This window comes from Caretta caretta, chromosome 1 (genome assembly GCF_965140235.1).
Source record: "Caretta caretta isolate rCarCar2 chromosome 1, rCarCar1.hap1, whole genome shotgun sequence".
In the NCBI taxonomy this organism is placed as follows: domain Eukaryota; kingdom Metazoa; phylum Chordata; order Testudines; family Cheloniidae; genus Caretta; species Caretta caretta.
Genome location: NC_134206.1, coordinates 246,597,485 through 246,738,216, shown reverse-complemented (window position 1 = coordinate 246,738,216; position 140,732 = coordinate 246,597,485). Strand labels below are relative to the sequence as shown.

The 140,732-nt window shown below is 44.4% G+C and overlaps 2 protein-coding genes across 9 annotated transcripts; one reads left to right on the top strand and one right to left on the bottom strand.

The window, feature by feature from the left end:
• Nucleotides 1-53,769: 53,769 nt before the first annotated feature.
• LOC125626659 (uncharacterized) lies at nt 53,770-127,003 on the bottom strand. 8 transcript variants are annotated; one of them, XM_048829913.2, is made up of 22 exons: nt 126,415-127,003; nt 122,530-122,622; nt 117,400-117,500; nt 115,755-115,941; nt 114,557-114,985; nt 112,041-112,093; nt 110,744-110,883; nt 101,416-101,557; nt 96,603-96,644; nt 95,857-95,884; nt 93,691-93,765; nt 92,423-92,547; nt 89,953-90,139; nt 87,693-88,169; nt 85,993-86,042; nt 84,521-84,642; nt 83,647-83,767; nt 79,565-79,598; nt 76,227-76,322; nt 75,683-75,798; nt 58,754-58,889; nt 53,770-54,335 (listed from the first exon to the last, which is right to left on the bottom strand). In XM_048829913.2, the coding sequence occupies exons 2-22, from the start codon at nt 122,537-122,539 to the stop codon at nt 53,821-53,823; spliced, it is 3,186 nt and encodes a 1,061-aa protein (XP_048685870.2). In that variant the 5' UTR covers nt 122,540-122,622; nt 126,415-127,003; the 3' UTR covers nt 53,770-53,820. The 8 variants fall into 8 exon arrangements, with proteins under 8 accessions (XP_048685870.2, XP_048685861.2, XP_048685878.2 ...); XM_048829904.2 differs by having other exon boundaries at nt 126,562-127,003; XM_048829921.2 differs by having other exon boundaries at nt 53,770-54,332; nt 126,562-127,003.
• An 80-nt stretch (nt 127,004-127,083) lies between these two features.
• YARS2 (tyrosyl-tRNA synthetase 2) lies at nt 127,084-134,681 on the top strand. Its single transcript, XM_048830034.2, has 5 exons — nt 127,084-127,981; nt 130,850-131,017; nt 131,547-131,702; nt 132,516-132,686; nt 134,312-134,681. Exons 1-5 carry the CDS (start codon nt 127,200-127,202, stop codon nt 134,469-134,471), a joined length of 1,437 nt encoding a protein of 478 aa, XP_048685991.1. The 5' UTR covers nt 127,084-127,199; the 3' UTR covers nt 134,472-134,681.
• The last annotated feature ends 6,051 nt before the right edge of the window (nt 134,682-140,732 follow it).

Sequence of the window (140,732 nt, the reverse complement as noted above, 5' to 3'; positions counted from 1 at the left end):
CACATTATCACTTGAGCCCTACCAAATTCACAGCCATGAAAAATGCGTCACAGATCCTGAAATCTGGTCTCCCTGCTCTGTGAAATCTGGTCTTTTGTGTGCTTTTATCCTATACTATACAGATTTCAAGGGGGGAGACCAGCATTTCTCAAACTGGGGGTCCTGACCCAAAAGGGAGTTGCAGGGGGATCACAAGGTTATTTTAGGTGGGGTCGCAGTATTACCATCCTTACTTCTGCGCTGATTGGGCAGCTGGAGAGCGGCGGCTCTTGGCCGGATGCCCAGCTCTGAAGGCAGCACCCCACCAGCAGCAGTGCAGAAGTAAGGGTGGCAATACCACATCATGCCATCCTTATTTCTGTGCTGCTGCTGGCGATGGCAGCTCTGCCTTCAGAGCTGGGTTCCTGGCCAGCAGCCACCGCTCTCCAGCTGGCCAGCTCTGAAGGGAGTGCCCTCACTCGCAGCAGCGCAGAAGTAAGGGTAGCAGTACTGCAACCCCTCCTACAATAACCTTGTGACCACCCCCCCCACACACACACACACACAACTCCTTTGGGGGTCAGGACCCCTAAAATTACAACACTGTGAAATTTCAGATTTAAAGAGCTGAAATCATGAAATTTACCATCTTTAAAATCCTATGACCATGAAATTGACCAAAATGGACGGTGAATTTGATAGGTCCCCAATTATCACAAGCAATAAAAATTATTCAGGGAGAATTTAGTTGAAAATTGTGTCAGTGAATGACAGAGGCCAATAAAATTGTTTGTTCTGCCATAGTGCTTTGGGCTTCTCAGTACAAACTTCTGGTTGTTGGTAAAGAAAGCAGATATGCCATGAAGATCCAAAATTACCATTTTTAGAGATACAGTATTCTTCTGACCATAACAACGCTTTAAGTTTTCTGTCCTAAATGTACTTGTATCACAGATTTAGAACAAAACTGATCACAAAAGAAAGCTGGTTCTTTATATTAAACATTCAAACAGTCCTAGGAAGTTATGACTTTCTCTAACATTTCCACTGTGGGAGACTTCCTTATGAGGAAAAATTTTTCAAAGACTTGGGTGTGTATGAGGTGTATGAAAATGTCACTTGTGTCAAAAACATCCCTCCAACCCATCTAAAAGCAATTTTGCAACAGGGGGTGCCTAAGAGAGAGCGTTTTTTGAGGATTTCCTAGTGCAAAAGTCAAAACTCAGGCAGGCAAGGGTCATGGTCTCGCCCCCAAAGCATCTATGTCCAATTTCGCTACCTGCAATGGTGATTCCCTGTTTAAAGCTTTGTCTACACTGCAATCAGGTTAAAGCATGGTTCTGTTTTCCAGTGTAGACAGGGGTTAACTGTGTTTAAATAGTTGCGCTGAAGCCATGACATGTCCACCAGAGCTTTGAAGATTGATTGAAGGGCCCCAGTGTATATCCAAGACGTATCAAGTCTGTAGCACATCTCGTAAACATAGCTTTGCCCTGTCTACTTCAGAAAATGGAACCTAACTTTAACAATGTTGGAGGGTAATTATAGTGTTACTACAAAAGGAAAAGGAGGACTTGTGGCACCTTAGAGACTAACAAATTTATTTGAGCATAAGCTTTTGTGAGCTACAGCTCACTTCATCAGATGCTTATGCTCAAATAAATTTGTTAGTCTCTAAGGTGCCACAAGTCCTCCTTTTCTTTTTACGAATACAGAGTAACACAGCTGCTACTCTGAAACCTATTGTGTTACTGGGTATTCTGACGCAATTGTATTTGCAATACCCAAAATCAAAGAGGACAGCTGAGTTAAGGTGACTGAATGTTCATGTGGATCTTATTGTGATTGCTGTTGAAACTCCATTTTGCATTTGAACTCCTTACTTTGCCATGCCACAGGAAATAACCTGCAGAAGCTTAGCTCTGTTCACTGATCGTTTAAAAGGAAAATATTTTATTTTTCTTTCATGTAGATGGTTTTTCCTAAGAGTTTATTTAAGGCAGTTGTGCTCCAAAGAACTATCTGTATACCTTTGTGTTTCCTGGCTTGTATAGCCCCTTTTTCGGGGTGAAAATGAAGAAAATGCTACTGAAGAAAATTGATGGGCTAGCAAGAACTCTGGTTTAAGCTTGAGCTGACTACCTGCATTGACAGTAGCCAGTAATTAAAGCTCAGACTGGCTGAGTCAGGTGCCTAAGCACATTTTCAACACATTTGGGCAGCGTTTGTTGTGCACTGCTGTCATAAATATAAAGGGAAGGGTAAACCCCTTTGAAATCCCTCCTGGCCAGGGGAAAGCTCCTCTCACCTGTAAAGGGTTAAGAAGCTAAAGGTAATCTCGCTGGCACCTGACCAAAATGACCAATGAGGAGACAAGATACTTTCAAAAGCTGGGAGGAGGGAGAGAAACAAAGGGTCTGTGTGTCTGTCTATATGCTGGGTTTCTGCCGGGGATAGACCAGGAATGGAGTCTTAGAACTTTTAGTAAGTAATCTAGCTAGGTATGTGTTAGATTATGATTTCTTTAAATGGCTGAGAAAAGAATTGTGCTGAATAGAATAACTATTTCTGTCTGTGTATCTTTTTTGTAACTTAAGGTTTTGCCTAGAGGGGTTCTCTATGTTTTTGAATCTAATTACCCTGTAAGATATCTACCATCCTGATTTTACAGGGGGAATTTCTTTATTTCTATTTACTTCTATTTTTATTAAAAGTCTTCTTGTAAGAAAACTGAATGCTTTTTCATTGTTCTCAGATCCAAGGGTTTGGGTCTGTGGTCACCTTTGCACATTGGTGAGGCTTTTTATCCAACATTTCCCAGGAAAGGGGGGGTGCAAGTGTTGGGAGGATTGTTCATTGTTCTTAAGATCCAAGGGTCTGGGTCTGTAGTCACCTAGACAAATTGGTGAGGCTTTTTACCAAACCTTGTCCAGGAAGTGGGGTGCAAGGTTTTGGGAAGTATTTTGGGGGGAAGGACGCGTCCAAACAGCTCTTCCCCAGTAACCAGTATTAGTTTGGTGGTGGTAGCGGCCAATCCAAGGACAACGGGTGGAATATTTTGTACCTTGGGGAAGTTTTGACCTAAGCTGGTAAAGATAAGCTTAGGAGGTTTTTCATGCAGGTCCCCACATCTGTACCCTAGAGTTCAGAGTGGGGGAGGAACCTTGACAACTGCAAATTTGGTTGGGTCTTCAATCCTCACACAGGATGGTGCTAAAATGCCCCAAATCGGCATCTCTGAAAATCAAGAACTTAATTCTGCCCCTGTTGAAGTTAATGGGAGGCCTTGATGGGAGCAGAATTGGGGCATAGACTCCTTAATTTTAAATCACCAATTTGTTTCCCAACAGAAAAAGAAAGCGGAAGCCAGTCTAGAGAAGAAGTGTTTAATTGTTTAAGGTGAGATATAGGGGTGTTGGTTATACATTTAAAAAACCTCACCCAGGTTTCCTTAAGCTAGTTCCTTAAGCAGTCACCAAGTTGTTTGACCATCTTTTACCTGCTGGTTGACTCTCTTTTACATTTGATGCCTTATCAATCTGAATGTATTGCTGACCAACTTTCAAACATTTGCAATATTTACTTACTTAATGAGCACTAATCAACAGCAGGAGCATTCAGTAGTTTAAGAGAGAACTTTGAAATCTCAACTTTTTTGTTTGGAAGATAATTGACCACAAATAATTGTGAGGTTGAGAGGCCAGAGGCAGAAAACAATATGGAGCAGGAGAATTCTGTGTGGTAATTTGGATTTAGCTGCCAACTTCTATGTAATTTTAGGGCTAGCCATCTGAGCTCGCATCTCAGTCACCAGACTGGGAAGGCTCTTGTGAGTTCCTTGTGATTCTCATCTGCATCAATATTTAAAACAAGACAAAGGAAACATGTTTGCTGCTTCTCTTAATTGGTCTAATTTCCTGATATTTTATATAGTTTGACATCCTGGGGCTCTTGTGAAGGATACACCAGACACATAAATTATTGGAGACTGATGTAGAAATTAAAGGCCTTGTCCCGCAATGCTGACACAAGCAGCCTGCTCGTGTTCACTGGGACCACTCAAGTGACTCATGTGAGTACGGGCTGTAGGACTGGTTCCTAAAGATGGAGCTCAGTGAAAACCAAGGGTCCAGTCATACTAACCAATACTAGTCCTTATTCATACTAGCCATGCCACTGAAGCCAATAGAGCTTTAGTATTCAAAAGGGTTTGGGGGAATGGGTCCCAAATACCGCATCTCTTTTGAGACGTCCTACAGATATAAATACGATGTACCAAAGGGCACCTGAACACTTTTTGACTGATAAATATCACTTCTTTTAGGGTTTAAGTTATACTACATATAACAGTGTCTCAGTTCCTTAGCGGAAGATGTAATGGCAATGTATTGGAGGCTATAGGAGAAAAGGCTGGATTTCAGTTTATTTGCTTGCTTCAGAGATATAAATCAATCAGGAGTTTTACAAAGTGTCACTAATTAGAACTCATTGAAAGAAAACACTATTCCAATCCTACTTAAATTATTTTGCTGTTCTCCTTCTGCTGAAAGATGCTATTAGGGCTTTCTAACCATATGCCACTAGTAAGTCTTAGCTGAGTTACATAGATATTTGAGCGGTACATACGGGAGGAGCTGTAGGTGACTGTTTGGAGCAGGAGACTGGGAATCAGCACTAGGGTTTGGTCAAATGTTTTCTGTCAAAACTTTTTGTTTTTAATAACAAAAAATTGGATCTTTGACTAAATGAATTTTGTTCAGAGAAAGTGTCTGCTTTCTTCTAAAATGTTCATCAGAAAACCAAAAATCTGAAAACTGAAATCTTTTTGGCCAAAAAAACTATTTTTTGTTCGTTTTATGCCACTGAAAAATGTGGTGGGGAGGGATTATACTCAGTTTTTTGACAAAAAGTCAAAATTTTCCACAGGGAAAAAAAATCCAGCTCTAGTCAGCACTTCTGGGTCCTGTTGTTCCCGGGCCTGTTTCGCTACTGCATTGCTTCTGCTTTCTTCCACTGTAACACCATTGATTTCTGTGGCGTTACACCAATGTGAAGCTGGCATAATATTGTGGTGAATCAAGCCTGCTGTCTCTGTAGCTGACTGTCCCAGTGACCTTGGGCAAGTCATTTATGGGCAAATTTTCAAAAGGGGTGTTTACCTGTGGTTGCCTCCATTTTGGAGGGGGTATCTTTAGTGGCTACACTCTCTGGGCCTTAGTTTACTCACCTACAAAATGGACATAAGCATAACAGAGGGGAGGGGCGGCTTTACCATCATTAATTGTTGTGGGCTTGGATAAAAGGGACTGTGTATAAGTGCCAAGTATTAGAACTATGATGCATATGCAGTGGGATTTCTTTGTGCTCTCTTACTACTGAACAAGATTTATGGTACATAACAATGAAATAGAAATTACAGTGAAAAAGCAATATGCTCTGGCTGTGCAGGTTATGGACATTCCAGATACAAACTGGGGATACCTGATGTGCTTCTTTGCCTGCCATATCCTGAAGGCGCTTCCAGCTATTTTGTAGCAGCACTAAAGATGCGTGAGCCTTAGGAGCACTCTGAAAGGTCTGGGGTATGAGTGTGCACACTGAGGTCATGTCTACACTTCAAAGCAAGGAAATAATTTTGGAGTTGGAAAAATCCACAGTGGGGGCCGTAGCCATGCAAGTGTGCAGGGCCACTAATATTCTCCTGCTACACAGAACAGTGACTCTCTGCAATGTACAGCACATAGCGGGTGGCTTTGCAGCTATGGGGTTCCCAAACTGTAGTGGAGCAATAGATGGCAGGCACATTGCTATTTTGGCCCCAGAGCACCTTGCCATAGAATGGGCTACTTTTCATTGTAATGCAAGCACTGGTTGATCACCAGGGATGCCTCACTGACATCAGCATTGGCTGGTCAGGGAAGGTGCATGATGTGTGCATCTTTAAGAACACAGGACTGTTCACAAAGCTACAAGCAGGGACTATCTTTCCTGACCGGCAGATTCCCGTTGGCGATGTTGAAATGCCAGTAGTGATCCTGCCTACCTGGCTCATGAAGCCATACACTGGTCACCTTGACAGTACCCAGGAGAGATTCAAATACGAGCTCAGCAAGTGCAGAATGACAGTTCAATGTGCTTTTAGTACACTGAAAGGACATCGGTGTTGTTTACTCACCAGATTGGATATCAGTACAAAAAATATCCCATGGTTTTAGCTACCTGGTCTGTCCTGCATAATACTTGTGAAGGAAAAGGGGAGAACTTCCAGGGTGGAGGGCAGAGGTGAAGTGGCTGTCTGCTGAGTTTGAACAGCCAGATACACGGGCTATCAGATGAACTCAGCAAGGAGCTATATGGCTTAGCGAGGATTTGAAAGAGCACTTTAATAGCCAGGCACAGCAATGTTCTGTGGTGTACTGTGCTCAACCTGGTGCCACAGTCTGGGGGCCTGTTAAGAATCATGTTTTGCTTTCTGCACAGCTGTGCATATATCCCTGCCAGATCTTGCTGTACATTTCTGACAAGTATACTGTTTGCCACTCATCCTGTGGATTGTGAGTGTACAAGACCATTATGTTTACTGTCAGTAGGCATGGTATGCCATGTGCTGTAAAGTAATAAAGATGAGTCACTTTCAAAATAAGAGTTACGGAAACACCTACCAAACAATCTAAAGAACATAGTAGCAAATACATTATAATGTCAGAATTTTGGAATCTTAATAACTAAACAAGGGAAAGGCACATTGGTGTCCTCTGTAGCTACACACACGGACCTGCGAGAGCCATGGTTGATGTATATGTGAAGCTGTGGTTGTCTCGGTGAGGAGTAGCAGGGTAGCTGGCCCTGAAGCAATGGGGAGTGCAGAGTGGGGGATGTAGGGAGGCACTCTGCTGCAGTACTCCACAGACTGCAATAGCAGTCAAACCCAAGACTGTTGAACCTGGAAGTCCACAAGAGTCTGTAGCATCTGCGTTTGCTGACAGAGAAGCTCCATTATCTCCTGGTGCGTTTCCCTCTCCCTTTCTTGCTGGGATTCCTGGACTTTCTCCTCTCCACTCTTTTCTTCTCCATACAATCTGGAGTATTCACCATCCAGACCCTCTGTTTGTGGTCTGATGCAGCAAAGGCTTGCAGGATCTCGCAGAATATGTCCTCCCACGTACTCTTTTTCCACCTAGTTATCTGGGTCAGTCGTTCTGCTGAAGTGGAGGGGGTACCCCTCAAGGCCACAGAGGCTGCAGCTATAGATGAAACACACAGAGGTAACACTGTCAGGATAGTATGTACAGAAAGCAAAACTTCCGATTCAGAACTACCCCCTTCCCTTGCTCCCAAAAGGAGTTAAACAAGACATGCTTATTGACACTTCTGCTTCAACGTTCTTGTTCAAGGTGCCACTAATTGCACCAGCCGTGGTGAGCATGACCCGCCAGGAGTGAGGGAAATACTCGGTTGCATGAAACAATGAGTATAGGGCCCTGGCACTGAATACTTGTGGCATTTTCCACAGGCCGTGGTTTTAGCTGACATCTCACTCCTGAGGGTGACAAAGGCAGAGAGAGCATAGCTGCAGCTGGCGTCCCGAAATCACCTGGGCCCGTATGTCGCTAGCCTGTTTAAGGCAATAGCGCCTGCCAAAGTGGTCGTCGAATTGTGTGGGAAAGTGTCCTACCACAGAGGAAGAAAAAAAGGCTGCCATCTCTAGGAACCTTCAAGAAAGGATTGCAGAGTACCTGCATCGAGATCTCTCAGGAGGATTGAAAGGACATTCCGGTGTGTATAAACAAACTGCTCCACATATCCCCTCCCCACCTAACTCTAGAGGGGAATGAAAAGCAGGTAACAATTCTATCTCTTTGTTGTTCCTCTACCTCAGGGATCGGCAACCTTTGGCACATGGCCCATCAGGGAAATCCGCTGGCAGACTGGGATAGTTTGTTTACCTGCAGTGTCCGCACATTCGGCCGATCGCAGCTCCCACTGGCCGCAGTTCACAATTCCAGGCCAATGGGGGCTGCACAAAGTGGTGGCCAGCACATCCCTTGGCCCGTGCCGCTTCCCGCAGCCCCCACTGGCCTGGAGCAGCAAACCGCTGCCAGCGGATTTCCCTGACAGTCGCATGCCAAAGGTCACCGATCCCTGCTCTCTCTCTTCTAGTAAAAGTAATTAAATGGAAATTTTATAGCTGTGTCCTGTTAAGATGGGGGTGCCATCAGTGTAATAGGAAATGTATTTACACACTTACCCAAGTTTCCTTCCCCTGCTTCTTGCTCTCCTGTGCTTGACTGCAAGGACTGGCTGGACTGTGGTGGAGTCAAAAACAGGTCCTAGTTCGCAGTACAGCTGGACCTGCCAATTGTCTGTCCCCCATACTCCTCTTTCTCATCCACCTTCTCCTCCTCAATGTTCACAGCAGGAGCCTGTGACTCGGGCTCCTCGGAGGTATCCACGGTGGTGTACAGGGGTCGTGATGAGTCTCCACCAAGAATGGCACTTTGCAAACGTGGCAAGTCTGCAGCTCTGCACCCAACCGATTGTCGGCCTCCATGACCTTCTGGTACACCTGCCACAGCTCTTTGGTTTTCACGTGGCACTGCTGCTGGTCCCTGTCATACCCCTTCTCCTGTATCCCCTGAGCCATCTGCACATAGATGTTGATGTTTCTTTGGCAGGTTCAGAGTTGTGCCTGCCCAGCCTCTTCTCCCCAAAGGCCCAGGAGATCCAATATCTCCTGTCTGCTCCAGGAAAAAGCGCGTCTGGAGCATATAGCCAGCATGGTCAGCTGGGCAGTTGCACACAACAATGGAGAGCGGCTAGGTGGGCTTGCTCAGCTGGACAATCGGGAAAAGCCACTTCAAATATTTACAGGGTTTTAAAATCAGGGAGGGGAGGCTTCCAGTCTATGTGACCCCTGCCCAGTGAAGTTAACGATTGTGTCCAAAGCAGTCTGTGTCGGGCATTGTGGGACAGCAGCTGGAGGACAGTTAGGGTCCACATAGGTAATGCAGTGTCTACATTCACACTGCGTCCACCTAAGTTCATTGACCCTGGCTCAACGCTACTCGGGGAGGTGGTATTACTATATTGGCATAACAGGGTATTTACATGGTTTGGAGACCATTTTAAATGGACACCCATGCACAACTAGGATGACGCAAGACTGCTTATGTTGGCCTAACTTTGTAGTAAGAAAAGGAGTACTTGTGGCACCTTAGAGACTAACCAATTTATTTGAGCATAAGCTTTCGTGAGCCACAGCTCACTTCATCAGATGCATACTGTGGAAACTGTAGAAGATCTTTTTATACACACAAAGCATGAAAAAAATACCTCCCCCCACCCCACTCTCCTGCTGGTAATAGCTTATCTAAAGTGATCACTCTCCTTACAATATGTATGATAATCAAGTTGGGCCATTTCCAGCACAAATCCAGGTTTTCTCATCCACCCCCCCCACACACACACAAACCCACTCTCCTGCTGGTAATAGCTTATCTAAAGTGAAATGAATTCCAATTCAACAGTTTCTCGCTGGAGTCTGGATTTGAAGTTTTTTTGTTGTAATATCGCAACTTTCATGTCTGTAATCACGTGACCAGAGAGATTGAAGTGTTCTCCGACTGGTTTATGAATGTTATAATTCTTGACATCTGATTTGTGTCCATTTATTCTTTTACGTAGAGACTGTCCAGTTTGACCAATGTACAGGGCAGAGGGGCATTGCTGGCACATGATGGCATATATCACATTGGTAGATGTGCAGGTGAACGAGCCTCTGATAGTGTGGCTGATGTTATTAGGCCCTATGATGGTGTCCCCTGAATAGATATGTGGGCACAGTTGGCAACGGGCTTTGTTGCAAGGATAGGTTCCTGGGTTAGTGGTTCTGTTGTGTGGTATGTGGTTACTGGTGAGTATTTGCTTCAGGTTGGGGGGCTGTCTGTAGGCAAGGACTGGCCTGTCTCCCAAGATCTGTGAGAGTGTTGAGTCATCCTTCAGGATAGGTTGTAGATCCTTAATAATGCGTTGGAGGGGTTTTAGTTGGGGCCTGAAGGTGACGGCTAGTGGCGGTCTGTTATTTTCTTTGTTAGGTCTGTCCTGTAGCAGGTGACTTCTGGGTACTCTTCTGGCTCTATCAATCTGTTCCTTCACTTCCGCAGGTGGGTATTGTAGTTGTAAGAAAGCTTGACAGAGATCTTGTAGGTGTTTGTCTCTGTCTGAGGGGTTGGAGCAAATGCGGTTGTATCGCAGAGCTTGGCTGTAGACGATGGATCGTGTGGTGTGGTCAGGGTGAAAGTTGGAGGCGTGTAGGTAGGAATAGCAGTCAGTAGGTTTCTGGTATAGGGTGGTGTCAGATGTCAAGAATTATAACATTCATAAACCAGTCGGAGAACACTTCAATCTCTCTGGTCACGCGATTACAGACATGAAAGTTGCGATATTACAACAAAAAAACTTCAAATCCAGACTCCAGCGAGAAACTGTTGAATTGGAATTCATTTGCAAATTGGATACAATTAACTTAGGCTTGAATAGAGACTGGGAGTGGCTAAGTCATTATGCAAGGTAACCTATTTCCTCTTGTTTTTTCCTTCCCCCCCCCCCCCCCCCACCCTCAGACGTTCTTGTTAAACCCTGGATTTGTGCTGGAAATGGCCCAACTTGATTATCATACACATTGTAAGGAGAGTGATCACTTTAGATAAGCTATTACCAACAGGACAGTGGGGTGGGGGGAGGTATTTTTTTCATGCTTTGTGTGTATAAAAAGATCTTCTACACTTTCCACAGTATGCATCCGATGAAGTGAGCTGTAGCTCACGAAAGCTTATGCTCAAATAAATTGGTTAGTCTCTAAGGTGCCACAAGTACTCCTTTTCTGTTTGCGAATACAGACTAACACAGCTGTTACTCTGAAACCTAACTTTGTAGTGTAGACCAGGCCTGAGTTCTGCACCGTATGCACTCACCAGGATTGAAGGGTCCGCCTTCATTGAGCCTTCATGGCCCTTTTGTCTGCAACTTTTCACATGGAAGCAGTATGGTAATTATCAGCTTATCTGTAGCTGATAAGTAATAACTGATTCTTTGTGTGAGTAACAGGCTATAAGAAAGACTTCACTGTGGTGACTGGCTGATTGTAGTCCAGCCAGGAAAACCACACCCAGCCTCAAATTCAGTTTCAACTGGATTACTCTGACTCTGGGCATTAGTTTCCCCTGCAGTGTTTTCACCAAAGGTACTGCAGCCGTTATTTACGTATTGGAACCCCAGGGATCCTCCCATGCTCTGTGCAATCCTCTGCAGCTCGGTGCCTGCTTTGCACTCTGCTTCTGCCTCTGCAACCACACTGGGGCCCACTGCCCCTTTACCCAGTTTGACTCCCTAGTGCACAGCACCAGTCTAGCTGCCATGTCGAGTGATACCTGCTGGCTACAGGCCCAGAAGTCTCTTCTTAGTTAGGTTCCGGAGCACAGTCAATGTTGACTGGGTTTTGTATTCTCATTCTATGTTGCAAAGCCTACTGGGATTGATGGGGGTGGGGGGTCATGGGTGTCCTTCCAGCCTCTCCTGCCCAGGGGTGCCTGTTCTCGAGACACAGACCCATAACTTTGTGAAAGGCTTACGCAGGGAATGCTGTTGCAGAAGTGGCACAATGCCAACTGAAAATCCACAAGGGTTTTATCCCTGAGGAAGTGGAGAGGACCCTGTGGCCAAATGCCCAGCCAGATCATGCCATTCAGGCACAGGTCTACGTTGCAGACCATGCACAGCGGCACTAGCCTATGGAAAACACCAAAGAGATTTTGCTGCAGAGAGGTGCCCCAGAACCCCACAGAAAGCCTACACAGTATTGCACCTCGAAGGTGCAGCATGCTTCACCCCAGCATGGCCAGGCAGCACTACTGGCTAGTGTGTGGGGCAGGGGGATGGGGAGTTATGGCTCCACTGTCTCCCAGTTCTTTCCTGCCCCTTTCGGGTCACTGTACTTCCTGTGGCAAGCAACACAGGAACAACCCAGCATTCTCCTGAATGCAAGGTTTGCCAGTTCTGGCAGGTGTGACTGGAGTCTCTGTGTGCCTACTGTAAAACAAATAGTGAGTGATAATACCAAAGAAACAACCCTGGGAAGAAAAGGTGATGCTAACTCTGTGTCTGGAGATGTTTATACATTGCCAATACACCAGTGTGATGCATGGCTAGAAAGGGTTAAACATCCTGAAAAATAAATAACCCTCAAAAGACATGTGGGGAGATGATGTTTGTGTTTTTGTGTATTTACGTACTTCTGAGAAGGGTGAACAATGTAATCAATAGTCCCAGTCTATGCTGTATTCTGATAATTCAGAGGTCAAAGGAATATCCTATCACATACATGAATTGTAAACACAGGATATCTCGGTATTTGTCTCTCTTTGAAATGTATTGTGAATGGTGGAGGAACAAGCAACTGGTCTTATGTTAAATCGTATAGCTAAGTGCCGGTGATGGACCTCCTCCAAAGTCACGGTAGTTACTTTTTGTTCCCTGAGGAATTCCAACTTTTCAAAAGACATGAAATTATATAAAAGATCCTTGGGTCCTGATTCTGTCATCTCAGGTCTGCTTAGGCTTCATCGGGGAAGTTTGAATTCCAAGACTGAGGTCCCAGTTATGCTGGTCTGCCCTGAATATGATATTTGAATATTGGACTATAACCTATGAACTATTTCTGAAAGAACGCTTTGCAACTACACTATCTCTGCCATAAATCTGAACCTCAGTGAATTGAACTCATGTCTGTATGTATACTGATCTTTTAACCATAATCTCTCTCTTGTTTGTTTTTTAATACATTTTAGTTTAGTTAATAAGAATTGGCTGTAGCGTGGGTAAGATCTGGAATATGCAGTAACCTGGGAGGGAATGTGTCCGATCTTTTGGGATTGGTAGAACCTTTTCTTTCATGTGATGAAATAAGATTTACAGAAATTTTCATCATATTTAATGTGGGTACCTGGATGGAGGCCTGAGGCTGTATCACTTTAAGGAAACTGTGTTGTTTGGACTTCTGAGTGACCAGGAAGGTAATAAAGAAGCTGTTTTATGCTGGCTTGGCAAATCTAAGTACTGGAATATCTACCAGCTTTGTGGGGGTTGTCTTCCCCATTCTTTGCAGTTCACCCTAATTGAGTGACCCATAGCTGGCCCCCACTGGGACCCTGGTCACAACCAGCTACTGCCTACTTTATTAAAAATCCATGTTTGCAGGAGAAACGGACTGGGTGAGAGCCTTATCCCTGCTCCGGCCCCTTTATTCTGTATGAAAGGGCTGGAGTGGCGTAAAGAGGCCAAAAAAACAGTGAATGTGGCATAGGGAGGATTTCCCTGATGCAAGCGTTGCAGAGACAGCCAGAATCCTTTGCAAGCCCCAGTGTAGCACATGCACTTGTTGGGGTAGGGCAGCAGCAAGCAGCTCTGTGGAGACCCCAGGAATTACTGTGATCTATAGGGAAGCCCAGAGAGGCAGCCATACTCTAACAAGTTGTGTCTGGACCTCACCAGTCCCTACAGCAACCCAGGACTTGGGATGGTGGCTTAAAACTACCTTAGTCACGCGTCTTCACTTGGGCTGTGAGTTCTGTGATGTGCCTCTCAGAGGCCCAGTGCAGAATTTCACCCACCGTGTATGTATATATTTAATTTGAAGATATGTATTTCCAAAAAGGAAAGTCCCTCCATTGGGGGGATGAGCTAGATGACCTCTGGAGGGTCCCTTCAGCTCTACATTTGTGTGTCTGTGATTCATTTTACGAAGTGTTGATAAACTGTGTGTGCAGCGAAATCCCTTCTCGGGCTGGTCCCTACTACCTCCAAACCTTGATGTTGTTGTTCACACAGATAGTCATAGTGCCTGTATAAGTTGGCCTTTCTGTGAGCCAGTAATTGACCTTTTATTACTGACTCTTAATGGTCTTGTTTTGGAAAGTTAAGATCTGAACTTGAGAAGCATGGAACATTCACAACTCCCACTGACTTCCCAGGCCTAGATCCTAAGGCAAGAACTCTGAATCTTTCACTAAAATACGGAAACATTCTGTCCATTGAAAGAGCTTCTAGGATGACTTGTAATTTAATCTCTGTTTCTCACATGGGTGCAACAGAACAGTTTACAAATGGTTAACCCAGCATGCCAGCACCTCTGAGTGTCAAAGCTCAGGACTCACATACTGCTTTATCAGCTGTCCTCTGGCTTTATTTGTTTGAGTACTTGTCAGCCCCCATCTTCAGTTGAACTGGTCACTGTGTCTCAAGGACAATGGGATAACATCAATGTAAACCACATTATTGTGGAGTTCATTGCCGGTTCAGCAGTTTATCTCTTATTTTCCGGGAATTTTCCAAGAGGGACATGTAGTACCCAAAGAGCAATTTTACTACATTATTGATCTGGATCAAGAGTATGTTGCTTTGCCAGCACATTATATTGACTCCAGTGTTTTAAGATAATTAATGTTAGAGGCACTCAGCATGGTTCTACTTGAAACAGATTTAAGAAACAACACTCCAACAGACGTCAATGATATTTTTGGTTACGGCATATACACAAATAACAGCCTAGCGATTTTTTGCCCCTCTGTTCACTGTTTTCCTGATAAAGAGGTCTCTGGGCCCAACAACGATAAGATGTGAATGGAGCACTTATTCACTGTTACCCCACAGCACAGTTAGTGTGTCCTGGATTTTTTTGTCAAGTTATCAATGGCTTATTTCCATTGTAACAACCGCCATTCTAAATCTTTTCTTAAAAAGCAGTCCAAGCATTAAGTATAGCTTTCATTTTAACAGTTCCCCTTATTTCTTTTCCCTTTAGCTGTCTAGCAGCTTTTATAGGCAAAACCCCTGTCCGCCATTGTTTTTAGCTGGTACTATAGAATCTTAAATATTCCTTTGGGGCCGGGGAGAAGGAACAGTTAGTTTAGATGGTCCAGACTGACTGTTGGAGTTTGATTCTGTTTCCTTTAAGAAAAAACAAGCCAAACACACATGGAAGGAGAGAGGAAAAGACTAGCAATGGTAGAAAATGCAGCTTCTGATGATTTCTTTAACTTGCAACCTTGTTGTACCAATAAAATAAAAACCAGCAGGATCTTATTAAAGGGAAAAAGGCAAAATACCACATTTACTGTGAACACAGAAAGAATCATAGTAAGCAGTTAGTTATAGTTATAACATTCCATTCAATCTCAAATTTATTCTCACATTCATTCATACAAACATACACACACACACACACACACACACAGGTTCTGCAAGGTTGTTATCATAGTTACCAGCCTTAGAGTTGCTCATGCCAAGGGTGGCCTGGACATGAGGAGGGAGCAGGGCCTTGTCAGATGCTCATCTGATGCTCCTGAAAGTTGGTTTGCAGAATCAGACCCCCCAAAGTTCTCACTTTTTAGAGTCTATTTTTATAGGAATTTCTTCCTATGCCAGTCTATGGGAATTGCTTCATCATGCTGTTGCTGAATCAATCAGCAGATAGCACATTCCTGACGGCTCCAAGATGTTATCTTGTTCTTTGGTTCTCCCATTCTTGAGGCTGTTGGGTGGATTCCAGTCTGCCCTCCGGGGGGTCCTCTGGTTATTTCCACTTGACGCCTTCTTCAGCCGATGGACACTGGATTCTTAGGCTGGCACCTCCCTGATCATTCAGTTATTATCCACACCAAGCATCCATCCACATACATCCTCTATCTCTATTTTAATCACAATTGTTAATACAACAAAAGGGTGGGGAGTCTCTGGGTGTTGTTTCTGTTGTTAGAGTATTGCTTTGAGTCTCTCTCTCTGTGAATTGCTTTGAGAACAGACTCTGTCTTAGAATGTACTAACACAATTAGCAGCTTGCAAGTTTCACACATAGAGGGAGAGAAACAGTACCAAAAACCAAGAGACTTCTTAATTAGTAATACCCTGGAATTTAAACTCTGGGGAATCAAACTCATTTGTGATTTTAATACAGAACTTCTTTAATATGATCCAACATAATCCCCCTTTTGACACTAAGATTTATAATCGTCAGTGTCACTTTCTATGTAGCCTATTCAAGAGAAAGTACTGTGAGGCAATTTGAGTTTGTGATTCCAATTCATGCCACATACATGATCCTAGTGATGTATCTTTACTACAAGGTTCTGGGGCAACAGGCAAGGTGAGGCACACCCACTTTTGAGGAGTCCATTCGGTACAACCTCTAGTGTCCAATAGCTTCCCTCCCTCCCCAGCCCACTGGCTCAAGGTCCAGGGTAGCCAAAAGGATCCCATGTGTAATATGGGGAGTGGGTTAACCTTCAATACCTTTGCCTCCAGGGACTGTTGGTGTGCAATTTTGACAACAATTTCTCCCATTAACAAGTCTGGTTTACAGTACTGGAAACATATTGCATCCATTCATATTGATAAGTGTCAAACAATGATCTCTTTCTTTTTTAACAAATGCATCAAACCCTTAATATTTCCCAATATGACCCAGAACATTTTGTGTTCCAAAGTAGCTAGTGCAGGTATCTGCATTTCAGTGCATCCCATAGCTATGGCTGTGTAGTTTCCTATTTCTAATATTTTTTTTTTCTTATGGATAAGCCATGTGGTAGTATTAAGCCATTACTAAAGATTCCATCGGCCTTTTAGGTTACCCAGACCAATTTGGACCAAGTCTACATTGGCATGTACTTGTTTTTGTATCAGGCTGTCCTGTAGCTGGGACAGAAAGCTTAATTTATTTTTAAGTTCCTGCAGGTCTTCAGTATTTTTTTTTTTTTTAAACACACAACAGTGCTAGCAACAAGACAAAACACAAGACAAAACATAGAACACAGAACACAATTTCTATTGTGACAGTAGATTCATGGTATTGGGTTGCTTTTCAGCTGGCATCAGCTTTTCCTGATTTTCTGAAAGACAAAAAGAACATGTTTCTACCCCTTTTGGGGTCGCAGATTATTGCTTAAAATATTTCTTTTACAAATACCCTGGCTGATTGCAGGCAAAACAGAGAAATTGCCCCCATATTTTCCTGTTTTTGTTCTATAGGCAGGCCAGGTTTCAATGGCTTTTATCTTTTAAGGGTTATGGGGAAATTATCCCACTGTTTAGTCATTAAATCCCTGAGTTTTCCTTCTTATACAGCAGACCAAGTTTATAATGTTTTTCCTGCTGTGTTAAGCTTTAAGTTCTATTTACAGGTAGTAACTGAGAAGCATCATTACCATACGACCTTAAAGGATTTTTCCAAAAATCATACACACTATACGTTGTTACAGGGATACTTATTATCATTAAATTTATTAAAATTATCTTGTTATCCCATGCCTTTTATTTAGACAATTTGTTTGCTGACCAGGTATGTCCTTTATCTGCAGCTCCTTTGTGCTGCTAGTTCTTTCCTTCATCATTTAGGTAATTTGCATTTTCACAGAAACTTCCTGCTTTTGGATTTAAAGCCATCAGCAGCTCAGAGAGTCTATCTTAAAAGGGACACAATCAACTTTAACCAGAGTTTTGATTACTTTTAACTTCTGCTTCCAAAACACACAGCAATCTGAAAAAGAAAACCCAACCTATTGTGGCTCCCTTTGGAGCCCTAATAGCATTTTAATTAAGTAGCATGGTATGTTTGCATTTCTTTTGCCCCTTCTACAATATACCCTGCACATGTTCTGGGGCAAATGCACATTCCTTCCATAGTTTAACTTCTATAACATTATCCAGATCCATTTTTACATAAGGTGTCACTATTTCTTTTTTTTTTGCTTACAGAGTTTTCATGCACCTTTATCAAAGTGACAGTCTGATTACTCAGAGCCATTTTAAGACTCAGTGTTTCTAACATTGCTTCTTTTTGTTTTGTGCACCTCACCCCTGCTGTTGCTTCAGAGAGGCACTGTCTTTTTTATTTTTTTTTTTACTACAACTCTCATCTGCTATTTTGTTACAAAAACAAACAAACAAAAAACAAACAAACAAAAAGAATCCAATTTTTTTTTTATATTCTCCTGATTTTGACTGCCCTGCTGCAGCCACAACTTAAAAACATTTTAAATTTTGTAAAGCATTGAGTTACCTTTTAAGGGTTAAATGCCAAATCCCAAAGCCAAACAACACTAATTACCTGTGTCTAGCAAAAAGGTCTGTCAGTTTTGCAACTTTGAATTAAAGAGTCAAATGGATTTTTAGTGGCATTATTTAAAACAAAAACAAAACTAACTGGTCCTTAGAACTTTACATATTTACACACACACAGACAGATACATACACGTTTAACTGCTTAATTCCCTCCAGCCTCTGCAGAGTTAACTTTTTCACTCTTTTTGTATTCCTGGAGTGCCTCTTTCACTATTTTCAGCTGGCTTTGGGTATTTGTAGCCAGCACCTTCCAATTGTCTGCTCCCTTTTCCGTTTGTGCCTTTTCCTCTTTACATGAGGACAAGCGGAGGGAAGAATCCTTACATGCCTCCCACAACAACCAAATTGCTGCTGCATCTCTTTTGGCAGCACTAGAAGGTTTGTATATGAGGATATACTGAGCCAATCTATCCTCTAGGTCCGAAATAGTGCAGGCATCAGCTAGGGCTTGTTTAGTCCAAGGACTGTGCCCAAATTTTTGAAGGATTTGTTTAGAAGTTGTGATTTCTTTAACAAAAGGTGAGGTTGGAGTTCCTTCTGACTCCATTCCTCCCTCTGGTACTGGCTTACCCTGTTTTCTTTTAAACATCTTAACATGGATATTTCAATCTCTTTGTCACTGCTGGTATTACTTAGCAAGTGACACAGCCTAGATTCTGAAATCATAGCTTAATCTATGCGTTTTTCCCCTGCTACCTTCCCGGAGGCCAGCAGGTCCCCTGCTACCTTCCCAGAGGCCAGCAGGTCCAGTTAACCTATTTTTCCCTGCTACCTTCTCGGAGGCCAGCAGGTCTGGTTAACCTATTTCTCCCTGCTACCTTCTCGGAGGCCAGCAGGTTATTTCTCCCTGCTACCTTCTCGGAGGCCAGCAGGTCCGGTTAACCTGTTCTTCCCTGCTACCTTCTCGGAGGCCAGCAGGTCCCCTGCTACCTTCCCGGAGGCCAGCAGGTCTAGTTTAATCTGTTTTCCCTGCTACCTTCTCGGAGGCCAGCAGGTCTGGTTTAATCTGTTTTTTCCTGCTACCTTCTCGGAGGCCAGCAGGTCCCCTGCTACCTTCTCGGAGGCCAGCAGGTCTGGTTTAATCTGTTTTTTCCTGCTACCTTCTCGGAGGCCAGCAGGTCCCCTGCTACCTTCTCGGAGGCCAGCAGGTCTGGTTTAATCTGTTTTCCCTGCTACCTTCTCGGAGGCCAGCAGGTCTGGTTTAATCTGTTTTCCCTGCTACCTTCTCGGAGGCCAGCAGGTCTGGTTTAATCTGTTTTCCCTACTACCTTCTCAGAGGCCAGCAGGTCCCCTGCTACCTTCTCGGAGGCCAGCAGGTCTGGTTTAATCTGTTTTTTCCTGCTACCTTCTCGGAGGCCAGCAGGTCCCCTGCTACCTTCTCGGAGGCCAGCAGGTCTGGTTTAATCTGTTTTTCCTGCTACCTTCTCGGAGGCCAGCAGGTCCCCTGCTACCTTCTCGGAGGCCAGCAGGTCTGCTTTAATCTGTTTTTCCTGCTACCTTCTCGGAGGCCAGCAGGTCCCCTGCTACCTTCTCGGAGGCCAGCAGGTCTGGTTTAATCTAATAGAAATGCCTAGCTCACTAGAGCTGGCGGTGTGCACACCAATATTTACAATAACTGAGGTTTTTTACCAATATTCCCCCTTTCGCAATTCTCCACCAAAATGTGGTAGTATTAAAATAAAAACCAGCAGGATCTTATTAAAGGGAAAAAGGCAAAATACCACATTTACTGTGAACACAGAAAGAATCATAGTAAGCAGTTAGTTATAGGTTTCAGAGGAACAGCCGTGTTAGTCTGTATTCGCAAAAAGAAAAGGAGTACTTGTGGCACCTTAGAGACTAACCAATTTATTTGAGCATGAGCTTTCGTGAGCTACAGCTCACTTCATCAGATGTTTACCGTGGAAACTGCAGCAGACTTTATATACACACAGAGAATATGAAACAATACCTCCTCCCACCCCACTGTCCTGCTGGTAATAGCTTATCTAAAGTGATCAACAGGTGGGCCATTTCCAGCACAAATCCAGGTTTTCTCACCCTCCACCCCCCACACAAATTCACTCTCCTGCTGGTGCTAGCCCATCCAAAGTGACAACTCTTTGCATAATCAAGTCGGGCTATTTCCTGCATAGATCAAGGTTTTCTCACATCCCCCCCACCCCCATACACACACAAACTCACTCTCCTGCTGGTAATAGCTCATCTAAACTGACCACTCTCCAAGTTTAAATCCAAGTTAAATCAGAACAGCTGGGGGGGGGGGGGGGGGTAGGAAAAAACAAGAGGAAACAGGCTACCTTGCATAATGACTTAGCCACTCCCAGTCTCTATTTAAGCCTAAATTAATAGTATCCAATTTGCAAATGAATTCCAATTCAGCAGTTTCTCGCTGGAGTCTGGATTTGAAGTTTTTTTGTTTTAAGATAGCGACCTTCATGTCTGTGATTGCGTGACCAGAGAGATTGAAGTGTTCTCCGACTGGTTTATGAATGTTATAATTCTTGACATCTGATTTGTGTCCATTTATTCTTTTACGTAGAGACTGTCCAGTTTGACCAATGTACATGGCAGAGGGGCATTGCTGGCACATGATGGCATATATCACATTGGTGGATGTGCAGGTGAACGAGCCTCTGATAGTGTGGCTGATGTTATTAGGCCCTGTGATGGTGTCCCCTGAATAGATATGTGGGCACAATTGGCAACGGGCTTTGTTGCAAGGATAAGTTCCTGGGTTAGTGGTTCTGTTGTGTGGTATGTGGTTGTTGGTGAGTATTTGCTTCAGGTTGCGGGGCTGTCTGTCGGCAAGGACTGGCCTGTCTCCCAAGACTTGTGAGAGTGTTGGGTCATCCTTTAGGATAGGTTGTAGATCCTTAATAATGCGTTGGAGGGGTTTTAGTTGGGGGCTGAAGGTGACCGCTAGTGGCGTTCTGTTATTTTCTTTGTTAGGCCTGTCCTGTAGTAGGTAACTTCTGGGAACTCTTCTGGCTCTATCAATCTGTTTCTTTACTTCTGCAGGTGGGTATTGTAGTTGTAAGAAAGCTTGACAGAGATCTTGTAGGTGTTTGTCTCTGTCTGAGGGGTTGGAGCAAATGCGGTTGTATCGCAGAGCTTGGCTGTAGACGATGGATCGTGTGGTGTGGTCAGGGTGAAAGCTGGAGGCATGCAGGTAGGAATAGCGGTCAGTAGGTTTCCGGTATAGGGTGGTGTTTATGTGGCCATTGTTTATTAGCACTGTAGTGTCCAGGAAGTGGATCTCTTGTGTGGACTGGACCAGGCTGAGGTTGGTGGTGGGATGGAAATTGTTGAAGTCGTGGTGGAATTCCTCAAGGGCTTCTTTTCCATGGGTCCAGATGATGAAGATGTCATCAATATAGCGCAAGTAGAGTAGGGGCTTTAGGGGACGAGAGCTGAGGAAGCGTTGTTCTAAATCAGCCATAAAAATGTTGGCATACTGTGGGGCCATGCGGGTACCCATAGCAGTGCCGCTGATCTGAAGGTATACATTGTCCCCAAATGTGAAATAGTTATGGGTAAGGACAAAGTCACAAAGTTCAGCCACCAGGTTAGCCGTGACATTATCTACTACAGGACAGGCCTAACAAAGAAAATAACAGAACGCCACTAGCGGTCACCTTCAGCCCCCAACTAAAACCCCTCCAACGCATTATTAAGGATCTACAACCTATCCTAAAGGATGACCCAACACTCTCACAAGTCTTGGGAGACAGGCCAGTCCTTGCCTACAGACAGCCCCGCAACCTGAAGCAAATACTCACCAACAACCACATACCACACAACAGAACCACTAACCCAGGAACTTATCCTTGCAACAAAGCCCGTTGCCAATTGTGCCCACATATCTATTCAGGGGACACCATCACAGGGCCTAATAACATCAGCCACACTATCAGAGGCTCGTTCACCTGCACATCCACCAATGTGATATATGCCATCATGTGCCAGCAATGCCCCTCTGCCATGTACATTGGTCAAACTGGACAGTCTCTACGTAAAAGAATAAATGGACACAAATCAGATGTCAAGAATTATAACATTCATAAACCAGTCGGAGAACACTTCAATCTCTCTGGTCACGCAATCACAGACATGAAGGTCGCTATCTTAAAACAAAAAAACTTCAAATCCAGACTCCAGCGAGAAACTGCTGAATTGGAATTCATTTGCAAATTGGATACTATTAATTTAGGCTTAAATAGAGACTGGGAGTGGCTAAGTCATTATGCAAGGTAGCCTGTTTCCTCTTGTTTTTTCCTACCCCCCCCCCCCCAGCTGTTCTGATTTAACTTGGATTTAAACTTGGAGAGTGGTCAGTTTAGATGAGCTATTACCAGCAGGAGAGTGAGTTTGTGTGTGTATGGGGGTGGGGGGGATGTGAGAAAACCTTGATCTATGCAGGAAATAGCCCGACTTGATTATGCAAAGAGTTGTCACTTTGGATGGGCTAGCACCAGCAGGAGAGTGAATTTGTGTGGGGGGTGGAGGGTGAGAAAACCTGGATTTGTGCTGGAAATGGCCCACCTGTTGATCACTTTAGATAAGCTATTACCAGCAGGACAGTGGGGTGGGAGGAGGTATTGTTTCATATTCTCTGTGTGTATATAAAGTCTGCTGCAGTTTCCACGGTAAACATCTGATGAAGTGAGCTGTAGCTCACGAAAGCTCATGCTCAAATAAATTGGTTAGTCTCTAAGGTGCCACAAGTACTCCTTTTCAGTTAGTTATAGTTATAACATTCCATTCAATCTCAAATTTATTCTCACATTCATTCATACAAACATACACACACACACACACACACACACACAGGTTCTGCAAGGTTGTTATCATAGTTACCAGCCTTAGAGTTGCTCATGCCAAGGGTGGCCTGGACATGAGGAGGGAGCAGGGCCTTGTCAGATGCTCATCTGATGCTCCTGAAAGTTGGTTTGCAGAATCAGACCCCCCAAAGTTCTCACTTTTTAGAGTCTATTTTTATAGGAATTTCTTCCTATGCCAGTCTATGGGAATTGCTTCATCATGCTGTTGCTGAATCAATCAGCAGATAGCACATTCCTGACGGCTCCAAGATGTTATCTTGTTCTTTGGTTCTCCCATTCTTGAGGCTGTTGGGTGGATTCCAGTCTGCCCTCCGGGGGGTCCTCTGGTTATTTCCACTTGACGCCTTCTTCAGCCGATGGACACTGGATTCTTAGGCTGGCACCTCCCTGATCATTCAGTTATTATCCACACCAAGCATCCATCCACATACATCCTCTATCTCTATTTTAATCACAATTGTTAATACAACAAAAGGGTGGGGAGTCTCTGGGTGTTGTTTCTGTTGTTAGAGTATTGCTTTGAGTCTCTCTCTCTCTGTGAATTGCTTTGAGAACAGACTCTGTCTTAGAATGTACTAACACAATTAGCAGCTTGCAAGTTTCACACATAGAGGGAGAGAAACAGTACCAAAAACCAAGAGACTTCTTAATTAGTAATACCCTGGAATTTAAACTCTGGGGAATCAAACTCATTTGTGATTTTAATACAGAACTTCTTTAATATGATCCAACAACCTTACTGCTGAAGAAACAGCACACAGTCTCTGAGACCTGGCAAACTGATACCAGCACTGGGATGTGTGAGGCATTACTTGTAACTGTCTTTTTGGTCACAGGCTTACAGCAGTGTTGCAAAGCCTAATAAAGTGTTGGCCTGCTAAGCCTAATTCTTATTGGACAGAGACAAAAGGAGACAGGAAAGAGACGAAAGAAGGTGACGAAGGAAAATGACACCAGGGAAGGGTTAATGATCTATAGCTCACATCCCAGGAGGTGTTCAGGAGTTAGCTGGTGCTGCTGGAGGTGATGGTGATATCTGGTTCCCTCTCTGGCCTGGTCTGGTCAGGATGCCTTTCAGGAACAGGACGATGAAGGCTCAAAGGTGTCAAGATGGATCCCAGTGTCCCAGGAGAAAGTGGGGGTGGCAGCCGTGATGGTAAAGCTTGTGTCTTCCAGACCTTGTGACCTGACTTTCCCATCAGCAACCCTGACATAAACAACGTCCAATTAAAATTAACCAATCAAAACACATTTCACTGGTTTCAACTTGAAATATTTCCTCTCATTCCTAGAGTCTTTTAGTTTATTGTTATGCCAACTATGACTTTACCAAAAGCCTTGAAAATCTCTTATCATAGTTCTTTTAACTTAAACAAACCAGTTTGTATCAATCTGTTTGTCTCCAACTTTTTCTGACTTTCATAAACAATTTTATGGAACCAGCCAAATTGGTCTTTTTTCCACCTTGGGCAACTTAGAGCACAGAACTTTGCACAACCCCACAAATCCTCATTATTCCTGCTTCCTATTCCGGACTCTTAAATTTCTTCCCTCACTATGCCTGGCTAGGCCCAAAGCTGTGTTAAAACACAGCAGAACAACGTGACCAAAAATGCAGAAGAGCATTTCAGGCTCAGCAGCAGTGCACAGCTGCAGAGACCAGAGGGCTGTTGCTTTTTTAATGAAACGTGTGACTTCTGTTATTATCACTGCACTGCCACGCACCTGAGCTGTACCTCATTCTGTGGGACATCACTCAGTTTCTAGACCCAAAGTTCCTGGTGTTCCACACAAATCTGGGTCTCAGTCCTGTAATTTCTTGCATGATGGGTGGACGGTTGCACTCACAATTGTAGCACCAGGGCCTACACTCTTCTTACTTGATATTACTGAAAAAGGTTTACAGCACTAATAAAAACTGAAGGTACAGAAAGAATTATCCACATGAAAGGAAGGACTCTCTGAGGATGTAAAGTTTCCTGCATGGCTTGCTTTTGTGGAGCCCTCTTTCTGGGTGTTTGTCAAAACCTGGGTCCCACATTTGGGCCTTGGCAGGTCAAAAGTAGAGCTGGTCAACAGTCACAGTTTCCCACGGAAGGGAAATTCCAAAAGAAAGTTTAGTTTGGAAAAATCAAAATATTTTGATTTAATTTTTCGGAAATGAAATGGAGCAGCTGGCTGCCCCAACTCTCAGGAACTCTGCATGCTGCCCCAGCACTGAGGGACTCCCTAGGCTAGAGTCAGAGGCAGCCCAAGAAGTTGCCCAGAATTAGGGGCAGCCAGGGAGTCAGGGGCAGCCCAAAGGCTTCCTGGGAAACAGAGAAGTTCCCGTCCCAGAGCAGGGAGTCTAGAAGCCCTGAGAGCCTTGGCTTCCTGAGCTACCAAGCTCCTGGCTGCATGGCAGGGAGCCTGGAAGCCCCAGTGGTTCCCAGCCCCCAGGCAGTCTGCATGGCAGGGCTGTCTTGGAGTCACAGACCCTGGGCTCTTTTTAGAAGTGGTTGCTTTCCTGATCAGAACTTTTGTTGAGTTCTAGCCTCAAACTGCTCTGTTTTTTAATGCCTAGGTTATAAAGTGCTGAATAGCAGATTTCATAATGGAACTGCTGCCAGACCTTCAGCCAGATTGGCACTAGCAGGTGTTGAGTGAGAATCATGGTAGTGATTTGAATGGAGCGTCTACTGCTGTATCTGTACAAAGAACAAACATGGAATCTGCATTGCCCTGACTATACCAAGCATTTAAACCTTCATACTCCTGGGCCCCAATCCCAGTGCACTCCAGACCGTCAGTGGCCTAACTGTGAAATTTGAGTGTGCAAGGAATGCAGAATTGGGCCCTTTATGATTTTGCATTTACATAGGGTCTGGTCCTGAAAACTGTTATTCATGGGAGCAGTCCTTGCTGCTCCCTGATCTCGCTCCCACTCAGTGGAATCTTTCCATTAACTTCAACGGGAGTTGGATCAGGCCCTTGGCTAGTCTCAGCGGACGGCAAAGGAAAGTCTTGTGTGAGTCAGGGTTTGCAATATTGGATCGACCAGAATTCCATCGTCAGATAGCAGGAATCACTTTAATAGATGCCTGTGCAGGGCAAAATGTGTAGCTATAATGGAAGAAAATTCTTATTCTAATTCTCATTCTCCTCAACTTCTATAAGCAGCAAAACACACAGCAAATTGACTCTGGCTTGCATGGATCATTGTACACATTCAAAGAACAGCCTTTCTATTAAATTGTTAAGATTAATGTATTTTTAATTTTCTATTTTTACTATACTTGAGGAATGATACATTTATTTTTTTTCCTTTTCCATCAATGTGAGGTTCAAGCCTTCTTGAGTTTGGATTTGAATCCAAAAACCCAAGGCAAAATTCCCTAGCAACTGCTATGTTTTACCTGGTGTTATGTTGAAAACATGAACAAAGGAATATTTCTAATTTGGCACTTTAAAGAAATATACATTAAATATTTTGGATCTGATATATGCCACTATTAAACTGAGATTCATATTAGTAACCTTCATCCACCTAGGAACATTCTGAGCTTGTGCTGATGACCAATGTATTTTGAATAATAGAGAGCATCACCAATCCTAGAATATGTGATCATATCTGAAATGTAACAGTTGTCCAGCAGCCCTTTACAGATAAGAAATGAAATATAATCCTTTAAATGAACCCGTTGTAAAGTGTACTTAATAATGCAATTGTTTAGGATTAGTCACGTATCACAGGAGTCTAACAATTCGGGTGACACCAAGTGTAAAATCAGATTGCTGTGGTTTTCCCTATCAATGCAGAAAACCCATTATAAACACAGTGGAGATTATACATATTGGACCAAATTCATCCTTGGTGTAACTCCATTATTACTGAAATCAGTGGTGCTACGCCAGAGAGAGATTTGGCTATTTGCATTTCTGTAAGGCACACATCACTTTAAAGCACGTAGAGTGGAATGCTGAGTGAGTAGAATCGCCAGGCAGGAGTCAATCGCGAAATGGAGGGTGGGGCTCGGTGTTCTGGGTGTGGCTGCTGGAGCTCACCAGCAAGCAGCACTGCTGTGTATTTCTATGTAACCATATTCTGACGAAAGGAACTGTTCGGTTACACAGGGGAGGAGGGAACACAAGATGTTCTTTATGATGGATATAAGCATAGAGAACATCAGGTTCTGTCACCTATTCAGACACTTGGATACTCCAGTAACGGCTGCCATTTTAAGCACCTAGGTAAATGTCTATTTCCTGAGCACAGTGAGACACCTTCTGATAATGAGTTGCAGTTCTGGTTGTGCAAGCTATTATTATGAAGTGCCACTAAAGCAAACCTCATCAGCATGGGGCAGTGTTGTAGAAGAAGAGTGGGGGAGTTTGCCTCACTTTTTTTCCCTTCCCATGCCTCATTTTTAGCTTCCAGGTCCTTCTCCAATGAAGCTGGTCGGCAACCACTTGCTGGTGGGCTGTGTAAGCAGAAAAGATGCACAAACTAAGTATTGAGCCTGTGCTTACTGAACTACTCTTTGGTATCATTAGCTCCTCAAATGAAAAAAGTGATGGATTCAGAGTCACAACGGGAAAGTTTGGGTGCCTTAAATTTCAGTCCATCCTGGCGAGGACGTCCCATCATGCACATGAACCACATGGAATAACACTGGCTCATTCGAGTAACAATAGCGGTCTAGTCAAAGCAACAAAGGAGGCTGCATGGCCTACCCACCACGCTCCCACACACAGGAGCAGCCACTGCCCATGCCACTGCAATTTAATGGCTATCGTTACTCAAGCTAACTTTGATCTAGCTAGATGTCCTGCAATCACACCTCCTGACTGCACCACAGAAAAACCCTGAGTTCGTATTAGAAAGATGCTCCTTGCTTGCAATACCAGTAGAATTTTCAGTATCCAGGCCTGTAAGATACATTCTTATTCCTTTGTTATTTTGCAGCACTCAGAAGTGTGCTAAGCACTTCACACATGACATTCAGCCCCTTCCAATCTAAAATTAGACACAACGCAAGAAGTGAAGGTAACAAACTATAGACCCGGTTGAGGATGGACCAGAGTAAAGCCATATGATCACTTTGCTGCTTAGTGTACGGAATGGGCATGTCTTGGCTTACTGTTTTAATGTGCACATGTAAAACGTGCGCTGGGAAAACAATTGACTCCCTTACTATGGGTATCACAGAAGAACTGAATTTTCAGGAGTTGCAGTATTCATTCTTGGTTTGGTGAAGAACCAAGAAAAGGGTTGCCAGGTGTCTGGTTTCTGACCGGAACTCCTGATCAAAAAGGGACCCAGCGCTGGTCAGCATTGCTGACTGGGCTGTTAAAAGTCTGATCAGCGGCTCAGCGGGGCTAAGGCAGGCTCCCTGCCTGTCATAGCTCTGCACAGCTCCCGGAAGCAGCAGCATGTCCCCCTTCCAACTCCTATGCATAAGGGCAGCCAGGGGGCTCCACATGCTGCCCCTGCCCCAAGCACTGGCTCTGCAGCTCCCATTGCCTGGGAACCACGGCCAATGGGAGTTGCAGGGGTGGCCCCTGCGGACAGGGCAGCGCACAGACCCACCTGGCTGCGCCTTCACGTAGGAGCCAGAGCGGGGACATGCCACTGCTTCTGGGAGCTGCTTGAGGTAAGCGCCACCCGGAACCTGCACCCCCACTCCCCTCTTATTCTCCAAACCCCCCAGCCCCACCCCAGAGCCTGCACCCCCAGCTGGAGCCCTCACCCCCCCCCATGTCCCAGCCTGGAGCCCTCACCCCCCCCCCCATGTCCCAGCCTGGAGCCCCCTCCCACACTCTGAATCCCTCACCCCCAGCCTGGAGCCCTCTTTAGCACCCCAAATCCCTCATTCCTGGCCCCACACCAGAGCCCACAACCCAGCTGGTGCCTTCACCTCACCCCAATCCCCTGCCCCAACCCTGATCCCCCTCCTGCCCTCCAAACCCCTCAGTCCCAGCCTGGAGCCCCCTCCTGCACCCTAAACCCCTCATTCCCAGCCCCATCCAGAGTCTGTACCTCCAGCCGGAGCCCTCACTCCCCGTACCCCAATCCCCTGCCCCAGCCTGGTGAAAATGAGTGAGTGAGGGTGGGGAGAGTGAGTTGCAGAGGGATAGGGAGATGGAGTGAGTGGGGGCAGGGCAGGGGGTGGGGTAAAGGTGTTCAGTTTTGTGTGAGTAGAAAGTTGGCAACCCTAACCAAGAAGTATGAGACTTGTGCTACTATATATCATTCAATAAGCAATTACAACAAATAATCCCAGAAGAAGGCATTTGCAGAAGAACATCTTCCTTACCTGGAAAGGCTACTGTGATTTAAAAGAAGTGAATCTGTCTGCTGGGCTCTTATGTGTCCGAGTGCAACTCTGTAAAAATCCAGCCCAACTTCTGACCAGGTTCAGACAGAACAAATGCTGCATGAGGCTCTTTTTGTCTCCATGATGGACACCTTCATGCCATGGAGCACACTGCAAACACCTCTTGGCTAACGAGTGCATATATTTTTTCTTAGTTCAGATTTTGTGTCCTGATGGCTGTTGCACAGTTCATTAAGCTGGTCTTTTATGCTGGCATTTGTTACAGTTGAATGGTCTAATAAGTTTGATAAAAATTAAATCAGAAGCTTTACACTGAGCTTTGGGCAATGTGTTTTAATTCTTTTCTCTCCCTTACACGTCAGTTTATTTATTCCTCCTTACTCTACTTTGTTTTTTATTATTTCACCCAGAGTGGAATTCAGCTGCCACAACAAAGTGGGGAGGTCACTTTCATTTAGTTTGACCTCCCTTCGTAAGAGATTCTAGGGCTCCTTATTAAGCTCAGCAAGAAGCTGGTCCAGGGCAGGCAGAGAAAATAATGTCCACCCTGTTTATTCAGTGGTTTATGTGCTGAGACAATAGCCACATAAAACAAAGGAAAGAAGAAAGACAAGTGAAAGAAGGGCTAAGAAAAGCTCCAACCCAGAGAGAAATCCAAATCCTTTTGTTAAAGTATTTTAAGTAATGCATGTTTTTCTCGGGGCGTCTCTGCTTTTCTGTTGCTTTTTTTCCTGTGCTCTTCTTAACACCCCTCAGATTGATTTCACCCTGCCTCAGCCTGCAGCCCATGCTGGAAAGGCTTGATTTATCAGTGCCCCATCACGCCTTTACGCTGTCTCTGTCCACAAAGAGTCACAGGTTTTTAAGGCCAAAAAGGGCCCATTATGAGCATCATCTCGCCTAATCTCCTGCACATCACAGGCCAGAGAACCTCATCCAATCATTTCTACATCAAGACCAAAACTTCTGTTTGCACATCTTTTGGCAAGACATCCAGTGTTGATTTAAAGCTTGGCAACCCATCGGTGTCTCCTGCCCCATCACCCTCTGTGCAGCCAGCGTTACCGCCCTGGATGCCCGTTTCGGTCTCTCCTCCCAGCCATCCCCCACGCCACGCTTTCCTTCCACATGAAGCCTGGAACACTCGTCCCAAATCTGGCCTGTCCCATGCGCCTCCCCACAGTCAGGTCTCTCCTTAACACGCTCTTCTGCACCACAAAAAGTGAGTTGACGCTGATAACAATTATTTTTCGAAAATGGATTGGGCCGCCAAGGTATGTCTACATTAAACCACAGGGTCGTCATTGCTATAACTCTTTCTCTCTCTTTCCCCAGTCCCGCCCATCTCTTTGTTACCCCCATTTAGCATGTCACATCTGAAATTAGCTTGCAAGATCTTAAAGGCCAAGGCAGAGCCAGCCTTAGGGGTGGGCCACCCTGTCAGCCGCCCAGAGCCCCTGGTAATGAAGGGGGCACTGTACAGCAGCTCAGAGGTGCGCAATGCCAGTATAGTGCCAGAAACTGCTCCCTGGGGAGTGCCACATGTGGGGGTGCTCCCAAATTTCTCCCTGCTTCCTTCCAGCAGAAGAACATGGATGGGGGGCAAGCAGTGACACACAGATACTGTTTATCCCCTCCCACCCATGTTCCTCTGTGCTCCCCTAGGGGGCTGTGAGAGGAGGAGCGAGGAACAACACCAAGCGCTCCCTGCATCCAGGCCACTTTCCCCACCTGGGCTGTGCTGTGAGGCATCAGGAACTGCTGCTCTCCTGCCCTGTCTTTATGCAGCTCAGGTGAGGAAAGTGACCTGGATGCAGGGGCCCCTAACATTGAGCCTCACTCCCCCCCCCCCAACAGCCCCTTAGAGGGGGCAGAGCAGCAGCATTTCAGGGGGGACCAAGCACTAATGCCAGGTACTCTGTGCATCCAGGTCAATTTTCCCACGTGGGTGAAGGTGGGGGTGGGCAGGGGTTAGGGGCACAGGAGGGGAGTGCAGGAGTTAGGGGTGAAGAGGAATAGTGCAGGTTTTGGGTGCAGAAGTGGGGGTAGTGGTTGGGGCAAAGGGTGGGGGAATTGCAAGGGTTGGGGTGAAGGGGAGGTTGGGAGCCTAGGGAGCCCATGGGGGCTGAGGGGCACCCACAGGATCCAGGGGCAATGGGGGGACACTGCACCCATGGGGATCAGGGGGGCCAAAATACAAGTTCACTCAGGGTGCCATTTTCCCTAAGTCCAGCCCTTGGCAAAGGTGGTGATGGGCCAGCACACCAGGTCTAGCTATGTTGAATGTGGAGCAAGGGCTCATGATATATTGGTGTGGAAAGGTGAATCTAAGCCATCCATCCTCTCCTCTGATCCCTGGCCCCTTGCACTCTTTAGAGCAGGCTAAGGGTTGCTCTAAGTTACTATTGCTACAGTGGTCCCCTAGGGACAGTTTCACCAACTGGGAACTGTCAGAGGAACGTGTGCTTTAGCTCCACCTTCTTCTGCCAGTCTATATTGGGTTGCAGATCAGGTGGCATAAAGTCAGCGCCATGGGCTTTACACCACCAGGGAATTCCCTTTGAGCTAGACCAAAATATTTTGATAGTCTGCAAAGAGCCTTGCACAATTTGGGGGCACTATGATAAATATAACTATTAATCTGACTGTACTCAGTTGCAGTAGAAAGTCAAGAAATTCAGGCAGCTCCTCGCCTTCTACCGTTAATGGGATCTTTGTTTAGAGAACACATGCATTATCTGGAAAAAGTGCTGAACGTCCTCATACCAGGTAGGTTAAATGGAGCCAATAGTTTCACATGCAACAAATTGTTTACCCAGCTGCACCTGGCCTTATGAAGCCCATACAAATCAATGCGCTCTATTGCATTCTGCAGCTGTCTGTTTTTACTTTGGGTTCTGAAATAGCATTTCCCCTTATCCACTTACCCTTAAATATACCGGATCTAAGGAACGTAAGCAGTTAATGGTAACACCATAGCAGGCAGTAATGCTGAGCTGCTAACATCACTGAGGAAATGGTATTTACACCCATTTTCGGGCGAAATTCAGTAACTGCAGGAGGAGAAAGACATTTCCCTTGCTTGGCATTCCCCTCTACCCACACACACACACTGTATCAGGTTTTCAGGCAATTTATGAGTCCTAAAGTAACAGGGCAGTTTGTTCATTTCTGCAATATATTTCAATGACTAATCCTTGTTATGGAGGTTAGTCAAATACTGGCTAAGCACATTTATGACTTCCATGGAATTCTCACAGTCTTTGGTGGAATTGGGTTGGTTACAGGACTTGGGTAGCCATAATTTGCATTGTTACTATACAGAGCTTTGGTTTTCAAAAATAATCCAATAAGCATCATTTTACAGCTTGGGAACCATGGCCATAAATCCAACTGCTAATGGGAGTGGATGTTCGGCAGCTTCAAAGCTCTAAGAGCCAGTGGGAGTGTTTATATTTAGCATTGATTGAAGGAATGATTGTCTGAACTGACTGACCATTCAGTGGTCAAGACTTTGGGCTGTTTTTCAGACTCTCTTGGGTTGATCTGGTTTGTGTAGCTGGCAACATTATAGCTAAAACAAAGCCACACACACTGCAGAGGATGCAAAAGATACAGAGCACTGTGGATCGTTTTGTAAATCGGGCCCATTCATATGAAATGCCTTTTAATACAACCAAATGCAAAGTTACAGATCTGGGAACAAGGAATGCAGCCCATACATATAGAATGGGGGACTGGGTCCTTGAAAGCGGGGACCGTGAAAAGGATTTAGGGATCATAGTGGTCAAGCATCTAAACATAAGTGCTCAGTGTGATGCTGTGGTTAAAAAAAAAGAGGGGGTGGGGGGCAATGTGATCCTTGGATGTATAAACAAGGCAGTAGGAGTAGACAGGTGATTTTGCTTCTGTACAAGACATTGGTGAGCTCCAATACTGGAATACTGTGTACATTTCTGGTGTTCACATGTTAAAATTGTGAAAAAATGGAGAGGGTGCAAAAAAGAGCCACAGAAATTATTTGAGGAGTAGAAAAAAAGCCTTACAGTGCGAGACTTAATGAGCTCAATCTGAAGATTTAGAGGTGACTTGATTATAGTGTATGTACCTTCTTGGGGAGAAAATGCCCAGTACTAAAGGTCTTTTTTAACCTAGGAGAGAAAGGCATACCAAGAACCAAAGGTTGGAAGCTGGAGACAGACAAATTGAAATTAGAAATAAGGCACACATTTTTAACAGTGAGCACGATTAACCTTTGACACAAACTACCAAGGGAAGTGGTGTATTTACCATCTCTTAATGTCTTCAGATCAAGACTAGATGCCTTTCTGGAAGATATGCTTTAGTCAAACACAAGTTATTGGGCTCAATAGGTTGAACTTTTGGGGGCCTATTATATACAGCAGATCAAACTATATAATCTCATTGTCCCTTCTGGTCTTTGACTCTATGAATATTCTGAAGATTCCCCTTCAAGAGGCTCCTGAGAAATCTTGGCTCTCAACTCAACGAGAGGCTGAAAAAAAATCCCCACACGCACAAGTGACTGATGTGCTGGTTCTAGGTCCCAACATAGGGAACTCAGTCAGTGATGGATTTAGGCAGGCTACTTGGAGCCCCAAGATCCGAGCCCTCAGTTTATAGGGTACTAGACTCTGAGGGAGGGAATCTCCTCACTGCTACATCCTTTGGAACAGAGACTTGAACTTGGATCTTCTACATTGCAGGTGAGGACCCTAATTACTGAGCTGCAGGGTCATTTTTTTTCTTGCTCTCTCTGTCTGACTATTTAATCATTTATACAAAATGGGACAGCTCTAACAGGAGAGATTGAGAGACCCATCCCAGACTCCCCTATCACCCAATGGCTAGCGCACTCCTTTGGGAAGGCGGAAGCCCTTGGTTCAAATTGCTGCTCCAAATCAGGCAACATGGGGATTTGAACCTGGCTCTCCCACAGGCTGGGTGAGTATACTAACCCCTGGGCTAAAGGGTATCAGGGGGCAACCACCTACTCCTCCAGTATCTTTTGTTCGTGGTCCAATTCAGCAGGCAAGACAACACTTCACTTGAAGATCCTGCTGGGGCTTAGTCATGAGCTGGGAACCCAGATTTAGGTGCCTGGGCACCACCTACTGGCAGACATTTGAACAGTATGAGGATTTTACTGGCACCTATGGATTTTGACACCTTGAGGTTAGACAGCAGCTGACCAGGGGTTTTGAGGATTTAAATTTGGACATGGGCACCAAAAATATTTTGTAGCTCTAGCCCTCAGTAACTTGCCCAAGGTCACACATGGAGTCTATAACAGGTCAGGGACTTAAAACCACAGCTGTCAGTTCACAATCAGCCTCACAGAGGAACTAGATGATATCTCTGAGGAGCTGAGTACTGTTTCTTTAAAGTGTGTAGCTGGAAGAGGGGCTGACAAAGGTTCTAGCAGAAGTCTGCAATGAAGTAGAGAGAGAGAGACACACAGAGACAGAGTAACAGTACTTCAGTGAACATCTTTGATCACTGTGAGAAGAAAGTAGATTCTTCAGTGATTCTTTGCCATTGTCATATGACAATGTCACAAACTCCATGCAACTTTAGTAGTACCAGCTACAACTAAACTCAACTTGTGGTGGGAATGGGAAAGGGATTGACATTTTAGTGATTAAAATAGAAGAATAGAGTTGAAAAAGTTCCATGTGACTTGCAATTTGTTTTCGATAGACGTTTGTGTGCTGTATTAAGCCTGTTTATCACTTAAAACTTTGCTTTAGTTGGGAGGATAGGAACATACATTGTGCTGTTACCAGCAGATTTCTCATGCTTTTCTGTTCTCTCACTCTATCCAAAATACTTCAATAGGTGAACTAGGTCACATCTTAATCCTCACTGATATGGGCAGTCAAACACTGCAGTCATATCTGGCAATATTGTAACAAGCAGCGTTGTGTAAAACACGCAATACTTGCTTCTTGAATTGCTTGTTGTGAAAACACTGATTTATACCTCCCTGCAAAAATGTGGCTCCGTAAGTTTGCACTAATTTTCATTATCTCCCACCAAATGAGACCAAATTATGCGTGAAGCTGCATCGTAAAGTAGATGTTGTCATCTGTATTTGCTGTCCTCCCATGGAAATGAGTTGGTGGCTTCACTGTCATTCCTAATGGACAGGTTTCCACAACAAATCCCTACCCACCAAAATGGGCATTAAGGCCCAGATCCTCAAAGGTATTTAGGCACCTACCTTGCATTGATTTCAACAGGTACTAAGCACCTAAATACCTTTCAGGATCTTGGCCTAATTGCCCCCAGCCCCTCTGTTGGCATCATCAACAGAGAGACTGAAAGATGAAAAGCTGTGGAGACCAAACTCCGCTCTCAGCCCCACCAGAGGGCTTTCTAGATCAGGATGGAGGCACGTTGGCAGGTCAGCATGGGGATGCTTTGCCCTGTGCCTGCCATGTTATGTTTGTTTGGTTAGTAGAGTTTCTAGTATACAGGACCTTTCAACAGTACTGAAGTCACAGTCACTTTTATTTATTTTTTTTTGAACCCTCTTAAGAACTATTCCTCTTTTTTGCCAGAGCATATTTTTCACCAGTGAATAACAGTTTTTGCCACAGTGACCTTGGCAGCAAGACATTTCTTAGGATAAAAAGGAATTTTCAGCTGTGGAAAAGTTGCTTTCTCCTTAGTGGAAAATACCACCTTTGAGGTGAAAACACTAAGTTTTCTGCAAATCCAGCAAGAATGTTAGTTTTTCTGGGTTCTCACCATCTTGAACTTTATGCGACTGGGGACTGTGCCTTTAAGGGTTTCCCAGGCAGTGTAGCTGGGTGGGGTACTGTGAAGCTCTTGTTATGCCCATTCAATTAGAATTGGACATAGAATAAAGCAGATCTTAAGCACCAAGTGATAATTGATAATCACAAACTTCATAGGATAGCCATCGTTTTGCTGTGTCTCCTTAATATCCTCCATACCAGGTTAGATACTATGGCACCATGTTACTGCAGTGATGGGCATTCTATAAACATGATTAGATTAAAGCATTCTGAAATATCTTTTGGGTTTGATGCAATGTTATCACTTCATGCCTTTGCAGCATGATGTGATGTTTTTGAGCTGCAGTGAGTTTGTCCAGCTGATCTATTGGTGACACCTGCAACAGGCAGTGTTTTTTATGAGAGCACCTTCTCCCTCCTGAGAACTATGGGAAAGAATGGCTTCTAAATTACAATGCAAAAGTGTCCCTGCAGAATCTCAGAGGTGCTTTAATGCATTAGCTTTCACTTTTCAATAGTCCCCTCTCTATTTTATCATGAGGAAGAAATACATCTTTTCACAACAGTTGGGCAAAGTCATCTGACAAATGACAGTAAAAGAAAGGAGACAGTTTGTATAATAAAGTTTCTTTTTTCTTCTTTGGGCCAAACCATTTCTTTTAAATTAGTTTGCTGTGACAAGTTGGTTCCTAATTAAACTATGCATGTGAAAACAGAGCTCTATGCTTGTCTGCACTTAGTTTTTATATTAGTCACTCTCATTATATTTAAGTGCTATTTGCATTGTCTATGAAAGGAACCATCTGTTTAATCAGTAATGAATATGATCTGGAACTAATATTTTGGCAGCTTTGCAGTTACACCCAAATGTAAACATCCCCCACGAAGACTGAATCTAATCTCTCAGTGCTAACCCAAGATCTGGGAAAGTATTACTGTGAGAGAGCATTGTAGGAATGGAAGTCTACTGTAGGCTCTCTTATAAAGTTATCTCTGATGCCTGGCCTTTGATGAAGTTCATCAAACCTGCAGTTCATCAGCAACCCTTCAGTTAGCTTTATCCACCCTCCCATAGTGGAGGCTTCATACTTCTTAAACACTCCGGTGAGGGCAAGTGCTCTGTGTCTTGACCAGCCTTAAAACTGGATCAGATAGATCTGCCTCAGTCTTAGGCTACTCTTCAAACTCACTGTATCCCGTCTCCACACACAAATGATATGGCTTCCTGAAAGAATCCTGCCCAGAAAAATCAAGGGCCTCTGACCATCAGTAACAAACAAGTTAGATTCTAAAATAAAATGTTGCTTTTATATAGCATCTTTTCTCTGTGGCACATATTATTCCTACTGATTCTGCTACTCCAGCACAAGTCCATGCTTCTACACAGCGCAGGCTGGTGTTCAGTATAAATTATTTAATAGCACCCAAAGGTTTTTAAGGCACTTCCTGTTAAGACTGTTTGTATTTACATGACCCAAGGCTTTCAAAGCACTTTACAAACGTTAGGGTGAATTTCATACCTGTGTTATGCCTGAGGGAATTCTGCACCAAAAATTTAAAAATTCTGTGCCATAAAAATTCTGCATGCAATATTTTAAAATTCTGCAAATTTTATTTGTCAATAAATAAATGTGTAGACTCCAGCATGGCAGTGGGGACCACAGGCCACTGACTACATGGAGGTGGGAAGTCATCCTGCAGCCCTCCCTTTCCCACCAGGGACATGGACTTGGTGGTGAGGCTGCACCAAACCATGACACAGCAGAAGGGCCAGGCCTGCCCAGAAACATCCCAGGGCCCTGCCCTTCTGCTCCAGGTGTACAATGTGTGGGGCAGGCAGCCTCAGTCTGGCAGGATCCAAGTATAGAGGGGCTTAGTTTAGGGTGATCCAGGTGTGGGGTGAGAGAGTTCTGTGTTGGGCAATCTGGGTGTGGGTGGCTCAGTGGGGAATCCAGATGCAAGGAGATCTGGATGCACAGGGGCTCATTGGGTTCCAGGTGTAGGGACAATGGGATGCTGCAGGGGGATGCAGGTGAAGGTTGCAGGTTGGGAGCTCAGCAAGGGGGATCTGGGTGTGGGGGTGGTGCTTGGCAGGGAGGGCTCTGGGTGTGAGGGGTTCAGTGGGGTGGTCTGGGTGCTGGGGGAGTGGGGCTTGGGGGGTTGGGGGGGTCTGGGTGCAGATGGTTGGGGCTCAGTGGGATGGGGGTGGGGGAAATCATCAGGGTGATCCAGGTTCTGTGGGAGCTCACTGGGGGTTCGAGTGTGGTAAGCTCAGCAGGGATTGGTGTGAGGTGCAGTGGGGCAGGGGTTCCAGGGCAGGTGGGTTGGTGGGGCAGTTCTGGGGGCAGGGGGGTGAGGCTTGGTGGGAGGGATCTGGGTATCGGGGAGGGGGGGTGCCCAGACGCACAGGGGTGGGTGGAAAGGGGAGAAGTTCCCTGTACAGTGACCTCTTCCACACACACATCCCCGGCCATGGCTGAGGACTGATGGGGGCAAGAAGTGTGGTGGTTGGATCTTCTTGCAGCTGGGGAGGTTTCTGGGGATGTTTCATGGGCTTAAAGGACTCTAAATGGACTCCTGTTGTCTGATTTGCCATTGAATCATGTGGAGGTAGAGAGAAAAGTGAGTAATGAACAGCCTGAACTAAGTGCATTGACTGGCTATTCCTAGGAAGAAAAAAAGAGTATCCCCTTTGGGTAAAGGAATCAGTATTCCATGTTGTTCATCTGGGAAGTATCAGGGACGCCTATGGTGCTGTATAAATAAAAACATGATTATTAATATCTACCTCCACCCTATTTTGAAAACATGAGCTGTTCTCTAGCAGTCAACTATGGCTCTGGTGATTCTTTGATGTGGTCAGCAGATGCTTGCTTTTTCAATGGAATGTTTACTGAAGGTTTTAAAACACCATGCATAGAAAAACACACACTAACTCTGATCCAGTGCCCATTGAGGTCGGTTGACTGATGCATTGACTTCAGAGGGCGTTGGATCAGATGTGCATAGAATGCTGAAGACATACAAAAGACCAGCAGGACACACAGTTTGGAGTAGGAATTACATTTGATGTTCTGAATGGTGTATGGACCATTACTTACCAATGAAACCATCCTCCGCCTGACTGAAACAAAACATGAAGAATCCAGGCAGCTTATGAAGACATTCCAAGAAGATTTTCAGGCTATTTCAGACTCCTAGCAAGATTAGGAAAATATATTTCTATAATAACAAAGATCCTGCATTTTAAGGTTGCTTCTGCGTATTTCAGAGCCCTTTTCTCCCTACCCCCTATCCTACAGTGTCTTAGTCATTACCAAATTCCAGGCAAGAAAACAAATGACATGCTGAAAGCAAAACACAGAAGGAAGCTTATGCTCAAATAAATTTGTTAGGCTCTAAGGTGCCACAAGTACTCCCGTTCTTTTTGGGGATACAGACTAACACGGCTGCTACTCTGAAACCTGCTTATAGACAGTCACCAACCACAGCCAGCTGGGCATCTCGGAGGATGAAGCTAAATAAAGAAGGAAAATAGGGAGAGTCTAGGTAAAGTATGTAGTAAATAAGCTCTCTACCAGCTATCCAGAGGTGATGTGTATAGGGGGTCAAGTGCCCCCCCAGATTGGCCTGCCAGGTGCGGGGAGGGAGACGGGCCCTGGCCTGCTCTCCCTGCGCCTCCCCCCAGCACGTTCAGACACTCTTCCCTGGAAGCCTGGCGGGGAGCAGGATGGAGCTGCTCCTACCTGAGAGACTCTGGGTGCGAGGAAACAGTAGCCTACTCCCTGCCTGGGCTCGGCTACCAGGGACAGGGACTAAGTGAGCTGGAGCCTCCCCGCACACACACCTAGCATGCTTGCCACCTGGAGCCTGGGCAGGGAGTAGGTCGCTGCTACCTTGCAGCCAGGCTCTCTCAGGCAGAAGTGACTCCGTCTGGCTCCCTGCCCGGCTGCCAGGGCAAAAAGCTGAACGTGTGGGGACAGAGAGCCCCCCACAGCAAGTAACGCAGGGCAGGGAGAGTGCTGCAGCCCCGGCCTGGGTGCACGGGGGGGAGGGGTGTCACTGGGCAGGGGAGACAGGTGGGGTGGTCACATGTCCTCCCCTTTACATTGTGCCCCCCCCAGGAGAGGGAGGCATCAGACGTCTATGCAGAGGCGACACATGGGAGGGTGATGGCGGGATGTCAATTCCCCACCACCACCCCAGATTGGCCTGCTGGGTCGGCGGAGGAGAGGGGCTCTGTCCTTCTCTCCCAGCGCCTCTCCTGCCACACGTTTGGCTGCTCTCCCTGGCAGCTGGGCTAGGATGACCAGACAGCAAATGTGAAAAAGTGGGACAGGGGGTGGGGGGTGGGGGGCGTAATAGGAGCCTATAGAAGAAAAAGACCCAAAAATCAGGACTGTCCCTATAAAATCAGGACATCTGGTCACACTAAGCTGGGCAGGGAGCGGGATGGAGCTGCTTCTGCCTGAGGGAGCCTGGCTGTGAGCTGGAGCCTGCCCCGGCATGCTTGGCACCTGTCACCAGGAGCCTGGGCAGGGAGCGGGCCACCGCTGCCCCCCCCCCCCCCCCCCCCCCAGCCAGGCTCTCTCAGGCAGAAGCAGCTCTGTCCCGCCAGGCCCCGGCCCTGCTCCTCCTCTCCCCGCCCTCCTGCGCCTCCGCTCCCCACTGAGGCTCCACCCCCCTGGCCCAGCTGGAAGATGGAGCTTGAGGTAGGGTGAGCCTATTCCCCTCACCCCGCCCGCCCCCGCACAGAGCTGAGCCGCTCGCTGGAACCCCTCTCCTTTTCCCCTCTGTGAGGCATGGGCTGGCCCCAGGGCCGCCCCCCCCCCCCATCCCATATGGTGTGGAGCTGGCCCAAGCCCCTCTCCCGTCCTCTTGTCCCCGCCCTGACATAGGGCTGGCCTAAACTCCACCACTCACCCCAGCCCCCCCAGCCCCTTTTTGGCAAATCTGGGCATTTGGCCAGTCTGCACTTGCCAACTGGTGATCAGCTGGCAAGCACAAAAGGGACAAATGCCCAGTTTTGCCAAAAAAGTCAAGATGTCCGGGGCCAAAATGGGACATATGGTCACCCTAGGCCAGGGGGCCCCCAAACTGTTTTGGTCATGACACCCTCCCACCCTTACCCAGTCTGCCCTCCCACCAACCTGGGAGCCAGGGCCAAATTTTGGGGGCCAGGCGTGGGGCCACAGCTGGGAGCAGAGCCACAGCTGGGGTTGGGGACAGGGCAGGGCAGGGCTGGGCCCAGCTGCTCTCCCCCACCCCCCAAAATGTCCCTCCATGCCCCCCTGGGGGGGCATGCCCCGCAGTTTGGGGCCATTGCCCTAAGCTGTGGTACGAGCCGCCCAGGGAGCCCAGGCAGCTGTAGGGAGCCCCAGATGTTCCACCTGCCTTGAGGGGGGGGCCTGGGGTGCACAAGAGCAGCCCCTGGCACATGGCCCTGCCCCCCACCCAGGTCAGGTGGAGGGTCCAGGTCTCCCCACAGTGGGAGTTGCCTGAGGTAAATGCTGCCCAGCTGAAGACCGCACCCTGAATCCCTTCCCACACCGCTACCCCCCTGCCCCAGCTTGGAACCTCCTCCTGGAGCGCACCCCAAACTCCCTCCCATACCCCGACCCCAGCCCTAAGCCCCTTCCCACACCCAAACTCCCTCCCAGACCCTGCACCCCAATCTCCTGCCCCAGCCCTGAGCCCCCTTCCAGAATCCGCACCCAGCACCTCCTCCCGCACCCGAGCCCCAATCCCACTCCAGCACCCAAACTCCCTCCTGAAGCCCGCACCATCACCCCCCACACTCCAACCCCCAGCCCTGAGCCCGTTCCCATAATCCACACCCAGCACCTCTTCCCACACCCCATCCCCAATCCCCCTCCCGCACCCAACCTCCCTCCTGAAACCCGCACCATCACCTCCTCCCCCCCCCGCATCCCAACCCCCTGCCCTGCTCCAGCAGTCCGAACCCCTCGGCTCCAGCCCAGAGTCTCCTCTTATACCCCAAACTCCCTCCTGAAGCCCACACCATCACCCCCCCTGCCCCAGCCCTGAGCCTGGTCCTGCAGGCCTAACCCCTTGGCTCCATACCGGAGCCCCCTCCTATACCCCCAAGCCCCTCATCCCTGGCCCCACCCCAGAGCCTGTACCACACCCCCCCAACCAACACACCCTCCCACCCCAATGGCCTGCCCCAGCCCAGTGAAAGTGAATGAGGGTGGGGGATAGTGAGCAACGGAGGGTGGGGGAATGGTGTGAGTGGAGGCAAGGCCTCAGGGAAGGGGCGGGACAAGGGTGTTCGGTTTTGTGCAGTTAGAAAGTTGGCAACCCTAGGGGAAGCAGAGGCAGAGAAGGACAGAGCATCTCTCCCCCCCCCCCCCCCCCCCCACACACACACACTCCCACCTCCAGGTAATGAGGGGACAGGGAGAGCACAGCAGCCCCAGGCTGGGCACAAGGGGATGGTCACTGGGTAGGGAGACACGTGGGGTGGTCACATGTCCTCCCGTTTAGATTGTGCCCCCCCCCCCCCCCCAGTATGGGGAAGCACCAGTCATCTATGTTTGGAGGCAAGATTGCTTTGCGACATAGAAAGAAACACGTCAAGGTTGTTGGTAGCATTCACAGAGCAGCTGCAGATGATGGAGAGAGAGCTGGTTCTGAGCCCAAGAAACAAGTACTGACTGGTGGGATCGCATTGTCATGCAGGTTTGGGATGATGAGTGGTGGGTGCAGAATTTTCAGATGTGCAAGGCCACATTCCTGGATCTGTGCACCTAACTCTCCCCAGCTCCTCTGTGCAGGGACACAAAATGAGACTTGAGCTGACAGTTGAGAAGCAAGTGGCAATTGCACTGTGGAAACTTGCAACCCCAGATTGCTACCAGTCAGTTAGGAATCAATTTGAAGCTGGGCAATCCATCCCAGGGGTGGTTCTAATGCACGTGTACAGGGCCATTAATTACCTTCTGTTATGCAGGACTGTGACTCTGGGCAATGTGCATGAAATAGTGGCTTTGGGGTGAGGCCGGGGCCAAACTGCAGTGGGTCAATAGATGGCACACATTTTATTTTAGCACCAGCCACACAGTATATCAACAGCCAGGGCTACTTTTCTATGGTCATGCAAGCACTGGTGGAGCACCGGGGGTCGTTTTACTGACATCAGTTTAGGTGGGTCAGGGAAGGTTGCATGACAAGCTCATCTTTAAAAACATAAAACTGTTCAGAAAGCTGCAAGCAGGGACTCTCTTTCCTGATTGGGGGATTACCATTGGGAAAGTTGAGATGCCCCTAGTGATCCTGGGAGACCCAGCCTAGCCCTCGCGCCTCTGGCTCATGAAGCCTTACATGGGCACCTCAGCAGCACCAAGAAGTGCTTCAGCTACAGGCTCAGCAGGTGCAGAATGAAAATGGACTATGTCTTTGGCTGTTTGAAGGGGTCACTGGCATGGTTTACCTTCTAGATTGGACCTCAGTGAGAGAAATATCCCAATGGTTATAGCTGCCTGCTGTGTCCTGTATAACCGTGAAGCTAGGCGGAGAAATTTCCCGCTGGGGAGGAGGGCAGAAATGGAGCAGCTGCCTGCTAAATTTCGACAGCCAGATGTAAGAGCTATAAGGAGAGTTCCTTGTGGCGTTCTATAGCTCAGGAAGACTTTGGAAGACTATTTCAGCAGTGAGCCAGAGAAGTGTGTGTTTCTGTAGTGTGCGCTGTTTGGTCTCGCTCTTTTGCGGCTGGGCATGAATCGTGTAGCGATTGCTCTGTATGTAGGAACATAACATTGTCAATGCACCGGTTAACATAGTTTGTCAATGATGTTATTGGTTCTGTGACACAATGCAGTAACAGCAAATTAGTGGGTGTCAGACCTGTCCCTCAGCAGACAGCATGTGCTGTGAAATAATAAAGATGAATTTTGTTCCAAAAAATAGAATTTTATTCTGTTCCAGGAACTGAGAAATTAAAAAAATATATATTTTTTTTACCAAATTAAGGAAACAGAATTTATGAAGGGAAAAGAACACACATTTCCATTTCAGGTACACATACACCAACTGTGACTTTCACAGATCAGTGTACGGGAAGCTGTGATTGTCTTTAATGTCCCCCAGGGTAGAGTGGTTGGGGTAGTGCAGTGGTCCCCTGATGCCTTGTGGGATGTGGAGGTGGGATACAGGGTTCTCTATGGGCTGCGGAGGGAGGTGAGCATGGGCTTGTTGAACCTGCAGGTCTGCCAAAGCCTGCAGCAGCTCAGTTTGCTGTTTAAGAAGCACAAGCATCTCTTGCTGCACATCTCTCTCCTTTTCCTGCGCCTTTCTGCTCTCCACTCTCTCCTTCTCCATGCTGCCTGCAAGGGTGATCCTCCAGGCCCTGTGCTTGTTCTCTGATGCAGCACTGGCTTGCAGGCACTCCTGGAACATGGCATCCCAGGCACTCCGCAAGTGTGAAGGAAGAGACCCGAAAGCCACAGTGACAACAGCTACAGATACAACACACAGCGGTACCATTTTCAGTGTATTCATGATGAAAATTGAAACGCAAGAACTCGCTGCCCTTGCGCCCCAAAAGTTGTAAGCACCACATTCTCACTTCTGCTTGGAAGTGAGAGGGCACAGCAGCAGTCACAGCCCCAGCCATGGTGAGTATGGCTCCTGGGTGGGCTGGAGAAACGAGGGAGGGGAATAGCTCACGGGCATGATTACAGCTGCATATAGCAATGGAACTGAATACTGACACCATTTTCCACAGGCGGTGATTATTTTAGCTGATAGCTCACTCCCGAGGGCAATAGAGGCAGAGGGAGCATGGGTTGCTGGTGTCCAGATGCGGCCCGGGCCTGCCTATTGCTAGCCTGTGCACTGCAAAGGTGCCTGCTGAAGTGATCGGTGAATGGCATGGGAAAATGGCGGAACGAATAAGGCAGCCCTCCCCAGAAACCTTTGGCAGAGGATTGTAAACTACCTCCATGAATGTTTCATCGAGATCTCTCAGGAGGATTCATGGGACATCCTGGTGCTCATAAACAAACTCTCTGCATGACCCGCTCTGCCTAATTCTAGAGAGGAATGAAAGCAGATAGCAACTCGACCTCTCTCATTTGTCCCACTACCTCTTTTAGGACAAGTAAAAAAGAGTAAATCAACAGATGTATCCTGCTACGTCAAAGTAAACTGCATACTTACCAGAGGTTCCTTTCCCCTGCATCAGGCTCACTTGTGCTTGACTGCCAGGACTGGCTGGACTGTGGTGGAGTCAAAAACATGTCTTGGCTTGCTGCACAGCTGGATCCCCCAGTCACCTGTCCCCCAAACTCCTCCTCATCATCCTCGTCCACTTCCTCCTCCTCGTTGTTCATGGCAGGGGGCTGTGATTTGAGCCCCTCGGAAGTATCCACAGTGTTCTTGGGGGGCGTAGAGGGGTCTCCGCTGAGGATGGCTTGCAGCTCATGGTAATCAGAGCGATTGTTGGCCTCCCAAAGCCTTCTGGTACACCTGCCCGCAGCTCCTTGACTTTCACGCAGCACTGCTGCTGGTCCCTCTTGTAGCCCCTCTCCAGCATCCGCCAAGCAATCAGCTCATAGATGTCGATATTTCTACAGCTGGATTGGAGCTGTGCCTGCCCAGCCTCTTCTCCCCACAGTCCTGTGAGAGCCAATTCCTAGTGGCAGGAGCACGTCTGCAGTGCATGATCAGCTGGGCACTTAATGTAACAATGGAGAGCTGCTAGGTGTACGCTCACCAAGCCAGGCCAGAAGGAAAAGAAATTTCAAAAATTCACAAGGCTTTAAAGGGGAGGGGGCGGTTTCCTGTGTACCTGGCCCTTGGGTAGCAGAGTTCACAACGGTGACCACAGCGGGCAGCTCCTTGAGGTCAGTAACAGTCGATCTAAGGAACATAGTGGCTACATTATCACTGCGTTGACCTAACTACATCAATCCTGATTCTACACCGCTCAGGGAGATGGCATAGCAGAGCGCTTACATCAGCAAGAGTGAAATTTAAGTGTAGACACATACACAGCTAGGTCGATGTAACCTGCCTTGTGTTGACCTAGCCATGTGGTTCAGACTAGGCCTAAAGTTTTGAGAACTTCTGACACTTCACCCTTCACCAAAATGCAGCCAGCTCTGGCATGGCGCATGGCCCTTATGTAACAGTTTATAGCAGCACTAAGCTATAGCCTGGGAAAAAGAGTAAAGAGCCTCAGCTTGTTAGGATACTGAAATAGCAAAATACTATATTCAGTTGTAAACTACAGGAAATTTAGGTAACCAAAACCATTACTGGATTTGTAATTTGGCCAGGAATTGGCACTGGTAACCCCCTGTCTTTTATGAAGTATGGCATGTGATCTAAATAGACCACATAAGGTCAGGGCCTCCATTTTCCACCTAATCCCAGATCTGGCATCTTCGGCCACACACTGCTCCACTATTGTACTGGCTCAGTACTAACTTGCAGAGGAGACTGCCCATTATGGAATCCTCTTTATTTTCACAGAGGTCACCCATCCAAATAATGACCACACCACATACATTTTGAAATCAGCCAAGAGCATAGCCTAAGGATGCATGGCTGCAGGCCACACAGTGCTGTAAACAATCAAACAGCTGATACACACTTACAAGAAGGCTAAGTCAGGGATCAGTATAACCATTTGCCTCCAGAAACAGAACCATCCTTGAGGGAGGCTGTCACCATTTCCCAGAAGAAAGCTCCTTTTATCAGCTTTTAGGGCAATGTCTGATTTACCAGCTATCTAAACAGGCAGATAAATGGACGTTCATAAGTTTCCTGATAGTTAGCAGCACAGCAACTCAAGCCAAAGGGCCTTTTACCGAGAACTGTATTTAGCGTACTGCATGCATGTAACTAAGTTTGATGACAGAAAGCAGAGAAACATATCTAGCAAGTGGGACCACAGTAAATAACATGAGAGAGGGGTGCTACTAGACAGCTCGTTAGTTCAAAGTTCCTTGCCCTGAAAACTGTTTGGAATAATACAGTCTGTCATGTCCTTGCTCTCTACACGAGATCAAGAGTATGGGGAAAATCACATAGGCACAGTTGGACGTCCAAAAAAAATTTGTTTATTAACTATTTACAATTATACAAGACTTAGCTCCGTGTGTACACTGCTCAAAGGCAGCAGGTATAAGAGGACAGTGGAGGCTAAGCCTCCCCAAACAGCCGAGAGCCCGCTGCCTTTGGAGCTTGCCGCCGCAGAAAGGGTGGTCGCCCTGGCCAGGGCCCCACTTGTGCTCCACCCTGAGGCCCTGCTCCCACTTGTCCTCTTCCCCTGAGGCTCCGCCTGTTCCCAGCCCTGCTCCTCCCTGCATGGGGGCCTCATGGGAAGAGGTGCACACGAGGGGCGAGCGACTGGCTGGCCAGCTGGCTGGCCAACTGGCTGGCCAACGGTCAGGTGGCGGGGGTCCAGGGAGGGTGCAAAAAGGCGTAAGCAGTGGGCCTCGGGGAGGGGGGCCAAGTGGCTCCAGGGGTTCAGCCTGGATGGGGCTTCAAGCAGAGGAGTTGAGTGGAAGCAGGCCTCTGGACAGGGCCATGGTGTGGGGCTGCACAGCCTCCCAAATAGAGGAGTCATGCACCACCCACGACACTGCTGTTCTGGCAGGATCCTGATGGGTTCAGCAATAGACAACAGAGAGGCCCACTAGAGAGCACCCAGACTATTTAAAGGGCTAGTCCCCAATTCCTGTACACTACACACAATCTGGAATTGGGTTTGTAAAACTAACTGTATTTTACTGTAAGTACACAGTACTCCTGCAGCTGTGTCCAGAACAGATCAGAGAGCCTGACCACAGCCAATACACACTCTGAGTTGGCTTGCTAATGGTTCCTTGTTAAAAAAAACTGTCATCTCAAGAGAAACAATTCTACCGCTTGTAGGTTTCTTATCTTTTTATGCTCCTTGGTGCTGCTATTCATTTACATAACCACACACTTAGTACCAACAAGAAGAGTTATGCACTATCACAATGAATCATAGTATAGCCCTCAAAAACACGTGACAAAAAAGTTTCCCAAGTTTAAGGATTTATATAGCACAATGCAACATAATTACCTTGATTAGAGTCATAGATATTCTCTCTCTAATGCAGGACAATTCAAATTCTGGTAAGCGAGAATAGCAACAGTTCTGCAAGCCGCTATGCCTTTGAACAAATCAGCAACGCGCTGGTTTCTGATGGGTTCCCCATCAGTTTGTATTACTAATTTGCAAATAGTAATGGTAGCTACAGTAGACATGTGACACATGCTGCAGAGTTAAACAACATATCTCGACTAAGATCCAGTCCTGGCTCTACATAATCAGGTGTTTGTGCATCTGCTTTAAGGAAGAAATAGTATATGCTCTAACACTAAATTTAAATTAATCTTGAAGGCATAATGCTGAAAACTAAACAATGTCTTACATATTTTATTCCTCACAGGGTCAGAGAAATGAGACCTTGCTAATGAAGATGGTGTCGATGCTCTTAATATTCCGGAATCTGCAACTGATATGAATTGCTTTTAGCAACAAGAAAGGAGAGGAATGATTACCATTTTAATTTGGTTTAATACACTGTCCAAAGAACTAATGGTGATAAGAGTCAGACATGCTGATAAGTGAATCAGCAACCTGGATAATAAAAAGTATTACATAAATAAGGCTGGGTTTCAAATAGAACTTAAGGGTGTTAGGCACTTAGCTGCTCTGGAAGTTCAATGAGAGTTGACATTAGACTCTCTTGAAAATCCCAGACCAAATTTTAAAAGCCCAGATAAACAGTAGAGTGAGGGTGAGTTAGAGCAGCTTTATGCCACTTTGATACCTTCTCTCCTGAGCTATGCTGTGTGCTCCTAGGCTAGAGGCGAGTATTCAGCCCTGAACCTTTTATCAGCTGCTTAGCTTCCTAAATGTAGGTACCAAGTTACCAGCTGCATAATAGGGACTAGACTTAAGTTGCACTTAAATTTGTATGGATTAACACTTGACCATTCTCAATTTGTACACAGAAAGAAGTCAATGATGTATAATGTGGGATAACTGTTTATTATTATTTGGCAGGACAAAATAAATAGTCAAACACAATAGCAACACTAGACACTGAAAATATATCTGTCTCAGTTAACTGAGAATAAATGTAACAACGTCAGCGAATGAATGTTTATCACTTCGTGGATAAAACTGTTATACTACCACCCAGTGGTTAACATAGATATGAATCAATTTCTTTTTGACTTGTGATAGGAAAGCCCTTTGTCCACCATTTTATCTGAGTACCTGTAGTTTCCATAGGCAGGGCACCTAACTATCATCATGGCAAGTGAATTAGATCAGAGTATTTGTCTCAGGGAAGACTTATTTATGGGATGTACAATGCCATATCACTGTGTGTCGGCCAGCAGGTCAGCTCATTGGTTGTATAGGGTTCACCTGGTGGCCACTTTGCTTCGTATCCTGCTGGTGTGAAAAACCTGTAGTTATGCTGCCAAAAGATATTGACACTCAAATGTGGCCAGCCGTCTGGCTCAAAGGAAAAATGAGCCTGTTCTGAAATACTCCCTCTCAGTAACACTTCAGTTTCTGACTTGATTACCCCATCCTTTGTTGGTCATCCAAAACCGTAAATGTTCCAGTATTAACATTTATGAGAAGCCTAACACCCACCTAGAATACAATCCTAGCATATATATTAAGCATATTTTTAACACGTGAAAAAGCTTCTCAGAATAAGTTTATTTTTCTCAGGGTGCCCCAATAAAAAACCTGTGAGCCCCAATAAAAATCTTTAAAGCCAGTAACTCAGTGCTAAATGGGATCATGGACCTGACAAGACGTAAATACATGTAATTTTACTCACGTGAGTAGGCCCCTCAAATATAAATAAAATATAATATAATAATATAAGGTGTCACACATATCAAACTTCCCCTATTGGTGTTCAGTCCATAGATCAATTAGTGGGCCAGTCAAATTTACATACAATGAAGTAGCAGCCAAAAACAAACTAATTGCATGTACATTTGGACCAGACTACCAACTCCACTTTCAACCTAGATAATTTGATCTACAGTGATCAGAACATATATAAAGAATTTCTTGCAGTGATTAGCAATTTACTGTCTGGCACAAGGCAATGTAGAATTTTAAATTTCAACTTGTGTGTAATGTAAATACACCTCTGTGGAATTACTATCTGCCTTCTTAAAAAAGAGAGAGTTAAAAACATGACAGAATGTTGATATACAGTCTTTGTTATGCCAGTTATAGCCTTTGCAAGAAGAGTGTAAATCAGATAAGAATCCATTACTTAGCTATCTATCAATATTCTCTATCATGCAGAAACTTCACTTAGTCACCCTGGCATTATTTTGTTGATGAGGCCAACAAAAGAGTACCATATCCCAGAAAACTAACATGTCACCATCACTAAGCAGTTGATTACAGAATTATTCTACTATGATCCTTCTGGGAAATTCCTGTTAATAGTTCAGGAGGCCAGGGAGTGACTCTGAATTTAGTTGGAATTAAGGCAATTCTGTTTTACCTGTAAATTTGTCTTTTTCTCAATTCTTTACAATATAAACTTTAACCATGACATGTATATATCACCATTCACTGGCTGTGTAAATGAAACAGAGTTGGAGGCTCATGTATGGGTTTTTGTGAGGCTAAAGGCACGAAACAGGATCAATTCCTCCTCTTCTTGAGAGAGTGACAGTACCATCAAGGTCCCAAAGGGGCCCAGGTCAGTCATCTGGGACATGGCGTTCATTGCTAAAACTATACAAATGCACAGGAAACTGCAGGCAAAATAATATTCTCAGAGTAAGACTCAATCAGTTGCTCAGCTGGAGAGCGTCCGTTCATGGTGGCTTTGTCATGAGCTATCATATGACTCACCAATAAATATAAAGTTTTTAATTAAAAACAATAAAACTTTATTATTCTCAGCTCTGTTAACTAATCAGTGGGTAATAATGTCATGTCTGGAGTCTATCCTCCAAAACTCCATGATAACCACACTACCCTTCAAATGTATCCCTGGTTCTGTTCCAATTTCTAAAGGAAAGATATAGACAATGCCACCCTCAGCTTTGTTTTGATTCATTTATTTAAACGGCTTCCAGTACAAGGTAATTTGACAATTATAGCATTAAAAAAAATGGAAAAAAAAACATGTAAAAAGCTGTTACCAAAGCCTGATATCTAACGTCACAAGAGGCTGTTATGCTAGTAAGGGCAGGTCTACACTAGAAATGCTACATCTGCATAGCTGCACCGATGCAGCTGCACTGCTGTAGTGTGTCTGGTGAAGACACTGTATGCCAATGGGAGAGCACTCTCCTGTCAGCATAATTACTGCACCTCCGCAAGCTACGTCGGTGGGAGAGCGTCTCCCACTGACATAATGCCAGCGTGAACAGCACTTAGGTTGTTGTAACTTGCGTTGCGTGCGGTGGGGGGGGGGGGGGAAGGGCGTCTTTTTCACACCCCTGAACGGTGTAAGTGGTCATGTAGACCTGCCCTAAATGAAGTCTGCCTGGCCTGAGCAAGCTGTTGGGCATTAAACAAATGAAAAATAAGGTATTATAGATATACATGCATATATATATATCCCCACACTGAAACGGGGCAATTACTTCAAAATTCTAGTAGTGTCTAATTGTTTATATATATGCTACCTGAAGAGGGAGTTTCTTTAACAATCTAGGATACTTTGGTTTCTTTGAAGCTATTGCCAACATAAGTTTCCAGATATTTTCACCAGGAAGGATGGTCTCATGGTTCAGACTCTGGAGTGGGCTCAGTTCCTGACAGCCTTACAAGTTTCCAGTATGACCTGGGGAAAGTCACTTAAGGCCATGTCTGCACTACGAAATTAGGTCGACTTTATAGAATTTGGTTTTGTAGAAAGCGTTTTTATACAGTCGATTGTGTGTGTCCCCACACAAATGCTCCAAGTGCATTTAGTCGGCGGAGTGTGTCCACAGTACCAAGGCAACCATCGACCTCCGGAGCAGTGCACTGTGGGTAGCTATCCCACAGTTCCCACAGTCTCCACCGCTCATTTGAATTCTGGGTAGAAATCCCAATGCCTGATGGGGCAAAAACATTGTCACAGGTGGCTCTGGGTACATATCGTCAGGCCCCCCTCTTCCCTCCCCCCCTCCGTGAAAGCAATGGCAGACAATCGTTTCGCCTGTTCAGTTCACCGCAGCAATGACCATTGTAAACACCTCGCGTGTTATCATGCAGTTTATGCAGAACCAGCACCTGAAAAACCAGGCAAGGAGGCGATGGCAGCGCAGTGATGAGGACACGAACATAGATTTCTCTAAAACCGTGGTCCCCAGCAATTTGGAGATCATGGTGTTAATGGAGCAGGCTCATGCCATGGAATGCCAATTTTGGCCCCGGGAAACAAGCACAGAGTGGTGGGACCGCATAGTGTTGTGGGTTTGGGATGATTCCCAGTGGCTCCGAAACTTTCGCATGCATAAGGGCACTTTTATGGAACTTTGTAACTTGCTTTCCCCTGCCCTGAAGCACAAGAATACCAAGATGAGAGCAGCCCTCATGGTTCACAAGCGAGTGGCAATAGCCCTGTGGAAGCTTGCAACGCCAGACAGCTACCGGTCAGTCGGTAATCAATTTGGAGTGGGCAAATCTACTGTGGGGGTTGCTGTGATGCAAGTAGTCAATGCAATCATTGAGCTGCTGCTATCAAGGGTAGTGACTCTGGGAAATGTGCAGGTCATAGTGGATGGCTTTGCTGCAATGGGATTCCCTAACTGTGGTGGGGTGATAGACGGAACCCATATCCCTGTCTTGGGACCAGACCACCTTAGCAGCCAGTATGTAAACCGCAAGGGTACTTTTCAATGGTGCTGCAAGCAGTGGTGGATCACAAGGGACGTTTCACCAACATCAACATGGGATGGCCGGGAAAGGTTCATGACACTCGCGTCTTCAGGAACTCTGGTCTGTTTGAACGGCTGCAGGAAGGGATTTACTTCCCAGACCAGAAAATAACTGTTGGGGATGTTGAAATGCCTACAGTTATCCCTGGGGACCCAGCCTACCCCCAAATGCCCTGGCTCATGAAACCGTACACAGGCACCCTGGACAGTAGTAAGGAGCTGTTCAACTATAGGCTGAGCAAGTGCAGACTGGTGGTGGAGTGTGCATTTGGACATTTAAAGGGTCTTATTGGAAAAACCCAGGAAGTGGGTGGGCACAAGTCCACCCACTACTAAAGGCCCCTTCCCCAGCACGTCTCCAGTCACTGGCGCAGTTTACTGACTTGCTCAGACCTCAGCAAAACCAATATTCCCATTGTTATTGCTGCTTGTTGTGTGCTCCACAATCTCTGTGAAAGTAAGGGGGAGACGTTTATGGCGGGGTGGGAGGTTGATGCAAATTGCCTGGCCGCTGAATACGCACAACCAGACACCAGGGCGGTTAGAAGAGCACAGCAGGAAGCGGTGTGCATCAGAGAAGCTTTGAAAACCAGTTTAATGACTGGCCAGGGTACTGTGTGACACTTCTGTTTGTTCCTCCTTGATGAAAACCCGCCCCCTTGGTTGCCTCTAAATTCCCTGTAAGTCACCCGCCCTCCCCACTTCGATCACAGCTTGCTTGCAAAGGAAATAAAATCACTATCCTTTAAAAAACATGTATTCTTTATTAATTGATTATAAGAATAGGGAGATAACTCACAAGGTAGCCCGGGTGGGGTGTGGGAGGAGGGTTGGAGGGAAGGAAAAGGCCACTTTAAAACTTATTGAATGCCAGCCTGCTGTTGCTTGGGCTGTCCACTGGGGTGGAGTGGTTGGGTGCCCGGAGCCTCCCCCACCCCGAGTTCTTGGGCGTCTGGGTGAGGAGGCTATGGAACATGGGGAGGAGGGAGGGCGGTTAAACAGGGGCTGCAGTGGCAGTCCGTGATCCCGCTGCCGTTCATGAACCTCCACCAGACGCCAGAGCATGTCCGCTTGATCCCACAGTAGCCCCAGCATTGCATCATGCCTCCTCTGATCTTCCTGCAGCCACTTCTCCCCACGTTCATTGGCCACTGTCCTGTACTCTGGTATTGTGTCCCTCCACACAGCTCTCTCAGTGCCGGACAACTGCATGAGCTCAGAGAACATTTCATCGCACGTGCGTTTTTTTCGCCGCCTTATCTGAGTGAGCCTTTGGGACGGTGGAGGGACACTTGAAACATTTGCAGCTGCTGGAGCAAAAAAAGGTAGTGAAGTATTTTAAAAGATACATTTTACAGAACAACGGCTATACTCTTTCACGGTGAACAACACTATTCACATTACATAGCACATGTGATTTTGGTACAAGGTCGCATTTTGCATCTTATATTGAGTGTCTGTGGCTTTGGTGTTAGAGATCGCATACGCAGGGCCGGGCAACAGAATTCGGCTTGCAGATGGCCAGGGTAAGCCAGAGTCTTTTGGCTTCTGCAACCTTCATAACAGCAGCCCCCTCCTCTCCCATACCAAGCAAAGCACGTTGAGTTGGCCATTTAGTGCTGCAGTTTTCCTGTTAACGTGCAGCAGCAGAAACCAAACTAACCCTCTTGCCCCCATCCAATTCTCTGGGATGATCACTTTACCCCTCCCCCCACCGCGTGGCTGGTATCAGGGAAGATCCCTGCTAGCCAAACGCAAACAGCTCAGCGCCAATGCCTCCGCTCTCACCCCACAGCGTGGCTAACTGCGGGGAGGATTTCTTTTCAGCCACAGGCAAACAGCCCAGTAGGACTAGCCACCTCTGAATGTCCCCTTAATCAAATTCCCCTATTTCAACCAGATTACCATGAACGATATCACTCTCCTGAGGATAACACAGAGAGATAAAGAAAGGATGTTGCTTGAATGTCAGCAAACACTGGGACCATACGATGCCAGGCTTTGTCATACAATGATACCAGATTACTTGCTACTAGCATGGCATGGTAAAGTGTCCTACCATGGAGGATGGAATAAGGCTGCTCTCCCCAGAAACCTTCTGCAAAGGCTTTTAGAGTACCTCCAGGAGAGCTTCATGGAGATGTCCCTGGAGGATTTCTGCTCCATCCCCAGACACGTTAACAGAATTTTCCTGTAGCTATACTGAGCACGAATGCATCCTAAGTCCTCAGGGCTACTTAATCATTAAAAAACGCTTGCTTTTATAACATGTATTATATTTTAAAAGGTACACTGACCAGAGGTCCCTTCTCCAGCTTCGTTGGGTTGGGAGGGTATTTCAGTCAGGGTGAGAAAAAGATCCTGGCTGTTGGGGAGAACGGGGTGCTGTGTGCTCTCCTCAAGCTCGTCCTCCTCCTCATCTTCCCCGTCCACAAAATCCTCAGGCATGGCGAAGAGTACCCCATCATCGGAGTCCATAGACAGGGGTGGGGTAGCAGTGGTGGCCCCCCCACAGAATTGCATGCAGCTCAGCATAGAAGTGTCATGTCTGGGGCTCTGTCCCAGAGTGTCCGTTTGATTCTTTGGTTTTTCTGGTACGCTTGTCTGAGCTCCTTAAGTTTCACGCAGCACTGTATTGTGTCCCCGCTGTAGCCTCTGTCCCTCATGGCCTTGGAAATTTTTTGAAATGTTTTGGCATTTCGTCTTTTGGAACGTAGTTCTGATAGCACAGAGTCCTCTCCCCATACAGTGATCAGATCCAGTACCTCTCGTTTGGTCCATGCTGGAGCTCTTTTTTGATTCTGGGACTGCATGGTCACCTGTGCTGATGAGCTCTGCATGGTCACCTGTGCTGATGAGCTCACCTGGCCAAACAGGAAATGAGATTCAAAAGTTCCCGGGGCTTTTCCTGTACACTTGGCTAGTGCATCCGAGTTCAGACTGCTGTCCAGAGAGGTCACAATGGTGCACTATGGGATAGCTCCCGGAGGCCAATACCTTCAAATTGCGTCCACACTAACCCAAATTCGAAACAGCGATGTCGATATCAGCGCTAATCCCCTCATTGGGGAGGAGTACAGAAATCGGTTTTAAGAGCCCTTTATGTCGAAAAAAATGGCTTCATTGGGTGGACAGGTGCAGGGTTAACGCTGCTAAATCCGACAAACTTTCTAGTGTAGACCAGGCCTCGAGTCTCTATGTGCCCCAGTTAAAATGGGCATAAGGAAACTTTCTCACAAACTGTGTTGGTCTTTTTTTTAAATTAAGCATGTTTGCAAGTGTTCACAGGTTCAGGGACTTAAGATGTGAACTCTTTGGGACAGGGATTGTTTTATAATCTGTACGTTATTCCCTGATAACCAGAAACTTCTACACTTAAATTCTGTACCATTTTCTTTTTATTTTAACATCATCTTAATAAAATTCTTAAATGTGTTTGTACAGCACTTGGCACAATGGGGCCCCACAATCGCAGCTGGGGCCTCTAGACACTATTATAATAATACAAACAATTTTCCTGCATATGTCCAAATATTTCCGCATTATGTGTCACTGTGATTATTTGGGGACTCTAGGTACAACTTATGAATTCTGTTTGATGTTATGAAATTATGAAATTGTTGTATCAGGAAACACCTCTGTGAGGATGTGGATTCCACCAGACCAGGGAGTTGTGAACCTTAATGACTGTTCTCTGACCAAAGGGTATGCTAAGGAGATTGCCCAAGTAGGGAAATCAGTTCAACCAAGTGTCTCTGCAGGAAGGGGAATCAGAAAATACCCAGCAGGAGAACAAAGTAACTAGAAGTTGGTAGTGGCCATAAAAATGTGAGGGAAGACTCACAGATTAAGACACAGGCAGCTTTGGGCAAGAGAGAGGAAGAGAAGTGCATGCTTTCTTAGTAGGGAGTTCAGGGCTAGCCAAGGTCAGAGAAACCTAGCTAACTTAGAAGTACTCAATGATTCTAAAAAGAAACCAAGAGCTGCAAAAGAAGGATCCTGGACATCCCAGAGGAAGCCCAAGTCCAAAGAACTCTCCAGAGTGGTGAGGAAACTGAGTTGTGCTTATTATGTTCTCTGTGTATCTCTTGTGTTGCTAAGTAAAGAGTAATGGTGTTTTAGAATGCTGTGCAAAGTTTGTCTGTGTGTCTGTTGGCTTTCACTGTCACAGGGGTAAGGTCTGGACTCTGTTCAGGAGACTTAAAGAGCACACAGGGCCCATATCACTGGATCCCAAACACAACAGTCTGGGAAATGCCCAGCCAGATTAGGAAGCTCTACTAGAGCTGTGTGTGTGGAACTGTCATATATTATGTTTTCAGTTATTTTTGCTATGATGCCTAGAGACTTATGGAAAGAGGTACCTATACAATTAAAATGCATAGGCATCTCAAGATTAAAAACCTGATACTTAACTATCTGAGATATTCTGGGGGGGTTGCCAGGTCCCTAAAACTCTTCTGATTGTTCTGATGTTTATGCTGGTTCATCATCTGCAGCATTTACAGGTGGCTCTTCTGCATTATGTGATTCTGAAATTATTGCAAAAATATAAGACATATTAAAAATAATTCATTGGTAAGATGATTCCTGGCTGATACTTTGCAAGTCACTGATTTAACAGATATGGGTCAACTGAGGCTGTCACTCACTAATCTGCACCCCCATGTCATTTCAGTGACTTACACCTGTTATTCTGAAATCATCACAGGCATTCTTTCCACTTCCATATTAACGTGCTTCAGTTTGTTAATGTAGTTCTACACAGAGCACTTCTCAATTCCACAAGGCCCTGTTTTTACAGAATGCCCTGCACAACCTACACAATCATGTCACTGTGGCACTGGTTTCCTGCTTATTAAATGCAATGGCCCACCTACTGGGGGTCAATTAGTCACTTTCAGACCTCCTCACAGTTGGTCATGCTTCAAGGGACTGCCTTGTTTTGTGTTTGTACAATGCCTAGTACAATAGGGTTTTGGTCCATAACTGGGACTTCTAGGCACTAGAGTAATACAAATAAATAAATAAATAAATGCTACTCTGGCTCTAGCTACTTCCAAAATCATGAGTTAAAATGATACAAGGTTAATATTCATGGTAAATAGGCCCAATGGCCTGTGATGGGATGTTAGATGGGGTGGGATCTGAGTTACTACAGAAAATTCTTTCCTGGGTATCTGGCTGGTGAATCTTGCCCATATGCTCAGGGTTTAGCTGATCGCCATATTTGGGGTCGGGAAGGAATTTTCCTCCAGGGCAAATTGGAAGAGGCCCTGGAGGTTTTTCGCCTTCCTCTATAGCATGGGGCACGGGTCACTTGCTGAAGGATTCTCTGCTCCTTGAAGTCTTTAAACCACGATTTGAGGACTTCAATAGCTCAGACATAGGGGAGAGGTTTTTCGCAGGAGTGGGTGGGTGAGATTCTGTGGCCTGCTTTGTGCAGGAGGTCGGACGAGATGATCATAATGGTCCCTTCAGACCTTAGTATCTATCATGGACTCACCTGAATCTGTGTAATGAATTCCTTCAGTTGGTGAGACGAAGTATTTAAGAAGCCAAGAGCTAGCAGGGGTTCTTCTTAAGACATTTCCCATGTGATAGAAGGGGACTATGTGTCAAACTACAATTTAGATTTTCCTGCTTGTCAATTGAGAAAGTACAGGATTCCCCATTTGAACTCCTCAGACAAAACAGAAATATTAGTTTATTGGTCTATGCTATGTACCTTTTGGCTTGTCCAAGGATTCAGTTTCTAGTTCTGATTCAGTCTCAGTCAATAAAGGATTTGTTTTTTCTCTGTCTTCTTTCACTATGTCATCTCTGTGGGATGCAGACACTGCTGATGAATTTAAAATGGCCTGCTAAAATATAAATAGAATATAAATAAATAAATAAATAAATAAAATATAAAAATAAAAATAAATTATAAATAAATATAAATATAAAGTTTTGTGATTGTCTGTATACAGTGCAGAGAATAATAAATACAGACTATCTGAATAGAAATACTTGTTCATAGGCAATGATGGGAAAAGTAATTACAAAATTTTCTGTTAAATAGGAGTCGAAGAACATATGGTCTGCATATAGTAGACAAAATGTAGTTGAAGAACTAGAAGTTCATTAAATATTAAACATTTCAAGCTGTTATAAGGTACTTGAGTCTAATAAAAAAAAATCTTGCAACTATCCCACGGCTTTAAACCACTGCTTGTACATTAGGGCAGTGGTTCTCAACCAGGGGTCGGCGACCCCCTGGGGGGCCATGAGAAGGTTTTAGGGGGGCCGCCACGCAGCGCCAACATTAGACTCACTGGGGCCCAGGGCGGAAAGCCAAAGTCCTGCCAAGCCCCCAGAGCCCGGGGCTCCGCCACCCAAGGCTGAAGCCAAAGACTGAGCAGCTTAGCTTTGCGGGCCCCTCTGTGGTGTAAGGGCCTGGAGCAATTGCTCTACTTGCTAATACCTAATGCTGTCCCTGATTTTTATATGCAGAAAAACAGTTGTGGCACTGGTGGGCTGTGGTGTTTTTATAGCATGTTGGGGGGGGGCCTCAGAGAGGAAAAGGTTGAGAAGCCCTGCATTAGGGGAAGGCGGGAGGATCCATGCTCCAGTAGGCACCTGAAGAGGAATTCCCCATGTCCTCTGGCGTAGCTCACAATGCATCAGCAGCTCCAGCACTCTTTCAAACAGTTCAGTGTATTCTCCCATCCATACCACGCTAGCTCTGCTGGCCAATGTGAAGCCCTGGCCCCATTACCATCACTTTCTGGGAAACTAACACTGTCAACTGCACTAGCAAGAAGAAGTGTCTCCATCGCCCCACAGTGCACCCATCCTGGAGTGGATATAATTTGACCTTAATGTTCTAGAACTGCTGAAGAGATGGAAAATAACCTTAGTCTTTCTTGTTTCACAGACAATTGTCTGCTGTGTTATTAATTTAATTTTTAAAAGTTATACAAGGAGAAATCTGAGAAATCTCTCAGAACACTCCTTACAGAAAGTGGAAGTAATGGAGACGAGCAGCTCAGACACAAGGACAATGACCAATGTACATAAATCTAAAGAGATGGAAATACCCCAAGAAATGTTCATGAATGTTCACTTAAGTAAACAAATGATGTATTTTGGTTGAGCTTGCACCCCTTGTGTGTCTGCTTTCCATGACTACGCTACTAAATGAGCTCACTACCGGGGATATTCATTCATGGAAACCACGTATCTTAAGAGAATATCAGAGGTTATTTGAGGAAAATAAATCTTAAACTCATAAGTGTATTTTCACTAGAAAGAGAAGGTTACTCACTTTGTGCAGTAACTGAGGTTCTTCAAGATGTGTCCCTGTGGATGCTCCTCTTCAGCTGGCAGTGCACCCCGGAGCAGTCGACTGGAGATTTTGCTAGCAGTGTCTGGTCAGGACACGCATGCGCAATAGCTGTCTCATGGTGGCGCTGACGCCTCTTCTGGCATGCACACATGCCGACCCCCTCAGTTCCTTCTCTACCCTGGAGCAGTTGATTCTTACTCCAAAGTAGAGGGGAGGAGGGTGGGTAGTGGAGCAACAAACAGAGACATACATCTCAAAGAACCTCAGTTATTGCACAAGGTGAGTAACCTTCTCTTCTCCATCGAGTGGAGTCCCTGTGGGTGCTCCACTTCATGAGAATGTATTGCAGTGCCCTCATGCAGACGGAAGGGACTTTGGAGTTGATTGTGTAGCTGCTGCTAGGACTCTACAGCCTAATTTAGTGTCTGCGCTTGAGCTAAGCATGATTGCATAATGATTGGTGAAAGTATGTTCGGATGCCCTTGTAGTTGCTCTGCATTTGTCAAGGATGGGCACGTTGTGCAGGAATGCTGTAGAAGTTGCTACAGCCCTTGTCAAGTGTGTTCTGGTGCCTGTTGGGGCTTCAGTGTTTCATAAGGAGTAGCACAAGTGGATGCAGTTTGATATCCACTTCAATAGTCTTTGTGCTGATATAGCTGGGCCTTTTGACATTTCTGTTGTTGATACGAACAGTCTGGGGGACTTACAAAAGGTCTTTGTGCTGTCTAGGTAAAAGGCCAAGGCGTGACAGACATCTAATGTGTGTAATGCCGCCTCTAGTGGGTTGTTGTGTGGGTTAGGGCGGAAAGTGGGTAGGTGAATTGGCTGGTTAAGGTGGAATGAGGACGATATTTTGGACATGAATTTTGGGTGAGTCCTCAGAGTCACTTTGTCCTTGTGGAATATTGTGTATGAGGGGTGAGCCATGAGCGCCCCAATCTCACTCACTCTCTCTTTGTGCCGATGTGATGGCTATTAAGAATATTACTTTCATTGATAAATGGAGCATAGAGCAAGATGCTAAGGGTTTCAATGGTTTTCTGGTTAAGCATTTGAGCACTAGGTTTAAGTCCCATGCCGGAGTAGGTTCACAAATGTCCGGGTACATGTTTTGTAGGCCCGTTATGAATCTCTTTGTGATCAGGCAGGCGAATACTGATGTCCCTTCTATCTGTTGGTGGAAGGCGGTTATTGCCGCGAGGTTGACCTTGATCGAGTTTGTAGCCAGTTCTGATTTATTTAATGATAGTAGGTACTCCACGATCAATGGGAGTGGGGTTTGGTTTGCTGATATTTGTTTGTTTTGACACCAAATGGAAAATCTCTTCCATTTTTAGGGGTATGTATGTCATGTGTTTTGTTTCCTGCTGTTAATCAGTAGCTGTTGTATTTGATACGAACAAGTTAATTCGTTCCCTCAGAGCCATGAAGGAGTCATGCTCTGAGGTGATTTTCCCTGGATTGGGATGGAGGACTTATGCGTTGTCCTGTGAGAGGAGATCACGTCATCAAGGGATACTGAATGGAGTGCATATTGCCATGCGATTCAGATAAGGGAACAAAGTCTGTCTGGGCCATGTTGACACTATGAGGATTATCTTGGCCCTGTCGGTTTGTATTTTGTGTATGACTCTGGAGATTAGAGGAATTGGAGGGAAAGCATATAAGAGATGGGCGTTCCATTTTATCAGGAACATGTCTCCCAGTGATTGTGTTCCCTGTCCTTCTTATGAGGAGAATCCTGGGCATTTATTGTTTGCTTGTGTGGCAAATAGGTCTATGGATGAATTTCCCCACCTCCGAAGATGAGTTGTGTCATTTTGTCATTCAGTTCCCATTCGTGTTCTTGGGAGAACTGTCTGCTTAGTGTGTCCGCCATGATATTCAGACAGCCTGGTAGATATGAAGCTGTTATAGTGATGTTATACTTTCCCAGTTCCATAACTTTAGAGCTTCCACACATAATGAGTGGGATCACACTCCACCCTGGAGGTTGATATAGAACATGCAAGCAATGTTGTCTGTTAATATCCTTATCATTCTGTTTCTTATGAGTGGAAGGAAGCGGTAGCATGCACTGTGGACCGTGTGTAGTTCCAGTAGGTTTATGAGAAGGTGTGTCTCTATTGGTAACCATTTGCCCAGGGCAGTATATTGTTTCAGGGGGGCCCCCCATCCGATCACGGAGCTGTCTGTTGTGATTTGAACCGATGGTGTTTCCCGATAATGCACGGCAAAACTGATGGCTGAAATTTGTGACTTTGTCCTCACCCACAACTATTTCACATTTGGGGACAATATATACTTCAAGTCAGCAGCACTGCTATGGGTACCCACATGGCCCCACAGTATGCTAACATTTTTATGGCTGACTTAGAACAACGCTTCCTTAGCTGTCAGCCCCAAACACTCCTACTCTACTTGTGCTACACTGATGACATCTTCATCATCTGGACCCGTGGAAAAGAAGCTCTTGAGGAATTCCACCATGATTTCAACAATTTCCATCCCACCATCAACCTCAGCCTAGACCAATCCACACAAGCCGTCCATTTCCTGGACACTACTGTGCTAATAAGTGATGGTCACATAAACACCACCCTAAACCGGAAACCTACTGACCACTATACTTACCTGCATGCCTGCAGCTTCAATCCAGGACACACCACACGATCCATTGTCTACAGCCAAGCTCTAAGATATAACCGCATTTGCTCCAATCCCTCAGACAGAGACAAACACCTACAAGATCTCTATCAAGCATTCTTACAACTACAATACCCACCTGCTGAAGTGAAAAAACAGATTGACAGAGCCAGAAGAGTACCCAGAAGTCACCTACTATAGGACAGGCCCAACAAAGAAAATAACAGAACGCCACTAGCTGTCACCTTCAGCTCCCAACTAAAACCTCTACAGCTCATCATCAAAGATTTACAATCTATCCTGAAAAATGATCCCTCACTCTCACAGATCTTGGGAGCCAGACCAGTCCTCACTTACAGACAGCCCCCCAACCTGAAGCAAATATTCACCAGCAACCACACACCACACAACAAAAACACTAACCCAGGAACCTATCCTTGCAACAAAACCCGATGCCAACTGTGTCCACATATTTATTCAAGTGACACCATCATAGGATCTAATCACATCAGCCACACTATCAGAGGCTCGTTCACCTGCACATCTACCAATGTGATATATGCCATCATGTGCCAGCAATGCCCCTCTGCCATGTACATTGGCCAAACCGGACAGCCTCTAAGCAAAAGAATAAATGGACACAAATCTGACATCAGGAATCATAACATTCAAAAACCCGTAGGAGATCACTTCAACCTTTCTGGCCACTCAGTAAAAGATTTAAGGATGGCAATTTTGCAACAGAAAAGCTTCAAAAACAGACTCCAATGAGAAACTGCTGAGCTTGATTTAATATGCAAACTAGATACCATTAACTTGGGTTTGAATAGAGACTGGGAGTGGCTGGGTCATTACACATATTGAATCTATTTCCTTAAGTTAAGTATCCTCACACCTTCTTGTCAACTGTCTAAATGGGCCAGTTTGATTATCACTACAAAAGTTTTTTTCTCTTGCTGATAATAGTTCATCTTAACTAATTAGCCTCTCACAGTTTGTCTGGTAACTTCAACTTATTTGTATGTGTATATATGTTCCATTCTATGCATCCGATGAAACGGGCTGTAGCCCACGAAAGCTTATGCTCTAATAAATTTGTTAGTCTCTAAGGTGCCACAAGTACTCCTGTTCTTCTTCCTGTTGGAAAGGTATGCCTGAGCACACGTTTGATGGGTTTGTACACCAGTGCAGCGATTGAATCACCTCTGCGGCGGGTGTGAGTCTCTTGTTTAGGCTGTGCCTTCGTGGTTGTAGACTGTATTTAGCCATCTTTATAGGCACCGCATGTGTAGCCTGACATGCTTGACCATGAACGTGGTGGTCGCCATGTGTCCCAGTAGCTATAAGCAGGTGCATGCATGCACCATGAGCTGTGCGAGACCCCCAATATAAGGGAGGTCATCATGGTAAAGCGGGGCTCTGGAAGGGAGTGAGTACAGGCGAGCACCTATGAATTCCAGTTGTTATACTGGAGTGAGGGTGGATTTCCTTTCATTGATTTGTAGCCCCAGGGAGTGGAGGAGGGAGATGGTTAATTGAATACCTCTTTCTCTTTCTGTCTTTGTGGAACCCCTGATTAGGCAGTCGTCTAAGTAAGGGAATATGAGTATCCTTTGTCTCTGCAGGTGTGCTGCTACTACCGCCAGTGCTTTGGTGAACACTCTCGATGCTGTTGATAGGCCAAATGGTAGCACTCTGTATTGGAAGTGTTCTTGTCCTACTGTGAACCTTAGGAAGCATCTGTGAGCTGGATGGATTGTAATGTGAAAGTATGCATCTTGCAGGTCAAGGGCTGCAAACCAGTCCCCTTCTTCCAGCATAGGGATGATCGAGTTCAGGGTGACCATTTTGAAACTGTGGGCAGATGAATTTGTTGAGTTTTCTTAGGTCTAGGATGGGTCTACACCCCGCATTTTTCTTTTGAGTCAGAAAGTAATGGGAATAAAATCCCTTCCCTCTGTGTTGTGTTGGGACTAGTTCCATTGCACCTATTTGCAGAAAGTGATGCACCTCTTGTCTCAATAGATGCTTGTGAGAAGGGTCCCCGCAGAAGAACCGGGAAGGAGGGTGGGTAGTTGGTATAGATGTAAAAGGGATGGCATAGCCCATTAGAATTAGTTTTAAAACCCACTGATCAAATGTGATCACAGCCCAGTTGGTGTAAAATGGCCTGAACCAGTGCCCAAAGATTTGTGTGTTGTCCGCTGATGCTGGTGTTATGGGGAGGTCATGCAGACCCTTGACCAATACTTCAAAATTGCGGTTTGTTTGGTGGTGGTTGAGACGCTGAGTTCTGGGGTTGATTCTGTTGGTATCTTTGTGGTCTATTTCTTTGTCCCCTTGATTCGTATGGTCTCTGCTGTCGCTGAGATGTGTTGTCCCTGTTTCTGTTGTATGGCTGATCAAGTTGCCTCCTGTTTGGTGTTGTGTGTAGCCCTAATGTTCGGAGGGTCACCCTGGAATCTTTCATGGACTGGAGAACTTCATTGGTTTTGGGCAAAAATAGTCTGTCTCTGTCAAAAGGCAAATCTTCCACTTTATGTTGCAGTTCTTTGGAGATTCCTGATGAATTCAGCCATGATGCCCTGACATTATAATGGCTGTTGCCGTCATGTGAGCTGCTGTGTCTGGCACGTTGAGGGCGGCCTGTAGTGCTGTCCTGGAGATAAGCTGGCCTTTGTTCACGATGGCCCGGAATTGTTCTCTTTCCCCCTCAGGTATATTCTGGGTGAATTCTGTGAATTTGTTATAATTGTTATGATCATAGTTTGCCAGTAGCACGGTGTAATTTGCAGTGAGGAATTGCAGTGTAGCTGATGTGTACACTTTTTGGCCTAGAAGATCCAGTCTCTTCCATTCTTTGTTTTGAGGAGTGGATTTATATTGTTTGTTTCTTTGGTTTACTGCATCCACCACCAAGGAGTTTGGTGGTGGGTGCGCAAATAGGAATTCCATCCCTTTATTTGGCATGTGGTATTTCCTATCCATGCACTTGTTGGTTGGTGGGATGGAGGCCAGTGTTTGCCACAAAATGTCTGCTGGTTTCAGGAGGGCATCATTGATGGGGATGGGGATCTTGGAGGAAGCTGATGTATGGAGTATTTTCAGGAGTTAGTGTTGTGTCTCCTGTACTTCCTCTAGAGGGATGTTCTGGCTCTGTGCCACTCCCCAAAGAGCTCCTAGAGGTTTTTGAAGTCATCAGGGCTATTGTAGTTGTGGGTATAACTGTTTCATCCGTAGAGCATGAGGGGTTGTATTCTAGAGGCTCACCATGTTCTAATGTGATATCTCTTTCTTCTTCCCCTTCCTCGGTGGCTTCAGAGAGTTCGGGTACTGAAGTCGATGCTGATTTTATGGTTTTTCTGTTCACGGATGTAGGCTGTCAGAATTGCGCCCTAAAAGCTGCCCATGGGTCCCATTGTGGCCACTGTAACTGGAATGGCATGGATGGGCATATCCAGGGGTTAGCCAGCCCTGGTGGTAGACCCTTGTTTGGGTCTGATTTTCTTTTGTATTTGGTTGCTGTTGGGGAAGAATGGTCAGAAAAGAAGACAGCTTCCTTTTCTTCATCTTCTTCATCTCTTGAAAATGGTGGTGCGATGGGAGAGTGGGGTTGGTCTGGTGCCGTAGGTACCGGCGAATCCGCCGTGCCAAGTAGAGGAGAGTCAGTGCAGATGCAATCCGAGTTGTTGAAGTTTGTTCGGCAGACATTGGTGCTACTGTTTGCGGTGCCACTGCTTTCGGTGCCAATCACTTGTGTGTGGCCTTTCTCGGCACCGTGGTGTCTTGACTAGGTTGTTCTATGCTCTGTGCCACTATCATCAGTGCTGGAGGGGGTGCCATGGTTTGCAGCATCGGTTGCGGTGCCATTCCTTTCGCTGGGGTAGAGGATGCCGTAGAGTAGGAGGAGGAGGCTGAATGGTGCCTGCTGCTCGACTCCTTAACTTTGCCGGCAGAGGTCCCCTGGCAGATGGTGCTGGAGGTGCCTGGTGTATTGAAGGTGCTCACTCTAGAGAAGCTTGACATCGAGGGCACGGATCTCGCCAGAGACTGTTTCTTTTTTAAAGGTTCTCAGCTTGGAGATGATAACGCTCTCTTCCTTGATTTCTCTGAGGACAAGGCACTAGCTCTGTCCAGTGATATGGCCCCAGGGGAGCCACTTGTGGATTCCGTTTCGAGGGGTCAATGTTTTCTCCATTAGGATGCATTTTAGGCAGAGATCCCTATCTCTCCTTGCCCTTGCCTTTGGGTTACTACAGTGAGCACACTTTTGAGGGATGTGCAACTCCCCCAGGCAGCAGACACAGAGTGAATGTCTGTCTGAGACCAGCATGGCATCCTTCTAAGATGTGCACTTTTTAAAATCTGGTGATCCAGGCATTTTTGTTTTTGTCCCTCTTCAAGGTTCTGAGGATGGGGAGAAAGAAATGTAAAAGCTACATCTACTTAAATCCAAGCTTAAACTAACTATTAACACTATAAGTACTATCCTAAATCTCTAAAATCTAACTAAAATCTGCTAACAGACTCCATCTCAAGCCGAGGACAGTTGAGAAGGAACTGAGGAGGTCAGTGCATGCACGTGCCCGAAGAGGTGTCAGCGCCGCCACAAGACAGCTCCTGCGCAAGCGCACCCCAACCAGACACTGCTAGCAAAATCTCCGATCGACAACGCTGGGACGCACCGCCATCTGAAATGGAGCACCCACAGGGACACCACTCAATGAAGAACCTGACTCTAGAAGTTATGTTCCTCCAGTCGTGGAACAGAAATTTACCATGTGACTTACGTACTCCCTCAGAACTAATCAACACCACTTGAACTTCAGATATTAAATTTTCACAGTGAACAGTTAGTGAACAATCTATAGCTCAAGAATGATTCAAACAAACAAGTAAAGAATTTCAAATAATGAAGACATTCAAGAAAATCAGACTGCTCACAGAAAATTTGTTATGTGAATTGGTTCTGAATTATTGATATTGCCACTTCAAAACTTTGAAAGGAATCACTCATATTTGGGGCTATTTTCTGCCCCAGTTATTGATAATCACAAAGATAATACAATTAACCACTGAAACAATAGTTACATTATAAGAAATTTTACAGAAATTTTACAATTGCTTTCTAATAAGAGTCGCATGACACATGACTGGAGATGCCTAAAGAAAATGAATGAGTCGAATCCTACATTATGGACTCCATTATACCTGTAGCTAGCTATAACAGGTTCTTTATGGGCCTAGCATTACTTCAATTTGCCCACCAGTACTCAGTTTCCTTTCTACTACATTAGTTTGGATTCTGGCCTCACTTCCAAGACAAACAAAAGCAGGCCAAGCACAAAACAAAGAATTTCCTTTGCCCTTCCCCAGGATTTTATCACAAGTCTCAGGATATTTGGTGTTTTTCGTAAAGCCCCAGCTCCTAGAGTTGTGTGATTAAATGAGAATCTCAGCTTTCATTTAAACAGAAGGGTAAGTTTCTAGCCCTTCCAGTTGTGGAGAAAAGACTGAAAACATGAAACGAAGGCTCAAAACTCAGAAGTCAAACAGAAAGCACCTACTTAAAAAACACATGATTTTTAAGCCAATTGCATGATTAATTTTTTAGGGCCTGACTCATGATTTTTGGCCCTTTTGGGATGGCAAGCCCCATTCAGGGGTTGAAGTGGGGCTTCCTCCAATCCTCACTGGAAGCTCCGGCCTGAGCACCTAGACAAAAACTGATGGCAATCCTGCACCTCCAGCATACACCATTGCTCTATTGTGGCAGGCCTTTTCCTTCTTTTACTCTACCTCTTCCTGGGTCCTTTGATGTCTTGTCTCCTCAGGCCCTGAGAAACTTACTCCTCCTCAGGGTTCCTGCATCTTCACCAACGTTTTCCACAGACCCTCCTGGGCTCAGTGCCTACCCGGTTCTATAAGTGATCAGCCCCACACAAGGCCTGGTCTTTCCAGAGAACTCTCCCCAACAAGTACACGCTCCCCTCTCTCCTTTCTCCCTCCCGCACATCTCCAGGCACTTTAAGGAAAGATTGCCCTTTAAAGGGCCTGCTTTTTCTCCCACCATGCACTGCAGTTCTGCCCACAATTACCAAGCAACTGTGAAAACTACATCTCCCAGAAGAGAAAGTTACTCATCTTGCAGTAACTGAGGTCATTCGAGATGTGTGTCCTTGTGGGTGCTTCACTCCAGGTGACGGTGTGTCCCAGCGCCATTGATCGGAGATCTTCGGTAGCAGTGCCTGGTCGGGACGCACGCGCTCAGCTGCTGTCTTGCAGCGTCGTTAGTGTCTGCCTGAGCACACGTGTTCCGTACCCCCTCAGTTCCTTCTCTACCACAGAGTGATCTGATTAGTACTCCAAAGTAGGGGGAAGAGGGTAGGTAGTGGAGCACCCACAGAGACACACATCTTGAAGAACCTCAGTTACTGCAAGGTGAGTAACTTTCTCTTCTTCTTCGAGTGCTGTCCCTGTGGGTGCTCCACTCCGGGTGAATTTGAAGCAGTACTCGCTATGGTTGGTGGGCTTTTGGACTGAAGGACAATGGTAGACAGTACCATATGGGCGACTATGGTGTCTGCCATGGTATCCCATGTGATGGCATAATGTCTGGCAAATGTGTGGTCAGATGTCCACGTGGCCGCCTTGCATATGTCTGTAATAGGTACCTTGTGAAGGAAGGCAATGGATGTTGACATTGCTCTAGTAGAATGAGTCCTAACAGTCTCTGGTGGTTGAACATTCTGGGTCTGATAGCAGGATCTGATGCAGTCCGAGATCCACTTGGAGAGTCTTTGCTTAGAGATAGCCTCACCCTTTGATCTCTTGGTAGTAGAAACAAATAGCCATGGGGATTTATGAAATGGTTTAGTTCTGTCAAGATAGAATGCAAGAGCTCATCGGACATCAAGGGTATGTAACGCCGCTTCCTGTGGAGTCGTGTGAGGCTTGGGATGGAATACAGGTAAGTATGTTGGCTGGTTAAGGTGGAAGGTAGACACCACCTTGTGGAGGAATTTGGGGTGGGGTCACATAGCAACCTTGTCTTTAGAGAAAATGGTGTAGGGAGGGTAGGCCATCAGGGCGCTTATTTCACTAACCCTTCTCGTTGACATTCTGGCAACCAAGAAAGCCACTTTCATGGACATGTTGAGCAGGGATGAGGTAGCCAGGGACTCAAAAGGAGGTTTCATAAGAGTGCGGAGAACTATGTTGAGACTCCAGGAGGCTACTGGTGAATGAATTCCATGGTAGAGATGTTGCAAGCCCGTGAGGAAGCGTTTCATGGTGGGGTGGGCAAAAAGTGAATAGCCGTCCAGAGTGTCACAGAAGGTGGTAAGGGCGGCGAGGTGTACTCTGATAGAACTGAGCGAAAGCCCATCCTGTTTTAGTTTGAAAAGATAGTCTAAGATGTCAGGGAGGGTTGCAGTCTGGGGTATTAGGCATCTGTGGAAGCACCAGATGGAGAAGCGTTTCCATTTTTGCAGGTAAGCGTTACAAGTGGAGTCCCTTCTACCGTGCAGGAGGACGTGTTGGACCTGTTCCGAGCAGGCTAATTCATGGGATTGAAACCATGAAGGAACCACACCATCAGATGGAGTTTCCAGAGCTGCGGATGAAGAAGCCAACCACGGTTCTGGGAGAGGAGATCTGGTCTGTCAGGGAGAGTCCCAGGAGCACGGATGGACATGCGTAGCAGGTAGGGATACCATGTCTGTCTGGGCCAAGCTGCGGCAATAAGTATGACCTGGGCCTTGTCCTCTGTGAGCTTGCATAGAACCCTGTGTATCAGTGGAATCGGTGGAAAAAAGTGTACATGAGGGAGTTGTTCCAAGGAATGAGGAATGCATCCCCTAAAGATGCGTTTCTGAGTCCTGCTCTGGAGCAAAACAGATGGCATTTGCGGTTTTGAGAAGTGGCAAACAGGTCTATCGATGGAGTGCCCCAGTGGGAGAAGAGCTGTTGGAGTATCATGGGATGTAATTCCCATTCGTGTTCCTCGGAGAAGTGTCTGCTGAGCGTGAGATTGATGTGCAGACGTGTCTCTGATAGGGACCAGCAGCCCTATGCCTTGTGGTCGCCTAGGTGCACTCCCCAAACTATCAGGGAAGCGTCCGTGGTAAGCATGAGTACTGGGGAGTGTGGATGGAAGGGAACACCCGTGCATAGGTTCTCTGGTTTTGTCCACCAATGTAGGGAGGCCAGTAAGTTCGGTGGCGGAGTCAGTGTTCTGCAGAAACTGTCTCTGTTGGGTTTGTAGTTGGAGTTGAGATGTCAGATGGGGTGGGATCTGAGTTACTACAGAAAATTCTTTCCTGGGTATCTGGCTGGTGAATCTTGCCCATATGCTCAGGGTTTAGCTGATCGCCATATTTGGGGTCGGGAAGGAATTTTCCTCCAGGGCAGATTGGAAGAGGCCCTGGAGGTTTTTCGCCTTCCTCTGTAGCATGGGGCACGGGTCACTTGCTGGAGGATTCTCTGCTCCTTGAAGTCTTTAAACCACGATTTGAGGACTTCAGTAGCTCAGACATAGGGGAGAGGTTTTTCGCAGGAGTGGGTGGGTGAGATTCTGTGGCCTGCATTGTGCAGGAGGTAGGACTAGATGATCATAATGGTCCCTTCTGACCTTAGTATCTATGAAAACCCTGAAGGCATCTCATGTGCAGCGTGGCGTATTTGACCACAAAGGTGGTGGCTGCCACGTGACCAAGAGGCTGAAGGCAGGTCCGTGCCTGTATTCTGGGGCGAACAGAGATCGTGTGTATGAGATGTGTAATAGTGAGGAATCTCTTGTGTGGAAGCGAGGCTCTAGTTCGAATCAAGTCCAGGTGCGCTCCAATGAACTCTATCTGCTGTGTAGGTATTAGGGTGGATTTCTGGAAATTTATTTGCAAGCCTAGACTGTGGAAAAGGGAGAGGGTAAAGTTTGTCGCATTTAACGTCTCGTCGTAGGAGCTGGCTTTGATAAGGCAGTCAGCTAACTAGGGGAAAAATATAATGCTGTGTTTGCGGAGGTGGGCTACAACTACAGCTAGGGTCTTGAAGAATACCCACGGTGCTATGGAGAGTCCGAGTCGAAGTACTCTGTATTGAAAGTAGTTGTGTCCGAGTATGAATCGCAGGAAGCATCTGTGTGCTGGATGAATGAATATATGAAAATAGTCATCTTGTAGGTCGAGGGCTGTGAACCAGTCCCCTTGTTCCAGCACAGGTACTATTGTGCCCAATGTGACCATCTTGAATTTTTGTACACTACTGTGTACATTTTGTACACAAACTAGGGCACTAATTTGGTCTAAAATAGGTCTCCACCCCCTGCCTTTCTTTTGGGTCAAAAAGTAGTTGGAGTAGAACCCTTTCCCCCGATGTTGCGTCAGTACATGTTCGACTGCATCTAGGTAGAGAAGATGAGCCACCTCCATGCGGAGAAGGTGCTCGTGAGAGGGGTCCCTGAAGAGGGACAGGGAAGGGGAAAGGATGGGAGGGGGAAGATAAGAAAGGGATGGAGTAACCTGACTGAACTATTTCCAGGACCAAACAGTCCTGCGTGATCTGTTGCCAGACATGGTGGAAAGCCTGGAGGCGGTAGCCAATGAGCAAATAGGTGGCGGAGTCAAGGGGTGGTTGCGCAGAACCCCTGACCAGCACTTCAAAATTGTTATTTGTTACCTGATAGGTGGAAAGTAGTTGGTTGCGCCTGGTTTTGCCTGCGCCTAGGAGGTCTGTTGTGGTTTCTCCCAGTGTCATACTGGGGTCAGTGATATTGATATTGTTGTGCGCGGGGCATCTGATAAGGTTGATACCGTGTTCTCCTGGGGATGGATGGGTATACGCCCAATGTGCGCAAAGTGGCTCTAGAGTCTTTCATTGTGTGAAGGACTTCATTGGTTTTTTTGGAAAAGAGTTTATCTTTGTCAAAGGGGAGATCCTCCACTTTGGTCTGCAAATCTTTGGGGATACCGGATGCCGAGAGCCAGGTAGACCTGCAGATCACCTGCAGTGGTGCAGGCTGCTGGATCAGCCATGTCCATGGATGCTTATAGTGCCATCCTAGACACCAACTGACCTTCGACGAGGACTAACTTGAAGTCCACTCTCATGTCCTCCAGTATATGGGAGGCAAAATCAAAGAGCTTGTTGTAGTTGTCATAGTCATAGCTTGCAAGGGGGGCAGAATAATTTACAATTCTAAATTGCAGAGCAGAAGAGGTATAAACCTTGCAGCCCAGGAGGTAAAGGCATTTGAGGTCCTTGTCCTGCAGAGTGGGCCAGTGGTGTGGCTGCTTTGTTCTCTGCGTCGCGGCATCCACCACAAGAGAATTGGGTTGTGGATGGGAAAATAAGAAATCGACATCCCTCGCGGGCACGTAGTATTTACATTCAGCTTTCTTGCCTGTTGGTGGGATGGGGGCAGGGGTCTGCCAGAGAGTATCAGCTGGTTCTAGGAGAGCTTCATTTATGGGTAGTGCGATCTTTGAGGGTGCAGAGGGATAGAGGATTTTGAGGAGTCTATGTTCTGTCTCCTGGACTTCCTCCAAAGGGATTTCCTGGCTGAGTGCCACGCTCTTGAAAAGTTCCTGGAATTCCTTAAAGTCGTCCACGTTTCATGGAGGTGGAGGCATGAGGGCATCCTCTGTGGCTGATGGCAAGATAGGAGCCAGTAAATCCGGGAAGGGTTCATAGCCCACCTCTTCAAGAGGGGTTTCAGGAGCTCTAGATGTTTATTGGAGCTGGGGATACAGGCGTAGGATGAGTTTGCGGTCCAGTAGAAGGGGCACAAGGAGGAGCAGTGCCAGGAGCCGACCACGGGTACCACTGAGGCCAGGGCACCGGATAGGGAAAGTTGGGTCCCAGCCACTGGAGGACAAAGTAGGGAAACTGAGGCTGATTCTGATGATGCGCCATGTCTTTGGGTATGTATGGCTCCGGTGGAGGGGGAGACTCAGGCAGGGAGAACTCCGCCTGCTGCTGTGTGTTGTTCTCTATCAGTGAAAGTAGCCAGGTCAGGTGGTGAGAGCTGCTGTTTAAACAGTGAGTGCTCCATGTGGAGGAGCAGAGAGTCAGGCTCAGGGGCCAGAGATATCTTGCTGATGCAGGAATTGTTGCTGCTCCCTAGGCTGGCGTGCTGCAGAGCGTGAAGTGTGAGCGGCAGCCCAGAGTGATTTTAGTTTCACTTTTGTAGGTGCCACGAAACGTTTGTTAGAGCCCCGCAGGGGGTCTGAATCTGCTCCAAGGGCTGCAGGCAGGCTCGGTGCTGACATTCTTGTCGGCACCGGGGTGGAATGCATTACCAGCACAGAGTCCATTGTCGGTGCCGGCAGGACTGGTGCTGAGGAGAGGTTCCCCCTGCAGGAAGTTAGGTCCCTGCTTTTGCATCCTGCATGAGTTGCTGCTGAGGTGCTGGGGAAGCCAGAGTTGCCTGCTCTCGGCACTGTCAGCACCAAGGGTAAAGACCTTACGGGAGATCCTTTACCCTTTTGAGTGTCTCTGAGAGGAGCCATTAGGGCTTCCTGTCTCTTCGCATGAGAGGGTGAAGCCGTGCTCCCGGTCAGTTCTGACTTGGCAGGGGAGCGTGAGGGAGAGGGTTTACTGCCCTTCTTCGTAGGCGACTGCAGAGCTTTCTCCATGAGGAGCGTTTTTAGCCGCAAGTCTCTGTCACGGCGAGCTCTAGTTTTTAAGTTGGTGCAGTGGAAACACTTGGCAGAGACGTGTGTCTCGCCAAGCCATTTAACACAGAGTAAGTGCCCGTCAGATAGCAGCATAGACTCCTTGCAGGAGCCACATTTCTTAAACCCTGGCGACCACAGCATAACGAAAGTATGAGCGGCCAGGGAAGTCTCAACAAGAGACTAACTTGAGGGGGGGGGGATATTTTTTTTTAAACTAACGAACTATGCTAAAGGAAAGGGAGAACTGGGAAATGGCTAGCTAACTATTTCTATTTTTCTCTGCTTATTTCTCACAGTAACCAGGGAAGAGATGAGCACTGCCCCAAGTCCCGTCTTCAGCCGACGACAGTTGAGAAGGAACTGAGGAGGGGGGGGGGGGCGGGACGCGCGTGCTCAGGCAGACCCTAACGACAACGCAAGACAGTAGCTGAGCGCGTGCGTCCCGACCAGGCACTGCTACTGAAGATCTCCGATCAACAGCGCCGGGACGCACTGTGACCTGGAGTGGAGCACCCACAGGGACAGCACTCAAAAAAGAATCCTGAGTTTTAAAGGGCCAAGCTCCGTTAATAGGCAGACCGGCAGTGTCTGCTATTAAAGGGGCCAGCAATCTCAGCTACAGTAGCCAACGAAATTATGGTAAATTTGTCAGTCTCATACCAGCATACTTCTCAAAAAGTTAACTACAATTAAAGTCAAAGGGATAATCTCCAACCAATTAAAAATTTTGGCATTAAAAATTTTACTCAATGCTCACAGGCCAATTTAGTGAGTTTTTATCTTTACCATATTATTAATTATTATTATTTGTATTATAGTATCACAGAAGCCCCAGGCATGGACCAGAACATTACTGTGTTAGGTACAGTACAAATACAAAATTAAAGGATGGTTCCTTGCCCAAAGAGCTTACTATCTTAACCATTCTAATATAAATATTTAAAGCATTATGTAGCCATATTTTTCTGGTTTTATCCGTTTTTCTTTTTTTTTTTAATGTGTTTACCTGACCAGAAGCATGTCCCTCATCTGCTGGTGACTGTATTTCCATTGTTTTTCCTTCCTTCTCTCCTGAGACTGGAGTTCCTTCAGTATCCTTTCTATTACATTTCTCTCGATCAGCTGTAAGTAAAACTGCAACTATAAATACTGCCTGATGAAACTTAGAACTAAACAGAAGCACAACTTCCTCTCCTCCTTAAAAGAAAAGTACATTCTTATGTAAGTAAATTTGTAAGTCTAGGAAATATGGGTTGCAACAATTTTTCAGAACTATGCTAAGGCCTTTTTGGTGGATGGTGGGTTCTTGACCAGAGTTTTGTCTTAACATGATTTAACGCACCTGATAATTCCTGGAGGACTAGTGTGGATACACTAAACTGATTTTGAAAGTGATTAGACTAACATACACTTTCAAACTGCATTTAAAATTGGATTAAACTAATGCCAGTATGGGAAAGACTAAAAACACTGATCAAACTTCCTGCTGAATTAAACCTTAGAGTCTTCAGCAGATCTCAGAGAAAGTATTAAAAAGCCAGAAAACTCACCTTGGAGTGCTAAAATCTTTTCATCACAAATGCTCATGACTTTTTTGATGCTGCCTTTTACTTGAAAGGATTCAGTTCTTGGATTATTTTCTTCTTCTGAATGTGGGATTCCATGTGGGGGAAAATTTAAAGTATTAGTATGTTTAGGCAATATGCACTCAGAAGGCAGTTTAGTGTCAGTCTCCAAAGCCAGGGAGTCCATCCACCTCAAGAGTCTGATACTTTTACTCAAAATAATTCCTTAAATTGGTACCATTTTTACAAACATATGGAGATACAATAAGATAAGGCAAATGTGTATCAAGATAGCACAGAAAAACAGTAGTTCTACAAAATACTGCAGAAACAGTTGCACAATTTTTGCTAATCAGTGATGTGGTCTTGATGTATATGAGGAGTTCTCGTTAATGTTAAGCATAACCTACTAATGTTAACAGGAGTTGAATATTTATTAAAGGTATAAACTACTTCATCTTTCTATATGACTCGGTGTTTCTACATTAACTTGACTATTTTATGTATCACTGCTTTCATGATTAAGCAAATGTATGTCAATAAATCACAGTAAATAAGAGTCAGACTATAACTAGTAGGGTAGAAGTTAATGTGCATCTGAAATGAGGAGGAGCAGCAGTTCAAGTTGTTTACTTCGTGAACTCATGTGCCTACAGAAAGATTAAACTGTTCTGATTCTCAGGGTCCTCTTTACTTTTTTTGAACATATAAGTTAGCACCAACTTTCTAGTTTCCATATACTGATTTCTGCTTTTAAGAGAAAGGATGGAGTCAGATCCTTGATGTATAGTGTATATTCCTCTCTTCTCAGGAGAGAGTTCATTGATGAGGCAACATGATAGGATACAATTTGGGAAAGAAACAATAGGATACAAAAATAGAAAGTCTCCTAAATAACTTTTGGTAGGGCTCATGTACTGATGCTAGATAAAAGGACTGTCCCACTGTCACAAAGAGAACAAAAAGCTAAATTGAAAAGGCGCCTCTGCTGTGAACATTTATGCACAGGAGTAACTTTACATAGGTCGAAACAACAGACTGGACTTCTACATAGAGTGCTTCAACCAATGTGCACGGGCTGAAATTGTGGAAAAGCAGCATCACTTGCCCCATAACCTCAGCTGTGCAGAGCACAATGCCATCCACAGCCTCAGAAACAACTCTGACATCATAATCAAGAAGGCTGACAAAGGAGGTGCTGTCGTCATCATGAATAGGTGGGAATATGAACAAGAGACTGCTAGGCAGCTCTCCAGCACCACTTTCTACAAGCCATTACCCTCTGATCCCACTGAGGGTTACCAAAAGAAACTACACCATTTGCTCAAGAAACTCCCTGAAAAAGCACAAGAACAAATCCGCACAGACACACCCCTGGAACCCCGACCTGCGGCATTTTATCTGCTACCCAAGATCCATAAACCTGGAAATCCTGGACACCCCATCATCTCAGGCATTGGCACTCTGACAGCAGGATTGTCTGGCTATGTAGACTCCCTCCTCAGGCCCTACGCTACCAGCACACCCAGCTATCTTTGAGACACCACTGACTTCCTGAGGAAACTACAATCCATCGGTGATCTTCCTGAAAACACCATCCTGGCCACTATGGATGTAGAAGCCCTCTACACCAACATTCCACACAAAGATGGACTACAAGCCGTCAAGAACACTATCCCCGATAATGTCATGGCTAACCTGGTGGCTGAACTTTGTGACTTTGTCCTTACCCATAACTATTTCACATTTGGGGACAATGTATACCTTCAAATCAGCAGCACTGCTATGGGTACTCTCATGGCCCCACAGTATGCCAACATTGTTATGGCTGACTTAGAACAACACTTCCTCAGCTCTCGTCCCCAAATGCCCCTACTCTACTTGCGCTACATTGATAACATCTTCATCATCTGGACCCATGGAAAAGAAGCCCTTGAGGAATTCCACCATGATTTCAACAATTTCCATCCTACCATCAACCTCAGCCTCGACCTGTTCACACAAGAGATCCACTTCCTGGACACTACAGTGCTAATAAACGATGGTCACATAAACACCACCGTAGACCGGAAACCTACTGACCGCTATGCCTACCTACGTGCCTCCAGCTTTCATCCAGACCACACCACATGATCCATTATCTACAGCCAAGCTCTATGATACAACTGCATTTGCTCCAACCCCTCAGACAGAGACAAACACCTACAAGATCTCTATCAAGCATTCTTACAACTACAATACCCACCTGCTGAAGTGAAGAAACAGATTGACAGAGCCAGAAGAGTACCCAGAAGTCACCTACTACAGGACAAGCCCAGCAAAGAAAATAACAGAACGCCACTAGCCATCACCTTCAGCCCTCAACTAAAACCTCTCCAACGCATCATCAAGGATCTACAACCTAGCCTGAAGGACGACCCATCACGCTCACAGATCTTGGAAGACAGGCCAGTCCTTGCTTACAGACAGCCCCCCAACCTGAAGAAAATACTCACCAGCAACCACACACCACACAACAGAACCACTAACCCAGGAACCTATCCTTACAACAAAGCCCGATGCCAACTGTGTCCACATATCTATTCAGGGGACACCAGCATAGGGCCTAATCACATCAGCCACACTATCAGAGGCTCGTTCACCTGCACATCTACCAATGTGATATATGCCATCATGTGCCAGCAATGCCCCTCTGCCATGTACATTGGTCAAACTGGACAGTCTCTACGTAAAAGAATAAATGGACACAAATCAGACGTCAAGAATTATAACATTCAAAAACCAGGCAGAGAACACTTCAATCTCTTTGGTCACTCGATTACAGACCTAAAAGTGGCAATTCTTCGAGAAAAAAGCTTCAAAAACAGACTCCAATGAGAGACTGCTGAATTGGAATTAATTTGCAAACTGGATACAATTAACTTAGGCTTGAATAGAGACGGGGAGTGGATGGGTCATTACACAAAGTAAAACTATTTTCCCTTGTTTATTCCCCGCAACCCGCTCTCCTGCTGGTAATAGCTCACCTTAAGTGATAACTCTCCTTACAGTGTGTATGGTAACACCCATTGTTTCTTGTTCTCTATGTATATAAATCTCCCCACTGTATTTTCCACTGATTGCATCCGATGAAGTGAGCTTTAGCTCACAAAAGCTGATGCCCAAATAAATTGGTTAGTCTCTAAGGTGCCACAAGTACTCCTTTTCTTTTTACATATGTGACAAGTCTCTTCGCATATGTAAAGTTATGTATTTGCCAATCGGGGCCTAAAGCAGTATTTTCATGCATTTAATATTCACTCATATTTTATATAGTTGCCTACCTGTTGGATCTTTAGTTGCACCTTCTGGTTGCTTCTAGAAGAAAACAAAAAGAAAATAAATGAGTGGAAAATACTGACCATTTCACTTTTCTAATGAAAAGTGGCACTATTTAGTAGTTTGTTGCGCTGAAGGGAATTTTTTAAATAATCTTCTGGATTCATTTCATAGTGGGGCATAATAGTAACTATCATGAGTTGTTGCCTGTCAAATAATTTTATTTCAAACTCTAACCAGGTACATTAATTCTTGTGCTGAAATGACTTTACAGAATCATTTATACAGTCATTAAAAAAGGATCTTAGTTCAATGAGCTGCATTATCTTCAGAAAAAAGAAGTCCTCATTCTACTTTAATAATTATACTGTAGGAATATCCGTATATTAAGTGACTGCAGAGTCAGGCCCTCTGGCCCCAGTCATGGAACGATTTGTGAACATAGTCCCACTGAGTTAAATCTCTGCAAAATTGAGACTTGTGACTCCAAATAACAGTCCTAATTCACTCTATGAAATATTAAATGAAACACTGTTAATGGAATATCACAGCTGACACATATTTAACAAGCACCAAGGTCAGAAAATTCAGTTATGTTTCACACAGCAGCTGCAGTTGAGCCCCAGATGTATATACAGGATCAACCCTGCCCCCTTCCAAAGCAGAAAACTGTAAAATACAGCAAAACCTCCATGGTTTTATCATGCAAGGTGTCTGGCCATGGAGAGGGTGTGCAGGGGAAAATCACATTCTGTATCATGGAATTTCCTGATTTTTGTGCCTGGGTAATTTCAGTTATAATGCTTTTGTTTGAATTTAATTTCTTTGGCTAGCTAAAAATAATTACACCATGAAATGGAAGTCATAGCACCTGGTCCTGTAACCACTGAAGTCAATGGTAAAATTAACCTCAATATTGCAGGATCCGGTCCTTAATGCACTATGATTACATATGCAAATAAATGCACTGGAGCCTTTGATTAAATATTAAAATAAAACTTTCCACATATATTCAGGTAGCCCTTGTTTGAATTTCCCCATCTTGTAAGAGGAGAGATCTGCCAGGCATTCTGCTAGGTATTACCCCTGGAAATTTCCAGTTTCATTTATTCTATAGGTGGGGCCTTTAATTTTCAGTTTTAATTTAATGTAATTAATTCCCAGGAAATTATCAGTGTTTATTACCACATAAACAAGTGAAAATCAGTGCAAAAAACTATTCATAATTTTTCTGGGTAAATATCAGGATTTATTTGGGTGGATGGAAAGACAGGGGAAAAAAGTATTCAGTAGATTAATGCTTTGAATTCCGTTCATCAATGTGGTTTGCTGCAGAACTAAAACAGAACTCAAAACACAATGCCACCTCTGAGTTTAAGAAAACAATGTCTTTGGAATCCCCAAATAATGCTTTTCATTTGAATAAACAATTTACAGTTGTAGACTTAGAACTATTAGCCTATAAATATTTACATTTAATAATTGAGCCACTCCCTTTGCAGCGCATACACTCAACTTCATCCTTTTCTCCTGTTTTTGTTTTTTTAAAAGCTTTCAAATACTTCCTTGTGTTCTGAAATGTAGTCCAATACAGATTTTCCTTTTCTTCCCATTTTCATGTGTCAAATCTTTAAACCATTATCTGCTAATAGCTTGAAATGTGTACGTGGTAGGCATGAGATTCATCAGTACGTTCAGATGCACACGCACTTCAGAGCTTGTGTGTGCACCTGTTTGTTTATTGTGTGTATCTTCTAGACTAATACATAGCCTTACATGAATGGCAGCTTGGCATAAACACACAGATTAATGTATTATCATAAAACATATATCTCATGCAATGTATTGTATTTTCCTAATAAAACAAGTTATTTTTTATATATTTGAATGATACAAAAGTAAGGTGAAAATCAGAAAAAACTGAATAATACTTTTTGTAAAACCCAGAAATTTTTCGGTAAAAATCAGTTTAAACGGAAAATGAAGGGGCTTATCTATAAGGCACAATATTCTCTGGGGCACAGAACTCATGCAAATTGCCATGACACACTCCATCAAAAAAGCTGCTAGTCCTGTTACGCCTCTCCTAATGCCACTGTAAAAGTAGGAGGAGTGGGAGGAGATTTCTAAAGGAAACGAGGTGAAAGATGGATTACCAAGATTGGGGAGGCAGTCAGGGAACCAATGGCTGACTGGGACTACACCTACACTCTGAGCTCGGAGTGTGATTCCCCTGCTTGTATGCGCATACGAGCACTTGCTCTCAGTGAGCTAGTGCAAGTTTAAATGGCAGTGTAGTCATAGCTGCACAGGTGGCAGCAGCAGAGACACCAGTTTCAGGCAAGCCTGCGACCACAGGAGGACAACAGGATTTGTTCTTGATTAAAAGGCATGCGCTCAGTGGGAGCGAGAGCTAAGGTGAACCAGGGCTGTCTGGGGCAAGCTAGACCTTTCAAGGGCCCCTTGATTATTTTAAGATCCTTTTCTCTTAAATGCTTTGCGCTTATATGATTAAATAAACAACACTACAGTGCTAATAAGCGATGGTCACATAAACACCACCGTAGACCGGAAACCTACTGACCGCTACGCCTACCTACATGCCTCCAGCTTTCACACGATCCATTGTCTACAGCCAAGCTCTACGACACAACCGCATTTGCTCCACAACCCTCAGACAGAGACAAACACCTACAAGATCTCTATCAAGCATTCTTACAACTACAATACCCACCTGCTGAAGTGAAGAAACAGATTGACAGAGCCGGAAGAGTACCCAGAAGTCAGCTACTACTAGACAGGCCCAACAAAGAAAGTAACAGAACGCCACTAGCCATCACCTTCAGCCCCCAACTAAAACCTCTCCAACGCATCATCAAGGATCTACAACCTAGCCTGAAAGACGACCCATCACGCTCACAGATCTTGGGAGACAGGCCAGCCCTTGCTTACAGACAGCCCCCCAACCTGAAGAAAATACTCACCAGCAACCTCACACCACACAACAGAACCACTAACCCAGGAACCTATCCTTACAACAAAGCCCGATGCCAACTGTGCCCACATATCTATTCAGGGGACACCAGCATAGGGCCTAATCACATCAGCCAGACTATCAGAGACTCGTTCACCTGCACATCTACCAATGTGATATATGCCATCATGTGCCAGCAATGCCCCTCTGCCATGTACATTGGTCAAACTGGACAGTCTCTATGTAAAAGAATAAATGGACACAAATCAGACGTCAAGAATTATAACATTCAAAAACCAGGCAGAGAACACTTCAATCTCTTTGGTCACTCGATTACAGACCTAAAAGTGGCAATTCTTCGAGAAAAAAGCTTCAAAAACAGACTCCAATGAGAGACTGCTGAATTGGAATTAATTTGCAAACTGGATACAATTAACTTAGGCTTGAATAGAGACGGGGAGTGGATGGGTCATTACACAAAGTAAAACTATTTCCCCATGTTTATTCCCCCTCCTCCCCTGCTGTTCCTGTCAACTGCTGGAATGGCCCACCTTGATTATCACTACAAAAGGTTCCCCCCTCCACCCCCTGCTCTCCTGCTGGTAATAGCTCACCTTACCTGATCACTCTCGTTACAGTGTGTATGCTAACACCCATTGTTTCATGTTCTCTGTGTATATAAATCTCCCCACTGTATTTTCCACTGAATGTATCCGATGAAGTGAGCTGTAGCTCATGAAAGCTTATGCTCAAATAAATTGGTTAGTCTCTAAGGTGCCACAAGTCCTCCTTTTCTTTTTGCAGATACAGACTAACACGGCTGCTACTCTGAAAGCTTTTTTAAGAAGGTCACTGTAATCAGAAGCTCATAGGCTTCCAAAGGGAAGAACAGCAGATACTAAACCCAGTAGGACCTGCTGGGTAAACATGTTTGGTAAACAGGGTACTGCAGCCTAGGGCCATTTGCGAGTGGGAAAATCATGTGATTCCACTTGAAGAGAGGTAGTCACAGGGTCTGAGACTTGAGGTGGTGCCCTCAGAGAAGGGGCAGAGTTGCAGTTAGCCCTGTAACTGTGACACATGGTTTTTTGCTGTAAACTTTCTGCTACCTACTTTTTCATCTCTATTAGGCCAAATGATTTTCTTTATCTTCATTGCTTTAATTAGGTTTTCACAGACACTACAGGGCTCACATGTGGTGATTAATTCAGTGTCACTCAGATCATCCTCAGTTCTGTAAAAGACAAAAACACTGTCATTTTTATAAATTAGCTCTTTTTAGGTTGAAGTTATTTCTCTTAGCATATCTAAAGCGAGTTCTTCTTCCTTCTCTTCCTCTGCCACTGACCAAAGGAGACTAGTAAAGAACCTCAGCCCCATGACTAAGACTCAGGATATACTGTGGACTCACTGCCATGGGAAGTGATGGAATGAGGGTGCATAGACTCTATCCAAGGAGAAGTCTGTATGGTCCTCCTTTCAGCTGTGTGGTCCCAGCACTGTAGAGATACTATTCCTGTCCTCACACGCACACCCCTGCCCACCACCACCCAGATCCTCCCAGTGTCCTAGCCCAGCTGCCTTCCTCCTCCTCTCTAGTAGGGTGAGGTAACATACTCTAGTGTACCTTTTTGTAATCTTGTCCATCCGCCATTCACCCATGGCTCTCACCACACCCCTCTTCTACATCATAGTATCCATCATCATCCTCCCTCCCCCTTTCCCCATGGTCTCCATTTCCTCTTCCTTGTTACTCTCACATCTCTACAGTTCCCATCAGGTCTACCTACTCCTCTTCCCTCCCCACCTCTATCTCCTTCCTCCTCCCACCCGCACAAATTTAGGTTTTACATCTGCATCCTCCTCCTCACCTCTGGTGACATTTGCCCCCATTCTGCCCCTTCCTCCACCCTCTCTACCTCCCAAATCCACACCCTCTGCCACCACCTCCCTCCCCTTTCATGCCACTATTCCTCACACTTCCTACCTCAGAATAATTGCATTAGCTTCTGCACAGATGATTGCATGCTGGTCACAACTACCATCATCCTTCTGTGAAAACAGACTATTCACTGTCCCTTTTGGAAATCCATTGTAGCCAACAGCAACCTATAATAACACCAGGCAAAAGTAAACAAAACAAAAAAGAATACTTTCCCAGGATCCTGATACATTTAGGCCCAATTCAACTCCCAAAGATTGTCATTGACTTCCATGGGAGTTGCTGTACTGTTGTGCACTTTGATCAGTTCATTATTATTCTTTGAGCATGTAGATTTCCATCTCCAAAAATGTTTGGATTTTGAATCATGAATATTAAATATATCTGAAGTCCCAGTTAGGGTTATAGTCCCTAACAGCAAATCCTGTTTTTAGGACAATTTTTCTTTCAATTTCCATGAAATCTTGTTCATGCAAATTTGAAATTTGCTTTCCATGAACAGATATTTCAGTGAAACCTGATTAGTCATGAAGACAAATGCAAAAAAGGTTGTGGTGCATGCAGTGAAATAATTTAAAAATTTGAGCAAGATTGAAGTGTTTGCCCAGCTGAGGTGGAATTAGTTGTTCATTTTGCAAGTATTTATACTGTAGAGATTGCATGAGTGTAGTAGGACTGGAATGCAGGGAAGTCAGCTGATTAGTAATAATAGGTATCAAATAGAGGGGGCTTTGCACATTCCAAGCACTGTGTAGATATTAAATAATTAATCATCCCAACATTCCTGGGAAGTAGGCCAGGAAGTACTTTTATCTGCATTCTTCACAGGGAGAAACAGACACAGAGGGCCTGATTCTGATCTCACAGTGTTGTGACTCCACTGACTCAGTAATGGACCTCAAAAGTGCATTCCTTAGTCCTAGCCCCATCCTCAGTCAACTACACCATGTTACGTCTCGGCATGTGCAATTGTGTGAAATATGAGTAGGGCTATGGACATACTAAGGCAATAAGTTCTAAGGCCTACGAAAGATTGCAGCTGCACATTTTATTAGCCTTGTTATATTCTATTTGAACGTTTGATTATTTTTTATACTCTGTTAAAAATAGTCTTGTGGAAATATGATGTAATTTTCTCCTTGTGCAAGTTTCACTGTCTTTAAAATCCTTTCAGATTTTGACTTGCATGAGGAGGGGTAGTGTAGAAGAGTTTTTAAGAATCATTATTTATGTCAGTTGAATTAACTTGCTCACTTATGTAAATAATACTGAGAGAACCCACAGAAATGCAGTGCATATCTATGGCAGACGTGAGCTCTTTTAAATATTTCTATGAATCACAATATATTGCACAAAAATCCTACAAGCAAAAGTTTAATGTGACAATCAGCTATAATAGATTAATGTTTGTATCAAAAATGAACACTTGACTGTGAGACTGAGGGGTTTTCCTCGCCATTTTCAAATGATATCCAGACTACTATTAATAGTTCTTGGGCTGCATATATTGTACTTACAATGTCTTCTTTTCTGTAGATCAGCGTCCCCACTCCAGTATTAGGACTGTCTGGCATGAAAAAAAAATCAAACAGTGAAGCTACCAACAAAGTCTCAAGACTTGATTCACCCTGTTGGTGCAAAGATATGCAAAGTACACTTCCCTGAGCCAGAAGGGGTTGCTATTACTACTACTGCCCTCCAAAGGGGATTTAACCAAGGAAAGAAAGTGTTAAGTTGCAGTGAGGGCTCCATAACAGCACCAGCAGTGAAGACTACCCAGGCATGTGGTGAATCAGCACATTCCACAGTTGACTTACCTGAAGGGAAGACCTCAGACCACACAGCCCTATGTCCCTATGCAACCCACCTCTACCCCCACCTGGTGGTGTCTTCTTGAGTCGAAGTGCTAATGTTCTGTTAAATTCCTGTAGCACTCCTTGCTGCTCATTCCAACAGTTATTATATCTCCTGGTATCTCAGAAAAAGCATAAAAAATACTACCTCCACCTGAGAAAGCAAGTCATAATGGTTTCTGCTAAGCCTTCTGACTACACAAGGTGAACTCATCCACTCAGTGAACCAAAACCAATACAATATGACCCTGGGGTTTTTCGCCTTTCTCTGCAGCATGGGGCATGGTTTGCTGGTTTAAACTAGTATAACTTGAAGTATTTAAATCATTATTTGAGGATTTGGTAACTCAGCCAGAGGTTAGGAGTCTATTACTGGAGGGATGGGTGAGGTTCTGTGGTCTGCAATGTGCAGGAGGTCAGACTAGGTGATCATGACTGTCCCTACTGGCCTTAAAGTCTATGAGTATGACCAATCACAACCCAGCTTGAAATGCAAGAAAAGTAATATGGAATACTGTCCCAGAATTGCTTTTAAACTGTTATAAAATTGCTCCAAATTCGCAAATGTTTAATGAACTAAAAACCAGGCAAATCTGATTAAAAAATATATTTTGGACCAATATGTCCGACATCTTGTGTGAGCGCACAAGAGTGGGAGCAAAAGAGCGGGCAAGGGACCAGCCATAACTGTAGTGTCTGCTTTCAGAGCACAAGGATGACTGTCTAACAGCACCCCCTGAGGTGCTAGAAACCACAAAGGGGTGGGGGTGAAGGTAGGGTCATGTCCCTGCTGGCTAGTCAGAGATAAAATGTGAGCCATCCTCCTAGAGGTTAGTGAAATGGATGTTATTCCCTTGCTCACCATGGACCTCTAGGAAGCATTGTGCTTCTTTGGAGCATAATTCTGCATGGAATTCTTGGTAGTGCAGTGTGGCTCTTCACCAAATGCAAGCTGGTCTAGGGTTAAAGGTGCAATCTGGTCCTTTGTTATGGATATTTTTGCCGATCTCTACTACCAGCCTTGAAAGTATCTTTTTCAGATGACCTGTATTGGTTCTGTAATATTGAGGTATAATTAATTTAATCTGGTCTGCATACCACAGGCTAATTTGCTAACATAGGCGATACCACTGTGATATTTCACCTCTAATGTAGCAAGTTAGCTAAACGTATGCACAACTTCCTTGAAAGTCATTACCGTGAATAAGGTCACAGAACTCAGTGTTACAGATTCATAGCTGCTTCCTATATCACGTATTAAATACATATAATTCTTTTCTACCCAGGACTCTAAATCCTGAACCCATATCTTTCCTATACCATATTACTTACTGACTTTACCTTAATACTAATCATTCACTTACCATTTCTGGCTGCTAGTAAGTTACAGAGCTGCAATGCATGAATATACTTGGGTTCTCTTTGAATGGCATGTTTATCCTCTTGAAAATTATTTTCCTTTATTTCAGTATCAATGCCACCTGCCAGTGTCTGAAAAGATTGGATTGCTTTAACAATATCATCTCTGTATGATTCCTGGAATAATTTATCTTTTGTAATATGCGCCAGGTTAAGTATTTCTAAAAGTTTAGGTGATCGTTTATGATCATATACAGAGGTAATTGGAGTGGTGTTCTTAGTATCTGGTGGTGATCCTGTTCGTGGAAAAATCCTTTGCTTCACCGTTTCAACATCTAATATTGGTATGTAGACTGCTGCAGTGATATAGCTTTCCCTAAAGATGTTATCAACATGTTCAGCTTCCATTTCAATGTTTTTCAGATTTACTTCTGTTGTTTGTATTTCAAGATTAGGCCAGTAATACACTTGAGAAACTTGAGCTGTATGAAGAGAAATATATGCAAGATAATATTTAAAAAGAAATATAATAAAGTGGACACACCTTCTTAATTAGTAAAATTAAAGCAGTACTGGAAGTAATTATATTTGTTATAGTTTTTCCATGTATTATTATTTATTATTCATGAGAACAGCAGTGTGAGGCAGTTACGGTTAATACACACAATGGGGTCCTGATCCATGACTAGTGTTCCTAGGTGCTACCACACTACAAATAAATAATAATAATAATCACCCTCTATGTACTGCACCAACTACACAAACATGAAAAATGAGACATTAACAGCTATGTCATTAACAATCTACATCTACCTATTAATCTCAGACATAATACATCCTCTTCACTGAACACATTCAATAAATTGATAACATAGCTCAATCAACAATAAAACAGAAATTTCACCCTTGGAGCAAAACGAATTATTATTAATAGAAATTTTAAAAATTTACATCTTTTGAATTACATATATAATATGAAGCCAGGTACTTATTTTGTCATATTTATTTTAAGAGCTTTGTTGCCACTGTAAATGGAAATCTCAATACAACCCTAAAGACGGAACTGCCCACACATATAAATAATCCATTTTAATGCTCACATAAAGGTACATTTTAAAATTAAATTTCACCACTATAAATCTTAGAAACATAACTCATTTAAAATTCAGCTTAGTCAAGTAGATCTTGATGTTTCTATTTGTTTATAATGTGATCACTTAACTGTGCCTGGACTAAGGATATAAATGATTCCTTTCTATTTAGCAAGGTGTTACCATATTACAGAGTGAATCTCTTTACACCATCCAGGAAGCATTGTTTCAGGTAATGTGATTAAACTGAGTGAAACTACAGACTACTCATATTTATCAAACCACGTGTAACTATCAAATGCTAATATTCAAAAATATTAAACTGATTCTATATGGTTTTGGGTTTTGTTGTTGTTGATCAATTTTTGTTTGTTTGTTTGTTTGTTTTTTGCAGGCAAATGTACTTTGAGTATTGAATAAATGGTAACCAAATATCTATTTGTCTTCTGCCTTTTTTGCTGGGCATAATTGGTACATTAATTTTTCCATAGCAACACCCTCCCTTAACTTTTTAGAATTATTCCTCTAGCTTTGTATTATTTTTCTTTTTCCAGTCAGAGGTTATCAGTAGTCTAGCAGCTGCGACCACGTGAGAGATGAATTTTCATTTCTTTGAGTGTGACCATTTCTTCTAGGAAGCCCCAGAAGGCTTGCCAAAGGATCATTTGGTAATAATATCCAACTATTATCAGGTTACAAATTGCATCCTAATACTCTCTAATGACTGGACATGTCCACCATATATGCATAAAATCCTTCTGTCACCACAATGTCTACAACATTTATTCCCATACAATCTCTCTCTATTTTTAACCTGACTGGAAACGTTAAAAAAAAAAGAAAAGAAAGACAACACTTTCCTAACCTGAGCCTCCAGCAGGCCACCTCTGGTCAGAGTTAAGGTTGCAATTTCTGTTTTAATTTGACTCATTTTCAATAAGAGGATTGTGGTATGAAAGTTTATTGCGGAGGACAGGATGACTTAGGATGACTTACCTCTCTAGCTAAACCACCACTCAACAATGGGATGAGTTATACAGCAGAAGGCAGGAGGGAATGGGAAAAGAGTAGAGAGGGAAAGGAAGTAACCCTGGACATCACTATTTTATCAACCTGTGACTCTTTCACAGGTATGATGCCAGTTAGTTACAAGTATTGTATCTCTGATACTCACCTTGAATCAAAAGTTTTGCACAACTGATGCAAGGCATTCGAGACAGGTAAACTTCACAGCCCCTCAGTGCATTTGGAAATCTTAACAATGCTTTTGGCACCGCATGAAGATCTTCAGTGGAGCAGTCCATTGTGATAATCCTTTTCGGTTTGTTAGCTTCACAGATGACAATTCCAGTTTTGAAAAACTACAAAAAAATGCTTTTACAATATCTTTAAAACAAACAAAAGGAAATATTTCTTCACACAACACACGGTCAACCTGCGGAACTCTTTGCCAGAGGATGTTGTGAAGGCCAAGACTATAACAGGGTTCAAAAAAGAACTAGATAAATTCATGGAGGATAGGTCCATCAATGACTATTAGCCAGGATGGGCAGGAATGGTGTCCCTAGCTTCTGTTTGCCAGAAGCTGAGAATGGGCAACAGGGAATGGATCACTTGATGATAACCTGTTCTGTTCATTTCCTCTGGGGTACCTGGCATTGGCTACTGTCGGAAGACAGGAACTGGGCTAGATGGACCTTTGGTCTGACCCAGTACGGCCGTTCTTATGTTTAAACCTGCCAATTAAAACAGGGGATGGAAATATCCATTTCACCAAAGCAGACTGCTTGCAACACTTCCTTCTGAGTGAGGGCATGTGCAGCCAGCTAAGCAGAACACAGAAAACGTTTTGGGGATTGACTGGGAAGGCGGTGGGTCTAATGCACTCAGGAGATCTGCCGATTCAGTGCATCTCCGGGGAAATCTCTGTTAGGGCTTGTCTTCACTGAAACAGTTAGTTCTAGTATACTCAAATTACTGCACTCGAGTTTGCCTAGTTTAAGTGCAAGCGACCACATTTCAAAACAACACTAGAGTTACACCAAGTGATCTGATTAGCAGTGCAGATAATTGGATTAGCTACTGATGCGTTATTATAACTCAAGGGGTTGCACCCCCACTGCATTACTAGTTTGAGCCTCACTCCAGCATCACTTGAGCTTCAACCCACCATTAGCTAGATACACCAGCTAGTTTGATCTTAAAGCACCACTTAACGCAAGCAAGAGCCTGGTGTGTGAATGGGAGTCAAGTTAGGGGTATCACTCAAGTTATAACTCAAGCTAAATGTGCTGTGAAGACACACCCTCAGCGAGGCTCCTAGGAAGTCCTAGCTAGAATTATGCTTGCTCCCCAGGGTGAATCACATGCAGGAATGTAAAAGTTGTATGACTGACTACCTTCCAATATGGTGAACCCTCCCCCAGAGCAACTGTCCCTTGAGATGCAATTTACATCCTCTGCAACTGCAGGGATGAAACAAGCAAAATAATTTCACTGCAGGACCAAACAGGAAAATATTGGCTAAGAAACAATATTTTAAACAGAGGTAAGTGTATCTAATATTTAATAACAATTGTAGAAAAAGTTATGAGATTAAAAATATAGGTAAGAATTATATATTTTAGTATTACTTATTTTAACGCTTTCTTCAGTATGAAAGTCTTGCTTTTATATTTCTGTCCTTGAAAACTAAGGCTGACTACGCTACAAACTTAAGTCTTCCATGAGCCAAATGTTAGCATATATATCATTGGTATTATTTAACATTTATATTGCTGTAGTACCCAAAGACCTCAACAAAGTTGAGCTCCACTGCACCAGGCACTGTGTGAACATATAACACATGCAAATCCCTAGTCCAAAGAGCTTATCCTGGACATTTTTAATAAGGAGAATTAGTGAGAAGGAAGGAAAATAGTCCTTCTGTCTGGAAATTCTTCTCCAGATAGACACACAGATCCATCAATATCCAAAAGGATAGATGGGAATTGCAATAATTTAGTACTAATATAACCAAACTATCCTGCTTACTACTCCTAGTTCTGCAGCGCTATGTTAAACAATATCAGAACATCCTAGACAACATCACATAAAGAATTCCTGATTTCGGGGGGGCTGAATTCTGTGCTTGTGAAAATGAGGAACTATCAGAGTTGGCTTGAGGCAGACACTTTCTCTGCAAGCACAAGTGACAGTGTGCTTCAACTCCAACCTGCAAAATCTCTGCTCATCTGGTCCTGAACCACTTTAAAACAGACACTATCAGCTGTGCTGTGTGCTTGTTTTAGGATATACCAAATCTGGACTATGATGAGATCATGTAAGACTAAACATTACATGACCATGTGAAAACACTAAGATTTGGAAACCACTTCACCCATATGAAATCTTTAAAAGTATCACAACATTATTTGGTAAAGGCTATTCCACCACTGTTGGCTGGCGTAGGGACCGAGTATTTATGCAGTTTGGAAAAATAAAAGGAGTTTTTGATTTATCAGAACGTCTTGGACATTTTGCATATTTAGGTTAAAATCCTAACTAGTCAAAATCATAATCAGCAATATGTAACAGTCAAAATCCTAATTAATATCATGGCCTCTCTTATTCTGCATAATATATCCTGAATTCACTCAACTCACTTTTGTTTCTTTTTGTTTGTTACGCACATATTTACAACTTGGCTCTTGACAGTTTGGTGAATTTTCCATATGGAGTGCTAAGAAGATGCACAGGTCTTCTTTATTTGGTAGACGAGGAGGAGGACCTGAAGAAAAAAGTGGAATTAGAAGCTAGCTCATCAAAACAAGCATGGAGCAAAAGCAGCAAATGGAGTAAATGTAAAATAGCCAATGGGACTGAGCTACAGAGAATAATTCCCAAATTATGCAGTCTCCGGTTAAAATGAACACTGCTGTACCTTTCATTTCTATGTGTATTAAAATAAAGAACTATATCCTAAAACCACATTAAAATTTGGTCTACCTGACCTTCTGTGAGGATCCTTATTCTTGAACTTTCCTAATCCCGAGACCAATCTGTGCCTCTTCAGTCCCTGCTGTAAATTACACTGGCCATTCCACCAGCTGGGTATTGCCAATGTGCAATGATACCCTAGTCTTGCTCCCTTCTCTGGCTACTCCGCCTGTATCTGTTGAAGGGAGAGTAATTCCTATGCCTGCCCCTTCCTTTGGCTGCCACAAGGAGTGACTTCCATTGACTTCAACCGATTTTGTATCAGGCCTAAACAAGATATCCTATACCTGGGACAGCCTTTTCTCACTCACTCAACTTCACGTTCCTCTCCAAAACTCATTTATTTCAGCTAGCATACTGCCATTTATCTTCTCTTTGATGCTATATGTCCTTCTCTGTTACCTGAACATTATTTAAATAAATAACTCATAATTAATACAAATAATATAAAATAAGACAATTTATACAATCAGCTTTACTTAAAAACAACACTCTCCCAAAATATATATTCCCTTCCCATCCATTACTGTTGTGTTTATCCCCCTCCCCACAATGATCTGTTATCACTATCCATTATGTTACCTGTGTATTTTAGGTTGTAAGATCCCAGGGACTTTACGTCCGTACATGTCTGTAAAGCACCAGTGGCACAGCAGTAGTGCTGTACAAATAACAACCCATACTATCAGGACAATAACTTTATTTCTATTATTATAGGAAGAGAGGCCCAGAAGTGGAATAGCATGGAAATTTCAAATTAAGACTGAGGTATGTTGCCGGAGATGGATGTTAGAAGTATGCAAATTGCCTGCACGCACCATGGCTCATGACTTTCAGAACAATTAAATGTATTCAAACATCTTAAAGAAAAAAGAATTATGTAAACCAAGAAATAAGAATACATGAGCAAGTTTGATGAATATATAGTTTTTGCCTTTATCATTCTTTCTTTCTGTTTCCTCTCCATCTCTTTTTTCTGAATTCTCTGTTTGCTTACTGAAGGGGGAAGCTGGAAGATAAAAGAAAAAGAAAAAAAGTTTAAATCAGGAATGATGTATCAGATTTGCTCTGATGAGGTTTAGTAATGGATGGGATCCCATCTATTACCATGAATGGCACCAGATCCCTGCTCACTACAAAAGGGAGCAGGTGGGGTATCTCAGGATCAGTTTACTACTATATTTGATAAACAAGACATTAAAATCCGGTTGATATTTGGATCCAAAAGGTCCTTGTATCCAGGCAAAATTCAGATTTGTCAAAGCTTATCATGAAAAAATCAAGACAAAAATGTGAACCCATAGTACAAGATGCAGGGGAGTGAGATCATCATCGTCACTGCACAGAAAAGACCTTAGACAGACCAAGTCATCCTCAAAGGATCATAGTGGGAGCCTTGAACTTCTCCTATCCCAATCTTGTCAATTCTAGCTCCTCTATCCTCCCCCTTGTCAGTCATTTTCTTCTTTTGAACAACAACCCAGCCAACTCTTTTTACTTTTCCCTCTCCATACTGCTGCTGTCTATTGACCAGTTAACTCCCCTTCATCCACCTTCCCCTCTGACTTCAACTCCTGGCTTTCATTCCTCCTCACACTGGAATCCCCTACCCTCATCTTTGGTTACTTTAATTTCCATACTCATGTCCCATCTCACCTTCCAGCATCCTGCCTCCTCGCCCTCACTTCTTTGTTTGATTTGCACCTATGGATCAACTCCCTTACTCATCAAAATGGCCAGTCTCTCTTCCTTTCCCCCCTTATCCCCAATACATTCTCCTCCTGTCACAGACTGTGAAACACGGCCTGTCTTCCTTTGCCAACTTCTCTTCCTGCCCAAAGGACCCCATACCTTTATTATTCTAACCTCTCTTGCCCAGCTCTCATGCTGTCACCCCTTCTCTCACTCTTTTCAGCATCTCACTCTCATCAGTTTCCTTTCCCTCCCTATATAAACATACTTTTATCATCTTCTCCATCTTAAAATACTCGACCTTTCTCCTGCTCATACTATTACCCAACATCTCTTCTTCCCTTCATCTCCAGATACACTGACCATGCTGTCCACAACTGCTGTCTGGAGCTTCTTTCTTCCAATTCCATTCTTGGTTCTTCTCAAGTCTGGTTTCCACCCTCATAAAAGGCAACAGGACTTAGACTCTAAATATTTATGTCACTTTTGAAAATGGGACTTAGGCATTTTTTTATAATTTTAAGCATATTTCAGGATGTATGGTTGCTCTTGCTTAAATCAAAGGGACTACACTATAACAAGTATCATACCTAAGGAAGACTGTGTATTCTTAGAATAGGCATACACTATCCTCATTTATATTTTATTGGTATTCTAACTCTAATAAACAAAGTTTTATGTAAGACAATTTTAGTATTGGCTCTTATTTTATAATAAGGGGCCTGATTCATTCCATTACCCTAGTGTTACTCCACTGACATCAGTGGATTTATATACCAGCATAAAATGGATGTAGTAGGCTGAAGAATCAAGCCTAAGGAATCCAAACTGTTCTCAGATAAAAGAAAAACAAAATGCAGGATTCTGATCAGCTTATTTAGCGCCAGAGGAAACCACCTAAACACACATCAAAGGCATGGGAATTAGAAGCCTATGTCCAAAATGAAATTTTCATTTCATATTCATTTGAGTCACAAAGAAAGACTAAAGACCAAAAGGGATGCCAAAGACTGGTGACTGAAAGACACCTGCAGTTTTGTAAATTTATTATTCATTTTGCACATTCCTACAGCTAATCTAAGGCCCATTAACACATGCAGAAAACGGGGCCACTTATGGTGCAGAGAGCAGGATTCTTGTACATGTCAGCCTGTTGTTCAGTCAGAAGTATTAAACCAGCAAGTAGAGTGGTAGGATGCAGATATTTGAATTGTATGGCCCTGAATCAAAATAGAGATAAGAGGTCTAAGTTAAGGACTCACAACTGAAAATTGTGTTTGTTATATAAAAGGGCCTATTCCAATATGTTATGACATGCCAGAAGTGTTTTTAAATAAATTGAGTAATAATAAAATACCAAATTTAGCAACCTTAAGACACAATGTTCAACTGTATGTAGTTATCTTACCAGAACATTCCGCATATTGAGGTTTCCACTGTTGAAAAACAGAAGGAATTTATGCAAAGCACAGTCCCAAATAATTTTTTTGCATAGCTCTTTTTCTGAGCACAGCTGCCTTTATTCATCCTAGCTATTCACTAGATCTGTCGAGGGAATTTCTTGGGAGATCAGACAATTCCAGGTACCTTTACCCAAACCTACATCCCATCTGTGTCATTATTTCATTCCTAAAACTCTCAGTCTATTGGGGCAAGGCAAACTCCAGGTCAAAAAGCTACCTTTATATCAAAATTTGTCTAATTCATCACTACCTCTGTCTCTCCCATTTCTCTTTCCTCCCCCAAACTCTGATCCTTTTACCTCTATCAAACATGTTTAATAAATCTTAATTCTTTAAGTGACATTGTTTTCCTCCTCTGGTGCTACTCCTGACATTTCTTCTTGTTGGTGCTTTGTTTCCCACTCTATCCCTGACAGGATGACTCCCAAACCCAAATAAGCTTTCAAGAAAGCCACCAAACACCTCTGTTGTGAACACTAGTGTGAATACATATTTACTTAAGTATGGTCCACTGTTTCTTGTTTGGTGAACTTTCTTACAAACCAAAATTGGCTTAGGTAAACATTTAAAAAAAGAAAACTGAAGTGGTCTTGAGCAACATCAAAGTGAACTTGATTTTATTAAATGAATGTTTGTGAATACTTTTTTGCAACATTTTCCTTGCTCTATACTCCTCAATAAGGATACATACCTGATAATATTCAAAGTTGCTCTTTAAAGAGCCTGTGGAGTCCTGAAAATGAAAAAAAAAAAACCTTTTTAAAAATACAAATATATCTCTGGCTGATAGAAAAATGTGGTCTTATTTGTGAATATTCTTTCCAGAATTCTCCAGGTCTGGTAGTCTTTACAATATGCATATTCTCATTTCTCCTGTTAACTGGAGGCAGACCAGGTATCTGGATGTAAGCCAGGCTTAGGACAACCCCCCACAAAGAATACTCCAGAACTATAGTTTCCAAAACTGAAAAATACTAACTATATAAAAGTTACCAAGTCAACTCAAGCCATTTGCAATAGAGCCAAGGAAAGAAACATAAGTATTTCCTTGAAGGAAATGGTCCTCCATTTCAAGTTACTCAGCAAGTGAGTAATGGCCAGAAAAACTCTGGACACAATACAATGCTCCAAGGGAAGGCCAGACTGTCAAATATGGAAGGTTCAAGAAAGCACATTCACATGCATGATCAAATTTTCAGTTCTCTGTTTTCCTTGTGTCCAACAGTCTTTAAAGTGAGATGTAGAAAGCACTTGGAAAGTTTAGTAAGCTAGAGCAGCCACGGGACTTTTACTCTGCTGCAGCAGTGTGCACACAGGATGTCACACTGCACAGCAAAACTAGTGCGCTGCAGAGTCACACTCTAGCTTGCCACACAGTAATGTCATGTGTAAACAAGCCAGAAGTCTACTCCTCTCAAGTCTCTGAAATGGAGTTAAGTTGAATTTCTGCACGTTCACTTTTAGGCCCAGGTTCTGGAACAGGTAATGGCATAACTATGGCATCTGATACCTGATGAGGAGTTCTTCCTTGAACTAGACAGTTGTCCAGGGAAGGATTTTTTCTTAGATGTGCAGTGATGACTGTTAAAACCTTGCTAAAAGCCCTCAGTGCAGTCGATAGTTAGAAGGCCTACCACAAACCTTACATACCTCCTGTGCTATGGAATTATGAATCATAGAATCATAGAATATCAGGGTTGGAAGGGACCTCAGGAGGTCATCTAGTCCAACCCCCTGCTCAAAAGCAGGACCCATCCCCAATTAAATCATCCCAGCCAGGGCTTTGTCAAGCCTGAACTTAAAAACTTCTAAGGAAGGAGATTCCACCACCTCCCTAGGCAACGCATTCCAGTGTTTCACCACCCTCTTAGTGAAAAAGTTTTTCCTAATATTCAACCTAAACCTCCCCCACTGCAACTTGAGACCATTACTCCTTGTCCTGTCCTCTTCCACCACTGAGAATAGTCTAGAACCATCCTCTCTGGAACCACTTCTCAGGTAGTTGAAAGCAGCTATCAAATCCCCCCTCATTCTTCTCTTCCGCAGACTAAACAATCCCAGTTCCCTCAGCCTCTCCTCATAAGTCATGTGTTCCAGATCCCTAATCATTTTTGTTGCCCTTCGCTGGACTCTCTCCAATTTATCCACATCCTTCTTGTAGTGTGGGGCCCAAAACTGGACACAGTACTCCAGATGAGGCCTCACCAATGTCGAATAGAGGGGGATGATCACGTCCCTCGATCTGCTCACTATGCCCCTACTTATACATCCCCAAATGCCATTGGCCTTCTTGGCAACAAGGGCACACTGTTGACTCATATCCAGCTTCTCGTCCACTGTCACCCCTAGGTCCTTTTCCGCAGAACTGCTGCCTAGCCATTCGGTCCCTAGTCTGTAGCTGTGCATTGGGTTCTTCTGTCCTAAGTGCAGGACCCTGCACTTATCCTTATTGAACCTCATCAGATTTCTTTTGGCCCAATCCTCCAATTTGTCTAGGTCCCTCTGTATCCTATCCCTGCCCTCCAGCGTATCTACCACTCCTCCCAGTTTAGTATCATCCGCAAATTTGCTGAGAGTGCAATCCACACCATCCTCCAGATCATTTATGAAGATATTGAACAAAACCGGCCCCAGGACCGACCCCATATGGATATGGACATTTTGGAAATCAAGAGATGCAAACTAGTACCCTGGATACAGAGAGGGAATTATCCTGGACTTCAAACTTGCATATGAATGTATTGAGCTTTCTTACGTCCCAGATGGGTCACCATCCTTCTTTCCTCTTTGGAATAAGGAAGTATTTGCTGTAGAATGCTTTTGCTGGTAATTTAAAGGTACCCCTTCTATTACTCCAAGAGAAAGAAGTGAGAGGACCTCCTGGTGTAATAGGTCCTCATGAGATGGGTCCCTGAAAAGGGCCAGGGAAGGTGGGATGGGAATAGGCACAGTGTGAAATTGGATAGACTATCCTGTTGTAATCATATCATGACCCATTGGTCTGGGGGTTATGGAGGACCAGGCATACCTGAAAAGAGGCAAATGGTCACAAAGGAAGGGTCAGTGGCTCTGGATCCAAAGGGGTAAGGTGCATGTCTTGACAGTCTTATCAAAATGAATATTTTGGCTCCAATGCAGACTGTGATAAGTAGGCTTCAGAGGTACCCTATCTTCTCTGATGGTAATGCTACCACTAGAAGGCTCAGTCGATCTTTGGTGAAAGAAAGAAGGTGGAGCTGAGCTCTGTGGGGCATAAAATTGCTGCCTGATGGCTTTTTCCTTTAGGGGCAGGTTTATAGAACCCGAGAGAGCTAAGAGTCACGATAGAATCTTTCACTGTATGATGGGCTCCACCTGTTTTAGAGGTGAACAACTCTGATCCTTGAAAGGACAAATCCTCTGCTGTAGACTGAACCTCCTGACAGTAGCCAGACCCCTACAGCCAAGATGCCACTCTCATCATGACTGCGGTGGCCATCAATTGTGAAGTGGTGTCTGCTGCATCCAAAGCAGCCTGAAGGATGGTTCTGGCAATCAGCTGTCCTTCATTTACGTTCTTTCCCTTGCATCTGGAGGCAATTTGCCCTGAATGCTGCAAATTTCTCATAGTTCAAATAATCATATCTGGCCATGAGGGCCTGATCATTTGCAATCCTAAAGTGTAAAGTAGCCAACTAATATGATTTATGGCCAAATAAATCCAGTGTTAAGTGATCACGTTCTTTTGGTGTAGTCTTATTTTGCAGATGTGACTTTTCATCAGCAGCTGTCACTACCAATGACCCAGCTGAAGAAAATTGTTGATGCCTGCGACCCAACGGAGCTGGGGATGAGGGGCTTGGGGTGTGGGAGGGGACTCTGGGTTTGTGGGGGGCTCAGAACTGGGGCAGGGGGTTGGGGTGGGTCAGGGCTCTGGGCTGGGGGTGCAGGTTCTGGAGTGGGGCTGGGAATGAGGAGTTTGGGGTACAGGAAAGGGCTCCGGGTTTGAGGGAGGGCTCAGGGCTGGGGGCAGGGGATTGGGGCACAGGGTTACTTCCGGTGGCTCCCAGTCAGCAGTGTAGCCGGGGTGCAGAGGCAGGCTTCCCACCTATCCTGGCACCACGGACCGCGCTGCACCCCAGAAGTGGCCAGCAGCAGGTCCGGAAGGTTTAGAGCAATTTCCTCTTCAATGCTCTAGGGGAGAGCTGCACCAAGGAAGTTGAAGCAGTTGACCTGCTCGGAGACAACTGTACGCAGGGTTGGGGTGGGGGGGCCCTGGCTGAGGTCAGAAGCCAGTCAGAGCAAACTCTCCATCATAAGCAGATGTAGTTTAAGTTTCCAGTTCATTCTGGCCTTCAATTTTAATTTCAGGCAGAAATTACACTTTTGGGAAACATATAACTCCCCAAGGCAATGGATGCTGATCAGTATAGCCTCTCAGCCCAAAAGCAACATTTAAACCCAGATAAACTGGGCATACCCTCCTAGGGCTTCAATTCCCCTGATGCGAAAAAACAAAGAAAAATAGATGGAGGAACAATGGTCCTTATCCTAAAAGTATAAGTAAAATCTTTTATTTTAAAGATTTTTTGTTTACTTTTTTTTACAAATTTAAACTATAAAAATTACTACAGCTAACTAACACAAAGGAAACTCTAAGAACTAATGTTAACTAACTATTAACAATGAAAGAAAAATACAGTTGAGGTAAACTCAACTCAGACGCTGTTGAGGCTCCATCTCAGGCCACAGCAATTGAGAAGGAACTGAGGACAGTTCGCTTGGGCACCTCTATATAGCGTCGGTGCAGGGCACAAGGCTGCAGGGGATGCATGTGTAGACCTAACGGACACTGCTACCTAAAATCTCTGATCTGGGGTGCAGGCACACCTACAGTGGAGCACCCATAGGGACACTACTCAATGAAGAATCGCAGGATACATGCGCAGCGATAGCAGATGCTGCTGTCCAAAAGACTCTGAATTTGAGCACTCATGAACCTTTAATGGAATGATCATATAGATAGTCACTTGAAAGAGAACTCCTTGTGCTTCAATGATCCTAGGCCAGTGAGCCATACTGATGGATCTGAAAATATACATGGTCTGACAGAGTGAATGTCAAAGTAGACAAAAGCATGGGAAGTGGAAGAAAGAAAGATGAGCTCAGCTAGGGAGGCTTTTGCTATCAATCCCTAAGATTAAACTGCAGGAGGCTGTACTTTCTCAATGGAGAGGGTCCTAGAATATAGTATTTACTCCCTTTTGGCTCCAGAAAAGTCTGGATTTAAAGGCTTTCAGGGCACAGTGAAAGCTATATTGTTTCAGGCATGCATTTGTATAATTATGAACGTTGAAGTATGCTGAAGGTGTTTTGTATAGTGAAGGTTCCTCTACTACATGATGCAGGCATGTATAGATGCTTAGGGTCTTTTAAATTGAGTACGTTGATTATAACCTGATTGAACACCAAATGAATGTATAAATAAATAATTAAAATAAGGTAATTGCATTACATTAGCTTACTTGTTGGTTTGATGACAATTGTGTTGATTCTTGTACAGAAACAATTTTCTTTATGCCCACAAACTGTATATAGTTCTGACATTCAGAGCAGGGAGGTTTCGTGCAATAAAGAACATCGTTCTCTTCTATTTTTTTTCTGGATCTGAAAAAGATAAAGTAGCAGCATTTATTCTCTGCAAAAGCAAAACAAGAGATCATGGTGAGGTGTCTCTCAAATAAATCCTAGGATTTTCCCTGAAGAACCTTATTTATTGTTAGTTCTCCCTGTCCCAGATTTCCCATCTCACTTTATTTCTGCCTTTGAGCTTCCCATCATTATACATACACATTTACACTTATTATTTACAACAGTAAAATATTTATGTCTTAACTGAAACCATTTCAATCTTGTTGGAGTATTCTGTCTTTTCTCTACAGAGAAAATGGCCATAAACTGGCTGCTAGGCCAGTTATAACTACCATCTTTCCCTCAACCGCTGGATGTATAGTCTTCTTGTACTCTCAGTGTGCTCTCAGCTGTGAATAAAAAGTAACTTCACTGAAAATGGAGTTGGAGCAATGTAGTCTAGTGGAAGGGAAGCCAGGAAATTTGGATTTTAGTCCTGGTCTTAACACTGCTTCCCTTTGTGGTCTTGGGTAAGTCACACAAACTCTATCTGTACCGGTTTCCCCATCTGTAAAATGAGGATAATATCTGCCTTCTTCACAGGAATGTTACTGATTAATTAATTAATGCCCCAAAATAATTTTAAACAGTTATATGCTAAGTATTATTAATGGTAATTACAAACTTCAGTGTTTCAGAGTAGCAGCCATGTTCGTCTGTATTCGCAAAAAGAAAAGGAGGACTTGTGGCACCTTAGAGACTAACCAATTTATTTGAGCATAAGCTTTCGTGAGCTACAGCTCACTTCATCTTCAGTGTAAAACAGCTGTGAGTTCACAATCAGGCTCATACTGCAGTACTGGGAATACTGTTATTTAATTTTTGCATATTTTAAAGGAATGTGAAAATGAAATGACAGTGAACATTTTCAACCTGGCCAGGGAATGCTGTAGGTTGGAGAGGAAAGAGCAGTCTGCTGGATTCAGGGTTACTAGCTAGAAGAAAGGTTTACTCACCTTGTGCAGTAACTGTGGCTCTTCAAGATGTGTGTCCCTATGGGTGGTCCACTTCAGGCACATATGCACCTTTCAAACCCTTGATCGCAGATTTTCTGTACGCAGTGTCCACTCAGACCGTGGAAGCATTCTATACAACCTCGTGCCACACTCAGAGGGTACAGAGGGCTGCATGGGTGAACTGCCCTCCGTTCCTTCTCTATCCCAACACGCAACAAGAACAGTCCAAAGCAGAGGGGAAGGAGGGCAGGTAGTGGAGCACCCATAGGGGGACACAGCTTGAAGAACCACAGTTACCGCACAAAGTGAGTAGCCTTTTCTTCTTCAAGTAGTGTCCCTATGGGTGCTCCATTTCAGGTGACTCCTGAGCAGTATTTTCACAGGGAGCTTCAGAATCAAGTCCAACACTGAAGACAACACCGCAGAACCAAGTTCTGCATCAGATCTGATGTCGTGGACCAAGGCGTAGTGTTTAGAAAAGGTGTTCACGGAAACCCATGTAGCAGCTCTGCACATCTGAGGCATTTGGATGTTTTTGAGTCACACTGTGGAAATTGCTTGTGATCTGGTAGAGTATGCTGTAATCCTTTGAGGGAGCAAAACACCAGCTACACCATAATAAGCAGTAATACACCCAGAGATCCATCTCAACAGTGTCTGTGAAGAGATCATAGGTTCTTTTGATCCTTCCACAATGGAGACAAAGTGTCTCAGTGATTTCCAAAACTGCATGGTCCATCCAGATAAAGGGTCAATGCCTGTCTAACATATGCCTGTCTAACATACAAAGGGAAGTCTCTCACTGAGATTTATGTGGTTTAGGGAAAAATACCAGTAGATTAATAGACTGATTAAGATGAAAATCCAACAGCACCTACCTTTGGGTGTGGTTGCAGGGAGACCTTGTCCTTGAAAAATACTGTAAATGGGTCAAGGCTTCCATTTCTCCAGCTGACATGATAGCTTCTAGAAAGGCCATCTTCATAGATAAGTGAAGCAAGGAGCAGGTTGCCATAGGTTCAAACAGAGGTCTCAAAAGGCATCTAAGTACCAGGTTGAGATCCCAAGTCAGAATACAGATTCCCAGACCCTTAATAAATCTTAAGGACAGAGGATGTGCAAAAACAGAATACCCCTCTAGTGGGGAATGAAAAGCTGATATTGCAGCAAGGAGAATCTTAATGGAACTAACTGATAAATCCGATTTTTTTTAAGTCGAGCAGATAATTCAAGATGGCTGAAAGCAGAGAAGATTCAGACACAAGGCAGTGCTGGTGACACCAGTGATTGAAGCTCTTCCATTTCTGAAGATAAACAATTCAAGTTGACTCCCCTCTACTGTTTAATAATACTTGTTGTACTCCTATTGAGCAGGTGGATTCTAATCCCATGAGCCATCTAGGAGCCATGGTTGGAGACGGAGGACCCCTAGGTTGGGGTGAAGCACATGACCTGCTTCCTGGGAGAGGAGATGAGGGACATTTGAAAGATTGAACGGTGGTTGGATACACAGGTGAAGCAGATAAGGATACCAAACTTGCCTGAGCCAGGTCAGTACTATAAGGATAACTCTGGTTTTGTCCTGCCTGATCTTCCTCCTCACTTTTAGAATTAGCGGTGTTGGAAAGAATGTGTAGAACAGGCCGTTTGTCCAAGGAAGGAGAAAGGCATCTCTCAAAGAGAGGGGAACTTCCTGTTGCTGTATGTGGCCAATAGGTTCACCTGTGGAAGTCTCCACCTCTAGAATATCCAATGAAGGGTCTGAGAGTCCAACTCCCATTTGTATTTCTGGGAGAAGCATCTGCTGAGCATATTGACTGTGACATTCTGGACTCCAGGAAGGTAAAAGGCTGAGATCTGAATCTGATGGGTTATACACCAGTTCTGTAACTTTATCGCTTCAGCGCACGGGGAGGGGGAATCTTTCAGCTCTATTTGTTGATATAGAACATATAAGCTACATAGTCCATCATCATACTCTTTGATTTGCCTTTGATGAGGGGTAGGCATTGAAGGCAGGCAATTCTGACTGCCCTGAGTTCCAACAAGTTGATATGAAGACCAGTTTCCTGAGGTGACCAGGTGCCCTGAGTTGTGAGTATGTTACGGTGTGCTCCCCACACTAACAGCGAGGCATCCATTCTCACAGTTACTGTTGGAGCTGGGATGCCCGTGCAGACACTGCGTGATCTTTCCAGTAATCCAGGGAGTTCTTCACCTTGAAAAGAACTGTAACCAGTTTGTCCAAGCTGTTACTGGCAGAGTAATAGGTCCTCCTGAACCAGCCCTTGATAGCAGCAAAGACATAGGCCTGGTCTCCACTACACAGTTTAGATTGACATTAGCTGCCTTACGTCAACCTAATTATGTCAGTGTATACACTTCAGCCTTGCTCCCACCAGTGTAAGGGCTTGTCTACACTACCGCACGGGGTCGATCTAAGATACACAACTTCCACTACGTGAATTGTGTAGCCGAAGTCGATGTACTTAGATCTACTTACCGCCGTGTCTTCACTGCGGTAAGTTGACAGTTGACGCTCTCCCATTGACTCCGCTTGAGCTTCTCGTTCTGGTGGAGTCCTGGAGTTGACGGGAGAGTGCTTAGCAGTCAATGTATCGCGTCTAGACGCGATAAATCGACCCCCGCTGGATTGACTGCTGCCCGCCAATCCGGCGGGTAGTGTAGACAAACCCTAAGTGCCCTACTACACCGACATAATAACTCCACCTCCAAGAGAGGTGCGGTTATGTCGTTGTTGTTAGGGCGACACAGTGTCTGTGTAGATAGCAGGAGCTGTGAAATTGACAAGAAAGCTGGGCAGCTAGAGCCCAGCTGCCCTCTGCTCTCCTGGAGAGCTGGGCAGCTAGACCCCACTCCCAGCTGGGAACATTGGCTGTCTTGTCAATTTCGTGGCTCTGAGAAATTGACAAGGCTGCCCAGCTCCCAGCAGGGAGCAGACGGGGGAGAAGCTGAGGCAGCTGGACCCTGCTCTCTGGGGACAAGAAGCTCCAGGTAGCTTCCCCCTTGCTCCTGGCAGGGAATGGGGAGGTGAGAACCCCAGGGCAGCTTCCTCCCCCCCCCCAGTGGGGAAAGGGGAGGTGAGACGCTCTGGGCGGCTTCCCTCACTCCCAGCGGGGAACAGGGAGGCGAGAGAAGGCAACGCATCAGGAGCTTCTGGCAGGGAGCTGCCTGTTGAGCTGAGACACTTGGCTCTCATCTCCCCACACTGCCCCTCTTAGGTCAGTGAAAGTGGTCCTGGTGAGCACACACACCACCAACCCAAGGAGGGTAGTGTGGACATGCACCACTGCAGTAATTACTGTGGTGGTTGTAAGTCAACTTAACATAGGTCAACTTATGTTTCTAGTGTAGACATGCCCATATTCTTGCATGCTTGATCCTAAAGGTGCAAGCTGCCATATGACTCAGGAGCTCCTAACAGTTCCTTACAGTAGTATGGGGACTTCCTTGAATTGTCCCGACCAGATTCGACAAAGTTATGAATCTGTCTGTGAAAAGGGAGGCCCTGGCTGCCAATGAATCCCAATATGCCCCTATGAATTGTATTCTCTGTGCAGGGACTAACTTGGACTTCTTTAGGTATAGCTGGAGACCCAAGTCCTGGAAGAGGAAGAGAGCTGTTTGGGTGGAAGTTAGTATTGCTTTGTAAGATCAGTCCTTGAGCAGCCAGTTGTCAAGCTACAAGAAAATTCAAGAAGACTAAAGTTGCTTCTCACTGAAGGTAAGCAGCCACTACCACTAAAACCTCTGAGAACACCCTTGAGGCCAAAGAGAGGCCAAAGGGAAGTACTCTGTATTGAAAAGGATCCTGGCCTATGGTGCACCACAGATATGTCCTATGTGCGGGATGTATTGCTATATGAAAATAGGCCTCCTGTAGGTTGAGGGCTGAAAACTAATCTCCTGCCTCTAGAGAAGGAATTATAGATGCCAGAGTCACCATCTGGAACTTCTGAGATTTTACAAATTTGTTCAGTTGTCTTAAATCTAAGGTCGCTCTCCACCTTCCATCCTTCTTTGGCACGAGAAAATACTTTGAGTAAAACTCTTTCCCCCTGTGAGGGGATGGATGGGACTGATTCTGTTGCTCCTAATCAAAAGAGGGAGTGTACTTCTTCACTCAGTATTCTCTTATGAGAGGAGTCCCTGAAGAGGAACAGGGAAGGGGGGTTGGGCGAGACCTATAGTGGATGGTGTAGCCCAATGTTATAACCTCTCTGACCCACTTGCTTGTTGTAATATGCTGCCAAGCCTATTGGAAATGGGAAAGCAGTCTCCAAAAGTGGGAAGGTAGGCAAAAGGTTGCAGCTTGCAAACTAGAGCTGAGGGAGGAGTTGAGCCGTCAACTGAACTGTCAAAATTGCTGTTTTGATGATGACTGGGTGCTAGCTGAAGGTGGGACGCTCTTTTCTGCTGAAATCTGTCTTTTTCTTGCAGGTTCGGTAGTTATGTGAAAACCAGAGAACTGAGCTGGCACAATCTCTGGGCAGTTTGAGACCTGCTAAATCTCCTCTTGTTTGGAGGGGTGTATATACCCAGAGATCTCAACGTGGGCCTGGAGTCCTTCAGCATGTGCAATGACTCATCTGTAGTTCCTGAGAAAAGTTTCTGACCATCAAATGGGATGTCCTCATCTGTATTCTGAGCCTCTCTCAGGAATCCTGACAACTGGAGCCATGATGCCCTGTGCATGTCAGCTCCTATGGAGATGGATCTAGCAGCAGCGTCTGTGGCATCCAAGGATGCTTGGAGAGAGGTTCTGGGTAATAACTGACACTCCTCAATGATGGCCTGGACATGTTCTCTATGCTCCTGTGGAAGATGTTTAATAAAGGATGTGAACTTGTAATTCGTATAGTCATAGTTGGCTATGATCGCCTGATAATTTGTGATCCAAAATTGGAGGGTTGCGGATCATTAGGCCTTCCATCCAAAAAGGTTTAACCTTTTATGGCCCTTGTTATGAGAAGTAGATCTGGAATAATGCTGTCTACTTTGCTCATTTACAGCATCCACCATCATGAAATAGGGTTGGGATAGGAAAACTAAAATTCTGAGTCCCTGAGAGGGAAGATAATATTTCTTATCCACCCATTTACAAGTTGATGATTTGGTGGCGGAAGTTTGCTACACAGTCTTTGCTGGATGCAGGAGCACTTCATTAATGTGTAGCGCAACCCAAGTGGATGTCACCGACTGCAAAATGTCCAGGAGCTTGTAATGTGAGCCTTTAATCTCCTCAAGAGATGTCTGGAGGGTGTCTGCCACCCCCTTCACAAGGTCTTGGAATTGACAAAAATCATTGGCTATCGATGGTGTGCAGGCATTACTGCCTCCTCCAGAGATGCAGACAAAATAGAGGCTTAAGGAACCTCTCTGTCTGCCCTAACTTCCTGTTCCTCAAAGGTCTCCTTACGTTGGGGGTTTGGTGCTGGAGACTATGTGACCCTAATTTCCTGGTGCAGTGGAGCTGGAGATCTGGCAAATTGCAGCTAATGTGCTGCCCAAGGATCCCAGTATGCCACTGGGGAGGCCCATGCTGGAGAGCAGGTGATACCCAAGACTGAGCCCACTATCCCTAACGTCAAAGCATGGGTTTCTTTAGTGATGTGAAATGGAACCCCACGCTGATAAGGAGGCAACTGATTGAATGTCTCTTTCATCCTCCTCATTGTCCTCCAAAGGGGGGGGCCCAGTAGAAAAGGGTGGAGAATCTTGCAGTACCAGGAAGCACCAGTAATGTGGAGATTGGGGTCTCAGTACTGAGAGTTGTTCGGTACCCATAAGCAATGGAGACTCTGACTCATCAAACACTTACAAGTCCCTGGAGTAATGGCATTCCTGTGGTACTGACTGGGTTAGCAATGATACAGCAGTTGACTAGGCAGTATCATTGGTTTGGAACCCACAGGTGTCGGGGCTGAAGGTATATGCTTTGATGTTGTCAGTACCAATGTGGAAAGGCACCACTGGTAAGTCTGAAATAGATGGTCCCAATCTTGAGGCGGATGGTACCGGGGTTCTGCCAGTGCCATGTTTCTCCAAAGTGTTCCACAATCTGATACCGGAAGAAGTCTTTAGCCTCCATGGGACTGAGTCAAAGGTTAAAGCCTCTGACACTGTAAAACCTGGCAGGAGTTTGGGACTTCTTGAGAGCTGCTCCTTGTGATGAGAGACTGAGTGCCTCTTCTTCAGTGCATTCCTTGAGTCCTCTGAGCTCCTCCCCTTCTTAGACAAGACCTTAGCCAAAGTCAAAAGGATACTGGATCCGTCTGGAGATAAATGTGTGGGACGGGAGTATCCTGACCTAACTCAAAGGGACTGCTCCATCAGCAGCAGCTTCAGTTTGGTCTCCTGATTCTTCCAAGCTCTAGATTTTAGAACCAGGCAAAAGTTACACTTTTGGGAGATGTGAGTTCTGGGCACTACATTTCAGAAAAGATGTGGACAAATTGGAGAAAGTCCAGAGAAGAGCAACAAAAAGGATTAAAGGTCTAGAAAACATGACCTAAGAAGGAAGATTGAAAAAATTGGGTTTGTATAGTCTGGAGAAGAGAAGACTGAGAGGGGACATGTAACAGTGTTCAAGTACATAAAAGGCTATTACAAGAAGGAGGGAGAAAAATTATTCTCCTTAATCCCTGAGGATAGAACAAGAAGAAATGGGCTTAAATTGCAGCAAGAGCAGTTTAGGTTGGACATGAGGAAAAACTTCCTGTCAGGGTGGTTAAGGACTGGAATAAATTGCCTAGGGGGGTTGTGGAATCTCCATCATGGGAGATGTTTAAAAGCAGGTTAGACAAACAACTGTCAGGGATGGTCTAGATAATACTTAGTCCTGCCATGAGTGCAGGGGACTGGACTAGATGACCTCTTGAGGTCCCCTTCCAGTCCTACGATTCTCTGTCTATAGTGTTGGAATCTCCTAAACTACAGATACACGTAGAGTGGCTGTCGCTGATCTCGATAGCCTCCCGATGAGAGAGGCAGAGTTTGAAACATGGGGAGCCAAGCATGCCCAGTCAGGCCAAATAATCTCCCCAGAAAAAGTGGGAGAGAAAAAGGAGGAGAGGAAAAACTGAAACCTCTCACAACTATCTAACTACTTCCATACTAGCAACAACTAATACTAATTAGAAACACTAAACTAACTAAATAACTACAAAACACGCTGAGGCACACATGAGGCAGACATACTAGAGCTCCTTCTCAAGCCAAGGTGATAGAGAAGGAACTGAGGGTGGTTCACCCACGCAGCCCTATATACCTTTGCAGCATAGCACAAGATTGTATAGAGTATACGCATGGGCTGAACGGACACTCCTAACGGAAAATTACCTATCAAGAGCAGGAGTGGCACATGCACACCTGAAGTGGAACACCTATAGAGACGCTACTCAAAGAAGAAGTGTCTGTTTTGAAGGGCAGGAGAGTTCTGGAATTCTAGTGTATCTGAACCTCAGCTAGCCTTAATCTGCTCCGAACACAGCTGCTTGCCTATTGCTAAGGCAGCAGCAATGCCAGCCAAAGCATCTTCTCTCCTTCTTCTCCAGTACCACAGTTAAGTGCCTGCACAGGGAATAGTGCCATTTGCTTGTTGCTAAGCAATGGAAGCAGAGCATTTTCATCCCAAAATGGCCAGTCTCTGCTATCAACAAAGTCGATAGTACCAGTGCTGCCCTCATCAGCTCCCCACACATACAGATGTAAATAATTCACCAGCCACTACCATTGTCACCAGAATCCTCAAGTCAATCCACCTCCCACTACTATTGCTGTTCTAAGGATCAGCTGATGCTGCCAGGTAAATCTTTCAAAAGGTGTTTGGAGCTTCATGTTGTGGGGAGGAGGTAGGCATGTTGGGTAACTATTCCTGAAGAGTGGAACAGTGTTATGGTGAAAAATTTGTGAAAAAGCCTTTGTTAAAATTTTGACAGCATATTACTGTGCCCAGAAGTGTAGAATATTAGTAGTCCTAGGGGGAGATAAATTACTGGGCAGATATCAGGTGAGGTGATCAAAGGTGCATGCTGAATGCAATTTATATCACGGCTCCACAATTAATCACATGGATATTACAACTGCATTGATATATAGTATCATAAGGAATTTATGTAAAACCACTGAATTATTTTTAAACAAATAATAATACAATAATAATAAATAAAATAATAATAATAACCTGAATAGTAGAGCATTTGCTTCAGCATGGATAAGGACTGGTCCTTTTGCTGTTCCTGACTCTTTTTTGATGTTTCTACCTGCACAAGGCAGGTTTGCAAATATTGCACCAATAGGATATCCATTATAACCTGCCCCAAACTAAGAAAAATAATTAGTAGACCCTAACAGAGCTGTAAGATAACAAGAATGATTAAAAAAAAAGAAAGACACATATCTCTGTAGTTTAAATAAAGATAAATACAAATACATGAAATTGCCTTTTTTTTAGACACACACAATTTCCATTTTGAGAAAAGTTTGTAATATACAATAGTTACATCACTTTTACTTCTCAGGTATTTTTCTACTCAAATACTCAGTCACTGTCTAGTATCAAGACCAATTATTTCTTACATATATACAACAGTCTGAGAGCCCTATAATGAATGCAATATACACTATTTTGTATATTGTTATATACTGCTTCCCAAAGTTTTGAGGCAATTTTTCCAATTTACCAGATTAAAATATCTCAACTACACCAGCAAATAACCTTCTCACTCTCACTATCCCATTCAAAACCACTAGCTACCATACATACTTTTTTCCTGCACCCAATGACCTCAAAATTCCTCCACCACCATAATATCTTTCCCTCCCTACCTTAATAATATAGTTAGGGCCAGCTTCTTTGCTGGGCCATGGTGAATCAGTTGCCTGGATTTCAATATCATTATTGTTACTGTGTTTATAGTTAAGTGATTAGGAGCTAGCCTTCTGAGGGAAAGGAGGCTGTAAGTGAAATCCAGAATATCAGAGGAAGGAGGTGCCAGGAATTGTTAGCTGCAATTTCACAAAAAGAAGATGTGTTTCTTTAAATGAACTGTATGTGGTGTTCTAGAAACTTTAGGTGTTTTAATAAGAATTTTTAGGTTTTCAAAGAGGTGAGAAAGGTTCAAGGCCAGATTCTGATTCAGTTATCTTGATGTAAAATTAAATCTAGTGTAACTAAGATTAGATTAAAATCTCATCTTCAAGGCCCAATACTAGGGTATGCATTATCACTGTGTTACAGAAGTGGTTGAGAGTGCAGCCAAAAAGCCCTGTGCTCCTATGGGGTACTGTGCCTTATACACTTTACTAAGGGCTAAATACTGAAGGCATTATCTAGTTGTAAGGTAGATACATTAATGTAGCAACGAGCAGCCAGGTAACAGTGGCAAAAGCTGGAAGTACCAGTACTAGTATACTCATTAGTTAATGCACTGGAGAGAGTGAACATTAAAGGAAGTTCATGGAGCATTTGCCATACTTACAAAATATCCATTCTGATTGTATAATATGCAACCCACACCTCGATCTGGATCATCTTTTATAAGAAAAAGAGCATTTTATATCACTTTAGTGGTTAGATTTTAAATATTATATTGTGGCTTAAGGTGTCACACTTTAGAATATTGGAACAGAAAGTATACGTAGACTGATCTGTCTAAACTATCACAAGTTCCCCTACAGAGCATACACTATATTAATACATTATCTAGATAGCAACATATACACTGTTATTATGGAAAGGCATTATTATAATCAGATACAAAGAAAAGCATATTTCATCACAACACAACAACCCAATGTAAAGTTTTTCCTTGATTAGTAATCTCAAAATATAAACACAATACAAAACACTGAAAATGGAACATAAAATGTTTTATGTACACATTAATTGGGTATGGTAATGAACTCCAAATGCAAGGCCACTTACATACATAGCTTTACCATAAACAAACAATTTTACACACTTTTCCTGGTAAACTACAAATGCAAAAGAAGAATGAGCAATTATAAGTAAAAAGAAAAGGAGTACTTGTGGCACCTTAGAGACTGACCAATTTATTTGAGCATGAGCTTTCGTGAGCTACAGCTGAAGTGAGCTGTAGCTCACGAAAGCTCATGCTCAAATAAACTGGTCAGTCTCTAAGGTGCCACAAGTACTCCTTTTCTTTTTACGAATACAGACTAACACGGCTGTTACTCTGAAACCTGCAATTATAAGTACTTTACCAAAAAATGTGTCTGTGGATAAATATATTAACTGATCATTTTCGTTTGACATTATCACAAGAAAATGTTCAGAGGCCAAAATAATGAAAATAAAAAATATCTAAATATAAACATTCATACATACACACAATCCAGAGAGTCAGAATTATGGGTGCTGTGTTGTGATGAAATGTGCACTTCTTTGTACTTGATAAAAAAACTTTTATGTTTATTAGGTGGACATTATAAGATTTACTATCATTTCCTTGCTTTTAATTGCTTAGGTTTTATAAATGATATTAGATAAGAACATGGTTGTCACTTAGTAATCTTCATTGTTTTTAAACAAAGCTTTTTGGGTTTGAAATATGATAGTGTGATTCAAAATAAATTGTTGCAATTTCACTTGCACTCAGTGGTGAGCTGGAGCCGGTGCCGGTTTGCTAGAACCGGTTGTTAAATTTAGAAGCCCTTTTAGAACCAGTTGTTCCGTGAGGGACAACCGGTTCTAAAAGGGCTTCTAAATTTAACAACTGGCCAAAAGTGGCACCTTAGGCGCCGACTCCGCGGGTGCTCCAGCCCTGGAGCACCCAAGGGAAATATTTGTGGGTGCAGAGCACCCACCGGCAGCTCCCTGCCCCACCCCCGGCCCCAGCTCGCCTCTGCTCCGCCTCTGCTTCCTCCCCTGAACACTCCACCCTGCTCTGCTTCTCCGCCCCCCCCCCAGGCTTCCCGCAAATCAGCTGTTCACGCGGGAAGCAGGGGCGGGCTGAGAAGTTGGCAGCTTCACGCTCAGGCCCAGGAGGCGGAGAGGAGGTGAACTGAGGCGGGGGGGGGGGGTGAGGAGGGCTGCCCGCACCGCAGCAAGTAACCCGGGGGGGGGGGCCCGCAGGGGAACCGCTCCCTGCCCCAGCTCACCTCCGCCACCCTCAGCCTGAGCGCAAAGCCACCACATGCTTCTCAGCCCTCCCAGGCTTCCTGCCAAACAGCTAATTCATGGGAAGCGGGCGGGGGCGCAGAGAAGCAGAGCGGGGTGGTGCATTCAGGGGCAGAGGTGGCACGGAGGTGAGGTGAGCTGGGGCCGGGCCCAGGGCGGGGAGCTGCCGGTGGGTACTCTGGGCCCACCAAATTTTCCCCATGGGTGCTCCTTTTGATGTGATCAGTGCGGGGAGCGGCCGCTCCCCCTGCTTTCCCACTAGCTACACTCCCGCACCCCTAGGAGCAAGAGGGACCTGCTAGATGCTTCCTGGGAGCTGCCCCAGGTAAGCACCACCAGGACTCCCCACCTCACCCCCACGGCAGGTCCCTCTGGCTCTTAGGGGTGGGTGGGCACCCACTACAGTGGCCCACGAGACCCTCCTGCCCGGTTCTGGGGGCAGTCAGGGGACAGGGGAAGGGGGTGGATGGGGCAGGGGTCCTTGGAGGGGGAGCGTCAAGGAATGCAGGGGGTTGGATGGGGCAGGAGCCCCAGGGGGCGGGGGTGGGTAACGACCCCCTCATAGGGTGAGGAGGGAACCGGTTGTTAAGATTTTTGGCAGCTCATCACTGCTTGTACTGATCTGAGTTTAAATCTACTTTGACTCAAATGTAGTACTGGATATGATTTCAATAAAACATATCTACTTATTTAAATGAAAAATTATTTATTTAGCTCCTGGGTGAGGAAAGCATGCCAATTCCTTTGTTATCAGCATGAGTTATGAAATATTTGGCTTAGCTCTAACTAAATTTATTAGGAAAAATACGTTTTCATATTTGTTTGCTATTTTTTCTATATTTTCAGTATACTTACCAGATCTTGCTGCTAAAAGATAACAAAGCTGCAATGCATGTGTGTGCATTTTTTCCACTTCAATCTTTTCTTTTTTTTCAAATTCTCCATGGGGACAATGCAGTAAACTATCAAGGCAACACAATGCAATCTTCATCTGCTCTGCACATATCCTTATATGGCCTTGCATATTAAGCAATGAACTATTTTTTTCCATGTCTTTAGGGACAGCCTCAGCATAATGGGAACTGCATTCTGTGCACTTGTATATTTTGATTCTAGATGAAATCTTAAATACAGTGTCAGAGTCTGTGATTGGTAGAAAAACACTGCTACTTATATTACTTCTGAGAAACATTTGGTCAACTTGCTTGAGATCTTCCTGAACTGCTGAATCTTCCCCTTTTATTTCTGGAGACATTGGCCAGTAATAGACTGAAGAAACTGATCCTAAAGATGAAAATTTAGACTGATTTGTAGTACAATTCAACCAGACAGGATCATTAATGCCTACATTTCTTGATAACAATGGTGGGCCTAATTCTCTATTGCAGTGCAGCCAGTGTGTGCAATGCTGTTGGTGCATTCTAGTGAAGAAAAACTAATGTAGCTGGCCACAGAGAATATCCACACCCCAGTACAGAGGGCTCCTTGGATGCTGTAGAATCACTGTAACAGCTACTATCCCACCCGTCATACCTGAGGCCAGTAGAGAGAGCATGGCTGAGAAAAGGAGCCAGGGCCAGGCTAGCCTTACACCCAGCTATTCTAACTTTTGCTAGGGGCTGGTCTGGTGCCCAGACAGCTCAGTAGTGGGAGGGCATAAAAGCAAGCTTTGCACCATCAACTTGAGCTGTAGCATGTGGCCCTTGGGGACAGGGGAGCCGAAAACTGAGAGTTATATATTTTTGGACCTGCTTCATAAGTGGATCCTGACACAAACTCACACTACATGACTTGAGAACTACAATTTATGACCCTAGCCTGCAAATCCTTTCCAGGCAAATAGTTTCACTGATTTCAAAGGGACTACTTACATGAATAAAGGACCACTTGTGAGAGTCAGGATTTGCAGGATAGAGTTCCATAAGATAACATGATTTTTTCATACCCGATATTCAGTACGGGCTTATTTCTGATCTCCTTACCCAAAAAAAAAAGAAAAAGAAAAAGAAAAAACCTCCCATTGACTTCAAGGGTTGGTCAGTTTATTATTTACCTTGAATGAGAAATGTAGTACAGATGGAGCAGGGTTTCCTGGACAAATACACAGTGCAGTTACTCAAAGAACAGGGAACGTTCAGCATGACATGTTGCACAGCATGTAAGTTTTCTCTGGAGCAGCTCATTGCTACCACTTTGTGTATTTTGTCTGACTCGCACACAACAATCCCAGTTTTATTGAACTGAAAGAAAACATTGTGACTTACTATTTGTCTGCAAATTTTATTTTACAAACACCTACGTTTTAAAAAGCAGCTTCAATGTATTACAGATTTGGCCACACTGTATATAAGTACATTGATTCTTGAGTCCTAATAACCTTTGGCTCTTAATTTGTCTTTCTGCTTTATCAGCCCTATGCATATTTATTTACTTGTTCATTATTCTTATTAATTCACTATCTTTATATGTGTATGCTGTTTCTGAATGGACCCAATCAGTCTCCCTTTGAAGTCACTGATGAAACTCCAAGTGACCTTAAGCAAGCAAAATCAACCCATAGTTTTCTAAAACACCCTCAAGTGAAATCTATGAGCAAGAAAAAGGAACCGTGACTTTGTGAGGGGTCTAAATCATTTCTATCAGGATCTTTTGTCAGCATTACATTAGCTGTGATGGATACAGTAAGGCAGAGAAACATCAGTGCTACTGATTAGATTGCAAGCTTTTTGGATGAGAAACTATGTCCACGTATAAGGGAGCTAGATAGGTTAATCAATGGCTATCTTCCATGAATCTATCAGCCAGGATGGGCAGGAATGGTGTCCCTATCCTCTGTTTGCCACAAACTGGGGGTGGGTGACAGGGCATGGATCACTTGATGATAATCTGTCTGTTCATTCCCTTTCGGGCACCTGCCATTGGCCACTGTCAGAGGACAGGATACTGGGCTTGATGGACCTTTGGTCTGACCCAGTAAGGCCATTCTTATGTTCTTATGTTTATACAGTGCCCAGCACAATAAAGACCTAATCCTTCTGGGTGGCTTTGGATTCAAATAATAGATGATATTATCTGACAAAGCTTTCTTATGAAGTTAGTGTATAACTTAAGCTCAAACAAATTCACTCTTAAAGGTAAAATTCTAGTCTTCTCTGTGGAGGCAGTAACTGGAATAATCTACACTAGGGGGTTTCACATGTTATTCAATTATCTTAAAGAACAGTAGTTAATCTGGCCCATTATGCACAGGAAGGATGGAAAGTGATCAATAACAATAATATTTAATACATAAAATGTTTTACATTTTAAAATCTCTATACAGTATGAACAAATCTCCAAAGCACCCCAGCAAGTAAGCTTTACGATCCCCATTTAACAGATAGGAAAACTAAAACAGAAGACTTGTATACACTAGCCTTTTCCAGAAATCTCCTACCACTGTACTACCTACCATTAGGTATGTTAAGGATTATGGTATATTGATATGATATAGTGCCTGTGAATGATCACATCTCAGCTGTTATCTAATTAGGGAACTGAGCTCTTTATGTAACTGTTCATCTGCTTGCCGACTGAAAACTAAATGGTATTGATTACTGTTGGTACCTATTAATTGATATTATCAGTGATTTTAAAGGTTCATCCCCTTTTACTGGAAAGAAACACCTCTTTGCAGTGACATCTCTCTCATTGCATACCTTTTCAGATGGATTAACACACATTGGAGATTTCTCCATATGAAGGGCTAGAAACATACACATGTCTTTTTTATTTCCTAAACGTGTGGCAATCTTGTAACCTACATAGTTTCAAAGAAAGAAAAAGACATATTCAATAGACATATTCAAAAAGAGCCCCAATCTATGTTGTTAAAAACATTGTCAACTGTTGTAATGCAGGTAATTTACTGAGCATCTATCATGAAAAAAAACATTTGGGGTGAAAACTTGGCACCACTGAAGTAAATGGGGCTAAAATTTAACCTTTGGGCACCTTTTAACTATGAGGACAGTTAATCTCTGGAACAGGCTTCTGTGACGCTGGCAGACCGGTGCCAGCTCTTGCCAAGGCCCCTAGACATCACTGAACACTGACAAATGCATAGCTGGAAAACAGTCTGACTCACCTGTGTGTTACCATTGTTACAAGAGATGTTAAAGTTATAAGAACGTATTTAGCGGAATGCTTGTGAGTTGCTGCGTGCATTAATCTCAATCTTGTTAATATCTGTGTCCCTTGTTATAAGGTAATATGGAAGTGTTTGCTTTGTACTACGAAAGTGTTTGCTATGAAACTGAAAACCCCCACAGTCAGGAGAGAAGAATTACCAAGCGTGAAATACTAGTTCACCGGAAGAGGTGTCATTTCCTCTCCAACAAAACAAGGCCTATAGACACCAGACAAATTGTGGAACACCAATGGATGAATGACTTTATTGATTGCTTCACCACACCCAGGAAGCAGATACATGCACAAACCCTCCTCCCGTCACAGCTTGAATGCTGGGGTAAGGGAATAAAAATCTCTGTTAAGGAGAAATTGTTATCACTATGCTGCTTGGAATTTGGAGAGGGCAGTAATTCTAATAAACAAGGGATTCCCCCAGCTGCGTAGCTTGGGTTAGTCCTAAAGGACATATTAAGCTTGCACATTACAGCAACTACTATTATATTTTGAAACCGAAGACAGTAACTCATTTGTGTATGTATGTTTAACTGCTTTAACCTTGTAGACCAGTGTTTCTCAAACTGGGGCCCACAGACCCCTGGGGGGTCCCCGAGGGTACCCCAGGAAGTCTGCAGGCCCCGCTGATCAACTCAACTCCTCCCCCTCCCTCCCAGTGCCTCCTGCATGCTAAAAATCTGGTGGCACAGCAGGGCTAAGGCAGGCTTCCTACCTGTCCTGGCTCCGCACCAGTCCTGGAAGAAGCTGACACGTCTCTGGGGTGGAAGAGGAGGAGGGGGTCTCCGTGCACTGTCCCCATCCCAAGCACTGACTTCCTAGCTCCCATTGGCTGGGAACTATGGCCAATGGGAGCTGCAGAGGCGGTGTCTGCTGACAGGGGCAGCGCACGGAGACCCCCTGGCTTCCCCGCCTAGGAACCGCTGCCAGACGGATATGCAGGTTGCTTTTGGGGCTGCCCAAGGTAAGTACTGCCTGGCCGGAGCCCGCACCCTGTACCCAAACTCCCTCCCAGAGCCCATACCACCCCCCCCCCGCACCCAAACTTCCTCCCAGAGCCTAGAGCCCACATCCCCTCTGTGAAGTTATCTGATTAAAATATAACCATGTAGATTATTGTTGCTACCACTGTTATATAATTGCAACAAATATTGTACAAAGGTTGTCAAGTAAGGTGTCTATGGAAAGGTTATGATTTGCTGAATATGATTTTGCTATTTGTATGCATGTACCATTATTGTATTTAAAGTTATGAGTATTGGCTTTATATCTGGATTTCAAATATGCTTGCTCCTGTGGCAATGCCCACAAGGTATTTAGCCTGTACATCTTGAAGAGACTATTCAAGTTAAGTGGCCCATCAAAATAACACTTAGCTCACAATGGAAGACACATATTTACTCTTAACAGAATTTCCTGCTATGACTAAGCAAAATCATGCCTAGACATGTGACTTGCTCATGTGACTCCAAACTCCATCTTTTACCTGTAATTCTCCACTAGCTGGCCTGATGTCTTTGTTTGAAACAATGGATTTCCCTCCACATGGCAGAAGCTATAAAAGGTGCTGGAAACATCTCAATTTTGCCTCTTTCCTACTCAAACCTATGGCCTATGAATTTATACTAATGGGAGCATTCTAACCAAGGGGCTGAGGCCCTTCCAATGATTTGGAAGCAACCAGAGACTTAACAAGTCCACAGTTTATTCCATCACTGCTACAAGCCTGAACCAAGGACTTTGCAATTGCTGTATGTATTTGATTCCTTTAACCAATTTTAACTCTTACCTTTCTTTCTTTTTATAAATAAACCTTTAGATTTTAGATACTAAATGATTAGCAACAGCTTGATTATTGGGTTATATCTGAGTGATATATTGTCCTGGGTACGTGGCTGGTCCTTTAGGATCAGAAGAACACTTTGTTTGATGAAACTGGTTTTAAAGAACCACGCATCTTTAAGTCTATTGTCTGGATATTGAATCCAGGACTGGAATGCCTAAAAAACTGCTTTTCTGACGTATTAGTCAGTGTGGTGAAACAGAAGTTTACTTGTGTTGCTGATTTGGTATATCAGATACATCCCAAACCACCAGTTTTGAGATGTATCTGCCATATTTCTCAGCAGTTTGTCCTGAATTTGGTATTCTCAGTTGTGATCCATGAAGGCATGCTGATACCCTCCCATACCCCAACTCCCTCCCAGAGCCCACACCCCCTCCTCCACCTCAACCCCCTGCCTGGTGAAAGTGAGTGAGAGTGGGGGAGAGCCAATGATGGAGAGAGCGGGTATGGAGTGAGAGCGGGCGGGGCCTTGGCGAAGGGGGCAGGGCTGAGCAGGGGAAGGGCTTGGGGGTGCCCAAAATTTTTTAAATCAAAATGGGGGTCCTCAGGTTGCTAAAGTTTGAGAACCGCTGTGGTAGATAACCCTCATTTCTTTTCTTAGTTAATAAATCTTTAGTTAGTTTATTACAGGATTAGCTACAAGCTTGCCTTTGGTGAGAGATCTAGGTGCAACTGACCTGGGGTAAGTGACAGGTCCTTTGGAACTGAGAGTAACCTGAATTTTGTTGTGCTTTCTGGTGTATGGGAGCATCTATCACAAAGGCAGGCTTGCCTGGGTGAAAAGATAGACCAGAGTGCCCAAGGGGACTGTCTGTGACTCCATGTTAACATTGAATCATAGAACCATAGAGTTAGAAGGGACCACAAAGGGTCAGTCCAGTGGCTCTCAACCTTTCCAAACTACTGTACCCTTTCAGGAGTCTGATTTGTCTTGCATACCCCAAGTTTCACCTCACTTAAAAACTACTTGCCTTATAAAATCAAAAATAAAAATACAAAGGTGTCACAGCTCACTATTACTGAAAAATTGCTTACTTTCTTATTTTAACATATAATTATAAAATGAATTGCAATATATTGTGCTTACATTTCAATGTATAGTATATAGAGCAATACAAACAATAATTGTCTGTATGAAATTTTACTTTGTGCTGACTTCGCTAGTCCTTTTTATGTAGCCTGTTGTAAAACTAGGCAAATATCCAGATGAGTTGATGTGCCCTCTGGAAGACCTCTGCGTACCCCAGGGGTAAACGTATCCCTGGGTGAAAACCACTGATCTAGTCTTACCATGTTAGGGCTATTATAGTGCTTGTGGAGTTCACACTTGTTACTTGGTTTGTGAAAGCTAAGTATAGAACATACAACCAATTTGGGGATTGTAGGCCTGCTTCTTGACAGTCTTCCCTGAGGTTGGCACCCATGTTCATGAACCACTCCGGGTAGCCTGAGAATTTCTAAGGAAGGCTGTGTAATCCACCATTGGAGGTTTTTAAGAACAGGCTGGACACAACTCCTCTCAGGGATGGTCTAGGTTTATTTGGTCCTGCCTCAGCACAGGAAGCTGGACTTGCTGACCCTTCCAGGTTTTTTGTTTTGTTTTGTTTTGGAGTTCTTTGGTTTTACAGATGTATGCAAAAAACAAACACACAGCGTAAACAAAGCCTCCAGCTTTCTTCACTGCTCACCAACCAGCCTATACATTGGATGAGGCGGGGTCTTACAGAAAAAATATTGGGCCAGATCCTCAACTGATGTAAATTGGCATAGCTCCATTGCTGAATTCTGAGTACTTCACATTACAACCTTTACGTTATTTGTAACAATTTTTATATGGAATTTCTTATATTTACCAAAACATCAATAATCCATTATGTGGGACAATTTGCTAGATATAGAATGCTCTGTTCTGCACAAGATTGATACTCACTCCACTGCATCAGTTTTACCCGTTTAACTTTACAGACCAGAATGTAGTTACACTGGATAAGACCACTGTAACAGAGTAGGGAATCAGGTCCAAGATGTGCAACCTTGCCTCAGCTGATGCCCAGTCACAACACTGTTGAAGTCTTTCAGATGACTTCAACAGATGTTGGATTGGGTTTTAAGTAAGTGCAATTCTGAGTACTGAGGTACACACGCCAGATATAATAAAGAATTTAAAGAAAGATAAGGATTAGTGATTTAGTTTTGTTCACACAAGAGCAAGTGGTTAAAAACTTATTTTCTATTCCACCCACTTTTTCCTTTAAATTACATTGGAAATTGATTCTTACAAATATTCCACATCTTTCATCAAACTTACCAATGGTACCTATCACTTTGTTCGTTAACTGCATAGTTCTCAGGCCTCGTGGACTATCTTTTGTTTATCATATTTTACCCATTTTAAGACCCCATATTGTGTACATTGCTTTATAAATAGTAAGGCCCCAGTCTTCTACTAAGAATCGTGTAGGCCTTGACCTGTGGGTCCCTTCCCATGAGGTTGTACATCCCTACTATTATTTCCTCTGCAGCCACCATTCATAGGTGGGCAGCAAGAAGAAGTAATTGTGATCCTGATCTACGATTGGAGCCCCTAGGTGCTACCACAATACAAATAAACAAACAATAAAATAATAATAATAATAATAGACCTGGGCTGCCACAAATGTCCTGCACATCCATAAGCAGCTGGGATCTGCACATCAGATCTACTAGGAAGAGCCCAATTGTCAAATGTGTAAATATGTTTAACTGGGTACCAGTTTCTTCTATTAATCAGCTCAAAATGTAAGCCAAGAGAAATACAAACCCCGTTCCATGTCTGACTGTAAAAGTCTCTTCCTTTGGAAAATATTTAACAATTTCTTCCTTCCGTCCTTCCTCTTTCTTTCATCTGATATCACTGTGGTAAAGAAAGATTATATCATTATGTCCAGAATCAAAATCATACATATATGAAAAAATATAATTTCATTGTGCTTATAAATGTGTTCTAAAACAGCATAATAAACGCTTTTCCTCCATATGAATGAAAGGTACATGAACAGAAAATTTTGACATGTAATATCACAGCCTCATACTGTTCGCCAGCAAAATAAACTTTCAAAAAAATAAGAGAATTGAGCCCTTCCCTGTAATTGGATTAATTCAAGTATACTGCATCCGATGAAGTGGATTGTAGCCCACGAAAGCTTATGCTTAAATAAATTTGTTAGTCTCTAAGGTGCCACAAGTACTCGGATACAGACTAACACGGCTGCTACTCTGAAAAATAACATTGATGTTTCAACTTCTCACAAAGCAGATGAAACACATTCAATAAATATTGCACCATCATTTTGGTGTGTCGTCTCCATTTTCTTCTGTGTAATTAACACCGATTTCTACTTTTTTTTAAAGGAATTGTTAACTATTGGTGACTGAAAGAAACTTTATTTTGTATATTCTAAACACCTAAATAAAAAGCCATTTAATAGAGTAAATTTATGCTTTTCTTACCTGTTTCTCTATTACTAAGAGCATTTGCTTCACAGACATTTAAAAGGCTTTTAAAGAGCAGAAGTGAAACTTAAAAACTACTTTCAGTTCATTTATTTGTCGTGATCACAAACTATTTCCTGATGATGTTGTAATAGGTCAATCCTATTTCATAATGCTGTGTGTACTATGTGAAGGGGCAAGGCCAGATGGCTATCGGAAAGTAGCAAGAAACAGGTATATTAGCCCCAGGCTAAACAAATCCCTGTTACCATAGTAATCAAATGGCAGTTGCTCCAGGTTAATCAAGACACCTGGGGCCAATTAAGATCCTTCCAGAAAACAGTGGAGACAGCTAGGTTGATTGGGACCTTGAAGCCAATCGGGGCTGGCTGAAACTAGTTAAAAACCTCCCAGTTAGTCAGGTGGGGTGTCAGGAGCTGGAGGAGGAAGTTGCACTATTGGTGAGACTGAGCAGTACAAACCATATCAGGCATAAGGAAGGAGGCCCTGAGGTAAGGGTGAAGTGGATCTCAAAGAAGTGGGGAAGCAGCTCTGGGGAAGTAGCTCAGGGAATTGTATGTGTCCTGTTTCAAAAAAAGTCAGCTATCATAGCTGATACTATTAGGGTCCCTGGGCTCGAACCCGGAGTAGAGGGCAGGCCTGGACTCCCCCCTGATTAATCAGGGAGACAACAGAGACTGTGTGAGGGAGGATAGCTTCTTCTCACCTCCCTTGCTGGCTTGTGATGAAAATGGCTCAGTAGGCTGTGACCCTTGCCCCTAAAAAGAGAAGGGCTACATGGAGGGTCACAGTCAGCCTCTGAGGCTAGTGAAATCTGCCAGGGAATGTGAGACCCACAGAGACAAGGACAGTGCTTTGTCACAACTATTTAAAATACACAGTGTTAATTAAACTAGATTAATTCTCTGAAATAATGGAAGTTGACCAGACTAGTGCAGGGTATGAAGATAAGCTCCAAAAATGCCCTTTGAAATGATGAACCAGAGGGCACTTTATTCTTGTACTCTGCGCATCTCTAGCAAAAAAGTTCTGCCTCCCTCCCCCCCCCAATGTTAATTTGCAAGTGACTTGCTCCTCACTTCTGACTATGGAGTGATGAACTGGACAGCAGGGCTGGTGAGTTGTATGGGCCCATGGTGCCCAGGCTTCAGCAAATTCAGGGCCTAGCTCCACCAATGTTCAGGGCCAGGGCTCTCCCACCTGCCTCCCCTGGCTGTCCCTACCAGCCCTTGGCAGTGGGAAGCTGCCCCCTGAAGCTCCCTGCTGCGCTCCCTTGATGGCCACTGCCACAGTCCACTACAAGGGAGTGGTGTTGGGGGCAGGCTGAGGCAGCTTGCTGTGCCTGCAGAGGAAGGTGGGGAGGAGGCACATGGCAGCTGCGCCCCCCCGCTCCCAGCGGGTGACTGAGCCAACTCTGGTGTGGAGGAAGGTTTATCCTGGCTGGACCTCCTGATCAGCAGCCTGGGGGGCTTGGTTGAATGTTGTGCTGGGGAGGGGCCCCCCTCCTGTGGAGATTGCTGGTGGGGAGTCCTTCTCTCTGGCCCCCAGTCCTGGGGCAGCCTGCCTGCTATACCCCAAACTCCTCATCCCTGGCCCAGCCCCATGCCCCACAGCCCCTCCTGCACACAACCCTCCTTCCCAGCCCAGAGCCCGCACCGAAACTCCTTCCCAGAGCCCGCACCTCTCCCACACCCAAACTCTCTCCAAGATCCTGCACCCCAAACCCCCTCCTGCACCCAAACTCCCTCCCAGCTCTAACCAGCATAAGGAAAAAAAAGTCAATACTAAAGTTCAGCCTTCAATCAAATTTTCAATCTGATAAGCCCACAGAATGACTTGAGTGAATAGAGTATGTTACCTGATTCAGACCTGCCATAAAGCTTAACACAAAGCATGGCAAAGTGCAGTTCAGTTCATTAATTCATGTGACTGGTAGTGCAGACAAATTATAAATCATTTGCCTTCCCTCAGAAAAGAGATTAAGAATAATTAGAGTCTTTAAGTCTGATAAGCATTCCATTCCACATTTAATATATGAATGAAATTGCTTTTACCAAAAAGGTGCCAAGGCTCAGAAGACATGGAAGCCTCTTTCAAGAACCTTATAGCTACAAATAAAGCATTGTGATTGTGGTATCCATAAGAGAGAATACCTAAGATCCTAATTAAGTTTGAATTTTTAAAAGGAACTTTCCAATATGTTATAGTTAATGTCTGAGCTGACAAGTGGTGTAAAAAAAAATCAGATACCTGAGTAGAGTAAGTGCGAGTCACCTAGCAAGAAGCAAAGAAATAATTCCCATGGGGAAAAAAAGGGAAGAACCATTCCTAAAAGACCTGAGTTCCTGGTCAGAAATGTGGTAGGTGTAGAAAGAGAACACATGACAGATGAAATGGAGTGGAACCAGTGGAAATGTGCAGGGAATGTAAAGAAAAGGGTATTTGGAGCATGTCTTGAAAGGGAAGTGGGAGCAAAATGATCAGGAAGATAACCGAAACAGGGATAAGTGAAGCCTATTTCATGGGACTGTGTATCCAAAGATGGCCCACCAACCAGGTTTGGACTGTTAGTGAAATCTTATTACACTTTAAATAAATTCAGGACTAGAGGTGACTCCCTAAAGCTGATCTGATTTCCTATGGAAACTGTATTGCAGTTCCACAGTAGCCTACAATGACATACTGGAAAGGATTCACGAGGCATCTCAAGGCCACAAATTACATCTAATTTCATAGAATCTCAGGGTTGGAAGGGACTTCAGGAGGTCATCTAGTCCAACCCCCTGCTCAATGCAGGGCCAATCACCAGTTTTTGCCCCAGATCCCTAAATGGCCCCCTCAAGGATTGAACTCACAACCCTGGATTTAGCAGGCCACTGCTCAAACCACTGAGCTAAATTGCTTTTGCTTTATTATTTTGCAGTATAACAAATCATTTGATACATAAAATTGCAACATTTTTAGCACTGAGAGTTATTTTATATTAGTACAGTCTTTCCATACTTCCTTTTCAACTCATTGTCACAAATATAACTGTTTAACACGTTGTCATGCCCCAGTACCTCAAATGTATTGTTTTATGTAGGTAAAGAACTTCACCTGCCACTCAAGGTACCTATAGGGACAGAGTCTGCAACCGCTCTGCCCTTTTCTAGACGCCAATTTAAAGTTAAGCACACGCATAAGTACTTACCTAATCACTTCAAGGAAGTCACTCACAAACAAAAATAAGCACGTGCTTTGCTGAACCAGAAGCATGTCATTTTGGTTAGGTATGGCCCAGTGGCGGGAGGGGGGACCCTAGTTTCTCTTTTTCTAGCCGGAGCAGAGTCTCTCTCACCTTTGGCAGGTTCAGCCAGCACTTGTTCCCCAGTAACAGCAGCCAACCACTTTGTCCGGTATGTCTAATCACTTTCATCAAATCAGATTGTGGTGTCATTGAATCCAAATATTAAGAACAAAACACACATTTTAAGAAAAAGGAAAGCGTTTAAAACGCCAGTAATTTTAACGTATGTAACTAACAACACGTGGGCCTGGAAAAATGAAACTGGCCAGGGAGTGAGTCCTGAAAAGAGGAGACCTTTGGGCGGGGCTCGAGGGGATCACGGCGGGAGGCTTTGCAAATCCGAGCTGGCGCACAGGGTCGTTCTCTGACAACGGGATTTTTTTCTTGATCACGCGCAGCGTGCGCCCGCCACTTTCCCCGCTTGGGGCTGCAAAAAAAAAAAAAAAAAAAAAAAAAAAAGGCGGAAGCCGGCCCCGGGGGGGGGGGGGCGGTGCTAGGAGCCGCGGAGCACGGGGTGGGGCGGAGGCGGGGCTGCTGCACCCAGCTCTTACGCAGGGCCCAGGAGAGGGCGGGGCCCCGGGAGCCCGGCCCCGCGGCCGTGCCCGCTCCGGCGACAATCGGGGAGGAGCCCCCCCCTTCCGTCAGACTCTTCGTCCCCAGCGTCCCGCGCACCGCCCTCGCCAGCCAAGATGGCGGCGCCCACGCTGCGGCGAGTGGGGGCCCGCCGGGCCGCGGGTCTCTGCGGGCTCCTCTCCCGGCGGGTCCATCACCAGCCGCAGCGGGCTCCGGCCGCCAAGAGGCTGCTGGCGGCGCAGAGCGAGCGGGGCCTGTTCCAGGAGGTGTTCCCGGCGCAGGGCGCGGAGGAAGGGCTGCCCGCCCTGCTGGAGCCGGGCCGGCCCCCGCAGGCCGTTTACTGCGGCTTCGACGCCACGGCCGACTCGCTGCACGTCGGCCACCTGCTGACCGTCATGGGCCTGCTGCACTTTCAGCGCGCGGGGCACAACGTCATCGCCTTGGTAGGCGGGGCCACCGCCCGCCTGGGCGACCCCAGCGGCCGCACCAAGGAGCGCGAGCCGCTGTCGGAGGAGCTGGCGCGGGCGCACGCGCTGGGCCTGCGCGAGGGGCTGCGGAGGCTCTTCGAGAACCACCGCCTGCTGTTCTGGCCCGCGGCGGGCGGCGCGCGGTTGGGCGAGGTGATGCTGCAGGACAACGCGTGGTGGCTGGGGCGCGAGCCGGTGGTGGGCTTCCTGTGCGGGGTCGGGCGGCGCCTGCGCATGGGCACCCTGCTCAGCAGGCAGAGCTGCCAGGCTCGGCTCCGCAGCGCCGAGGGCATGAGCCTGGCCGAGTTCCTCTACCCGGCCCTGCAGGCCTACGACTTCCTGCACCTGCACCGACACCACGGCTGTCGCATCCAGCTCGGGGGAGCCGACCAGATGGGCAACATCATGTCCGGATATGAGCTCGTCACCAAGTACGGGCGGCGGGACAAGGGGGGTGACTGGGCTGCACCAGCGGGCTCTGCCTTCATCTCTCATAGGGATGGGCAGCCCCTGAGCGATGAGGGGGGCTGGCCTGCCACCGGCCGCGCCAGCATGGTCAGATGTTTCATCTCATCAGGATTGGCAACCTCTGAGGTGCCAACGTGAGCTGCCCTACTGTGGCCACCAGCTTCATCGCTCACAGGGATGGCAACCTGAGAGACGATAGGCCAGCCTGCCAGGTGCCATCATGGGCTACGCTAGTATGTCCAACCACTTCATCTCATTGGGCTCGACAGCCCTTGATAGGTGCCAGCACAAGCTGCATCACTGTGGCCTCCCACTTCATTTCTCTCAGAGACGGGCAGCCTCAGAGAGACCACGTGTCCCAAATTGCCCTGGGCTGCAGAAGCATAGCTGACTGCTTCCTCTCATAGGGCTGGGCACTGGAAGCCCCTGAGAGATGATGGGTCCCAGCCTGCTAGGTGCCATCTTGTGCCAAGTGGCCTGTGGCACCTAGCAGGCTGGGACCTGTCATCTAAAAGCGAGGAGGTGGCTATCTCAAGCTCAAGCCTGTTGCTTCACACATGCTAATCCACAGGTGTGACAGTGATGAGGGTGATATTAAAATACTGGAGGGGTCAAGCTTTTTCCCTTATTGTTTCTTCAAGTAATGCAAGAAACTCAGGATGGCCAAGCTCAAGTATTCAAAAATAATGAGTCAGACCTCAAATAGTTAATATTGGCTTAAATTATTTTTAAAAAAAAGAAGACAGTGGGTGTTTGTCTTTAGGGACACACGGATCACACTTTCAAGCTTTTCCTTGTAACCATGAGGGCTAGAAATTTTTATTTTTTAAATGAAAGCCGAGAGTCTCACACTTATTTGGTTCCAGCATCTCGGGTGTTAAGTAAACTAGCATATATGAAACTTGATAAAATTGCAAGGATTGGTAATGCTAAAGTGGTCAATATTTTCCAAAATTTCAACAAGTTTTCCACCAAACAAAAAATGATAATTTTTCTTTAACATCTCTAATATATAAGTAGTAACAACTCTTGGGTGCATGGGTGACAATACAACCCTCCATTGTCAGGTTGCCTGAGATATAGAGACTTTGAGGGAGCAGCATTGAAATGCTGCTCAGACTTTTTTTTTTTTTAAAGTCACAATCTATAATAATGACAGGTTTCAGAGTAACAGCTGTGTTAGTCTGTATTCTCAAAAAGAAAAGGAGTACTTGTGGCACCTTAGAGACTAACCAATTTATTTGAGCATAAGCTTTCGTGAGCTACAGCTCACTTCATCGGATGCATACTGTGGAAAATGCAGAAGATGTTTGTTTTTATACACACAAATCATGAAAAAATGGGTGTTTATCACTACAAAAGGTTTTCTCTCCCCCCCACCCCAACTGCCACGGCAGCCTTTATTTCCATTTCAACTACCAAGACACCCGAGTGGGGTGGGGGGAGAGAAAAACTTTTGTAGTGATAAACACCCATTTTTTCATGATTTGTGTGTATAAAAACAAACATCTTCTGCATTTTCCACAGTATGCATCCGATGAAGTGAGCTGTAGCTCACGAAAGCTTATGCTCAAATAAATTGGTTAGTCTCTAATCTATAATAAAAGACCAGGAGGCATTTAACGTTCAGTAATTGCAATCTTTATCATGGCAACAACTAGCCTGTTAAGAACAGAAGAGGCCTCTAAACATCTCTGACTGTCTCCAAGATATAAGACTGTTTGTGAGATTTATAGCAGCATGCCCTGCAATAGATAAGTGGAAGTAGAGGAGAAAAGGCAGCTGAAAAATGCTTTTAAGGAACAACTGCAGATACCAATGGTGGTGGAGTGTTGCTGCTGTACTAATAAGTGAAATGCAAACAGACTGCTTGGTCTAGCCTGTCTTGGTAGTTGAAATGGAAATAAAGGCTGCCGTGGCACTTCTCAAAAAGCTAGACAACATTCAAAGTTATTGTACAAGTTACGTTGAACATAGAAGAACATCTACAATACGCTATAGTAGAGGGGTGGTCAACCTGTGGCTCTGGAACCGCATGCAGATGTTCAGGAGATAATGTGCGGCTCCTTGCAAAGGCACTGACTCCGGGGCTGGAGCCTATATATGCTAACTCTATATATGCTAACTTTCCAATGTGCCGGGGGGTGCTCAGTGCTCAACCCCCTTCCCCCGAGCCTGGCATGCCCTCGCTGTCTCCCCACCAGAGCCTCCTGCACACCACGTAACACGTAACAGCTGATTGCAGCGGGTGGGAGGCATGGGGAAGGAGGGACGGAGAGGCACTGGGAGCAGGGTGGGGGGCTGCTGACGTATTACTGTGGCTCTTTGGCAATGTACCTTGGTAAATTCTGGCTCCTTCTCAGGCTCAGGTTGGCCATCCCTGCTATAGTACATCAAAATTGACATTCAGTGCATCTTAATGTAGTATTCTGAACCAAACGCTTCAGAAGAACCTGCCAAATTCCCTGTTATGGAATAACCTGCCAACAGAGAAAGTTTCTTCCTTACCTCTTATTAGCTGCTAGTTGTCTTATACCCTGAAGCTTGAGGCTTATATATATCACTTCTAATTTTTTAAAAACCTAAGTGGATAGTCTCATTATTACATATAAAACTATAGCTTATTTTGTATCCCACCAATATTGTCGCCTCAAACATTTAGTGGCAGTGAGTTCACAAGACAGATTTTTTTAAAAATGTACTTTAGTATAATCTAATTACTTTGTGAAAGGCTTAGAAGCAGCTCAGAAGGACCAGTAGTTCCAAGTACAAATTACATTTAAGCTTACCAAGCAATATGATTTTAATGCATTGTGATTCTTTCCCCACAGAGTGACAGGAGAAGATGTGTTTGGAATCACCGTGCCTCTTATTACCAGTACCACTGGAGATAAATTGGGAAAGTCTGCTGGTAATGCAGTTTGGCTAAACAGAGATAGGACCTCTCCATTTGAGCTGTATCAGTTTTTTGTTAGACAGCCAGATAGCACTATTGAAAGGCAAGTAGTTCTTCTTAAACCTCACTTCTCACAAAATTTGCTCCAGAGAACGCTATATAACAGCAGCACTGAAAATGTGCCTATGTTCTATACAGATAGATACAGTATGAGATCATGCAGTAAGATGGATTTCCACTATCATCATGCAAGTTACTCTTTTAAAATGTCTTTATTGATTAAATAACGTACATCAGATTAATAAATGTACATGACATTAGCACTTCATTTATTCACACATACTGGTAGATGCATCACAAGTTAGCATCAGAAAAGTGGACCATTGAGTTTTAAGTGACTTGGGGACACCACCATGTAAGTGTATGAGTATGCACTTGAGGAAATAATCTAGAAAACATATGGTTTGTCCTAACTTTGCAAACAGAAATAAAGGTCTGAAAAAGTAGAATATCTACAATCTGGATTAATTAAAATAATTTTAACACAGGGAATTAAGTTTGCATGGCAGATAGAAAGGAAATCTAATATACTGACCAATGTAGAGATGAAAGAATTCCCTCCCTGCCCGTAGGTACCTGAAACTCTTCACTTTCCTTCCTCTTCCGGAGATTGAGCATATGATGGAAATGCATGCTAAAGAACCTGAAAAGTGGGGACCTCAAAAACGACTTGCTGCAGAAGTAACTAAGCTTGTTCATGGAAAAGAAGGTCTGGAATCTGCTAAAAGGTAAAGTTTTACTAATTTGTCTGTCCAGTTACGGGCTTATTTAGGATAAGTGCTCTTCATGACCAGAGGGAGGCACTGTGTGGATCGTTCATGAATAGGGCTCTGTGACTTCAGCAGCGGCCAGTGCAGCTGACCCCAGGGCCACCCAAGCAGCTGGCCCTGGGGACAGTCACACTGGCCGCTGCTAGAGCGGCTCTGCAGCCAGCCACTGCTGGAGCGGCCCGGGAGCTGCATTGACCACTGCTCTGGCGGCCCCAGGCAGCTGGCCCCAGGGACTGCCTAAGCAGTGGCTGTTGTGGCTGGACCTGGGGGCAGCAGGGGCTGCCACAGCTCAGTGGCTCCCACCAGCAGTCCCCAGGCAGCTGGAGCGGCGGCTGGCCCCCCAGGATGCTTCCCCACTCCCCTTCCCCCCCTACCCCCGGCAGCTGGTGCTGTGGGCCGTCCAGATTCACCCCCATCTTCCCAAGATTCAGTCAGGGTATTTATGGTACAGGCTGTGACTTTTTTTGTTTCTTGCCCGTGACCTATGACTTTAGTAAAAGTACCAGTGATTAAATCGTAGCCTTATTCATGAACAGTTGAGTGGGGGAGAGGAGGACAACAAAATGGAGAAAGGCATAGGTTATGTAATTCTGCAGATACTGTTATCCTTGAGTTGCATTGACAAGGTTTGAAGGGTTTCAGTTCACTTGAGGGGGGGTGGGGGGGCATGGGTAGGAAGGTAGGCTACTATGGTAAAAAGATGCGTGGGGAGAAAATTTTAATTAAGAAAACAGGAGAACCCTAATTTAGTTAACCACAATTTTTTTTTAGATGTACGAAAGCACTGTATTACAGCAATGTGGAGGCACTGGAGGCTATGTCTGACCAAGAATTACAGGAACTTTTCAGAGAAGCTCCATTTGCTGAATTGATGCTTGAACCTGGAATGAGTGTACTTGACCTGTGTCACAAAGCCAATGCCATTCCAGATGGACCTAGTGGGTATGTTCCACTTGTTTGTTATATGGGCTGCAGTTGTACACTTGCAGACCTTCTGTTAGAAATGAATTTCTGGTTTGTTCAGTCCTCAGTTATATCAAAACGCCTAGTAGTCATCCATCTGATAAATCAATTAGTGAGGTGTTGATACTACAGACGGAGGTGGGAGAAAAGCAGAGGTGTAAAAGTTGTACAACACACTACTGTCACTTTAACTTATAAATTAATCTAAAGTAATTTGATGGGTCTGAACTGTGCTGCTAAAATACCTTCACACTATTGATCTGAGTTGTAGAATGTTCCTATCTGCTAAATTTCATTAAATGACTAAGTCTGGTATGGTTTTACTGTGCACCAGAACATACAAAGTTCTCTAGAGTTCTAAAGGAATGATGCATGAATTCCAAATGCACTAAGAAGTGAAAAAGAGTCATCAAGAGAATTGATTTGCTAGAGCAAAATATTGAAATAAGTGAATTTATTGCTGGTGCAATGCACCAGATTAAGAGCCATGAATGATGAAGGGCACATAAGAATGGCTATCCTGGATCAAACCAATGGTCCATCTAGCCCAGTATCCTGTTTTCTGACAGTGACCAATGCCAGGTGCTTCAGAGGGAATGAACAGAACTGGTATAGAGTCAGCTTCTAAACAGAGGCTAGACAGAGGAACACCATCCCTGCCCATCCTAGCTAATAGTCATTGACGGACCTATTCTCCATGAACTTAAGTAGTTCTTTTTTGAACCCTGTTACAGTCATGGCCTTCCCAACATCCTCTGGCAAGGAGTTTCATAGGTTGACTGTGTTGTATGAAGAAATACTTCCATTTTTTTGTTTTAAACGTGCTGCCTATTAATTTCATTTGGGGATACCTGGTTCTTGTGTAGCACTTCCTTATTTAGTTTCTCCATACCAGTCATGATTTTATAGACCTCTCATATTTCCCCTTAGTCATCTCTTTTCCAAGCTGAAAAGTCCCAGTCTTATTAATCTCCTCTCATATGGAAGCTGTTCCATACCCCTAACGATTTTTGTTGCCCTTTTCTGTACCTTTTTCAATTGCAATATATCATTTTGAGATGAGGCAACCAGATCTGCATGCAGTATTAAAATGTGGGCATACCATAGGTTTATATACAGGCAATATGATACTTTCTTACTATCTATCCCTTTCCTAATGATCCCCAACATCCTATTAGCTTTTTTGACTACCACTGCACATTGGATGGATGTTTGCAGAGAACTATCCACAATGATTCAGAGATCTTCCTTGAGTGGTAATAGCTAATTTAGACCCCATCATTTTATTTGTAGAGTTGTATATGTATGTAAAGACAGCACTAGAGTCAGTTTCTTCCTTTACCTCACCTCTCAACAAAAGCATATTGCCAGAGGTGGGGATTGGTGCATCCTTTAGGAACATGACTGATACCAGTCAGTGTTGACCTGAAATGAACTTGAATAAGTGACCTAGAGGCAAATGGTTTCATATTCCATTATGAACTACCCAAGTTGTCCAGTCTCCTGCACCAACATTAATACAGTAATTTTTTTTTCTAAACTGAATGTTTGAGAGTTAGCAACAATCAATCAGTTTCATCTTGTAATTACTGTTTTATTTCAAGGTACCGGAAGATTACAGATGGTGGAGTCTCTATAAACTACATTCAAGTAACTAATCCTGAAACTGTTCTTGTCATTGGGCAGCATATCCTCAAGAATGGAGTGTCACTACTTAGGATTGGAAAGAAAAACTTCTACATTATAAAATGGTTGCAGTTGTGACAAAAGGAAATACCAAATTAAAACAACATACTGTCACACTAAATTTCCCAAAGCCTCTATTTTACCTTGTCTCTTCTATATTGTGCATATTGCACTTCTCACAAGAACAGCACAACAGGAGAGTAGTTTGTCTCGTTCTTCTCACAATGTGAGATTCTACCTTCTACACATGGTTCAAATAAAAGCAGCTAAATTTATGAAGATGAATAATTTTGTATTTGTTTTAATTTTGACTGTTAATAAATGGGAGAGGTTTGCTACATACTATGAGTCATGGAGTGAAGAATACAGTAAAGAAACTCGGAGCAAAATATTCCATCTAGTCTACCCCAGGATTCCTTTGGGGATAGAGCAGTCATCATTCACAGAACCAGTTCCCCAAAACAGAATTCTCAGTGTAATAAATATGTCCCAGAAGGCAGTCTACTCATTTGCTGTCAGGGTTATGAAAAACTCATTTATTCCCTGCCCCACCTTATCCCCTCCAGAAAAGCTGTGTTTTGTGTTCTAGTTTGAGACTTTAATGTTTTTGAATAGTAACAGAATTTGAAAGTTTAAACATGGCTCTCATTTCAACCAGTGCAAATCAACTTTTATCCAAAAAGGTGAGCTGTGAAGAGATGAAGGTAGCTGTTCAGCCCATCAGGAAACATTAAATTACAGAAATGTTTAGAAGCCTAAACTCATGGAGTATTTGGTGATTGGAGAGAAGAGATGTGGGTAAAGGATAGAATGAAATATCTGATGTTGGATTCGCTTAGATGTAGTTTGTCTTTACCACCTGCAACTTCTACCCGATTGCATAGGAGTTATCCCACTGGAGAAATTACACCGGTTCCTACTGCTTCTTTCCTGGAACAGTTGTAAAGAGGATATGTATAAGAATGTAAAAATACCAATTTATGAAGATAGCTGATCTCAGGGGTAGCCAGAAGCCATGTATGTAATAGTGGATGTGTTCCTTCCACAACCTGGATCCCAAGATGCTGCTGAATACCAATGGAGGCTCTTGTGCGTGACCTAGGAACATGATCAAGGAATGAGAAATTCTAGCCCATCAACCTATTGGAAGTGAGAGCCACCAGAGTCCTCTTGCAGAATGAGCAATCCTTGGCCAAGCTGACTTCACCCTGAGAGAGCAGTCTACGTAAATTGGCAGGGTAAAACAAGCTCAAGCTTGAAGACTATAGAGATATTTTCCTGGGCAGATCTGGTTTTCATCAGGCAAGTTACATAAGAGATGCAACATAAAAGCAGACTGGCTGAGCCTCACTTAAAATGTAAGCTGTCTGAAGCAGGGACCATCTTTGTGTATGTACTGTCTATTATAGTACCTGAGCCTCTAGATATGGTTGCAGTGCAAATAAGCAAGCTGTCCAGACATGTTTTCCACAGGAGCAGTGACATTGTGGACCCTATAAATTGGCCTCTTTGGATACAGACAACACACAAAAGCAACACTTCTGCACAAAAGCAGCAGCCCAGCTATCCCACATGACAGATCCCATAACCAAACCCATGTGCCTTCCCTCCACTTCACTTACCAGTAATGTTGATAAGAAAAAGGGAGGAGGTAACTAGTCAGACCCTGCAGTGCAAAGACCCAGAACTCTAGGACCATGAAATACTTTTCATTCCCATACTCCAGCCTCTTTCCACTGAGTTTGTGTCGCCTACGTCAGCAAGGGAGAGCCATTGGCATAGGCTTGGCTACACTGCCTAGGGAATTAAAATGATTTTAACAGAGGGAATTAAGTTTGCATGGCATATCGAAAGGAACTTCGAGGCACTAGAGTTCTGCAGCAGGACTGGGAACCCGCGGCTGCTGTCGTACCGCTGCCTTATGAGAAGGCGCAGGTAAAGTGTACTGTGTCGTCAGCAGTTTGTCATAAATAAAATGTTAGCAACGTAAAGTAAGGTTTTTTTGTTTTTTAAATAAAAGCTTTAGTACTTAGACATCACATTTATCCCTCATTGCAATTTATTATATTAAAGTATTTTTTACATGGTTTAGGCAAGATTTTTTGTTTTAATTCTAATTATATTAACTTTTTTTTTTTTTAATAGTATGGGGGAAATCTGTCTCTTGGGATTTGGGGAGCTAATGTTTTTGCGGGTGGGAGTGGGCTAAAAATGCAAGAAACAATGCAGGAGCAGAAGGGGGATTTAAAAAATAGTCCCATGCAGGGCTTTTTCTAGACACTGAAGCCAACTTCAAGCTTCCCCCTACCCTGGCACATAACAATTAGAGTTGAACAACATAGCAGTAACCAAGATACATGTAGCTAGGCTGTGTGGAGAACAAAAAAACCTTGAAAGTAATCATGGTGAAGTTTCTTCTGAGTAGTTTTGAATGTGGTCCATGATTGACAAAACTTGTTGAAAGGTTTTTGCTGTATTCTCAAGACTACCTCCTCTCTTCCTACAGTGTGCTGCAGATGGCGTAGCTTAACATCTTCTTTCCCACCAAACACATTGTCAGATTCAGCAGTTCATCTCCTAGAGTAGCAGCTATTGCATTGTTTTCTAGAAGGTCCAAAAACCCAGCCCATGATTTCAGTTCCCCATTCCATAGTTATAAACTGGACTCTTGTCTTCCAGAACCCATGCTACCATGGAAAAGTATAGGAAGCATGTATGGTAATCTAATTTGTTCCCACTAATAGGGAAAGCTTGAGTGTAAGAAGCAGTTACTGGCAAACCGTAACAGGATAAGAGACAAAAAGTCAGTCATCTACTTGCAGCAAAGAATAGTTGTAGCAAAAATAGTGAATTCTGTGGTATTCTGAGTCCAAACAGGCAAAGAGGAGATGGGTTTCTGCTAATATGGAGCCCTCAAAGAGCACGGTACATATCGCAAGCAGCCTGGATGCAGTGCTACAGAGACCCTCTTATACCCCTACTCTACCTGAACCTGATAATTAGTAGGCAACTTCTAACCCAGATAGGGTACATCATGATATTCTAGCGTCTCACAGGTCATCCACCTGCATTATCTATATAAAAATCTGAACTCATTTATTATTGTACCACCTAGGAGCCCCAGACATGTTCCAAGGCTCCATTGTGCTAGATGTTCTATAAACATGGAACAAAAAAGTTTTCCAATTTTCCCATGTGTATTACATAAATCAATAATGCTAGGAAAGCAGACATTCTAGTTCTATTTTCTTTAGGATAGTCTGGACTTTTAGCATTAAAGTCCATGCCATCATTTCAGATTTCAACATTATAAATCACTAATTGCCTGCTCCCTACCTGTGAGGTTCCTGGAGCAGTCCTAGCCAAATCTTTCCCACACTTAAGATTTGCCCTTGATACTACAAAGTACTCCACAGCTCACCCCATGGAGTCGATGCAAGTCTATTTTTCTTCAACTCTGTCAGTTAACGTTTGCTTTCGTAGTAAGCATAACAGCAAGGAGAGTCTGAGACCTTTACCCTACTGCATATTGCATGAGACAAAAGTTGTGCTTTGCACTCAAGAATCATTCCTACACTAAATCAACACATCTCTTCACGCCTCAAAATGGGAGTCATACTACTGTCATTTTGCCACATCAGAAAGCAAATAGCACCAGACTTGAGGGCAATGAAGAACTCTAAAATAGACCAATTCAGGAAATCACCTTCACTGTTTCCTTCATCTAAATTCTCATTGATTGGTTTGGCATGCAGTGGTGGAAAAGTCAGAATGTAATATAATGGAAATCTAATTTCCTTTCTGGGACTCATCTCATTCTGACTATATTCTTCTTAGCTCAAAATTTGGTTAATTGATCTATGTGTATAATTCATAGTTAGATAAATTTTTAAAAAATGAAATTGTTCTACTAATTCAATGTTTAATATAGCTTTAGAAATACTCTTTGAAAGGGCAGAAGCAACAGTAAACAGGGGGCGGGGGGGAGGCAGGTTTTTTAGTTTGTACAGTGCCTAGGATTATAGGGCCATGGTATGGCTGGTCTCTAGCTGCTACCACACTATAAATGTTAATATAAGAATGATGGCTGCCATCCCAGGTTGGAACTACCTTCAGTACCTGCACAGAGGAAGCACAAACAGTCGAGATAGGGGAACAGGTCAGTCCTCAAAATCAGGTAACAAGAAGTTTGTACTTGGTATAGCTACAGAAAAAAAAATGAGATTGCAGGTTTGAATAATTCCTTCAATTTTGTGGGAGAGACTGTCTTCTGGTGGCTGGGGCAGGTTCCTTAGTGTTCCTTTGTCTAGTACTAGAGAGTGATGATGTTTGCTGAGCCTTCCATTACCTGTTTCCCTCTAATTTTTCTCTAGACTTTAATACAGTTGAACTCACTTGTGCCTATAGTAAGAGCCATAATTAAAAAAAAAGTTCTCTTACCCTGACCCCTATATTCAATATAGGTTTTTATAACACTCATTGCCATTGTCTCTGAGCTCTCTGTCACGGGTTTGTTCTCTCATTGTCTTCTCAGAGGGCGACGTGCGTGTAGAATAGTGGTTGAGTTTAGTAGTGGATGTCTTTTTATATATAAAATGTACCTGTTGTGTGTTTATATTCAAAAAGGCACAGTCAAAGAAATGCACCTTGCACTTGGAGTGGAAAGTGACATTTGTTCCTGGGCAAGTTCATTCTGCAGTCTCACACCACCCCTGGAGAAAGCTGTCTCTTGTACAGATGAGCTTTACTCTTATTACACAAAGTTCCATTGTGCCATAGTTGTAGACCACGCTCTTCCTCCTGGAGCTTTAGATATGTCCTGGCCCAGGTCATGGAATACTTTGCAGATAAGGACTGAGACTTTGAACTTGATTTGAGATTCTATGGGAAACCATCATAGGGAGCACAGGACATCTTTGATGTGTTCCTGGAAGCCTGTATTGCTGAGGAGACATGCTACAAGATTTGTGTACTAGTTAGAGTTTCCTAAATGTTGAAGGCTTTATGCCCAAGTATATTGCATTCCTGTAATTCAGTCAAGAGGTGACAAAGGTACTAATAACTGAGGTTAGGTCTTCAGCTGCCAAGATGGGACAATTTTCTAGCCAAGTGGAGATGGCAGAAAGTGTTACTCGCAGATTCTGCTATGTGAGAGTTCAGCATCAGCAAGGAATCCAGGAGTGCTCCTAGACTGCAGTACTCCTGAACTGACCAATAGTGGGTATAAATCTTCAACCAACAGAGACTGCACAATGGCTATGAGCTCTTGAAAATACTTTCCTCTAACCACCAGCATCACCTTTGTCTTGCTCCGGTTCAGCTTCAGGCAAATGTTCATTATCCACTAGCTGATCTCATCCAAGCACTGGGAGTAATGTAGTGAAATGTGCTGAAAGACACGTAGAGCTGTGTATCATCCTCTTGAGTTAGTCTCATCTGACCAGTTCACCTTGTAGTTGCATGTAGATGTTGAAAAGGACTGAACAGAGAATATATCCTTGTAGAACTCCACAAATGGGGTGTAGTGGTAGAAGTGCAGTTACCCATCACTACTTCTTGGGACTGTTCTTCTAGGAAGGATTCAAACAATTTTAGCATATTACCCTGGACCCCTGCCATCTGTCTCAGGCAAGACAGCAGAGGTCCAGCAAGAAGAAAATGAATGTCTGTCCCATTAACCAGAGATCGTACATCAGTGCCACTAAAGCAGTTTCAGTTCTATGTCCTGGCCTGAATCCAGAATGTGCTGGGTCTAGAATGTTAACTTCAGTTACACAAGCCTGTAGTTTGCCCTTTGCTAGATTTTTTTTTTTTTTTTTAAATGAGCTTGCTCAGGAATGGGAGGTTTAACATTGGGTGGCAGCTGGCTCGGACTAAAGTATCCAGGGTGGGTTTCTTCAGTGTTGGTTGGATCAGTGAGTGTTTGAAGGAGGAAGAGAAGATTCTCTGAAAAAGGTGTTGACTATTTTGGTCAGGAGTGGCGCCAGCTGTTCATGATTCTTTCACAAGGCAGGAAGGACATGGGTTGGATTCACAAGTCTTGGGTTGAGACTCGTTTAGGGTGTCCAGAACTCCTTGATGTGTTACTGAACTGAACTCTGTGAATGCGGGTGGGCTGTTGGTTGGTGGAGGTGAAGCAGATCCTTACTATTTGAGAAGCCTTCCCAAATGCACATGGTCTTCTCAGCAAAGTATGATGGTAATCTTAGCCTTAGTGAAGAGCTTTGTCAGTTATTTTTAGTAAAAGTCACGGACATGTCATGGGCAATGAACAAAAATTCACGGAAGCTGTGACCTGTCCATAACTTTTACTAAAAAAAACAACAAAATGGGAAGTGG

Excerpts from the sequence above, each read along its gene's own strand:
- LOC125626659 (XM_048829913.2), bottom strand. Across the intron at positions 88,170-89,952 it reads TGCAAAACTTTTGATTCAAG|CTCAAGTTTCTCAAGTGTAT; the intron begins GTGAGTATCAGA and ends CTCTTCATACAG. Across the intron at positions 76,323-79,564 it reads TGCAACTAAAGATCCAACAG|AAGAAGAAAATAATCCAAGA; the intron begins GTAGGCAACTAT and ends TCCCACATTCAG.
- YARS2 (XM_048830034.2), top strand. The coding sequence starts at position 127,200 with ATGGCGGCGCCCACGCTGCGGCGAGTGGGGGCCCGCCGGGCCGCGGGT. Across the intron at positions 131,018-131,546 it reads CCAGATAGCACTATTGAAAG|GTACCTGAAACTCTTCACTT; the intron begins GCAAGTAGTTCT and ends CCCTGCCCGTAG. Across the intron at positions 131,703-132,515 it reads GGTCTGGAATCTGCTAAAAG|ATGTACGAAAGCACTGTATT; the intron begins GTAAAGTTTTAC and ends ATTTTTTTTTAG.